At 40.1% G+C, this 123,878-nt stretch overlaps 33 non-coding genes across 33 annotated transcripts; all 33 read right to left on the bottom strand.

Annotated features, from left to right (window-relative positions):
• Nucleotides 1–18,928: 18,928 nt before the first annotated feature.
• Nucleotides 18,929–19,001, bottom strand: trnar-ccu (transfer RNA arginine (anticodon CCU)). The gene has a single exon. It is a non-coding gene; the product is annotated as a tRNA-Arg (tRNA).
• A 4,291-nt stretch (nucleotides 19,002–23,292) lies between these two features.
• On the bottom strand, nucleotides 23,293–23,364 carry trnal-caa (transfer RNA leucine (anticodon CAA)). Its single transcript has one exon. It is a non-coding gene; the product is annotated as a tRNA-Leu (tRNA).
• Nucleotides 23,365–24,002: 638 nt separating this feature from the next.
• On the bottom strand, nucleotides 24,003–24,075 carry trnar-ccu (transfer RNA arginine (anticodon CCU)). Its single transcript has one exon. It is a non-coding gene; the product is annotated as a tRNA-Arg (tRNA).
• An 824-nt stretch (nucleotides 24,076–24,899) lies between these two features.
• Nucleotides 24,900–24,972, bottom strand: trnar-ccu (transfer RNA arginine (anticodon CCU)). The gene has a single exon. It is a non-coding gene; the product is annotated as a tRNA-Arg (tRNA).
• A 529-nt stretch (nucleotides 24,973–25,501) lies between these two features.
• trnar-ccu (transfer RNA arginine (anticodon CCU)) lies at nucleotides 25,502–25,574 on the bottom strand. Its single transcript has one exon. It is a non-coding gene; the product is annotated as a tRNA-Arg (tRNA).
• A 2,235-nt stretch (nucleotides 25,575–27,809) lies between these two features.
• Nucleotides 27,810–27,882, bottom strand: trnar-ccu (transfer RNA arginine (anticodon CCU)). Its single transcript has one exon. It is a non-coding gene; the product is annotated as a tRNA-Arg (tRNA).
• A 2,182-nt stretch (nucleotides 27,883–30,064) lies between these two features.
• On the bottom strand, nucleotides 30,065–30,137 carry trnar-ccu (transfer RNA arginine (anticodon CCU)). The gene has a single exon. It is a non-coding gene; the product is annotated as a tRNA-Arg (tRNA).
• Nucleotides 30,138–31,379: 1,242 nt separating this feature from the next.
• Nucleotides 31,380–31,452, bottom strand: trnar-ccu (transfer RNA arginine (anticodon CCU)). The gene has a single exon. It is a non-coding gene; the product is annotated as a tRNA-Arg (tRNA).
• Nucleotides 31,453–32,637: 1,185 nt separating this feature from the next.
• trnal-caa (transfer RNA leucine (anticodon CAA)) lies at nucleotides 32,638–32,709 on the bottom strand. The gene has a single exon. It is a non-coding gene; the product is annotated as a tRNA-Leu (tRNA).
• Nucleotides 32,710–33,347: 638 nt separating this feature from the next.
• trnar-ccu (transfer RNA arginine (anticodon CCU)) lies at nucleotides 33,348–33,420 on the bottom strand. The gene has a single exon. It is a non-coding gene; the product is annotated as a tRNA-Arg (tRNA).
• Nucleotides 33,421–34,244: 824 nt separating this feature from the next.
• Nucleotides 34,245–34,317, bottom strand: trnar-ccu (transfer RNA arginine (anticodon CCU)). Its single transcript has one exon. It is a non-coding gene; the product is annotated as a tRNA-Arg (tRNA).
• Nucleotides 34,318–35,448: 1,131 nt separating this feature from the next.
• On the bottom strand, nucleotides 35,449–35,521 carry trnar-ccu (transfer RNA arginine (anticodon CCU)). Its single transcript has one exon. It is a non-coding gene; the product is annotated as a tRNA-Arg (tRNA).
• Nucleotides 35,522–37,756: 2,235 nt separating this feature from the next.
• trnar-ccu (transfer RNA arginine (anticodon CCU)) lies at nucleotides 37,757–37,829 on the bottom strand. The gene has a single exon. It is a non-coding gene; the product is annotated as a tRNA-Arg (tRNA).
• A 9,891-nt stretch (nucleotides 37,830–47,720) lies between these two features.
• Nucleotides 47,721–47,793, bottom strand: trnar-ccu (transfer RNA arginine (anticodon CCU)). The gene has a single exon. It is a non-coding gene; the product is annotated as a tRNA-Arg (tRNA).
• Nucleotides 47,794–60,396: 12,603 nt separating this feature from the next.
• trnal-caa (transfer RNA leucine (anticodon CAA)) lies at nucleotides 60,397–60,468 on the bottom strand. Its single transcript has one exon. It is a non-coding gene; the product is annotated as a tRNA-Leu (tRNA).
• Nucleotides 60,469–61,106: 638 nt separating this feature from the next.
• On the bottom strand, nucleotides 61,107–61,179 carry trnar-ccu (transfer RNA arginine (anticodon CCU)). The gene has a single exon. It is a non-coding gene; the product is annotated as a tRNA-Arg (tRNA).
• An 824-nt stretch (nucleotides 61,180–62,003) lies between these two features.
• Nucleotides 62,004–62,076, bottom strand: trnar-ccu (transfer RNA arginine (anticodon CCU)). Its single transcript has one exon. It is a non-coding gene; the product is annotated as a tRNA-Arg (tRNA).
• Nucleotides 62,077–63,207: 1,131 nt separating this feature from the next.
• On the bottom strand, nucleotides 63,208–63,280 carry trnar-ccu (transfer RNA arginine (anticodon CCU)). The gene has a single exon. It is a non-coding gene; the product is annotated as a tRNA-Arg (tRNA).
• A 1,919-nt stretch (nucleotides 63,281–65,199) lies between these two features.
• On the bottom strand, nucleotides 65,200–65,272 carry trnar-ccu (transfer RNA arginine (anticodon CCU)). The gene has a single exon. It is a non-coding gene; the product is annotated as a tRNA-Arg (tRNA).
• A 5,025-nt stretch (nucleotides 65,273–70,297) lies between these two features.
• Nucleotides 70,298–70,369, bottom strand: trnal-caa (transfer RNA leucine (anticodon CAA)). Its single transcript has one exon. It is a non-coding gene; the product is annotated as a tRNA-Leu (tRNA).
• Nucleotides 70,370–70,691: 322 nt separating this feature from the next.
• Nucleotides 70,692–70,764, bottom strand: trnar-ccu (transfer RNA arginine (anticodon CCU)). Its single transcript has one exon. It is a non-coding gene; the product is annotated as a tRNA-Arg (tRNA).
• Nucleotides 70,765–71,588: 824 nt separating this feature from the next.
• trnar-ccu (transfer RNA arginine (anticodon CCU)) lies at nucleotides 71,589–71,661 on the bottom strand. Its single transcript has one exon. It is a non-coding gene; the product is annotated as a tRNA-Arg (tRNA).
• Nucleotides 71,662–72,792: 1,131 nt separating this feature from the next.
• trnar-ccu (transfer RNA arginine (anticodon CCU)) lies at nucleotides 72,793–72,865 on the bottom strand. Its single transcript has one exon. It is a non-coding gene; the product is annotated as a tRNA-Arg (tRNA).
• A 2,235-nt stretch (nucleotides 72,866–75,100) lies between these two features.
• trnar-ccu (transfer RNA arginine (anticodon CCU)) lies at nucleotides 75,101–75,173 on the bottom strand. The gene has a single exon. It is a non-coding gene; the product is annotated as a tRNA-Arg (tRNA).
• Nucleotides 75,174–81,382: 6,209 nt separating this feature from the next.
• trnar-ccu (transfer RNA arginine (anticodon CCU)) lies at nucleotides 81,383–81,455 on the bottom strand. The gene has a single exon. It is a non-coding gene; the product is annotated as a tRNA-Arg (tRNA).
• Nucleotides 81,456–83,690: 2,235 nt separating this feature from the next.
• Nucleotides 83,691–83,763, bottom strand: trnar-ccu (transfer RNA arginine (anticodon CCU)). The gene has a single exon. It is a non-coding gene; the product is annotated as a tRNA-Arg (tRNA).
• Nucleotides 83,764–96,862: 13,099 nt separating this feature from the next.
• Nucleotides 96,863–96,935, bottom strand: trnar-ccu (transfer RNA arginine (anticodon CCU)). The gene has a single exon. It is a non-coding gene; the product is annotated as a tRNA-Arg (tRNA).
• A 5,735-nt stretch (nucleotides 96,936–102,670) lies between these two features.
• trnar-ccu (transfer RNA arginine (anticodon CCU)) lies at nucleotides 102,671–102,743 on the bottom strand. The gene has a single exon. It is a non-coding gene; the product is annotated as a tRNA-Arg (tRNA).
• Nucleotides 102,744–103,567: 824 nt separating this feature from the next.
• Nucleotides 103,568–103,640, bottom strand: trnar-ccu (transfer RNA arginine (anticodon CCU)). Its single transcript has one exon. It is a non-coding gene; the product is annotated as a tRNA-Arg (tRNA).
• A 1,131-nt stretch (nucleotides 103,641–104,771) lies between these two features.
• Nucleotides 104,772–104,844, bottom strand: trnar-ccu (transfer RNA arginine (anticodon CCU)). The gene has a single exon. It is a non-coding gene; the product is annotated as a tRNA-Arg (tRNA).
• Nucleotides 104,845–107,079: 2,235 nt separating this feature from the next.
• Nucleotides 107,080–107,152, bottom strand: trnar-ccu (transfer RNA arginine (anticodon CCU)). Its single transcript has one exon. It is a non-coding gene; the product is annotated as a tRNA-Arg (tRNA).
• A 6,337-nt stretch (nucleotides 107,153–113,489) lies between these two features.
• On the bottom strand, nucleotides 113,490–113,562 carry trnar-ccu (transfer RNA arginine (anticodon CCU)). The gene has a single exon. It is a non-coding gene; the product is annotated as a tRNA-Arg (tRNA).
• A 2,235-nt stretch (nucleotides 113,563–115,797) lies between these two features.
• On the bottom strand, nucleotides 115,798–115,870 carry trnar-ccu (transfer RNA arginine (anticodon CCU)). Its single transcript has one exon. It is a non-coding gene; the product is annotated as a tRNA-Arg (tRNA).
• Nucleotides 115,871–123,878: the final 8,008 nt, after the last annotated feature.

The following is a 123,878-nucleotide window of genomic DNA, read 5'->3' as shown; positions in this document are numbered from 1 at the left end:
TGGTCTACTGGGATGATATGGTGCTATGAGGTCTTCTAAATATGATGGAGCCTGACCATTCAGAGCTTTATATGTAAGAAGCAGGGTTTTAAATTCTATTCTACATTTAATTGGAAGCCAATGGAGAGAAGCTAGTGAAGGTGAAATATGATCTCTCTTGCTAGTTCCAGTCAGCACTCTTGCTGCAGCATTTTGGATTAATTGCAGGCTCTTTAGGGAGATACTGGGGCATCCTGAAAGTAGGGAATTACAGTAGTCCAACCTAGAGGTAACAAATGCATGGACCAGTTTTTCGGCATCACTTTGAGACAGGATGCTCCTAATTTTGGCAATGTTCCGTAGGTGGAAGAAGGCTGTTCTAGAGATTTGTTTTATATATGAGTTAAAGGATAGATCCTGATCAAACATAACTCCAAGGTTCCTTGCAGTAGTACTGGAGGCCAGGCTTATGCCATCTAGTGTAACAATATGGTTGGACATCATATCGCTGAGATTTTTGGGCCCAAATACTATGACTTCAGTTTTGTCTGAGTTTAAAAGTAAAAAATTGTGGAACATCCAGGCCTTTATGTCTTGTAGGCATGCTTGAAGCTTTATTAACTGATTATTTTCATCTGGTTCCATAGATAAATATAGCTGGGTATCATCAGCAGAACAGTGGAAGGGATATTTTTAAAAGTGCAAAGAAAAAGATGTGAAACACGTAGAAACTAGATTGCCATGCTGATATGAAACTGGCATTGTACCCCAGATTGGACTCGAACCCTTTGTTTAACACAATAATGACAATAAAAGCAGTTAGTATAGTAAGATGGAGGAAAGCATTTAAAAGAGCAGAGAAAAGAATGTGAAATATACAAAAATTGCATTCCCAAGATGATATGCATCTGGAATTGTACAGTAGATGAATATGTACTGTCTGTATCTGGTTCATTTTACTAAGACGTTGTAAAGGCCCTAAATCACCTTACAAAACACAGTTAGCAGAGGATGGTTTCGATCCATCGAACTTTGGGTTATGGGCCCAGAACACTTCCGTTGCGCCATTCTGTTTTCAACCACTCTGCTGTCAACCACCCCAGATGGGACTTGAATTCACAATCACTGGCTTAGGAGGCCAGTGCCTTATTCATTAGGCCACTGGGGCATCTCAAACACCTTTACTCATCAGTTCTTCCACCAAACAGTTGCTTCCTATACAGAGCATAATGTGAGACATGCCATGTTGGCTTTGGGTAACACAATAATGGCCCCAAATGCAGTAGATATAGTGAGTAGAAGGGAAATTTTTAAAAGTGCAAAGAAAAAGATGTGAAACACATAGAAACTAGTTTCCAATGCTGATATGAAACTGGCATTGTACCCCAGATTGGACTCGAACCCTTTGGGTAACACAATAATGACAATAAAAGCAGTTAGTATAGTAAGATGGAGGAAAGCATTTGAAAGAGCAGAGAAAAGAATGTGAAATATACAAAAATTGCATTCCCAAGCTGATATGTATCTGAAATTGTACAGTAGGTGAATATGTATATTCTGTATCTGGTTCACTTTACTAAAAGGTTGTAAAGGCCCTAAGTCAGCTTATAAAACACAGTTAGCAGAGGATGGATTCGATCCATTGACCTCTGGGTTATGGGCCCAGCACGCTTCTGCTGCGCCACTCTGCTTTCAACCACGCCAGATTGGACTCGAACCCTTTGGGTAACACAATAATGACAATAAAAGCAGTTAGTATAGTAAGATTGAGGAAAGCATTTGAAAGAGCAGAGAAAAGAATGTGAAATATACAAAAATTGCATTCCCAAGCTGATATGCATCTGGAATTGTACAGTAGGTGAATATGTACATTCTGTATCTGGTTCACTTTACTAAGAAGTTGTAAAGGCCCTAAGTCAGCTTACAAAACGCAGTTAGCAGAGGATGGTTTCGATCCATCGACCTCTGGGTTATGGGCCCAGCGCGCTTCCGCTGCGCCACTCTGCTGTCAACCACCCCAGATGGGACTCTAACCCTTTGGGTAACACAATAATGACAATAAAAGCAGTTAGTATAGTAAGATGGAGGAAAGCATTTGAAAGAGCAGAGAAAAGAATGTGAAATATACAAAAATTGCATTCCCAAGCTCATATGCATCTGGAATTGTACAGTAGGTGAATATGTACTTTCTGTATCTGGTTCACTTTACTAAAAGGTTGTAAAGGCCCTAAGTCAGCTTACAAAACACAGTTAGCAGAGGATGGTTTCGATCCATCGACCTCTGGGTTATGGGCCCAGCACGCTTCCGCTGCGCCACTCTGCTTTGAACCACACCAGATTGGACTCGAACCCTTTGGGTAATACAACTGCTCATACTGAACCAAAACCCAAAACTTTCAAATGTGGATTATTAAATATCAGATCTCTCTCTTCTAAATCTTTGTTAGTAAATGACTTGATAAATGATCATCAAATTGGTTTATTTTGTCTCACTGAAACGTGGTTGCAGCAGGAAGAATATGTCAGTTTAAATGAGTCAACCCCCCAAAGTCATATTAATTATCATGTTCCTAGATGCACAGGCCGAGGTGGAGGAGTAGCAGCAATATTTCACTCTAGCTTATCAATAATTCCTAGACCTAAACATAGTTATACCTCATTTGAGAGTCTTACTCTTAGCCTTTCACACCCAAACTGGAAAAACTCAAAAACCACTATTATTTGTTATCGTGTACCGTCCTCCAGTCCCTTATTCAGAGTTTTTGATTGAATTTTCTGATTTTCTATCTGATTTAGTGCTTAGTACAGATAAAGTCATTATAGTGGGTGACTTTAACATTCATGTAGATGCTGACAGTAACTGTCTGAGCACTGCGTTTAATTCATTATTAGATTCAATTGGTTTTTCCCAAAATGTAAATAAACCCACTCATTGTTTTAGTCACACGTTAGACCTTGTCCTTACATATGGCATTGAAACTGATAATTTAATAGTATTTCCTCATAATTCTCTTCTATCTGACCATTTTCTAATAACATTTGAATTTACAATAACGGACTATACAGCAGTTAGGAAAAAATTCCACTACAGCAGATGTTTATCTGAAAATGCTGTGAATACATTTAAAGAAATTATTTCTTCATCTTTTTCACCACCATGTGTCAATACTATGGTGAGTAGCCATCTTACTCCTGTGCAAATTGATTATTTAGTTGACGATTCTGCCGCCTCACTGCATACTAGATACAGTTGCCCCTTTGAAATAGAAGGCAGTGAATCAGAGGAGCCGACCTCCATGGTACAATTCACAAATGCACAGCTTAAAGCAGACAACACGAAAGTTAGAGAGGAAGTGGCGTTCCACTAATTTAGAAGAATCCCAGTTAGCCTGGAAAAACAGTTTAAAAACATACAAAAAAGCTCTCCGTGATTCCAGAACAGCATATTATTCCGCATTAATAGAGGAAAACAAGAACAACCCCCGGTTTCTGTTCAGCACTGTAGCCAGGCTGACTAAGAGCCATAGTTCTGTTGAGCCTAGTATTCCCTTAACTTTGAGCAGCAATGACTTTATGACTTTCTTTACTAGTAAAATTGTAGCCATTAGGGAAAAGATTCACCAGATCCTCCCTACAAATATTACGGCTAGATCTTCATGTACAACAGCTATAGAATCCTCAATAAGGCCCCAATCCATCTTAGACTGCTTTTCACCCATAGATCTCACTGAGCTAAGTTCAACTACCGCCTCCTCAAAACTAACAACATGTCTTTTAGACCCTGTTCCAACCAAATTGCTTAAAGATGTTCTACCTTTAATAGACACTTTCATATTAGATTTGATTAACCTATCTTTAGAAACTGGCTATGTACCAAAGGCCTATAAAGTTGCTGTAATCAAACCATTACTTAAAAAACCTTGTCTTGATCCAGGTGATTTAGCCAACTATAGACCAATATCAAATCTCCCGTTTATTTCTAAAATCCTTGAAAAAGTAGTTGCAAAACAATTATGTGATCACCTTTACAGGAATAATTTGTATGAAGACTTTCAGTCAGGATTTAGAGCTCATCACAGTACAGAAACAGCACTGGTAAAAGTCTCCAATGATCTTCTCCTGGCTTCAGATAATGGACTTGTGTCTGTACTCGTCTTACTAGACCTTAGTGCCGCATTTGACACCATTGACCACAACATTTTATTACAGAGACTAGAACATGGATTTGGGATTAAAGGAACCACATTACATTGGTTTAAATCTTATCTGTCAGACAGATTCCAACTTGTTCATGTTAATGATGACTCTTCTTTATGCACCAAAGTCAGCTATGGAGTTCCACAGGGCTCTGTGTTAGGACCAATACTTTTTAATCTCTACATGTCACCTTTAGGCAAAATCATTAGGAAACATTCCATAAACTTCCACTGATATGCAGATGATACCCAGCTCTATTTATCTGTGAAACCAGAAGATACTAACCAATTAGTCAAATTTGAAGCATGTCTAAAAGACATAAAGAACTGGATGTCCTACAATTTCCTACTTCTAAATTCAGACAAAACTGAAATCATCCTCTTTGGGCCTAAAAACATGAGAAATATGCTGTCTAACAATATAGTTACTCTAGATGACATAACTTTGGCCTCTAGTACTACGGTGAGGAACCTTGGAGTTATCTTTGACCAAGATTTGGCATTTACGTCACATAAAAGACAAATGTCTAGAACAGCCTTCTTCCACCTACGGAACATTGCTAAAATTAGAAGCATCCTGTCTCAAAGTGATGCCGAAAAACTGGTCCATGCATTTGTTACTTCTAGGTTGGACTACTGTAATTCCCTACTTCTGGGGTGTCCTAATAACTCTCTAAAAAGCCTTCAATTAATCCAAAATGCTGCAGCAAGAGTGCTGACTGGATTAGGAAAGAGAGATCATATTTCACCTTCACTAGCTTCTCTTCATTGGCTTCCCATAAAATCTAGAATAGAGTTCAAAACCCTCCTCCTTACATACAAAGCTCTTAATGGTCAAGCTCCATCATATTTAAAAGATCTCATAGTCCTGTATCGCCCAATTAGACCACTTCGATCCCAAAATACTGGCCTACTTGTGGTTCCCAGAGTTTGCAAAAGTAGAATGGGAGGCAGAGCCTTTAGCTATCAAGCTCCTCTCCTGTGGAACCAGCTTCCAATCCAAATTCGTGGAGCAGACACCCTCTCTACTTTTAAGACTAGGCTTAAAACTTTCCTTTTTGATAAAGCTTATAGTTAAAAATCCTCACTCAACGCCAGTGCCTTATCCATTAAGCCACTGGGGCATCTCAAACACCTTTACTCATCAGTTCTTCCACCAAACAGTTGCTTCCTAGACAGAGCATAATGTGAGACATGCCATGTTGGCTTTGGGTAACACAATAATGGCCCCAAATGCAGTAGATATAGTAAGTAGAAGGGAAATTTTTAAAAGTGCAAAGAAAAAGATGTGAAACACGTAGAAACTAGATTGCCATGCTGATATGAAACTGGCATTGTACCCCAGATTGGACTCGAACCCTTTGGGTAGCACAATAATGACAATAAAAGCAGTTAGTATAGTAAGATGGAGGAAAGCATTTGAAAGAGCAGAGAAAAGAATGTGAAATATACAATAATTGCATTCCCAAGCTGATATGCATCTGGAATTGTATAGTAGGTGAATATGTACTTTCTGTATCTGGTTCACTTTACTAAGAGGTTGTAAAGGCCCTAAGTCAGCTTACAAAACACAGTTAGCAGAGGATGGTTTCGATCCATCGACCTCTGGGTTATGGGCCCAGCACGCTTCCGCTGCGCCACTCTGCTGTCAACCACCCTAGATGGTACTCGAACCCTTTGGGTAACACAATAATGACAATAAAAGCAGTTAGTATAGTAAGATGGAGGAAAGCATTTGAAAGAGCAGAGAAAAGAATGTGAAATATACAAAAATTGCATTCCCAAGCTGATATGTATCTGGAATTGTACAGTAGGTGAATATGTACTTTCTGTATCTGGTTCACTTTACTAAAAGGTTGTAAAGGCCCTAAGTCAGCTTACAAAGCACAGTTAGCAGAGGATGGTTTCGATCCATCGACCTCTGGGTTATGGGCCCAGCACGCTTCCGCTGCGCCACTCTGCTGTCAACCACCCCAGATGGGACTCTAACCCTTTGGGTAACACAATAATGACAATAAAAGCAGTTAGTATAGTAAGATGGAGGAAAGCATTTGAAAGAGCAGAGAAAAGAATGTGAAATATACAAAAATTGCATTCCCAAGCTGATATGCATCTGGAATTGTACAGTAGATGAATATGTACTTTCTGTATCTGGTTCACTTTACTAAAAGGTTGTAAAGGCCCTAAGTCAGCTTACAAAACACAGTTAGCAGAGGATGGTTTCGATCCATCGACCTCTGGGTTATGGGCCCAGCACGCTTCCGCTGCACCACTCTGCTTTGAACCACACCAGATTGGACTCGAACCCTTTGGGTAATACAACTGCTCATACTGAACCAAAACCCAAAACTTTCAAATGTGGATTATTAAATATCAGATCTCTCTCTTCTAAATCTTTGTTAGTAAATGACTTGATAAATGATCATCAAATTGGTTTATTTTGTCTCACTGAAACGTGGTTGCAGCAGGAAGAATATGTCAGTTTAAATGAGTCAACCCCCCAAAGTCATATTAATTATCATGTTCCTAGATGCACAGGCCGAGGTGGAGGAGTAGCAGCAATATTTCACTCTAGCTTATCAATAATTCCTAGACCTAAACATAGTTATACCTCATTTGAGAGTCTTACTCTTAGCCTTTCACACCCAAACTGGAAAACTCAAAAACCACTATTATTTGTTATCGTGTACCGTCCTCCAGTCCCTTATTCAGAGTTTTTGATTGAATTTTCTGATTTTCTATCTGATTTAGTGCTTAGTACAGATAAAGTCATTATAGTGGGTGACTTTAACATTCATGTAGATGCTGACAGTAACTGTCTGAGCACTGCGTTTAATTCATTATTAGATTCAATTGGTTTTTCCCAAAATGTAAATAAACCCACTCATTGTTTTAGTCACACGTTAGACCTTGTCCTTACATATGGCATTGAAACTGATAATTTAATAGTATTTCCTCATAATTCTCTTCTGTCTGACCATTTTCTAATAACATTTGAATTTACAATAACGGACTATACAGCAGTTAGGAAAAAATTCCACTACAGCAGTTGTTTATCTGAAAATGCTGTGAATACATTTAAAGAAATTATTTCTTCATCTTTTTCACCACCATGTGTCAATACTATGGTGAGTAGCCATCTTACTCCTGTGCAAATTGATTATTTAGTTGACGATTCTGCCGCCTCACTGCGTAGGATACTAGATACAGTTGCCCCTTTGAAATAGAAGGCAGTGAATCAGAGGAGCCGACCTCCATGGTACAATTCACAAATGCACAGCTTAAAGCAGGCAACACGAAAGTTAGAGAGGAAGTGGCGTTCCACTAATTTAGAAGAATCCCGGTTAGCCTGGAAAAACAGTTTAAAAACATACAAAAAAGCTCTCCGTGATGCCAGAACAGCATATTATTCCGCATTAATAGAGGAAAACAAGAACAACCCCCGGTTTCTGTTCAGCACTGTAGCCAGGCTGACTAAGAGCCATAGTTCTGTTGAGCCTAGTATTCCCTTAACTTTGAGCAGCAATGACTTTATGACTTTCTTTACTAGTAAAATTGTAGCCATTAGGGAAAAGATTCACCAGATCCTCCCTACAAATATTACGGCTAGATCTTCATGTACAACAGCTATAGAATCCTCAATAAGGCCCCAATCCATCTTAGACTGCTTTTCACCCATAGATCTCACTGAGCTAAGTTCAACTACCGCCTCCTCAAAACTAACAACATGTCTTTTAGACCCTGTTCCAACCAAATTGCTTAAAGATGTTCTACCTTTAATAGACACTTTCATATTAGATTTGATTAACCTATCTTTAGAAACTGGCTATGTACCAAAGGCCTATAAAGTTGCTGTAATCAAACCATTACTTAAAAAACCTTGTCTTGATCCAGGGGATTTAGCCAACTATAGACCAATATCAAATCTCCCGTTTATTTCTAAAATCCTTGAAAAAGTAGTTGCAAAACAATTATGTGATCACCTTTACAGGAATAATTTGTATGAAGACTTTCAGTCAGGATTTAGAGCTCATCACAGTACAGAAACAGCACTGGTAAAAGTCTCCAATGATCTTCTCCTGGCTTCAGATAATGGACTTGTGTCTGTACTCGTCTTACTAGACCTTAGTGCCGCATTTGACACCATTGACCACAACATTTTATTACAGAGACTAGAACATGGATTTGGGATTAAAGGAACCACATTACATTGGTTTAAATCTTATCTGTCAGACAGATTCCAACTTGTTCATGTTAATGATGACTCTTCTTTATGCACCAAAGTCAGCTATGGAGTTCCACAGGGCTCTGTGTTAGGACCAATACTTTTTAATCTCTACATGTCACCTTTAGGCAAAATCATTAGGAAACATTCCATAAACTTCCACTGATATGCAGATGATACCCAGCTCTATTTATCTGTGAAACCAGAAGATACTAACCAATTAGTCAAATTTGAAGCATGTCTAAAAGACATAAAGAACTGGATGTCCTACAATTTCCTACTTCTAAATTCAGACAAAACTGAAATCATCCTCTTTGGGCCTAAAAACATGAGAAATATGCTGTCTAACAATATAGTTACTCTAGATGACATAACTTTGGCCTCTAGTACTACGGTGAGGAACCTTGGAGTTATCTTTGACCAAGATTTGGCGTTTACGTCACATAAAAGACAAATGTCTAGAACAGCCTTCTTCCACCTACGGAACATTGCTAAAATTAGAAGCATCCTGTCTCAAAGTGATGCCGAAAAACTGGTCCATGCATTTGTTACTTCTAGGTTGGACTACTGTAATTCCCTACTTCTGGGGTGTCCTAATAACTCTCTAAAAAGCCTTCAATTAATCCAAAATGCTGCAGCAAGAGTGCTGACTGGATTAGGAAAGAGAGATCATATTTCACCTTCACTAGCTTCTCTTCATTGGCTTCCCATAAAATCTAGAATAGAGTTCAAAACCCTCCTCCTTACATACAAAGCTCTTAATGGTCAAGCTCCATCATATTTAAAAGATCTCATAGTCCTGTATCGCCCAATTAGACCACTTCGATCCCAAAATACTGGCCTACTTGTGGTTCCCAGAGTTTGCAAAAGTAGAATGGGAGGCAGAGCCTTTAGCTATCAAGCTCCTCTCCTGTGGAACCAGCTTCCAATCCAAATTCGGGGAGCAGACACCCTCTCTACTTTTAAGACTAGGCTTAAAACTTTCCTTTTTGATAAAGCTTTTAGTTAAAAATCCTCACTCAACGCCAGTGCCTTATCCATTAGGCCACTGGGGCATCTCAAACACCTTTACTCATCAGTTCTTCCACCAAACAGTTGCTTCCTAGACAGAGCATAAAGTGAGACATGCCATGTTGGCTTTGGGTAACACAATAATGGCCCCAAATGCAGTAGATATAGTGAGTAGAAGGGAAATTTTTAAAAGTGCAAAGAAAAAGATGTGAAACACGTAGAAACTAGATTGCCATGCTGATATGAAACTGGCATTGTACCCCAGATTGGACTCGAACCCTTTGGGTAGCACAATAATGACAATAAAAGCAGTTAGTATAGTAAGATGGAGGAAAGCATTTGAAAGAGCAGAGAAAAGAATGTGAAATATACAATAATTGCATTCCCAAGCTGATATGCATCTGGAATTGTATAGTAGGTGAATATGTACTTTCTGTATCTGGTTCACTTTACTAAGAGGTTGTAAAGGCCCTAGGTCAGCTTACAAAACACAGTTAGCAGAGGATGGTTTCGATCCATCGACCTCTGGGTTATAGGCCCAGCACGCTTCCGCTGCGCCACTCGGCTGTCAACCACCCCAGATGGTACTCGAACCCTTTGGGTAACACAATAATGACAATAAAAGCAGTTAGTATAGTAAGATGGAGGAAAGCATTTGAAAGAGCAGAGAAAAGAATGTGAAATATACAAAAATTGCATTCCCAAGCTGATATGTATCTGGAATTGTACAGTAGGTGAATATGTACTTTCTGTATCTGGTTCACTTTACTAAAAGGTTGTAAAGGCCCTAAGTCAGCTTACAAAGCACAGTTAGCAGAGGATGGTTTCGATCCATCGACCTCTGGGTTATGGGCCCAGCACGCTTCCGCTGCGCCACTCTGCTGTCAACCACCCCAGATGGGACTCTAACCCTTTGGGTAACACAATAATGACAATAAAAGCAGTTAGTATAGTAAGATGGAGGAAAGCATTTGAAAGAGCAGAGAAAAGAATGTGAAATATACAAAAATTGCATTCCCAAGCTGATATGCATCTGGAATTGTACAGTAGATGAATATGTACTTTCTGTATCTGGTTCACTTTACTAAAAGGTTGTAAAGGCCCTAAGTCAGCTTACAAAACACAGTTAGCAGAGGATGGTTTCGATCCATCGACCTCTGGGTTATGGGCCCAGCACGCTTCCGCTGCACCACTCTGCTTTGAACCACACCGGATTGGACTCGAACCCTTTGGGTAATACAACTGCTCATACTGAACCAAAACCCAAAACTTTCAAATGTGGATTATTAAATATCAGATCTCTCTCTTCTAAATCTTTGTTAGTAAATGACTTGATAAATGATCATCAAATTGGTTTATTTTGTCTCACTGAAACGTGGTTGCAGCAGGAAGAATATGTCAGTTTAAATGAGTCAACCCCCCAAAGTCATATTAATTATCATGTTCCTAGATGCACAGGCCGAGGTGGAGGAGTAGCAGCAATATTTCACTCTAGCTTATCAATAATTCCTAGACCTAAACATAGTTATACCTCATTTGAGAGTCTTACTCTTAGCCTTTCACACCCAAACTGGAAAACTCAAAAACCACTATTATTTGTTATCGTGTACCGTCCTCCAGTCCCTTATTCAGAGTTTTTGATTGAATTTTCTGATTTTCTATCTGATTTAGTGCTTAGTACAGATAAAGTCATTATAGTGGGTGACTTTAACATTCATGTAGATGCTGACAGTAACTGTCTGAGCACTGCGTTTAATTCATTATTAGATTCAATTGGTTTTTCCCAAAATGTAAATAAACCCACTCATTGTTTTAGTCACACGTTAGACCTTGTCCTTACATATGGCATTGAAACTGATAATTTAATAGTATTTCCTCATAATTCTCTTCTGTCTGACCATTTTCTAATAACATTTGAATTTACAATAACGGACTATACAGCAGTTAGGAAAAAATTCCACTACAGCAGTTGTTTATCTGAAAATGCTGTGAATACATTTAAAGAAATTATTTCTTCATCTTTTTCACCACCATGTGTCAATACTATGGTGAGTAGCCATCTTACTCCTGTGCAAATTGATTATTTAGTTGACGATTCTGCCGCCTCACTGCGTAGGATACTAGATACAGTTGCCCCTTTGAAATAGAAGGCAGTGAATCAGAGGAGCCGACCTCCATGGTACAATTCACAAATGCACAGCTTAAAGCAGGCAACACGAAAGTTAGAGAGGAAGTGGCGTTCCACTAATTTAGAAGAATCCCGGTTAGCCTGGAAAAACAGTTTAAAAACATACAAAAAAGCTCTCCGTGATGCCAGAACAGCATATTATTCCGCATTAATAGAGGAAAACAAGAACAACCCCCGGTTTCTGTTCAGCACTGTAGCCAGGCTGACTAAGAGCCATAGTTCTGTTGAGCCTAGTATTCCCTTAACTTTGAGCAGCAATGACTTTATGACTTTCTTTACTAGTAAAATTGTAGCCATTAGGGAAAAGATTCACCAGATCCTCCCTACAAATATTACGGCTAGATCTTCATGTACAACAGCTATAGAATCCTCAATAAGGCCCCAATCCATCTTAGACTGCTTTTCACCCATAGATCTCACTGAGCTAAGTTCAACTACCGCCTCCTCAAAACTAACAACATGTCTTTTAGACCCTGTTCCAACCAAATTGCTTAAAGATGTTCTACCTTTAATAGACACTTTCATATTAGATTTGATTAACCTATCTTTAGAAACTGGCTATGTACCAAAGGCCTATAAAGTTGCTGTAATCAAACCATTACTTAAAAAACCTTGTCTTGATCCAGGGGATTTAGCCAACTATAGACCAATATCAAATCTCCCGTTTATTTCTAAAATCCTTGAAAAAGTAGTTGCAAAACAATTATGTGATCACCTTTACAGGAATAATTTGTATGAAGACTTTCAGTCAGGATTTAGAGCTCATCACAGTACAGAAACAGCACTGGTAAAAGTCTCCAATGATCTTCTCCTGGCTTCAGATAATGGACTTGTGTCTGTACTCGTCTTACTAGACCTTAGTGCCGCATTTGACACCATTGACCACAACATTTTATTACAGAGACTAGAACATGGATTTGGGATTAAAGGAACCACATTACATTGGTTTAAATCTTATCTGTCAGACAGATTCCAACTTGTTCATGTTAATGATGACTCTTCTTTATGCACCAAAGTCAGCTATGGAGTTCCACAGGGCTCTGTGTTAGGACCAATACTTTTTAATCTCTACATGTCACCTTTAGGCAAAATCATTAGGAAACATTCCATAAACTTCCACTGATATGCAGATGATACCCAGCTCTATTTATCTGTGAAACCAGAAGATACTAACCAATTAGTCAAATTTGAAGCATGTCTAAAAGACATAAAGAACTGGATGTCCTACAATTTCCTACTTCTAAATTCAGACAAAACTGAAATCATCCTCTTTGGGCCTAAAAACATGAGAAATATGCTGTCTAACAATATAGTTACTCTAGATGACATAACTTTGGCCTCTAGTACTACGGTGAGGAACCTTGGAGTTATCTTTGACCAAGATTTGGCGTTTACGTCACATAAAAGACAAATGTCTAGAACAGCCTTCTTCCACCTACGGAACATTGCTAAAATTAGAAGCATCCTGTCTCAAAGTGATGCCGAAAAACTGGTCCATGCATTTGTTACTTGTAGGTTGGACTACTGTAATTCCCTACTTCTGGGGTGTCCTAATAACTCTCTAAAAAGCCTTCAATTAATCCAAAATGCTGCAGCAAGAGTGCTGACTGGATTAGGAAAGAGAGATCATATTTCACCTTCACTAGCTTCTCTTCATTGGCTTCCCATAAAATCTAGAATAGAGTTCAAAACCCTCCTCCTTACATACAAAGCTCTTAATGGTCAAGCTCCATCATATTTAAAAGATCTCATAGTCCTGTATCGCCCAATTAGACCACTTCGATCCCAAAATACTGGCCTACTTGTGGTTCCCAGAGTTTGCAAAAGTAGAATGGGAGGCAGAGCCTTTAGCTATCAAGCTCCTCTCCTGCGGAACCAGCTTCCAATCCAAATTCGGGGAGCAGACACCCTCTCTACTTTTAAGACTAGGCTTAAAACTTTCCTTTTTGATAAAGCTTATAGTTAAAAATCCTCACTCAACGCCAGTGCCTTATCCATTAGGCCACTGGGGCATCTCAAACACCTTTACTCATCAGTTCTTCCACCAAACAGTTGCTTCCTAGACAGAGCATAATGTGAGACATGCCATGTTGGCTTTGGGTAACACAATAATGGCCCCAAATGCAGTAGATATAGTGAGTAGAAGGGAAATTTTTAAAAGTGCAAAGAAAAAGATGTGAAACACGTAGAAACTAGATTGCCATGCTGATATGAAACTGGCATTGTACCCCAGATTGGACTCGAACCCTTTGGGTAGCACAATAATGACAATAAAAGCAGTTAGTATAGTAAGATGGAGGAAAGCATTTGAAAGAGCAGAGAAAAGAATGTGAAATATACAATAATTGCATTCCCAAGCGGATATGCATCTGGAATTGTACAGTAGGTGAATATGTACTTTCTGTATCTGGTTCACTTTACTAAGAGGTTGTAAAGGCCCTAAGTCAGCTTACAAAACACAGTTAGCAGAGGATGGTTTCGACCCATCAACCTCTGGGTTTTGGGCCCAGCACGCTTCCGCTGCGCCACTCTGCTTTCAACCACACCAGATTGGAGTCGAACCCTTTGGGTAACACAATAATGACAATAAAAGCAGTTAGTATAGTAAGATGGAGGAAAGCATTTGAAAGAGCAGAGAAAAGAATGTGAAATATACAAAAATTGCATTCCCAAGCTGATATGCATCTGGAATTGTACAGTAGGCGAATATGTATTTTCTGTATCTGGTTCACTTTACTAAAAGGTTGTAAAGGCCCTAAGTCAGCTTACAAAACACAGTTAGCAGAGGATGGTTTCGATCCATCGACCTCTGGGTTATGGGCCCAGCACGCTTCCGCTGCGCCACTCTGCTTTCAACCACGCCAGATTGGACTCGAACCCTTTGGGTAACACAATAATGACAATAAAAGCAGTTAGTATAGTAAGATGGAGGAAAGCATTTGAAAGAGCAGAGAAAAGAATGTGAAATATACAAAAATTGCATTCCCAAGCTGATATGCATCTGGAATATTACAGTAGGTGAATATGTACTTTCTGTATCTGGATCACTTTACTTAAAGGTTGTAAAGGCCCTAAGTCAGCTTAGAAAACACAGTTAGCAAAGGATGGTTTCAATCTATTGACCTCTGGGTTATGGGCCCAGCACGCTTCAGCTGCGCCACTCTGCTGTCAACCACCCCAGATGGGACTCGAACCCTTTGGGTAATACAACTGCTCATACTGAACCAAAACCCAAAACTTTTAAATGTGGATTATTAAACATCAGATCTCTCTCTTCTAAATCTTTGTTAGTAAATGACTTGATAAATGATCATCAAATTGGTTTATTTTGTCTCACTGAAACATGGTTGCAGCAGGAAGAATATGTCAGTTTAAATGAGTCAACCCCCCAAAGTCATATTAATTATCATGTTCCTAGATGCACAGGCCGAGGTGGAGGAGTAGCAGCAATATTTCACTCTAGCTTATCAATAATTCCTAGACCTAAACATAGTTATACCTCATTTGAGAGTCTTACTCTTAGCCTTTCACACCCAAACTGGAAAACTCAAAAACCACTATTATTGGTTATCGTGTACCGTCCTCCAGTCCCTTATTCAGAGTTTTTGATTGAATTTTCTGATTTTCTATCTGATTTAGTGCTTAGTACAGATAAAGTCATTATAGTGGGTGACTTTAACATTCATGTAGATGCTGACAGTAACTGTCTGAGCACTGCGTTTAATTCATTATTAGATTCAATTGGTTTTTCCCAAAATGTAAATAAACCCACTCATTGTTTTAGTCACACGTTAGACCTTGTCCTTACATATGGCATTGAAACTGATAATTTAATAGTATTTCCTCATAATTCTCTTCTGTCTGACCATTTTCTAATAACATTTGAATTTACAATAACGGACTATACAGCAGTTAGGAAAAAATTCCACTACAGCAGATGTTTATCTGAAAATGCTGTGAATACATTTAAAGAAATTATTTCTTCATCTTTTTCACCACCATGTGTCAATACTATGGTGAGTAGCCATCTTACTCCTGTGCAAATTGATTATTTAGTTGACGATTCTGCCGCCTCACTGCGTAGGATACTAGATACAGTTGTCCCTTTGAAATAGAAGGCAGTGAATCAGAGGAGCCGACCTCCATGGTACAATTCACAAATGCACAGCTTAAAGCAGGCAACACGAAAGTTAGAGAGGAAGTGGCGTTCCACTAATTTAGAAGAATCCCGGTTAGCCTGGAAAAACAGTTTAAAAACATACAAAAAAGCTCTCCGTGATGCCAGAACAGCATATTATTCCGCATTAATAGAGGAAAACAAGAACAACCCCCGGTTTCTGTTCAGCACTGTAGCCAGGCTGACTAAGAGCCATAGTTCTGTTGAGCCTAGTATTCCCTTAACTTTGAGCAGCAATGACTTTATGACTTTCTTTACTAGTAAAATTGTAGCCATTAGGGAAAAGATTCACCAGATCCTCCCTACAAATATTACGGCTAGATCTTCATGTACAACAGCTATAGAATCCTCAATAAGGCCCCAATCCATCTTAGACTGCTTTTCACCCATAGATCTCACTGAGCTAAGTTCAACTACCGCCTCCTCAAAACTAACAACATGTCTTTTAGACCCTGTTCCAACCAAATTGCTTAAAGATGTTCTACCTTTAATAGACACTTTCATATTAGATTTGATTAACCTATCTTTAGAAACTGGCTATGTACCAAAGGCCTATAAAGTTGCTGTAATCAAACCATTACTTAAAAAACCTTGTCTTGATCCAGGGGATTTAGCCAACTATAGACCAATATCAAATCTCCCGTTTATTTCTAAAATCCTTGAAAAAGTAGTTGCAAAACAATTATGTGATCACCTTTACAGGAATAATTTGTATGAAGACTTTCAGTCAGGATTTAGAGCTCATCACAGTACAGAAACAGCACTGGTAAAAGTCTCCAATGATCTTCTCCTGGCTTCAGATAATGGACTTGTGTCTGTACTCGTCTTACTAGACCTTAGTGCCGCATTTGACATCATTGACCACAACATTTTATTACAGAGACTAGAACATGGATTTGGGATTAAAGGAACCACATTACATTGGTTTAAATCTTATCTGTCAGACAGATTCCAACTTGTTCATGTTAATGATGACTCTTCTTTATGCACCAAAGTCAGCTATGGAGTTCCACAGGGCTCTGTGTTAGGACCAATACTTTTTAATCTCTACATGTCACCTTTAGGCAAAATCATTAGGAAACATTCCATAAACTTCCACTGATATGCAGATGATACCCAGCTCTATTTATCTGTGAAACCAGAAGATACTAACCAATTAGTCAAATTTGAAGCATGTCTAAAAGACATAAAGAACTGGATGTCCTACAATTTCCTACTTCTAAATTCAGACAAAACTGAAATCATCCTCTTTGGGCCTAAAAACATGAGAAATATGCTGTCTAACAATATAGTTACTCTAGATGACATAACTTTGGCCTCTAGTACTACGGTGAGGAACCTTGGAGTTATCTTTGACCAAGATTTGGCGTTTACGTCACATAAAAGACAAATGTCTAGAACAGCCTTCTTCCACCTACGGAACATTGCTAAAATTAGAAGCATCCTGTCTCAAAGTGATGCCGAAAAACTGGTCCATGCATTTGTTACTTCTAGGTTGGACTACTGTAATTCCCTACTTCTGGGGTGTCCTAATAACTCTCTAAAAAGCCTTCAATTAATCCAAAATGCTGCAGCAAGAGTGCTGACTGGATTAGGAAAGAGAGATCATATTTCACCTTCACTAGCTTCTCTTCATTGGCTTCCCATAAAATCTAGAATAGAGTTCAAAACCCTCCTCCTTACATACAAAGCTCTTAATGGTCAAGCTCCATCATATTTAAAAGATCTCATAGTCCTGTATCGCCCAATTAGACCACTTCGATCCCAAAATACTGGCCTACTTGTGGTTCCCAGAGTTTGCAAAAGTAGAATGGGAGGCAGAGCCTTTAGCTATCAAGCTCCTCTCCTGTGGAACCAGCTTCCAATCCAAATTCGTGGAGCAGACACCCTCTCTACTTTTAAGACTAGGCTTAAAACTTTCCTTTTTGATAAAGCTTATAGTTAAAAATCCTCACTCAACGCCAGTGCGTTATCCATTAGGCCACTGGGGCATCTCAAACACCTTTACTCATCAGTTCTTCCACCAAACAGTTGCTTCCTAGACAGAGCATAATGTGAGACATGCCATGTTGGCTTTGGGTAACACAATAATGGCCCCAAATGCAGTAGATATAGTGAGTAGAAGGGAAATTTTTAAAAGTGCAAAGAAAAAGATGTGAAACACGTAGAAACTAGATTGCCATGCTGATATGAAACTGGCATTGTACCCCAGATTGGACTCGAACCCTTTGGGTAGCACAATAATGACAATAAAAGCAGTTAGTATAGTAAGATGGAGGAAAGCATTTGAAAGAGCAGAGAAAAGAATGTGAAATATACAATAATTGCATTCCCAAGCTGATATGCATCTGGAATTGTATAGTAGGTGAATATGTACTTTCTGTATCTGGTTCACTTTACTAAGAGGTTGTAAAGGCCCTAAGTCAGCTTACAAAACACAGTTAGCAGAGGATGGTTTCGATCCATCGACCTCTGGGTTATGGGCCCAGCACGCTTCCGCTGCGCCACTCTGCTGTCAACCACCCCAGATGGTACTCGAACCCTTTGGGTAACACAATAATGACAATAAAAGCAGTTAGTATAGTAAGATGGAGGAAAGCATTTGAAAGAGCAGAGAAAAGAATGTGAAATATACAAAAATTGCATTCCCAAGCTGATATGCATCTGGAATTGTACAGTAGATGAATATGTACTGTCTGTATCTGGTTCATTTTACTAAGACATTGTAAAGGCCTTAAATACCCTTACAAAACACAGTTAGCAGAGGATGGTTTCGATTCATCGCCCTCTGGGTTATGGGCCCAGCACGCTTACGCTGCGCCACTCTGCTTTGAACCACACCAGATTTCACTCGAACCCTTTGGGTAATACAATAATGACAATAAAAGCAGTTAGTATAGTAAGATGGAGGAAAGCATTTGAAAGAGCAGAGAAAAGAATGTGAAATATACAAAAATTGCATTCCCAAGCTGATATGCATCTGGAATTGTACAGTAGGTGAATATGTACTTTCTGTATCTGGTTCACTTTACTAAAAAGTTGTAAAGGCCCTAAGTCAGCTTACAAAACACAGGTAGCAGAGGATGGTTTCGATCCATCGACCTCTGGGTTATGGGCCCAGCACGCTTCCGCTGCGCCACTCTGCTGTCAACCACCCCAGATGGGATTTGAACCCACAATCACTGGCTTAGGAGGCCAGTGCCTTATCCATTAGGCCACTGGGGCATCTCAAACACCTTTACTCATCAGTTCTTCCACCAAACAGTTGCTTCCTATACAGAGCATAATGTGAGACATGCCATGTTGGCTTTGGGTAACACAATAATGGCCCCAAATGCAGTAGATATTGTGAGTAGAAGGGAAATTTTTAAAAGTGCAAAGAAAAAGATGTGAAACACATAGAAACTAGTTTCCAATGCTGATATGAAACTGGCATTGTACCCCAGATTGGACTCGAACCCTTTGGGTAACACAATAATGACAATAAAAGCAGTTAGTATAGTAAGATGGAGGAAAGCATTTGAAAGAGCAGAGAAAAGAATGTGAAATATACAATAATTGCATTCCCAAGCTGATATGCATCTGGAATTGTACAGTAGGTGAATATGTACTTTCTGTATCTGGTTCACTTTACTAAAATGTTGTAAAAGCCCTAAGTCAGCTTACAAAACACAGTTAGCAGAGGATAGTTTCGAACCGTCGACCTTTGGGTTATGGGCCCAGCACGCTTCCGCTGCGCCACTCTGCTGTCAACCACTCCAGATGGGACTCGAACCCTTTGGGTAACACAATAATGACAATAAAAGCAGTTAGTATAGTAAGATGGAGGAAAGCATTTGAAAGAGCAGAGAAAAGAATGTGAAATATACAAAAATTGCATTCCCAAGCTCATATGCATCTGGAATTGTACAGTAGGTGAATATGTACTTTCTGTATCTGGTTCACTTTACTAAAAGGTTGTAAAGGCCCTAAGTCAGCTTACAAAACACAGTTAGCAGAGGATGGTTTCGATCCATCGACCTCTGGGTTATGGGCCCAGCACGCTTCCGCTGCGCCACTCTGCTTTGAACCAAACCAGATTGGACTCGAACCCTTTGGGTAATACAACTGCTCATACTGAACCAAAACCCAAAACTTTCAAATGTGGATTATTAAATATCAGATCTCTCTCTTCTAAATCTTTGTTAGTAAATGACTTGATAAATGATCATCAAATTGGTTTATTTTGTCTCACTGAAACGTGGTTGCAGCAGGAAGAATATGTCAGTTTAAATGAGTCAACCCCCCAAAGTCATATTAATTATCATGTTCCTAGATGCACAGGCCGAGGTGGAGGAGTAGCAGCAATATTTCACTCTAGCTTATCAATAATTCCTAGACCTAAACATAGTTATACCTCATTTGAGAGTCTTACTCTTAGCCTTTCACACCCAAACTGGAAAACTCAAAAACCACTATTATTTGTTATCGTGTACCGTCCTCCAGTCCCTTATTCAGAGTTTTTGATTGAATTTTCTGATTTTCTATCTGATTTAGTGCTTAGTACAGATAAAGTCATTATAGTGGGTGACTTTAACATTCATGTAGATGCTGACAGTAACTGTCTGAGCACTGCGTTTAATTCATTATTAGATTCAATTGGTTTTTCCCAAAATGTAAATAAACCCACTCATTGTTTTAGTCACACGTTAGACCTTGTCCTTACATATGGCATTGAAACTGATAATTTAATAGTATTTCCTCATAATTCTCTTCTGTCTGACCATTTTCTAATAACATTTGAATTTACAATAACGGACTATACAGCAGTTAGGAAAAAATTCCACTACAGCAGTTGTTTATCTGAAAATGCTGTGAATACATTTAAAGAAATTATTTCTTCATCTTTTTCACCACCATGTGTCAATACTATGGTGAGTAGCCATCTTACTCCTGTGCAAATTGATTATTTAGTTGACGATTCTGCCGCCTCACTGCGTAGGATACTAGATACAGTTGCCCCTTTGAAATAGAAGGCAGTGAATCAGAGGAGCCGACCTCCATGGTACAATTCACAAATGCACAGCTTAAAGCAGGCAACACGAAAGTTAGAGAGGAAGTGGCGTTCCACTAATTTAGAAGAATCCCGGTTAGCCTGGAAAAACAGTTTAAAAACATACAAAAAAGCTCTCCGTGATGCCAGAACAGCATATTATTCCGCATTAATAGAGGAAAACAAGAACAACCCCCGGTTTCTGTTCAGCACTGTAGCCAGGCTGACTAAGAGCCATAGTTCTGTTGAGCCTAGTATTCCCTTAACTTTGAGCAGCAATGACTTTATGACTTTCTTTACTAGTAAAATTGTAGCCATTAGGGAAAAGATTCACCAGATCCTCCCTACAAATATTACGGCTAGATCTTCATGTACAACAGCTATAGAATCCTCAATAAGGCCCCAATCCATCTTAGACTGCTTTTCACCCATAGATCTCACTGAGCTAAGTTCAACTACCGCCTCCTCAAAACTAACAACATGTCTTTTAGACCCTGTTCCAACCAAATTGCTTAAAGATGTTCTACCTTTAATAGACACTTTCATATTAGATTTGATTAACCTATCTTTAGAAACTGGCTATGTACCAAAGGCCTATAAAGTTGCTGTAATCAAACCATTACTTAAAAAACCTTGTCTTGATCCAGGGGATTTAGCCAACTATAGACCAATATCAAATCTCCCGTTTATTTCTAAAATCCTTGAAAAAGTAGTTGCAAAACAATTATGTGATCACCTTTACAGGAATAATTTGTATGAAGACTTTCAGTCAGGATTTAGAGCTCATCACAGTACAGAAACAGCACTGGTAAAAGTCTCCAATGATCTTCTCCTGGCTTCAGATAATGGACTTGTGTCTGTACTCGTCTTACTAGACCTTAGTGCCGCATTTGACACCATTGACCACAACATTTTATTACAGAGACTAGAACATGGATTTGGGATTAAAGGAACCACATTACATTGGTTTAAATCTTATCTGTCAGACAGATTCCAACTTGTTCATGTTAATGATGACTCTTCTTTATGCACCAAAGTCAGCTATGGAGTTCCACAGGGCTCTGTGTTAGGACCAATACTTTTTAATCTCTACATGTCACCTTTAGGCAAAATCATTAGGAAACATTCCATAAACTTCCACTGATATGCAGATGATACCCAGCTCTATTTATCTGTGAAACCAGAAGATACTAACCAATTAGTCAAATTTGAAGCATGTCTAAAAGACATAAAGAACTGGATGTCCTACAATTTCCTACTTCTAAATTCAGACAAAACTGAAATCATCCTCTTTGGGCCTAAAAACATGAGAAATATGCTGTCTAACAATATAGTTACTCTAGATGACATAACTTTGGCCTCTAGTACTACGGTGAGGAACCTAGGAGTTATCTTTGACCAAGATTTGGCGTTTACGTCACATAAAAGACAAATGTCTAGAACAGCCTTCTTCCACCTACGGAACATTGCTAAAATTAGAAGCATCCTGTCTCAAAGTGATGCCGAAAAACTTGTCCATGCATTTGTTACTTCTAGGTTGGACTACTGTAATTCCCTACTTCTGGGGTGTCCTAATAACTCTCTAAAAAGCCTTCAATTAATCCAAAATGCTGCAGCAAGAGTGCTGACTGGATTAGGAAAGAGAGATCATATTTCACCTTCACTAGCTTCTCTTCATTGGCTTCCCATAAAATCTAGAATAGAGTTCAAAACCCTCCTCCTTACATACAAAGCTCTTAATGGTCAAGCTCCATCATATTTAATAGATCTCATAGTCCTGTATCGCCCAATTAGACCACTTCGATCCCAAAATACTGGCCTACTTGTGGTTCCCAGAGTTTGCAAAAGTAGAATGGGAGGCAGAGCCTTTAGCTATCAAGCTCCTCTCCTGTGGAACCAGCTTCCAATCCAAATTCGGGGAGCAGACACCCTCTCTACTTTTAAGACTAGGCTTAAAACTTTCCTTTTTGATAAAGCTTATAGTTAAAAATCCTCACTCAACGCCAGTGCCTTATCCATTAGGCCACTGGGGAATCTCAAACACCTTTACTCATCAGTTCTTCCACCAAACAGTTGCTTCCTAGACAGAGCATAATGTGAGACATGCCATGTTGGCTTTGGGTAACACAATAATGGCCCCAAATGCAGTAGATATAGTGAGTAGAAGGGAAATTTTTAAAAGTGCAAAGAAAAAGATGTGAAACACGTAGAAACTAGATTGCCATGCTGATATGAAACTGGCATTGTACCCCAGATTGGACTCGAACCCTTTGGGTAGCACAATAATGACAATAAAAGCAGTTAGTATAGTAAGATGGAGGAAAGCATTTGAAAGAGCAGAGAAAAGAATGTGAAATATACAATAATTGCATTCCCAAGCGGATATGCATCTGGAATTGTACAGTAGGTGAATATGTACTTTCTGTATCTGGTTCACTTTACTAAGAGGTTGTAAAGGCCCTAAGTCAGCTTACAAAACACAGTTAGCAGAGGATGGTTTCGATCCATCGACCTCTGGGTTTTGGGCCCAGCACGCTTCCGCTGCGCCACTCTGCTTTCAACCACACCAGATTGGAGTCGAACCCTTTGGGTAACACAATAATGACAATAAAAGCAGTTAGTATAGTAAGATGGAGGAAAGCATTTGAAAGAGCAGAGAAAAGAATGTGAAATATACAAAAATTGCATTCCCAAGCTGATATGCATCTGGAATTGTACAGTAGGCGAGTATGTATTTTCTGTATCTGGTTCACTTTACTAAAAGGTTGTAAAGGCCCTAAGTCAGCTTACAAAACACAGTTAGCAGAGGATGGTTTCGATCCATCGACCTCTGGGTTATGGGCCCAGCACGCTTCCGCTGCGCCACTCTGCTTTCAACCACGCCAGATTGGACTCGAACCCTTTGGGTAACACAATAATGACAATAAAAGCAGTTAGTATAGTAAGATGGAGGAAAGCATTTGAAAGAGCAGAGAAAAGAATGTGAAATATACAAAAATTGCATTCCCAAGCTGATATGCATCTGGAATATTACAGTAGGTGAATATGTACTTTCTGTATCTGTATCACTTTACTTAAAGGTTGTAAAGGCCCTAAGTCAGCTTACAAAACACAGTTAGCAAAGGATGGTTTCAATCTATTGACCTCTGGGTTATGGGCCCAGCACGCTTCTGCTGCGCCACTCTGCTGTCAACCACCCCAGATGGGACTCGAACCCACAATCCCTGGCTTAGGAGGCCAGTGCATTATCCATTAGGCCACTGGGGCATCACAAACACCTTTACTCCTCAGTTCTTCCAACTAACAGTTGCTTCCTATATAGAGCATAATGTGAGACATGCCATGTTGGCTTTGGGTAACACAGTAATGGCCCCAAATGCAGTAGATATAGTGAGTAGAAGGGAAAAGATGTGAAATACGTAGAAACTAGATTGCCATGCTGAGATGAAACTGGCATTGTACACCAGATTGGACTCGAACCCTTTGGGTAACACAATAATGACAATAAAAGCAGTTAGTATAGTAAGATGGACAAAAGCATTTGAAAGAGCAGAGAAAGGAATTTGAAATATACAAAAATTGCATTCCCAAGCTGATATGCATCTGGAATTGTACAGTAGATGAATATGTACTGTCTGTATCTGGTTCATTTTACTAAGACATTGTAAAGGCTCTAAATCACTTTACAAAACACAGTTAGCAGAGGATGGATTCGATCCATCGACCTCTGGGTTATGGGCCCAGCACACTTCTGCTGCGCCACTCTGCTTTCAACCAAACCAGATTGGACTCGAACCCTTTGGGTAACACAATAATGACAATAAAAGCAGTTAGTATAGTAAGATTGAGGAAAGCATTTGAAAGAGCAGAGAAAAGAATGTGAAATATACAAAAATTGCATTCCCAAGCTGATATGCATCTGGAATTGTACAGTAGGTGAATATGTACATTCTGTATCTGGTTCACTTTACTAAAAAGTTGCAAAGGCCCTAAGTCAGCTTACAAAACACAGTTAGCAGAGGATGGTTTCGACCCATCGACCTCTGGGTTATGGGCCCAGCACGCTTCCGCTGCGCCACTCTGCTGTCAACCACCCCAGATGGGACTTGAACCCACAATCCCTGGCTTAGGAGGCCAGTGCCTTATCCATTAGGCCACTGGGGCCTCTCAAACACCTTCACTCATCAGTTCTTCCACCAAACAGTTGCTTCCTAGACAGAGCATAATGTGAGACATGCCATGTTGGCTTTGGGTAACACAATAATGGCCCCAAATGTAGTAGATATAGTGAGTAGAAGGGAAATTTTTAAAAGTGCAAAGAAAAAGATGTGAAACACATAGAAACTAGTTTCCAATGCTGATATGAAACTGGCATTGTACCCCAGATTGGACTCGAACCCTTTGGGTAACACAATAATGACAATAAAAGCAGTTAGTATAGTAAGATGGAGGAAACCATTTAAAAGAGCAGAGAAAGGAATTTGAAATATACAAAAATTGCATTCCCAAGCTGATATGCATCTGGAATTGTACAGGAGGTGAATATTTACTTTCTGTATCTGGTTCAGTTTACTAAAAGGTTGTAAAGGCCCTAAGTCAGCTTACAAAACACAGTTAGCAGAGGATGGTTTCGATCCATCGACCTCTGGGTTATGGGTCCAGCACGCTTCCGCTGTACCACTCTGCTGTCAACCACCCCAGATAGGACTTGAACCCACAATCCCTGGCTTAGGAGGCCAGTGCCTTATCCATTAGGCCACTGGGGCATCTCAATCACCTTTACTCATCAGTTCTTCCACCAAACAGTTGCTTCCTATACAGAGCATAATGTGAGACATGCCATGTTGGCTTTGGGTAACACAATAATGGCCCCATATGCAGTAGATATAGTGAGTTCAATTCAATTCAACTTTATTTATATAGTGCCAATTCACAACAAAGTCATCTCAGGGCACTTTACAGAATAAAGTCAAGATTATAAAGATATATAAAGAGAACCCAACAATTCCCCCTGGAGCAAGCCATAGGCAACAGTGGAGAGGAAAAACTCCCTTTAACGGAAGAAACCTCCAGCAGAACCAGGCTCAGGGTGGACGGCCATTTGCCTCGACCGGTTGGGGTGAGTGGAAAGGGGAGAGGGAAAAGAACAGAGCAACAAAAAGCAACAACAAAACATTGGGCAGATTGGTAGGACCAGTAGCTTCACGCTGGAAGACACACAGCTTCAAAGCCGGGGGACACCTGCAGAAAGGGACAGAGAGAAGGGGACAGAGGATGACAAAGACAACTACGGGAGAGAACACACAGAGTTAATGACATACAGTGGTGACAATTGCGGGATGAGAGGAGAGGAGAGATGGTCAAGAGGAGGAAAGGAGCTCAGTGCATTGGGGGGTGGGTCCCCCAGCAGTCTAAGCCTATGGCAGCATAACTATAAATAACTATATGCTTTATTAAAAAGGAAGGTTTTAAGCCTAGACTTAAAAGTAGAGAGGCTGTCTGCTTCCCGAATCTGAACTGGGAGCTGGTTTCACAAGAGAGGAGCTTGATAGCTAAAGGCTCTACCTCCCATTCTACTTTTGGAAATTCTGGGAACCACAAGTAGGCCTGCATTCTGAGAGCAAAGTGGTCTACTGGGATGATATGGTGCTATGAGGTCTTCTAAATATGATGGAGCCTGACCATTCAGAGCTTTATATGTAAGAAGCAGGGTTTCAAATTCTATTCTACATTTAATTGGAAGCCAATGGAGAGAAGCTAGTGAAGGTGAAATATGATCTCTCTTGCTAGTTCCAGTCAGCACTCTTGCTGCAGCATTTTGGATTAATTGCAGGCTCTTTAGGGAGTTACTGGGGCATCCTGAAAGTAGGGAATTACAGTAGTCAAACCTAGAGGTAACAAATGCATGGACCAGTTTTTCGGCATCACTTTGAGACAGGATGCTCCTAATTTTGGCAATGTTCCGTAGGTGGAAGAAGGCTGTTCTAGAGATTTGTTTTATATGTGAGTTAAAGGACAGATCCTGATCAAACATAACTCCAAGGTTCCTTGCAGTAGTACTGGAGGCCAGGCTTATGCCATCTAGTGTAACAATATGGTTGGACATCATATCTCTGAGATTTTTGGGCCCAAATACTATGAATTCAGTTTTGTCTGAGTTTAAAAGTAAAAAATTGTGGGACATCCAGGCCTTTATGTCTTGTAGACATGCTTGAAGCTTTATTAACTGATTATTTTCATCTGGTTCCATATATAAATATAGCTGGGTATCATCAGCATAACAGTGGAAGGGATATTTTTAAAAGCGCAAAGAAAAAGATGTGAAACACGTAGAAACTAGATTGCCATGCTGATATGAAACTGGCATTGTACCCCAGATTGGACTCGAACCCTTTGGGTAACACAATAATGACAATAAAAGCAGTTAGTATAGTAAGATGGAGGAAAGCATTTGAAAGAGCAGAGAAAAGAATGTGAAATATACAAAAATTGCATTCCCAAGCTGATATGCATCTGGAATATTACAGTAGGTGAATATGTACTTTCTGTATCTGGATCACTTTACTTAAAGGTTGTAAAGGCCCTAAGTCAGCTTACAAAACACAGTTAGCAGAGGATGGTTTCAATCTATTGACCTCTGGGTTATGGGCCCAGCACGCTTCCGCTGCGCCACTCTGCTTTCAACCACGCCAGATTGGACTCGAACCCTTTGGGTAACACAATAATGACAATAAAAGCAGTTAGTATAGTAAGATGGAGGAAAGCATTTGAAAGAGCAGAGAAAAGAATGTGAAATATACAAAAATTGCATTCCCAAGCTGATATGCATCTGGAATATTACAGTAGGTGAATATGTACTTTCTGTATCTGGATCACTTTACTTAAAGGTTGTAAAGGCCCTAAGTCAGCTTACAAAACACAGTTAGCAAAGGATGGTTTCAATCTATTGACCTCTGGGTTATGGGCCCAGCACGCTTTTGCTGCGCCACTCTGCTGTCAACCACCCCAGATGGGACTCGAACCCACAATCCCTGGCTTAGGAGGCCAGTGCCCTATCCATTAGGCCACTGGGGCATCACAAACACCTTTACTCATCAGTTCTTCCAACAAACAGATGCTTCCTATACAGAGCATAATGTGAGACATGCCATGTTGGCTTTGGGTAACACAATAATGGCCCCAAATGCAGTAGATATAGTGAGTAGAAGGGACATTTTTAAAAGTGCAAAGAAAAAGATGTGAAACACGTAGAAACTAGTTTCCAATGCTGATATGAAACTGGCATTGTACCCCAGATTGGACTCGAACCCTTTGGGTAACACAATAATGACAATAAAAGCAGTTAGTATAGTAAGATGGAAGAAACCATTTAAAAGAGCAGAGAAAGGGGAGAGGGAAAAGAACAGAGCAACAAAAAGCAACAACAAATCATTGGGCAGATTGGTAGGACCAGTAGCTTCACGCTGGAAGACACACAGCTTCAAAGCCGGGGGACACCTGCAGAAAGGGACGAGAGAAGGGGACAGAGGAGGACAAAGACAACTACGGGAGAAAACACACAGAGTTAATGACATACAGTGGTGACAATTGCGGGATGAGAGGAGAGGAGAGATGGTCAAGAGGAGGAAAGGAGCTCAGTGCATTGGGGGGTGGGTCCCCCAGCAGTCTAAGCCTATGGCAGCATAACTATAACTAACAATATGCTTTATTAAAAAGGAAGGTTTTAAGCCTAGACTTAAAAGTAGAGAGGGTGTCTGCTTCCCGAATCTGAACTGGGAGCTGGTTCCACAAGAGAGGAGCTTGATAGCTAAAGGCTCTACCTCCTATTCTACTTTTGGAAATTCTGGGAACCACAAGTAGGCCTGCATTCTGAGAGCGAAGTGGTCTACTGGGATGATATGGTGCTATGACGTCTTCTAAATATGATGGAGCCTGACCATTCAGAGCTTTATATGTAAGAAGCAGGGTTTTAAATTCTATTCTACATTTAATTGGAAGCCAATGGAGAGAAGCTAGTGAAGGTGAAATATGATCTCTCTTGCTAGTTCCAGTCAGCACTCTTGCTGCAGCATTTTGGATTAATTGCAGGCTCTTTAGGGAGTTACTGGGGCATCCTGAAAGTAGGGAATTACAGTAGTCCAACCTAGAGGTAACAAATGCATGGACCAGTTTTTCGGCATCACTTTGAGACAGGATGCTCCTAATTTTGGCAATGTTCCGTAGGTGGAAGAAGGCTGTTCTAGAGATTTGTTTTATATGTGAGTTAAAGGACAGATCCTGATCAAACATAACTCCAAGGTTCCTTGCAGTAGTACTGGAGGCCAGGCTTATGCCATCTAGTGTAACAATATGGTTGGACATCATATCTCTGAGATTTTTGGGCCCAAATACTATGAATTCAGTTTTGTCTGAGTTTAAAAGTAAAAAATTGTGGGACATCCAGGCCTTTATGTCTTGTAGACATGCTTGAAGCTTTATTAACTGATTATTTTCATCTGGTTCCATAGATAAATATAGCTGGGTATCATCAGCATAACAGTGGAAGGGATATTTTTAAAAGCGCAAAGAAAAAGATGTGAAACACGTAGAAACTAGATTGCCATGCTGATATGAAACTGGCATTGTACCCCAGATTGGAGTCGAACCCTTTGGGTAACACAATAATGACAATAAAAGCAGTTAGTATAGTAAGATGGAGGAAAGCATTTGAAAGAGCAGAGAAAAGAATGTGAAATATACAAAAATTGCATTCCCAAGCTGATATGCATCTGGAATATTACAGTAGGTGAATATGTACTTTCTGTATCTGGATCACTTTACTTAAAGGTTGTAAAGGCCCTAAGTCAGCTTACAAAACACAGTTAGCAGAGGATGGTTTCAATCTATTGACCTCTGGGTTATGGGCCCAGCACGCTTCCGCTGCGCCACTCTGCTTTCAACCACGCCAGATTGGACTCGAACCCTTTGGGTAACACAATAATGACAATAAAAGCAGTTAGTATAGTAAGATGGAGGAAAGCATTTGAAAGAGCAGAGAAAAGAATGTGAAATATACAAAAATTGCATTCCCAAGCTGATATGCATCTGGAATATTACAGTAGGTGAATATGTACTTTCTGTATCTGGATCACTTTACTTAAAGGTTGTAAAGGCCCTAAGTCAGCTTACAAAACACAGTTAGCAAAGGATGGTTTCAATCTATTGACCTCTGGGTTATGGGCCCAGCACGCTTTTGCTGCGCCACTCTGCTGTCAACCACCCCAGATGGGACTCGAACCCACAATCCCTGGCTTAGGAGGCCAGTGCATTATCCATTAGGCCACTGGGGCATCACAAACACCTTTACTCCTCAGTTCTTCCAACTAACAGTTGCTTCCTATACAGAGCATAATGTGAGACATGCCATGTTGGCTTTGGGTAACACAGTAATGGCCCCAAATGCAGTAGATATAGTGAGTAGAAGGGAAAAGATGTGAAATACGTAGAAACTAGATTGCCATGCTGAGATGAAACTGGCATTGTACACCAGATTGGACTCGAACCCTTTGGGTAACACAATAATGGCCCCAAATGTAGTAGATATAGTGAGTAGAAGGGAAATTTTTAAAAGTGCAAAGAAAAAGATGTGAAACACATAGAAACTAGTTTCCAATGCTGATATGAAACTGGCATTGTACCCCAGATTGGACTCGAACCCTTTGGGTAACACAATAATGACAATAAAAGCAGTTAGTATAGTAAGATGGAGGAAACCATTTAAAAGAGCAGAGAAAGGAATTTGAAATATACAAAAATTGCATTCCCAAGCTGATATGCATCTGGAATTGTACAGGAGGTGAATATTTACTTTCTGTATCTGGTTCAGTTTACTAAAAGGTTGTAAAGGCCCTAAGTCAGCTTACAAAACACAGTTAGCAGAGGATGGTTTCGATCCATCGACCTCTGGGTTATGGGTCCAGCACGCTTCCGCTGTACCACTCTGCTGTCAACCACCCCAGATAGGACTTGAACCCACAATCCCTGGCTTAGGAGGCCAGTGCCTTATCCAATAGGCCACTGGGGCATCACAAACACCTTTACTCCTCAGTTCTTCCAACTAACAGTTGCTTCCTATATAGAGCATAATGTGAGACATGCCATGTTGGCTTTGGGTAACACAGTAATGGCCCCAAATGCAGTAGATATAGTGAGTAGAAGGGAAAAGATGTGAAATACGTAGAAACTAGATTGCCATGCTGAGATGAAACTGGCATTGTACCCCAGATTGGACTCGAACCCTTTGGGTAGCACAATAATGACAATAAAAGCAGTTAGTATAGTAAGATGGAGGAAAGCATTTGAAAGAGCAGAGAAAAGAATGTGAAATATACAATAATTGCATTCCCAAGCGGATATGCATCTGGAATTGTACAGTAGGTGAATATGTACTTTCTGTATCTGGTTCACTTTACTAAGAGGTTGTAAAGGCCCTAAGTCAGCTTACAAAACACAGTTAGCAGAGGATGGTTTCGATCTATTGACCTCTGGGTTATGGGCCCAGCACGCTTTTGCTGCGCCACTCTGCTGTCAACCACCCCAGATGGGACTCGAACCCACAATCCCTGGCTTAGGAGGCCAGTGCATTATCCATTAGGCCACTGGGGCATCACAAACACCTTTACTCCTCAGTTCTTCCAACTAACAGTTGCTTCCTATACAGAGCATAATGTGAGACATGCCATGTTGGCTTTGGGTAACACAGTAATGGCCCCAAATGCAGTAGATATAGTGAGTAGAAGGGAAAAGATGTGAAATACGTAGAAACTAGATTGCCATGCTGAGATGAAACTGGCATTGTACACCAGATTGGACTCGAACCCTTTGGGTAACACAATAATGGCCCCAAATGTAGTAGATATAGTGAGTAGAAGGGAAATTTTTAAAAGTGCAAAGAAAAAGATGTGAAACACATAGAAACTAGTTTCCAATGCTGATATGAAACTGGCATTGTACCCCAGATTGGACTCGAACCCTTTGGGTAACACAATAATGACAATAAAAGCAGTTAGTATAGTAAGATGGAGGAAACCATTTAAAAGAGCAGAGAAAGGAATTTGAAATATACAAAAATTGCATTCCCAAGCTGATATGCATCTGGAATTGTACAGGAGGTGAATATTTACTTTCTGTATCTGGTTCAGTTTACTAAAAGGTTGTAAAGGCCCTAAGTCAGCTTACAAAACACAGTTAGCAGAGGATGGTTTCGATCCATCGACCTCTGGGTTATGGGTCCAGCACGCTTCCGCTGTACCACTCTGCTGTCAACCACCCCAGATAGGACTTGAACCCACAATCCCTGGCTTAGGAGGCCAGTGCCTTATCCAATAGGCCACTGGGGCATCTCAAACACCTTTACTCATCAGTTCTTCCACCAAACAGTTGCTTCCTATACAGAGCATAATGTGAGCCATGCCATGTTGGCTTTGGGTAACACAATAATGGCCCCAAATGCAGTAGATATAGTGAGTAGAAGGGAAATTTTTAAAAGTGCAAAGAAAAAGATGTGAAACACGTAGAAACTAGATTGCCATGCTGATATGAAACTGGCATTGTACCCCAGATTGGACTCGAACCCTTTGGGTAGCACAATAATGACAATAAAAGCAGTTAGTATAGTAAGATGGAGGAAAGCATTTGAAAGAGCAGAGAAAAGAATGTGAAATATACAATAATTGCATTCCCAAGCGGATATGCATCTGGAATTGTACAGTAGGTGAATATGTACTTTCTGTATCTGGTTCACTTTACTAAGAGGTTGTAAAGGCCCTAAGTCAGCTTACAAAACACAGTTAGCAGAGGATGGTTTCGATCCATCGACCTCTGGGTTTTGGGCCCAGCACGCTTCCGCTGCGCCACTCTGCTTTCAACCACACCAGATTGGAGTCGAACCCTTTGGGTAACACAATAATGACAATAAAAGCAGTTAGTATAGTAAGATGGAGGAAAGCATTTGAAAGAGCAGAGAAAAGAATGTGAAATATACAAAAATTGCATTCCCAAGCTGATATGCATCTGGAATTGTACAGTAGGCGAATATGTATTTTCTGTATCTGGTTCACTTTACTAAAAGGTTGTAAAGGCCCTAAGTCAGCTTACAAAACACAGTTAGCAGAGGATGGTTTCGATCCATCGACCTCTGGGTTATGGGCCCAGCACGCTTCCGCTGCGCCACTCTGCTTTCAACCACGCCAGATTGGACTCGAACCCTTTGGGTAACACAATAATGACAATAAAAGCAGTTAGTATAGTAAGATGGAGGAAAGCATTTGAAAGAGCAGAGAAAAGAATGTGAAATATACAAAAATTGCATTCCCAAGCTGATATGCATCTGGAATATTACAGTAGGTGAATATGTACTTTCTGTATCTGGATCACTTTACTTAAAGGTTGTAAAGGCCCTAAGTCAGCTTACAAAACACAGTTAGCAAAGGATGGTTTCAATCTATTGACCTCTGGGTTATGGGCCCAGCACGCTTCTGCTGCGCCACTCTGCTGTCAACCACCCCAGATGGGACTCGAACCCACAATCCCTGGCTTAGGAGGCCAGTGCATTATCCATTAGGCCACTGGGGCATCACAAACACCTTTACTCCTCAGTTCTTCCAACTAACAGTTGCTTCCTATATAGAGCATAATGTGAGACATGCCATGTTGGCTTTGGGTAACACAGTAATGGCCCCAAATGCAGTAGATATAGTGAGTAGAAGGGAAAAGATGTGAAATACGTAGAAACTAGATTGCCATGCTGAGATGAAACTGGCATTGTACACCAGATTGGACTCGAACCCTTTGGGTAACACAATAATGACAATAAAAGCAGTTAGTATAGTAAGATGGACGAAAGCATTTGAAAGAGCAGAGAAAGGAATTTGAAATATACAAAAATTGCATTCCCAAGCTGATATGCATCTGGAATTGTACAGTGGATGAATATGTACTGTCTGTATCTGGTTCATTTTACTAAGACATTGTAAAGGCTCTAAATCACTTTACAAAACACAGTTAGCAGAGGATGGATTCGATCCATCGACCTCTGGGTTATGGGCCCAGCACACTTCTGCTGCGCCACTCTGCTTTCAACCAAACCAGATTGGACTCGAACCCTTTGGGTAACACAATAATGACAATAAAAGCAGTTAGTATAGTAAGATTGAGGAAAGCATTTGAAAGAGCAGAGAAAAGAATGTGAAATATACAAAAATTGCATTCCCAAGCTGATATGCATCTGGAATTGTACAGTAGGTGAATATGTACATTCTGTATCTGGTTCACTTTACTAAAAAGTTGCAAAGGCCCTAAGTCAGCTTACAAAACACAGTTAGCAGAGGATGGTTTCGATCCATCGACCTCTGGGTTATGGGCCCAGCACGCTTCCGCTGCGCCACTCTGCTGTCAACCACCCCAGATGGGACTTGAACCCACAATCCCTGGCTTAGGAGGCCAGTGCCTTATCCATTAGGCCACTGGGGCCTCTCAAACACCTTTACTCATCAGTTCTTCCACCAAACAGTTGCTTCCTAGACAGAGCATAATGTGAGACATGCCATGTTGGCTTTGGGTAACACAATAATGGCCCCAAATGCAGTAGATATAGTGAGTAGAAGGGAAATTTTTAAAAGTGCAAAGAAAAAGATGTGAAACACGTAGAAACTAGATTGCCATGCTGATATGAAACTGGCATTGTACCCCAGATTGGACTCGAACCCTTTGGGTAGACCAATAATGACAATAAAAGCAGTTAGTATAGTAAGATGGAGGAAAGCATTTGAAAGAGCAGAGAAAAGAATGTGAAATATACAATAATTGCATTCCCAAGCTGATATGCATCTGGAATTGTATAGTAGGTGAATATGTACTTTCTGTATCTGGTTCACTTTACTAAGAGGTTGTAAAGGCCCTAAGTCAGCTTACAAAACACAGTTAGCAGAGGATGGTTTCGATCCATCGACCTCTGGGTTATGGGCCCAGCACGCTTCCGCTGCGCCACTCTGCTGTCAACCACCCCAGATGGGACTTGAACCAACAATCCCTGGCTTAAGAGGCCAGTGCCTTAGCCATTAGGCCACTGGGGCCTCTCAAACACCTTTACTCATCAGTTCTTCCACCAAACAGTTGCTTCCTAGACAGAGCATAATGTGAGACATGCCATGTTGGCTTTGGGTAACACAATAATGGCCCCAAATGCAGTAGATATAGTGAGTAGAAGGGAAATTTTTAAAAGTGCAAAGAAAAAGATGTGAAACACGTAGAAACTAGATTGCCATGCTGATATGAAACTGGCATTGTACCCCAGATTGGACTCGAACCCTTTGGGTAGCACAATAATGACAATAAAAGCAGTTAGTATAGTAAGATGGAGGAAAGCATTTGAAAGAGCAGAGAAAAGAATGTGAAATATACAATAATTGCATTCCCAAGCTGATATGCATCTGGAATATTATAGTAGGTGAATATGTACTTTCTGTATCTGGTTCACTTTACTAAGAGGTTGTAAAGGCCCTAAGTCAGCTTACAAAACACAGTTAGCAGAGGATGGTTTCGATCCATCGACCTCTGGGTTATGGGCCCAGCACGCTTCCGCTGCGCCACTCTGCTGTCAACCACCCCAGATGGGACTTGAACCCACAATCCCTGGCTTAGGAGGCCAGTGCCTTATCCATTAGGCCACTGGGGCATCTCAATCACCTTTACTCATCAGTTCTTCCACCAAACAGTTGCTTCCTATACAGAGCATAATGTGAGACATGCCATGTTGGCTTTGGGTAACACAATAATGGCCCCATATGCAGTAGATATAGTGAGTTCAATTCAATTCAACTTTATTTATATAGTGCCAATTCACAACAAAGTCATCTCAGGGCACTTTACAGAATAAAGTCAAGATTATAAAGATATATAAAGAGAACCCAACAATTCCCCCTGGAGCAAGCCATAGGCAACAGTGGAGAGGAAAAACTCCCTTTAACGGAAGAAACCTCCAGCAGAACCAGGCTCAGGGTGGACGGCCATTTGCCTCGACCGGTTGGGGTGAGTGGAAAGGGGAGAGGGAAAAGAACAGAGCAACAAAAAGCAAAAACAAAACATTGGGCAGATTGGTAGGACCAGTAGCTTCACGCTGGAAGACACACAGCTTCAAAGCCGGGGGACACCTGCAGAAAGGGACAGAGAGAAGGGGACAGAGGATGACAAAGACAACTACGGGAGAGAACACACAGAGTTAATGACATACAGTGGTGACAATTGCGGGATGAGAGGAGAGGAGAGATGGTCAAAAGGAGGAAAGGAGCTCAGTGCATTGGGGGGTGGGTCCCCCAGCAGTCTAAGCCTATGGCAGCATAACTATAAATAACTATATGCTTTATTAAAAAGGAAGGTTTTAAGCCTAGACTTAAAAGTAGAGAGGCTGTCTGCTTCCCGAATCTGAACTGGGAGCTGGTTTCACAAGAGAGGAGCTTGATAGCTAAAGGCTCTACCTCCCATTCTACTTTTGGAAATTCTGGGAACCACAAGTAGGCCTGCATTCTGAGAGCAAAGTGGTCTACTGGGATGATATGGTGCTATGAGGTCTTCTAAATATGATGGAGCCTGACCATTCAGAGCTTTATATGTAAGAAGCAGGGTTTCAAATTCTATTCTACATTTAATTGGAAGCCAATGGAGAGAAGCTAGTGAAGGTGAAATATGATCTCTCTTGCTAGTTCCAGTCAGCACTCTTGCTGCAGCATTTTGGATTAATTGCAGGCTCTTTAGGGAGTTACTGGGGCATCCTGAAAGTAGGGAATTACAGTAGTCAAACCTAGAGGTAACAAATGCATGGACCAGTTTTTCGGCATCACTTTGAGACAGGATGCTCCTAATTTTGGCAATGTTCCGTAGGTGGAAGAAGGCTGTTCTAGAGATTTGTTTTATATGTGAGTTAAAGGACAGATCCTGATCAAACATAACTCCAAGGTTCCTTGCAGTAGTACTGGAGGCCAGGCTTATGCCATCTAGTGTAACAATATGGTTGGACATCATATCTCTGAGATTTTTGGGCCCAAATACTATGAATTCAGTTTTGTCTGAGTTTAAAAGTAAAAAATTGTGGGACATCCAGGCCTTTATGTCTTGTAGGCATGCTTGAAGCTTTATTAACTGATTATTTTCATCTGGTTCCATATATAAATATAGCTGGGTATCATCAGCATAACAGTGGAAGGGATATTTTTAAAAGTGCAAAGAAAAAGATGTGAAACACGTAGAAACTAGATTGCCATGCTGATATGAAACTGGCATTGTACCCCAGATTGGACTCGAACCCTTTGGGTAACACAATAATGACAATAAAAGCAGTTAGTATAGTAAGATGGAGGAAAGCATTTGAAAGAGCAGAGAAAAGAATGTGAAATATACAAAAATTGCATTCCCAAGCTGATATGCATCTGGAATATTACAGTAGGTGAATATGTACTTTCTGTATCTGGATCACTTTACTTAAAGGTTGTAAAGGCCCTAAGTCAGCTTACAAAACACAGTTAGCAAAGGATGGTTTCAATCTATTGACCTCTGGGTTATGGGCCCAGCACGCTTCCGCTGCGCCACTCTGCTTTCAACCACGCCAGATTGGACTCGAACCCTTTGGGTAACACAATAATGACAATAAAAGCAGTTAGTATAGTAAGATGGAGGAAAGCATTTGAAAGAGCAGAGAAAAGAATGTGAAATATACAAAAATTGCATTCCCAAGCTGATATGCATCTGGAATATTACAGTAGGTGAATATGTACTTTCTGTATCTGGATCACTTTACTTAAAGGTTGTAAAGGCCCTAAGTCAGCTTACAAAACACAGTTAGCAAAGGATGGTTTCAATCTATTGACCTCTGGGTTATGGGCCCAGCACGCTTTTGCTGCGCCACTCTGCTGTCAACCACCCCAGATGGGACTCGAACCCACAATCCCTGGCTTAGGAGGCCAGTGCATTATCCATTAGGCCACTGGGGCATCACAAACACCTTTACTCCTCAGTTCTTCCAACTAACAGTTGCTTCCTATACAGAGCATAATGTGAGACATGCCATGTTGGCTTTGGGTAACACAGTAATGGCCCCAAATGCAGTAGATATAGTGAGTAGAAGGGAAAAGATGTGAAATACGTAGAAACTAGATTGCCATGCTGAGATGAAACTGGCATTGTACACCAGATTGGACTCGAACCCTTTGGGTAACACAATAATGGCCCCAAATGTAGTAGATATAGTGAGTAGAAGGGAAATTTTTAAAAGTGCAAAGAAAAAGATGTGAAACACATAGAAACTAGTTTCCAATGCTGATATGAAACTGGCATTGTACCCCAGATTGTACTCGAACCCTTTGGGTAACACAATAATGACAATAAAAGCAGTTAGTATAGTAAGATGGAGGAAACCATTTAAAAGAGCAGAGAAAGGAATTTGAAATATACAAAAATTGCATTCCCAAGCTGATATGCATCTGGAATTGTACAGGAGGTGAATATTTACTTTCTGTATCTGGTTCAGTTTACTAAAAGGTTGTAAAGGCCCTAAGTCAGCTTACAAAACACAGTTAGCAAAGGATGGTTTCGATCCATCGACCTCTGGGTTATGGGTCCAGCACGCTTCCGCTGTACCACTCTGCTGTCAACCACCCCAGATAGGACTTGAACCCACAATCCCTGGCTTAGGAGGCCAGTGCCTTATCCAATTGGCCACTGGGGCATCTCAAACACCTTTACTCATCAGTTCTTCCACCAAACAGTTGCTTCCTATACAGAGCATAATGTGAGCCATGCCATGTTGGCTTTGGGTAACACAATAATGGCCCCAAATGCAGTAGATATAGTGAGTAGAAGGGAAATTTTTAAAAGTGCAAAGAAAAAGATGTGAAACACGTAGAAACTAGAATGCCATGCTGATATGAAACTGGCATTGTACCCCAGATTGGACTCGAACCCTTTGGGTAACACAATAATGACAATAAAAGCAGTTAGTATAGTAAGATGGAGGAAAGCATTTGAAAGAGCAGAGAAAAGAATGTGAAATATACAAAAATTGCATTCCCAAGCTGATATGCATCTGGAATATTACAGTAGGTGAATATGTACTTTCTGTATCTGGTTCACTTTACTAAAAGGTTGTAAAGGCCCTAAGTCAGCTTACAAAACACAGTTAGCAGAGGATAGTTTCGAACCATCGACCTTTGGGTTATGGGCCCAGCACGCTTCCGCTGAGCCACTCTGCTGTCAACCACCCCACATGGGACTCGAACCCTTTGGGTAACACAATAATGACAATAAAAGCAGTTAGTATAGTAAGATGGAGGAAAGCATTTGAAAGAGCAGAGAAAAGAATGTGAAATATACATAAATTGTATTCCCAAGCTCATATGCATCTGGAATTGTACAGTAGGTGAATATGTACTTTCTGTATCTGGTTCACTTTACTAAAAGGTTGTAAAGGCCCTAAGTCAGCTTACAAAACACAGTTAGCAGAGGATGGTTTCGATCCATCGACCTCTGGGTTATGGGCCCAGCACGCTTCCGCTGCGCCACTCTGCTTTGAACCACACCAGATTGGACTCGAACCCTTTGGGTAATACAACTGCTCATACTGAACCAAAACCCAAAACTTTTAAATGTGGATTATTAAACATCAGATCTCTCTCTTCTAAATCTTTGTTAGTAAATGACTTGATAAATGATCATCAAATTGGTTTATTTTGTCTCACTGAAACGTGGTTGCAGCAGGAAGAATATGTCAGTTTAAATGAGTCAACCCCCCAAAGTCATATTAATTATCATGTTCCTAGATGCACAGGCCGAGGTGGAGGAGTAGCAGCAATATTTCACTCTAGCTTATCAATAATTCCTAGACCTAAACATAGTTATACCTCATTTGAGAGTCTTACTCTTAGCCTTTCACACCCAAACTGGAAAACTCAAAAACCACTATTATTTGTTATCGTGTACCGTCCTCCAGTCCCTTATTCAGAGTTTTTGATTGAATTTTCTGATTTTCTATCTGATTTAGTGCTTAGTACAGATAAAGTCATTATAGTGGGTGACTTTAACATTCATGTAGATGCTGACAGTAACTGTCTGAGCACTGCGTTTAATTCATTATTAGATTCAATTGGTTTTTCCCAAAATGTAAATAAACCCACTCATTGTTTTAGTCACACGTTAGACCTTGTCCTTACATATGGCATTGAAACTGATAATTTAATAGTATTTCCTCATAATTCTCTTCTGTCTGACCATTTTCTAATAACATTTGAATTTACAATAACGGACTATACAGCAGTTAGGAAAAAATTCCACTACAGCAGATGTTTATCTGAAAATGCTGTGAATACATTTAAAGAAATTATTTCTTCATCTTTTTCACCACCATGTGTCAATACTATGGTGAGTAGCCATCTTACTCCTGTGCAAATTGATTATTTAGTTGACGATTCTGCCGCCTCACTGCGTAGGATACTAGATACAGTTGCCCCTTTGAAATAGAAGGCAGTGAATCAGAGGAGCCGACCTCCATGGTACAATTCACAAATGCACAGCTTAAAGCAGGCAACACGAAAGCTAGAGAGGAAGTGGTGTTCCACTAATTTAGAAGAATCCCGGTTAGCCTGGAAAAACAGTTTAAAAACATACAAAAAAGCTCTCCGTGATGCCAGAACAGCATATTATTCCGCATTAATAGAGGAAAACAAGAACAACCCCCGGTTTCTGTTCAGCACTGTAGCCAGGCTGACTAAGAGCCATAGTTCTGTTGAGCCTAGTATTCCCTTAACTTTGAGCAGCAATGACTTTATGACTTTCTTTACTAGTAAAATTGTAGCCATTAGGGAAAAGATTCACCAGATCCTCCCTACAAATATTACGGCTAGATCTTCATGTACAACAGCTATAGAATCCTCAATAAGGCCCCAATCCATCTTAGACTGCTTTTCACCCATAGATCTCACTGAGCTAAGTTCAACTACCGCCTCCTCAAAACTAACAACATGTCTTTTAGACCCTGTTCCAACCAAATTGCTTAAAGATGTTCTACCTTTAATAGACACTTTCATATTAGATTTGATTAACCTATCTTTAGAAACTGGCTATGTACCAAAGGCCTATAAAGTTGCTGTAATCAAACCATTACTTAAAAAACCTTGTCTTGATCCAGGGGATTTAGCCAACTATAGACCAATATCAAATCTCCCGTTTATTTCTAAAATCCTTGAAAAAGTAGTTGCAAAACAATTATGTGATCACCTTTACAGGAATAATTTGTATGAAGACTTTCAGTCAGGATTTAGAGCTCATCACAGTACAGAAACAGCACTGGTAAAAGTCTCCAATGATCTTCTCCTGGCTTCAGATAATGGACTTGTGTCTGTACTCGTCTTACTAGACCTTAGTGCCGCATTTGACACCATTGACCACAACATTTTATTACAGAGACTAGAACATGGATTTGGGATTAAAGGAACCACATTACATTGGTTTAAATCTTATCTGTCAGACAGATTCCAACTTGTTCATGTTAATGATGACTCTTCTTTATGCACCAAAGTCAGCTATGGAGTTCCACAGGGCTCTGTGTTAGGACCAATACTTTTTAATCTCTACATGTCACCTTTAGGCAAAATCATTAGGAAACATTCCATAAACTTCCACTGATATGCAGATGATACCCAGCTCTATTTATCTGTGAAACCAGAAGATACTAACCAATTAGTCAAATTTGAAGCATGTCTAAAAGACATAAAGAACTGGATGTCCTACAATTTCCTACTTCTAAATTCAGACAAAACTGAAATCATCCTCTTTGGGCCTAAAAACATGAGAAATATGCTGTCTAACAATATAGTTACTCTAGATGACATAACTTTGGCCTCTAGTACTACGGTGAGGAACCTTGGAGTTATCTTTGACCAAGATTTGGCGTTTACGTCACATAAAAGACAAATGTCTAGAACAGCCTTCTTCCACCTACGGAACATTGCTAAAATTAGAAGCATCCTGTCTCAAAGTGATGCCGAAAAACTTGTCCATGCATTTGTTACTTCTAGGTTGGACTACTGTAATTCCCTACTTCTGGGGTGTCCTAATAACTCTCTAAAAAGCCTTCAATTAATCCAAAATGCTGCAGCAAGAGTGCTGACTGGATTAGGAAAGAGAGATCATATTTCACCTTCACTAGCTTCTCTTCATTGGCTTCCCATAAAATCTAGAATAGAGTTCAAAACCCTCCTCCTTACATACAAAGCTCTTAATGGTCAAGCTCCATCATATTTAATAGATCTCATAGTCCTGTATCGCCCAATTAGACCACTTCGATCCCAAAATACTGGCCTACTTGTGGTTCCCAGAGTTTGCAAAAGTAGAATGAGAGGCAGAGCCTTTAGCTATCAAGCTCCTCTCCTGTTGAACCAGCTTCCAATCCAAATTCGGGGAGCAGACACCCTCTCTACTTTTAAGACTAGGCTTAAAACTTTCCTTTTTGATAAAGCTTATAGTTAAAAATCCTCACTCAACGCCAGTGCCTTATCCATTAGGCCACTGGGGCATCTCAAACACCTTTACTCATCAGTTCTTCCACCAAACAGTTGCTTCCTAGACAGAGCATAATGTGAGACATGCCATGTTGGCTTTGGGTAACACAATAATGGCCCCAAATGCAGTAGATATAGTGAGTAGAAGGGAAATTTTTAAAAGTGCAAAGAAAAAGATGTGAAACACGTAGAAACTAGATTGCCATGCTGATATGAAACTGGCATTGTACCCCAGATTGGACTCGAACCCTTTGGGTAGCACAATAATGACAATAAAAGCAGTTAGTATAGTAAGATGGAGGAAAGCATTTGAAAGAGCAGAGAAAAGAATGTGAAATATACAATAATTGCATTCCCAAGCGGATATGCATCTGGAATTGTACAGTAGGTGAATATGTACTTTCTGTATCTGGTTCACTTTACTAAGAGGTTGTAAAGGCCCTAAGTCAGCTTACAAAACACAGTTAGCAGAGGATGGTTTCGACCCATCGACCTCTGGGTTTTGGGCCCAGCACGCTTCCGCTGCGCCACTCTGCTTTCAACCACACCAGATTGGAGTCGAACCCTTTGGGTAACACAATAATGACAATAAAAGCAGTTAGTATAGTAAGATGGAGGAAAGCATTTGAAAGAGCAGAGAAAAGAATGTGAAATATACAAAAATTGCATTCCCAAGCTGATATGCATCTGGAATTGTACAGTAGGCGAATATGTATTTTCTGTATCTGGTTCACTTTACTAAAAGGTTGTAAAGGCCCTAAGTCAGCTTACAAAACACAGTTAGCAGAGGATGGTTTCGATCCATCGACCTCTGGGTTATGGGCCCAGCACGCTTCCGCTGCGCCACTCTGCTTTCAACCACGCCAGATTGGACTCGAACCCTTTGGGTAACACAATAATGACAATAAAAGCAGTTAGTATAGTAAGATGGAGGAAAGCATTTGAAAGAGCAGAGAAAAGAATGTGAAATATACAAAAATTGCATTCCCAAGCTGATATGCATCTGGAATATTACAGTAGGTGAATATGTACTTTCTGTATCTGGATCACTTTACTTAAAGGTTGTAAAGGCCCTAAGTCAGCTTACAAAACACAGTTAGCAAAGGATGGTTTCAATCTATTGACCTCTGGGTTATGGGCCCAGCACGCTTCAGCTGCGCCACTCTGCTGTCAACCACCCCAGATGGGACTCGAACCCTTTGGGTAATACAACTGCTCATACTGAACCAAAACCCAAAACTTTTAAATGTGGATTATTAAACATCAGATCTCTCTCTTCTAAATCTTTGTTAGTAAATGACTTGATAAATGATCATCAAATTGGTTTATTTTGTCTCACTGAAACATGGTTGCAGCAGGAAGAATATGTCAGTTTAAATGAGTCAACCCCCCAAAGTCATATTAATTATCATGTTCCTAGATGCACAGGCCGAGGTGGAGGAGTAGCAGCAATATTTCACTCTAGCTTATCAATAATTCCTAGACCTAAACATAGTTATACCTCATTTGAGAGTCTTACTCTTAGCCTTTCACACCCAAACTGGAAAACTCAAAAACCACTATTATTGGTTATCGTGTACCGTCCTCCAGTCCCTTATTCAGAGTTTTTGATTGAATTTTCTGATTTTCTATCTGATTTAGTGCTTAGTACAGATAAAGTCATTATAGTGGGTGACTTTAACATTCATGTAGATGCTGACAGTAACTGTCTGAGCACTGCGTTTAATTCATTATTAGATTCAATTGGTTTTTCCCAAAATGTAAATAAACCCACTCATTGTTTTAGTCACACGTTAGACCTTGTCCTTACATATGGCATTGAAACTGATAATTTAATAGTATTTCCTCATAATTCTCTTCTGTCTGACCATTTTCTAATAACATTTGAATTTACAATAACGGACTATACAGCAGTTAGGAAAAAATTCCACTACAGCAGATGTTTATCTGAAAATGCTGTGAATACATTTAAAGAAATTATTTCTTCATCTTTTTCACCACCATGTGTCAATACTATGGTGAGTAGCCATCTTACTCCTGTGCAAATTGATTATTTAGTTGACGATTCTGCCGCCTCACTGCGTAGGATACTAGATACAGTTGCCCCTTTGAAATAGAAGGCAGTGAATCAGAGGAGCCGACCTCCATGGTACAATTCACAAATGCACAGCTTAAAGCAGGCAACACGAAAGTTAGAGAGGAAGTGGCGTTCCACTAATTTAGAAGAATCCCGGTTAGCCTGGAAAAACAGTTTAAAAACATACAAAAAAGCTCTCCGTGATGCCAGAACAGCATATTATTCCGCATTAATAGAGGAAAACAAGAACAACCCCCGGTTTCTGTTCAGCACTGTAGCCAGGCTGACTAAGAGCCATAGTTCTGTTGAGCCTAGTATTCCCTTAACTTTGAGCAGCAATGACTTTATGACTTTCTTTACTAGTAAAATTGTAGCCATTAGGGAAAAGATTCACCAGATCCTCCCTACAAATATTACGGCTAGATCTTCATGTACAACAGCTATAGAATCCTCAATAAGGCCCCAATCCATCTTAGACTGCTTTTCACCCATAGATCTCACTGAGCTAAGTTCAACTACCGCCTCCTCAAAACTAACAACATGTCTTTTAGACCCTGTTCCAACCAAATTGCTTAAAGATGTTCTACCTTTAATAGACACTTTCATATTAGATTTGATTAACCTATCTTTAGAAACTGGCTATGTACCAAAGGCCTATAAAGTTGCTGTAATCAAACCATTACTTAAAAAACCTTGTCTTGATCCAGGGGATTTAGCCAACTATAGACCAATATCAAATCTCCCGTTTATTTCTAAAATCCTTGAAAAAGTAGTTGCAAAACAATTATGTGATCACCTTTACAGGAATAATTTGTATGAAGACTTTCAGTCAGGATTTAGAGCTCATCACAGTACAGAAACAGCACTGGTAAAAGTCTCCAATGATCTTCTCCTGGCTTCAGATAATGGACTTGTGTCTGTACTCGTCTTACTAGACCTTAGTGCCGCATTTGACACCATTGACCACAACATTTTATTACAGAGACTAGAACATGGATTTGGGATTAAAGGAACCACATTACATTGGTTTAAATCTTATCTGTCAGACAGATTCCAACTTGTTCATGTTAATGATGACTCTTCTTTATGCACCAAAGTCAGCTATGGAGTTCCACAGGGCTCTGTGTTAGGACCAATACTTTTTAATCTCTACATGTCACCTTTAGGCAAAATCATTAGGAAACATTCCATAAACTTCCACTGATATGCAGATGATACCCAGCTCTATTTATCTGTGAAACCAGAAGATACTAACCAATTAGTCAAATTTGAAGCATGTCTAAAAGACATAAAGAACTGGATGTCCTACAATTTCCTACTTCTAAATTCAGACAAAACTGAAATCATCCTCTTTGGGCCTAAAAACATGAGAAATATGCTGTCTAACAATATAGTTACTCTAGATGACATAACTTTGGCCTCTAGTACTACGGTGAGGAACCTTGGAGTTATCTTTGACCAAGATTTGGTGTTTACGTCACATAAAAGACAAATGTCTAGAACAGCCTTCTTCCACCTACGGAACATTGCTAAAATTAGAAGCATCCTGTCTCAAAGTGATGCCGAAAAACTGGTCCATGCATTTGTTACTTCTAGGTTGGACTACTGTAATTCCCTACTTCTGGGGTGTCCTAATAACTCTCTAAAAAGCCTTCAATTAATCCAAAATGCTGCAGCAAGAGTGCTGACTGGATTAGGAAAGAGAGATCATATTTCACCTTCACTAGCTTCTCTTCATTGGCTTCCCATAAAATCTAGAATAGAGTTCAAAACCCTCCTCCTTACATACAAAGCTCTTAATGGTCAAGCTCCATCATATTTAAAAGATCTCATAGTCCTGTATCGCCCAATTAGACCACTTCGATCCCAAAATACTGGCCTACTTGTGGTTCCCAGAGTTTGCAAAAGTAGAATGGGAGGCAGAGCCTTTAGCTATCAAGCTCCTCTCCTGTGGAACCAGCTTCCAATCCAAATTCGTGGAGCAGACACCCTCTCTACTTTTAAGACTAGGCTTAAAACTTTCCTTTTTGATAAAGCTTATAGTTAAAAATCCTCACTCAACGCCAGTGCGTTATCCATTAGGCCACTGGGGCATCTCAAACACCTTTACTCATCAGTTCTTCCACCAAACAGTTGCTTCCTAGACAGAGCATAATGTGAGACATGCCATGTTGGCTTTGGGTAACACAATAATGGCCCCAAATGCAGTAGATATAGTGAGTAGAAGGGAAATTTTTAAAAGTGCAAAGAAAAAGATGTGAAACACGTAGAAACTAGATTGCCATGCTGATATGAAACTGGCATTGTACCCCAGATTGGACTCGAACCCTTTGGGTAGCACAATAATGACAATAAAAGCAGTTAGTATAGTAAGATGGAGGAAAACATTTGAAAGAGCAGAGAAAAGAATGTGAAATATACAATAATTGCATTCCCAAGCTGATATGCATCTGGAATTGTATAGTAGGTGAATATGTACTTTCTGTATCTGGTTCACTTTACTAAGAGGTTGTAAAGGCCCTAAGTCAGCTTACAAAACACAGTTAGCAGAGGATGGTTTCGATCCATCGACCTCTGGGTTATGGGCCCAGCACGCTTCCGCTGCGCCACTCTGCTGTCAACCACCCCAGATGGTACACGAACCCTTTGGGTAACACAATAATGACAATAAAAGCAGTTAGTATAGTAAGATGGAGGAAAGCATTTGAAAGAGCAGAGAAAAGAATGTGAAATATACAAAAATTGCATTCCCAAGCTGATATGCATCTGGAATTGTACAGTAGATGAATATGTACTGTCTGTATCTGGTTCATTTTACTAAGACATTGTAAAGGCCTTAAATACCCTTACAAAACACAGTTAGCAGAGGATGGTTTCGATTCATCGCCCTCTGGGTTATGGGCCCAGCACGCTTACGCTGCGCCACTCTGCTTTGAACCACACCAGATTTCACTCGAACCCTTTGGGTAATACAATAATGACAATAAAAGCAGTTAGTATAGTAAGATGGAGGAAAGCATTTGAAAGAGCAAAGAAAAGAATGTGAAATATACAAAAATTGCATTCCCAAGCTGATATGCATCTGGAATTGTACAGTAGGTGAATATGTACTTTCTGTATCTGGTTCACTTTACTAAAAAGTTGTAAAGGCCCTAAGTCAGCTTACAAAACACAGGTAGCAGAGGATGGTTTCGATCCATCGACCTCTGGGTTATGGGCCCAGCACGCTTCCGCTGCGCCACTCTGCTGTCAACCACCCCAGATGGGATTTGAACCCACAATCACTGGCTTAGGAGGCCAGTGCCTTATCCATTAGGCCACTGGGGCATCTCAAACACCTTTACTCATCAGTTCTTCCACCAAACAGTTGCTTCCTATACAGAGCATAATGTGAGACATGCCATGTTGGCTTTGGGTAACACAATAATGGCCCCAAATGCAGTAGATATTGTGAGTAGAAGGGAAATTTTTAAAAGTGCAAAGAAAAAGATGTGAAACACATAGAAACTAGTTTCCAATGCTGATATGAAACTGGCATTGTACCCCAGATTGGACTCGAACCCTTTGGGTAACACAATAATGACAATAAAAGCAGTTAGTATAGTAAGATGGAGGAAAGCATTTGAAAGAGCAGAGAAAAGAATGTGAAATATACAATAATTGCATTCCCAAGCTGATATGCATCTGGAATTGTACAGTAGGTGAATATGTACTTTCTGTATCTGGTTCACTTTACTAAAATGTTGTAAAAGCCCTAAGTCAGCTTACAAAACACAGTTAGCAGAGGATAGTTTCGAACCGTCGACCTTTGGGTTATGGGCCCAGCACGCTTCCGCTGCGCCACTCTGCTGTCAACCACTCCAGATGGGACTCGAACCCTTTGGGTAACACAATAATGACAATAAAAGCAGTTAGTATAGTAAGATGGAGGAAAGCATTTGAAAGAGCAGAGAAAAGAATGTGAAATATACAAAAATTGCATTCCCAAGCTCATATGCATCTGGAATTGTACAGTAGGTGAATATGTACTTTCTGTATCTGGTTCACTTTACTAAAAGGTTGTAAAGGCCCTAAGTCAGCTTACAAAACACAGTTAGCAGAGGATGGTTTCGATCCATCGACCTCTGGGTTATGGGCCCAGCACGCTTCCGCTGCGCCACTCTGCTTTGAACCAAACCAGATTGGACTCGAACCCTTTGGGTAATACAACTGCTCATACTGAACCAAAACCCAAAACTTTCAAATGTGGATTATTAAATATCAGATCTCTCTCTTCTAAATCTTTGTTAGTAAATGACTTGATAAATGATCATCAAATTGGTTTATTTTGTCTCACTGAAACGTGGTTGCAGCAGGAAGAATATGTCAGTTTAAATGAGTCAACCCCCCAAAGTCATATTAATTATCATGTTCCTAGATGCACAGGCCGAGGTGGAGGAGTAGCAGCAATATTTCACTCTAGCTTATCAATAATTCCTAGACCTAAACATAGTTATACCTCATTTGAGAGTCTTACTCTTAGCCTTTCACACCCAAACTGGAAAACTCAAAAACCACTATTATTGGATATCGTGTACCGTCCTCCAGTCCCTTATTCAGAGTTTTTGATTGAATTTTCTGATTTTCTATCTGATTTAGTGCTTAGTACAGATAAAGTCATTATAGTGGGTGACTTTAACATTCATGTAGATGCTGACAGTAACTGTCTGAGCACTGCGTTTAATTCATTATTAGATTCAATTGGTTTTTCCCAAAATGTAAATAAACCCACTCATTGTTTTAGTCACACGTTAGACCTTGTCCTTACATATGGCATTGAAACTGATAATTTAATAGTATTTCCTCATAATTCTCTTCTGTCTGACCATTTTCTAATAACATTTGAATTTACAATAACGGACTATACAGCAGTTAGGAAAAAATTCCACTACAGCAGTTGTTTATCTGAAAATGCTGTGAATACATTTAAAGAAATTATTTCTTCATCTTTTTCACCACCATGTGTCAATACTATGGTGAGTAGCCATCTTACTCCTGTGCAAATTGATTATTTAGTTGACGATTCTGCCGCCTCACTGCGTAGGATACTAGATACAGTTGCCCCTTTGAAATAGAAGGCAGTGAATCAGAGGAGCCGACCTCCATGGTACAATTCACAAATGCACAGCTTAAAGCAGGCAACACGAAAGCTAGAGAGGAAGTGGCGTTCCACTAATTTAGAAGAATCCCGGTTAGCCTGGAAAAACAGTTTAAAAACATACAAAAAAGCTCTCCGTGATGCCAGAACAGCATATTATTCCGCATTAATAGAGGAAAACAAGAACAACCCCCGGTTTCTGTTCAGCACTGTAGCCAGGCTGACTAAGAGCCATAGTTCTGTTGAGCCTAGTATTCCCTTAACTTTGAGCAGCAATGACTTTATGACTTTCTTTACTAGTAAAATTGTAGCCATTAGGGAAAAGATTCACCAGATCCTCCCTACAAATATTACGGCTAGATCTTCATGTACAACAGCTATAGAATCCTCAATAAGGCCCCAATCCATCTTAGACTGCTTTTCACCCATAGATCTCACTGAGCTAAGTTCAACTACCGCCTCCTCAAAACTAACAACATGTCTTTTAGACCCTGTTCCAACCAAATTGCTTAAAGATGTTCTACCTTTAATAGACACTTTCATATTAGATTTGATTAACCTATCTTTAGAAACTGGCTATGTACCAAAGGCCTATAAAGTTGCTGTAATCAAACCATTACTTAAAAAACCTTGTCTTGATCCAGGGGATTTAGCCAACTATAGACCAATATCAAATCTCCCGTTTATTTCTAAAATCCTTGAAAAAGTAGTTGCAAAACAATTATGTGATCACCTTTACAGGAATAATTTGTATGAAGACTTTCAGTCAGGATTTAGAGCTCATCACAGTACAGAAACAGCACTGGTAAAAGTCTCCAATGATCTTCTCCTGGCTTCAGATAATGGACTTGTGTCTGTACTCGTCTTACTAGACCTTAGTGCCGCATTTGACACCATTGACCACAACATTTTATTACAGAGACTAGAACATGGATTTGGGATTAAAGGAACCACATTACATTGGTTTAAATCTTATCTGTCAGACAGATTCCAACTTGTTCATGTTAATGATGACTCTTCTTTATGCACCAAAGTCAGCTATGGAGTTCCACAGGGCTCTGTGTTAGGACCAATACTTTTTAATCTCTACATGTCACCTTTAGGCAAAATCATTAGGAAACATTCCATAAACTTCCACTGATATGCAGATGATACCCAGCTCTATTTATCTGTGAAACCAGAAGATACTAACCAATTAGTCAAATTTGAAGCATGTCTAAAAGACATAAAGAACTGGATGTCCTACAATTTCCTACTTCTAAATTCAGACAAAACTGAAATCCTCCTCTTTGGGCCTAAAAACATGAGAAATATGCTGTCTAACAATATAGTTACTCTAGATGACATAACTTTGGCCTCTAGTACTACGGTGAGGAACCTTGGAGTTATCTTTGACCAAGATTTGGCGTTTACGTCACATAAAAGACAAATGTCTAGAACAGCCTTCTTCCACCTACGGAACATTGCTAAAATTAGAAGCATCCTGTCTCAAAGTGATGCCGAAAAACTTGTCCATGCATTTGTTACTTCTAGGTTGGACTACTGTAATTCCCTACTTCTGGGGTGTCCTAATAACTCTCTAAAAAGCCTTCAATTAATCCAAAATGCTGCAGCAAGAGTGCTGACTGGATTAGGAAAGAGAGATCATATTTCACCTTCACTAGCTTCTCTTCATTGGCTTCCCATAAAATCTAGAATAGAGTTCAAAACCCTCCTCCTTACATACAAAGCTCTTAATGGTCAAGCTCCATCATATTTAATAGATCTCATAGTCCTGTATCGCCCAATTAGACCACTTCGATCCCAAAATACTGGCCTACTTGTGGTTCCCAGAGTTTGCAAAAGTAGAATGGGAGGCAGAGCCTTTAGCTATCAAGCTCCTCTCCTGTTGAACCAGCTTCCAATCCAAATTCGGGGAGCAGACACCCTCTCTACTTTTAAGACTAGGCTTAAAACTTTCCTTTTTGATAAAGCTTATAGTTAAAAATCCTCACTCAACGCCAGTGCCTTATCCATTAGGCCACTGGGGCATCTCAAACACCTTTACTCATCAGTTCTTCCACCAAACAGTTGCTTCCTAGACAGAGCATAATGTGAGACATGCCATGTTGGCTTTGGGTAACACAATAATGGCCCCAAATGCAGTAGATATAGTGAGTAGAAGGGAAATTTTTAAAAGTGCAAAGAAAAAGATGTGAAACACGTAGAAACTAGATTGCCATGCTGATATGAAACTGGCATTGTACCCCAGATTGGACTCGAACCCTTTGGGTAGCACAATAATGACAATAAAAGCAGTTAGTATAGTAAGATGGAGGAAAGCATTTGAAAGAGCAGAGAAAAGAATGTGAAATATACAATAATTGCATTCCCAAGCGGATATGCATCTGGAATTGTACAGTAGGTGAATATGTACTTTCTGTATCTGGTTCACTTTACTAAGAGGTTGTAAAGGCCCTAAGTCAGCTTACAAAACACAGTTAGCAGAGGATGGTTTCGACCCATCGACCTCTGGGTTTTGGGCCCAGCACGCTTCCGCTGCGCCACTCTGCTTTCAACCACACCAGATTGGAGTCGAACCCTTTGGGTAACACAATAATGACAATAAAAGCAGTTAGTATAGTAAGATGGAGGAAAGCATTTGAAAGAGCAGAGAAAAGAATGTGAAATATACAAAAATTGCATTCCCAAGCTGATATGCATCTGGAATTGTACAGTAGGCGAATATGTATTTTCTGTATCTGGTTCACTTTACTAAAAGGTTGTAAAGGCCCTAAGTCAGCTTACAAAACACAGTTAGCAGAGGATGGTTTCGATCCATCGACCTCTGGGTTATGGGCCCAGCACGCTTCCGCTGCGCCACTCTGCTTTCAACCACGCCAGATTGGACTCGAACCCTTTGGGTAACACAATAATGACAATAAAAGCAGTTAGTATAGTAAGATGGAGGAAAGCATTTGAAAGAGCAGAGAAAAGAATGTGAAATATACAAAAATTGCATTCCCAAGCTGATATGCATCTGGAATATTACAGTAGGTGAATATGTACTTTCTGTATCTGGATCACTTTACTTAAAGGTTGTAAAGGCCCTAAGTCAGCTTACAAAACACAGTTAGCAAAGGATGGTTTCAATCTATTGACCTCTGGGTTATGGGCCCAGCACGCTTCAGCTGCGCCACTCTGCTGTCAACCACCCCAGATGGGACTCGAACCCTTTGGGTAATACAACTGCTCATACTGAACCAAAACCCAAAACTTTTAAATGTGGATTATTAAACATCAGATCTCTCTCTTCTAAATCTTTGTTAGTAAATGACTTGATAAATGATCATCAAATTGGTTTATTTTGTCTCACTGAAACGTGGTTGCAGCAGGAAGAATATGTCAGTTTAAATGAGTCAACCCCCCAAAGTCATATTAATTATCATGTTCCTAGATGCACAGGCCGAGGTGGAGGAGTAGCAGCAATATTTCACTCTAGCTTATCAATAATTCCTAGACCTAAACATAGTTATACCTCATTTGAGAGTCTTACTCTTAGCCTTTCACACCCAAACTGGAAAACTCAAAAACCACTATTATTGGTTATCGTGTACCGTCCTCCAGTCCCTTATTCAGAGTTTTTGATTGAATTTTCTGATTTTCTATCTGATTTAGTGCTTAGTACAGATAAAGTCATTATAGTGGGTGACTTTAACATTCATGTAGATGCTGACAGTAACTGTCTGAGCACTGCGTTTAATTCATTATTAGATTCAATTGGTTTTTCCCAAAATGTAAATAAACCCACTCATTGTTTTAGTCACACGTTAGACCTTGTCCTTACATATGGCATTGAAACTGATAATTTAATAGTATTTCCTCATAATTCTCTTCTGTCTGACCATTTTCTAATAACATTTGAATTTACAATAACGGACTATACAGCAGTTAGGAAAAAATTCCACTACAGCAGATGTTTATCTGAAAATGCTGTGAATACATTTAAAGAAATTATTTCTTCATCTTTTTCACCACCATGTGTCAATACTATGGTGAGTAGCCATCTTACTCCTGTGCAAATTGATTATTTAGTTGACGATTCTGCCGCCTCACTGCGTAGGATACTAGATACAGTTGCCCCTTTGAAATAGAAGGCAGTGAATCAGAGGAGCCGACCTCCATGGTACAATTCACAAATGCACAGCTTAAAGCAGGCAACACGAAAGCTAGAGAGGAAGTGGCGTTCCACTAATTTAGAAGAATCCCGGTTAGCCTGGAAAAACAGTTTAAAAACATACAAAAAAGCTCTCCGTGATGCCAGAACAGCATATTATTCCGCATTAATAGAGGAAAACAAGAACAACCCCCGGTTTCTGTTCAGCACTGTAGCCAGGCTGACTAAGAGCCATAGTTCTGTTGAGCCTAGTATTCCCTTAACTTTGAGCAGCAATGACTTTATGACTTTCTTTACTAGTAAAATTGTAGCCATTAGGGAAAAGATTCACCAGATCCTCCCTACAAATATTACGGCTAGATCTTCATGTACAACAGCTATAGAATCCTCAATAAGGCCCCAATCCATCTTAGACTGCTTTTCACCCATAGATCTCACTGAGCTAAGTTCAACTACCGCCTCCTCAAAACTAACAACATGTCTTTTAGACCCTGTTCCAACCAAATTGCTTAAAGATGTTCTACCTTTAATAGACACTTTCATATTAGATTTGATTAACCTATCTTTAGAAACTGGCTATGTACCAAAGGCCTATAAAGTTGCTGTAATCAAACCATTACTTAAAAAACCTTGTCTTGATCCAGGGGATTTAGCCAACTATAGACCAATATCAAATCTCCCGTTTATTTCTAAAATCCTTGAAAAAGTAGTTGCAAAACAATTATGTGATCACCTTTACAGGAATAATTTGTATGAAGACTTTCAGTCAGGATTTAGAGCTCATCACAGTACAGAAACAGCACTGGTAAAAGTCTCCAATGATCTTCTCCTGGCTTCAGATAATGGACTTGTGTCTGTACTCGTCTTACTAGACCTTAGTGCCGCATTTGACACCATTGACCACAACATTTTATTACAGAGACTAGAACATGGATTTGGGATTAAAGGAACCACATTACATTGGTTTAAATCTTATCTGTCAGACAGATTCCAACTTGTTCATGTTAATGATGACTCTTCTTTATGCACCAAAGTCAGCTATGGAGTTCCACAGGGCTCTGTGTTAGGACCAATACTTTTTAATCTCTACATGTCACCTTTAGGCAAAATCATTAGGAAACATTCCATAAACTTCCACTGATATGCAGATGATACCCAGCTCTATTTATCTGTGAAACCAGAAGATACTAACCAATTAGTCAAATTTGAAGCATGTCTAAAAGACATAAAGAACTGGATGTCCTACAATTTCCTACTTCTAAATTCAGACAAAACTGAAATCCTCCTCTTTGGGCCTAAAAACATGAGAAATATGCTGTCTAACAATATAGTTACTCTAGATGACATAACTTTGGCCTCTAGTACTACGGTGAGGAACCTTGGAGTTATCTTTGACCAAGATTTGGCGTTTACGTCACATAAAAGACAAATGTCTAGAACAGCCTTCTTCCACCTACGGAACATTGCTAAAATTAGAAGCATCCTGTCTCAAAGTGATGCCGAAAAACTTGTCCATGCATTTGTTACTTCTAGGTTGGACTACTGTAATTCCCTACTTCTGGGGTGTCCTAATAACTCTCTAAAAAGCCTTCAATTAATCCAAAATGCTGCAGCAAGAGTGCTGACTGGATTAGGAAAGAGAGATCATATTTCACCTTCACTAGCTTCTCTTCATTGGCTTCCCATAAAATCTAGAATAGAGTTCAAAACCCTCCTCCTTACATACAAAGCTCTTAATGGTCAAGCTCCATCATATTTAATAGATCTCATAGTCCTGTATCGCCCAATTAGACCACTTCGATCCCAAAATACTGGCCTACTTGTGGTTCCCAGAGTTTGCAAAAGTAGAATGGGAGGCAGAGCCTTTAGCTATCAAGCTCCTCTCCTGTTGAACCAGCTTCCAATCCAAATTCGGGGAGCAGACACCCTCTCTACTTTTAAGACTAGGCTTAAAACTTTCCTTTTTGATAAAGCTTATAGTTAAAAATCCTCACTCAACGCCAGTGCCTTATCCATTAGGCCACTGGGGCATCTCAAACACCTTTACTCATCAGTTCTTCCACCAAACAGTTGCTTCCTAGACAGAGCATAATGTGAGACATGCCATGTTGGCTTTGGGTAACACAATAATGGCCCCAAATGCAGTAGATATAGTGAGTAGAAGGGAAATTTTTAAAAGTGCAAAGAAAAAGATGTGAAACACGTAGAAACTAGATTGCCATGCTGATATGAAACTGGCATTGTACCCCAGATTGGACTCGAACCCTTTGGGTAGCACAATAATGACAATAAAAGCAGTTAGTATAGTAAGATGGAGGAAAGCATTTGAAAGAGCAGAGAAAAGAATGTGAAATATACAATAATTGCATTCCCAAGCGGATATGCATCTGGAATTGTACAGTAGGTGAATATGTACTTTCTGTATCTGGTTCACTTTACTAAGAGGTTGTAAAGGCCCTAAGTCAGCTTACAAAACACAGTTAGCAGAGGATGGTTTCGACCCATCGACCTCTGGGTTTTGGGCCCAGCACGCTTCCGCTGCGCCACTCTGCTTTCAACCACACCAGATTGGAGTCGAACCCTTTGGGTAACACAATAATGACAATAAAAGCAGTTAGTATAGTAAGATGGAGGAAAGCATTTGAAAGAGCAGAGAAAAGAATGTGAAATATACAAAAATTGCATTCCCAAGCTGATATGCATCTGGAATTGTACAGTAGGCGAATATGTATTTTCTGTATCTGGTTCACTTTACTAAAAGGTTGTAAAGGCCCTAAGTCAGCTTACAAAACACAGTTAGCAGAGGATGGTTTCGATCCATCGACCTCTGGGTTATGGGCCCAGCACGCTTCCGCTGCGCCACTCTGCTTTCAACCACGCCAGATTGGACTCGAACCCTTTGGGTAACACAATAATGACAATAAAAGCAGTTAGTATAGTAAGATGGAGGAAAGCATTTGAAAGAGCAGAGAAAAGAATGTGAAATATACAAAAATTGCATTCCCAAGCTGATATGCATCTGGAATATTACAGTAGGTGAATATGTACTTTCTGTATCTGGATCACTTTACTTAAAGGTTGTAAAGGCCCTAAGTCAGCTTACAAAACACAGTTAGCAAAGGATGGTTTCAATCTATTGACCTCTGGGTTATGGGCCCAGCACGCTTCAGCTGCGCCACTCTGCTGTCAACCACCCCAGATGGGACTCGAACCCTTTGGGTAATACAACTGCTCATACTGAACCAAAACCCAAAACTTTTAAATGTGGATTATTAAACATCAGATCTCTCTCTTCTAAATCTTTGTTAGTAAATGACTTGATAAATGATCATCAAATTGGTTTATTTTGTCTCACTGAAACGTGGTTGCAGCAGGAAGAATATGTCAGTTTAAATGAGTCAACCCCCCAAAGTCATATTAATTATCATGTTCCTAGATGCACAGGCCGAGGTGGAGGAGTAGCAGCAATATTTCACTCTAGCTTATCAATAATTCCTAGACCTAAACATAGTTATACCTCATTTGAGAGTCTTACTCTTAGCCTTTCACACCCAAACTGGAAAACTCAAAAACCACTATTATTGGTTATCGTGTACCGTCCTCCAGTCCCTTATTCAGAGTTTTTGATTGAATTTTCTGATTTTCTATCTGATTTAGTGCTTAGTACAGATAAAGTCATTATAGTGGGTGACTTTAACATTCATGTAGATGCTGACAGTAACTGTCTGAGCACTGCGTTTAATTCATTATTAGATTCAATTGGTTTTTCCCAAAATGTAAATAAACCCACTCATTGTTTTAGTCACACGTTAGACCTTGTCCTTACATATGGCATTGAAACTGATAATTTAATAGTATTTCCTCATAATTCTCTTCTGTCTGACCATTTTCTAATAACATTTGAATTTACAATAACGGACTATACAGCAGTTAGGAAAAAATTCCACTACAGCAGATGTTTATCTGAAAATGCTGTGAATACATTTAAAGAAATTATTTCTTCATCTTTTTCACCACCATGTGTCAATACTATGGTGAGTAGCCATCTTACTCCTGTGCAAATTGATTATTTAGTTGACGATTCTGCCGCCTCACTGCGTAGGATACTAGATACAGTTGCCCCTTTGAAATAGAAGGCAGTGAATCAGAGGAGCCGACCTCCATGGTACAATTCACAAATGCACAGCTTAAAGCAGGCAACACGAAAGTTAGAGAGGAAGTGGCGTTCCACTAATTTAGAAGAATCCCGGTTAGCCTGGAAAAACAGTTTAAAAACATACAAAAAAGCTCTCCGTGATGCCAGAACAGCATATTATTCCGCATTAATAGAGGAAAACAAGAACAACCCCCGGTTTCTGTTCAGCACTGTAGCCAGGCTGACTAAGAGCCATAGTTCTGTTGAGCCTAGTATTCCCTTAACTTTGAGCAGCAATGACTTTATGACTTTCTTTACTAGTAAAATTGTAGCCATTAGGGAAAAGATTCACCAGATCCTCCCTACAAATATTACGGCTAGATCTTCATGTACAACAGCTATAGAATCCTCAATAAGGCCCCAATCCATCTTAGACTGCTTTTCACCCATAGATCTCACTGAGCTAAGTTCAACTACCGCCTCCTCAAAACTAACAACATGTCTTTTAGACCCTGTTCCAACCAAATTGCTTAAAGATGTTCTACCTTTAATAGACACTTTCATATTAGATTTGATTAACCTATCTTTAGAAACTGGCTATGTACCAAAGGCCTATAAAGTTGCTGTAATCAAACCATTACTTAAAAAACCTTGTCTTGATCCAGGGGATTTAGCCAACTATAGACCAATATCAAATCTCCCGTTTATTTCTAAAATCCTTGAAAAAGTAGTTGCAAAACAATTATGTGATCACCTTTACAGGAATAATTTGTATGAAGACTTTCAGTCAGGATTTAGAGCTCATCACAGTACAGAAACAGCACTGGTAAAAGTCTCCAATGATCTTCTCCTGGCTTCAGATAATGGACTTGTGTCTGTACTCGTCTTACTAGACCTTAGTGCCGCATTTGACACCATTGACCACAACATTTTATTACAGAGACTAGAACATGGATTTGGGATTAAAGGAACCACATTACATTGGTTTAAATCTTATCTGTCAGACAGATTCCAACTTGTTCATGTTAATGATGACTCTTCTTTATGCACCAAAGTCAGCTATGGAGTTCCACAGGGCTCTGTGTTAGGACCAATACTTTTTAATCTCTACATGTCACCTTTAGGCAAAATCATTAGGAAACATTCCATAAACTTCCACTGATATGCAGATGATACCCAGCTCTATTTATCTGTGAAACCAGAAGATACTAACCAATTAGTCAAATTTGAAGCATGTCTAAAAGACATAAAGAACTGGATGTCCTACAATTTCCTACTTCTAAATTCAGACAAAACTGAAATCATCCTCTTTGGGCCTAAAAACATGAGAAATATGCTGTCTAACAATATAGTTACTCTAGATGACATAACTTTGGCCTCTAGTACTACGGTGAGGAACCTAGGAGTTATCTTTGACCAAGATTTGGCGTTTACGTCACATAAAAGACAAATGTCTAGAACAGCCTTCTTCCACCTACGGAACATTGCTAAAATTAGAAGCATCCTGTCTCAAAGTGATGCCGAAAAACTTGTCCATGCATTTGTTACTTCTAGGTTGGACTACTGTAATTCCCTACTTCTGGGGTGTCCTAATAACTCTCTAAAAAGCCTTCAATTAATCCAAAATGCTGCAGCAAGAGTGCTGACTGGATTAGGAAAGAGAGATCATATTTCACCTTCACTAGCTTCTCTTCATTGGCTTCCCATAAAATCTAGAATAGAGTTCAAAACCCTCCTCCTTACATACAAAGCTCTTAATGGTCAAGCTCCATCATATTTAATAGATCTCATAGTCCTGTATCGCCCAATTAGACCACTTCGATCCCAAAATACTGGCCTACTTGTGGTTCCCAGAGTTTGCAAAAGTAGAATGGGAGGCAGAGCCCTTAGCTATCAAGCTCCTCTCCTGTGGAACCAGCTTCCAATCCAAATTCGGGGAGCAGACACCCTCTCTACTTTTAAGACTAGGCTTAAAACTTTCCTTTTTGATAAAGCTTATAGTTAAAAATCCTCACTCAACGCCAGTGCCTTATCCATTAGGCCACTGGGGCATCTCAAACACCTTTACTCATCAGTTCTTCCACCAAACAGTTGCTTCCTAGACAGAGCATAATGTGAGACATGCCATGTTGGCTTTGGGTAACACAATAATGGCCCCAAATGCAGTAGATATAGTGAGTAGAAGGGAAATTTTTAAAAGTGCAAAGAAAAAGATGTGAAACACGTAGAAACTAGATTGCCATGCTGATATGAAACTGGCATTGTACCCCAGATTGGACTCGAACCCTTTGGGTAGCACAATAATGACAATAAAAGCAGTTAGTATAGTAAGATGGAGGAAAGCATTTGAAAGAGCAGAGAAAAGAATGTGAAATATACAATAATTGCATTCCCAAGCGGATATGCATCTGGAATTGTACAGTAGGTGAATATGTACTTTCTGTATCTGGTTCACTTTACTAAGAGGTTGTAAAGGCCCTAAGTCAGCTTACAAAACACAGTTAGCAGAGGATGGTTTCGATCCATCGACCTCTGGGTTTTGGGCCCAGCACGCTTCCGCTGCGCCACTCTGCTTTCAACCACACCAGATTGGAGTCGAACCCTTTGGGTAACACAATAATGACAATAAAAGCAGTTAGTATAGTAAGATGGAGGAAAGCATTTGAAAGAGCAGAGAAAAGAATGTGAAATATACAAAAATTGCATTCCCAAGCTGATATGCATCTGGAATTGTACAGTAGGCGAATATGTATTTTCTGTATCTGGTTCACTTTACTAAAAGGTTGTAAAGGCCCTAAGTCAGCTTACAAAACACAGTTAGCAGAGGATGGTTTCGATCCATCGACCTCTGGGTTATGGGCCCAGCACGCTTCCGCTGCGCCACTCTGCTTTCAACCACGCCAGATTGGACTCGAACCCTTTGGGTAACACAATAATGACAATAAAAGCAGTTAGTATAGTAAGATGGAGGAAAGCATTTGAAAGAGCAGAGAAAAGAATGTGAAATATACAAAAATTGCATTCCCAAGCTGATATGCATCTGGAATATTACAGTAGGTGAATATGTACTTTCTGTATCTGGATCACTTTACTTAAAGGTTGTAAAGGCCCTAAGTCAGCTTACAAAACACAGTTAGCAAAGGATGGTTTCAATCTATTGACCTCTGGGTTATGGGCCCAGCACGCTTCTGCTGCGCCACTCTGCTGTCAACCACCCCAGATGGGACTCGAACCCACAATCCCTGGCTTAGGAGGCCAGTGCATTATCCATTAGGCCACTGGGGCATCACAAACACCTTTACTCCTCAGTTCTTCCAACTAACAGTTGCTTCCTATATAGAGCATAATGTGAGACATGCCATGTTGGCTTTGGGTAACACAGTAATGGCCCCAAATGCAGTAGATATAGTGAGTAGAAGGGAAAAGATGTGAAATACGTAGAAACTAGATTGCCATGCTGAGATGAAACTGGCATTGTACACCAGATTGGACTCGAACCCTTTGGGTAACACAATAATGACAATAAAAGCAGTTAGTATAGTAAGATGGACGAAAGCATTTGAAAGAGCAGAGAAAGGAATTTGAAATATACAAAAATTGCATTCCCAAGCTGATATGCATCTGGAATTGTACAGTGGATGAATATGTACTGTCTGTATCTGGTTCATTTTACTAAGACATTGTAAAGGCTCTAAATCACTTTACAAAACACAGTTAGCAGAGGATGGATTCGATCCATCGACCTCTGGGTTATGGGCCCAGCACACTTCTGCTGCGCCACTCTGCTTTCAACCAAACCAGATTGGACTCGAACCCTTTGGGTAACACAATAATGACAATAAAAGCAGTTAGTATAGTAAGATTGAGGAAAGCATTTGAAAGAGCAGAGAAAAGAATGTGAAATATACAAAAATTGCATTCCCAAGCTGATATGCATCTGGAATTGTACAGTAGGTGAATATGTACATTCTGTATCTGGTTCACTTTACTAAAAAGTTGCAAAGGCCCTAAGTCAGCTTACAAAACACAGTTAGCAGAGGATGGTTTCGATCCATCGACCTCTGGGTTATGGGCCCAGCACGCTTCCGCTGCGCCACTCTGCTGTCAACCACCCCAGATGGGACTTGAACCCACAATCCCTGGCTTAGGAGGCCAGTGCCTTATCCATTAGGCCACTGGGGCCTCTCAAACACCTTTACTCATCAGTTCTTCCACCAAACAGTTGCTTCCTAGACAGAGCATAATGTGAGACATGCCATGTTGGCTTTGGGTAACACAATAATGGCCCCAAATGCAGTAGATATAGTGAGTAGAAGGGAAATTTTTAAAAGTGCAAAGAAAAAGATGTGAAACACGTAGAAACTAGATTGCCATGCTGATATGAAACTGGCATTGTACCCCAGATTGGACTCGAACCCTTTGGGTAGACCAATAATGACAATAAAAGCAGTTAGTATAGTAAGATGGAGGAAAGCATTTGAAAGAGCAGAGAAAAGAATGTGAAATATACAATAATTGCATTCCCAAGCTGATATGCATCTGGAATTGTATAGTAGGTGAATATGTACTTTCTGTATCTGGTTCACTTTACTAAGAGGTTGTAAAGGCCCTAAGTCAGCTTACAAAACACAGTTAGCAGAGGATGGTTTCGATCCATCGACCTCTGGGTTATGGGCCCAGCACGCTTCCGCTGCGCCACTCTGCTGTCAACCACCCCAGATGGGACTTGAACCAACAATCCCTGGCTTAAGAGGCCAGTGCCTTAGCCATTAGGCCACTGGGGCCTCTCAAACACCTTTACTCATCAGTTCTTCCACCAAACAGTTGCTTCCTAGACAGAGCATAATGTGAGACATGCCATGTTGGCTTTGGGTAACACAATAATGGCCCCAAATGCAGTAGATATAGTGAGTAGAAGGGAAATTTTTAAAAGTGCAAAGAAAAAGATGTGAAACACGTAGAAACTAGATTGCCATGCTGATATGAAACTGGCATTGTACCCCAGATTGGACTCGAACCCTTTGGGTAGCACAATAATGACAATAAAAGCAGTTAGTATAGTAAGATGGAGGAAAGCATTTGAAAGAGCAGAGAAAAGAATGTGAAATATACAATAATTGCATTCCCAAGCTGATATGCATCTGGAATTGTATAGTAGGTGAATATGTACTTTCTGTATCTGGTTCACTTTACTAAGAGGTTGTAAAGGCCCTAAGTCAGCTTACAAAACACAGTTAGCAGAGGATGGTTTCGATCCATCGACCTCTGGGTTATGGGCCCAGCACGCTTCCGCTGCGCCACTCTGCTGTCAACCACCCCAGATGGGACTTGAACCCACAATCCCTGGCTTAGGAGGCCAGTGCCTTATCCATTAGGCCACTGGGGCATCTCAATCACCTTTACTCATCAGTTCTTCCACCAAACAGTTGCTTCCTATACAGAGCATAATGTGAGACATGCCATGTTGGCTTTGGGTAACACAATAATGGCCCCATATGCAGTAGATATAGTGAGTTCAATTCAATTCAACTTTATTTATATAGTGCCAATTCACAACAAAGTCATCTCAGGGCACTTTACAGAATAAAGTCAAGATTATAAAGATATATAAAGAGAACCCAACAATTCCCCCTGGAGCAAGCCATAGGCAACAGTGGAGAGGAAAAACTCCCTTTAACGGAAGAAACCTCCAGCAGAACCAGGCTCAGGGTGGACGGCCATTTGCCTCGACCGGTTGGGGTGAGTGGAAAGGGGAGAGGGAAAAGAACAGAGCAACAAAAAGCAAAAACAAAACATTGGGCAGATTGGTAGGACCAGTAGCTTCACGCTGGAAGACACACAGCTTCAAAGCCGGGGGACACCTGCAGAAAGGGACAGAGAGAAGGGGACAGAGGATGACAAAGACAACTACGGGAGAGAACACACAGAGTTAATGACATACAGTGGTGACAATTGCGGGATGAGAGGAGAGGAGAGATGGTCAAAAGGAGGAAAGGAGCTCAGTGCATTGGGGGGTGGGTCCCCCAGCAGTCTAAGCCTATGGCAGCATAACTATAAATAACTATATGCTTTATTAAAAAGGAAGGTTTTAAGCCTAGACTTAAAAGTAGAGAGGCTGTCTGCTTCCCGAATCTGAACTGGGAGCTGGTTTCACAAGAGAGGAGCTTGATAGCTAAAGGCTCTACCTCCCATTCTACTTTTGGAAATTCTGGGAACCACAAGTAGGCCTGCATTCTGAGAGCAAAGTGGTCTACTGGGATGATATGGTGCTATGAGGTCTTCTAAATATGATGGAGCCTGACCATTCAGAGCTTTATATGTAAGAAGCAGGGTTTCAAATTCTATTCTACATTTAATTGGAAGCCAATGGAGAGAAGCTAGTGAAGGTGAAATATGATCTCTCTTGCTAGTTCCAGTCAGCACTCTTGCTGCAGCATTTTGGATTAATTGCAGGCTCTTTAGGGAGTTACTGGGGCATCCTGAAAGTAGGGAATTACAGTAGTCAAACCTAGAGGTAACAAATGCATGGACCAGTTTTTCGGCATCACTTTGAGACAGGATGCTCCTAATTTTGGCAATGTTCCGTAGGTGGAAGAAGGCTGTTCTAGAGATTTGTTTTATATGTGAGTTAAAGGACAGATCCTGATCAAACATAACTCCAAGGTTCCTTGCAGTAGTACTGGAGGCCAGGCTTATGCCATCTAGTGTAACAATATGGTTGGACATCATATCTCTGAGATTTTTGGGCCCAAATACTATGAATTCAGTTTTGTCTGAGTTTAAAAGTAAAAAATTGTGGGACATCCAGGCCTTTATGTCTTGTAGGCATGCTTGAAGCTTTATTAACTGATTATTTTCATCTGGTTCCATATATAAATATAGCTGGGTATCATCAGCATAACAGTGGAAGGGATATTTTTAAAAGTGCAAAGAAAAAGATGTGAAACACGTAGAAACTAGATTGCCATGCTGATATGAAACTGGCATTGTACCCCAGATTGGACTCGAACCCTTTGGGTAACACAATAATGACAATAAAAGCAGTTAGTATAGTAAGATGGAGGAAAGCATTTGAAAGAGCAGAGAAAAGAATGTGAAATATACAAAAATTGCATTCCCAAGCTGATATGCATCTGGAATATTACAGTAGGTGAATATGTACTTTCTGTATCTGGATCACTTTACTTAAAGGTTGTAAAGGCCCTAAGTCAGCTTACAAAACACAGTTAGCAAAGGATGGTTTCAATCTATTGACCTCTGGGTTATGGGCCCAGCACGCTTTTGCTGCGCCACTCTGCTGTCAACCACCCCAGATGGGACTCGAACCCACAATCCCTGGCTTAGGAGGCCAGTGCATTATCCATTAGGCCACTGGGGCATCACAAACACCTTTACTCCTCAGTTCTTCCAACTAACAGTTGCTTCCTATACAGAGCATAATGTGAGACATGCCATGTTGGCTTTGGGTAACACAGTAATGGCCCCAAATGCAGTAGATATAGTGAGTAGAAGGGAAAAGATGTGAAATACGTAGAAACTAGATTGCCATGCTGAGATGAAACTGGCATTGTACACCAGATTGGACTCGAACCCTTTGGGTAACACAATAATGGCCCCAAATGTAGTAGATATAGTGAGTAGAAGGGAAATTTTTAAAAGTGCAAAGAAAAAGATGTGAAACACATAGAAACTAGTTTCCAATGCTGATATGAAACTGGCATTGTACCCCAGATTGTACTCGAACCCTTTGGGTAACACAATAATGACAATAAAAGCAGTTAGTATAGTAAGATGGAGGAAACCATTTAAAAGAGCAGAGAAAGGAATTTGAAATATACAAAAATTGCATTCCCAAGCTGATATGCATCTGGAATTGTACAGGAGGTGAATATTTACTTTCTGTATCTGGTTCAGTTTACTAAAAGGTTGTAAAGGCCCTAAGTCAGCTTACAAAACACAGTTAGCAGAGGATGGTTTCGATCCATCGACCTCTGGGTTATGGGTCCAGCACGCTTCCGCTGTACCACTCTGCTGTCAACCACCCCAGATAGGACTTGAACCCACAATCCCTGGCTTAGGAGGCCAGTGCCTTATCCAATTGGCCACTGGGGCATCTCAAACACCTTTACTCATCAGTTCTTCCACCAAACAGTTGCTTCCTATACAGAGCATAATGTGAGCCATGCCATGTTGGCTTTGGGTAACACAATAATGGCCCCAAATGCAGTAGATATAGTGAGTAGAAGGGAAATTTTTAAAAGTGCAAAGAAAAAGATGTGAAACACGTAGAAACTAGAATGCCATGCTGATATGAAACTGGCATTGTACCCCAGATTGGACTCGAACCCTTTGGGTAACACAATAATGACAATAAAAGCAGTTAGTATAGTAAGATGGAGGAAAGCATTTGAAAGAGCAGAGAAAAGAATGTGAAATATACAAAAATTGCATTCCCAAGCTGATATGCATCTGGAATATTACAGTAGGTGAATATGTACTTTCTGTATCTGGTTCACTTTACTAAAAGGTTGTAAAGGCCCTAAGTCAGCTTACAAAACACAGTTAGCAGAGGATAGTTTCGAACCATCGACCTTTGGGTTATGGGCCCAGCACGCTTCCGCTGAGCCACTCTGCTGTCAACCACCCCACATGGGACTCGAACCCTTTGGGTAACACAATAATGACAATAAAAGCAGTTAGTATAGTAAGATGGAGGAAAGCATTTGAAAGAGCAGAGAAAAGAATGTGAAATATACATAAATTGTATTCCCAAGCTCATATGCATCTGGAATTGTACAGTAGGTGAATATGTACTTTCTGTATCTGGTTCACTTTACTAAAAGGTTGTAAAGGCCCTAAGTCAGCTTACAAAACACAGTTAGCAGAGGATGGTTTCGATCCATCGACCTCTGGGTTATGGGCCCAGCACGCTTCCGCTGCGCCACTCTGCTTTGAACCACACCAGATTGGACTCGAACCCTTTGGGTAATACAACTGCTCATACTGAACCAAAACCCAAAACTTTTAAATGTGGATTATTAAACATCAGATCTCTCTCTTCTAAATCTTTGTTAGTAAATGACTTGATAAATGATCATCAAATTGGTTTATTTTGTCTCACTGAAACGTGGTTGCAGCAGGAAGAATATGTCAGTTTAAATGAGTCAACCCCCCAAAGTCATATTAATTATCATGTTCCTAGATGCACAGGCCGAGGTGGAGGAGTAGCAGCAATATTTCACTCTAGCTTATCAATAATTCCTAGACCTAAACATAGTTATACCTCATTTGAGAGTCTTACTCTTAGCCTTTCACACCCAAACTGGAAAACTCAAAAACCACTATTATTTGTTATCGTGTACCGTCCTCCAGTCCCTTATTCAGAGTTTTTGATTGAATTTTCTGATTTTCTATCTGATTTAGTGCTTAGTACAGATAAAGTCATTATAGTGGGTGACTTTAACATTCATGTAGATGCTGACAGTAACTGTCTGAGCACTGCGTTTAATTCATTATTAGATTCAATTGGTTTTTCCCAAAATGTAAATAAACCCACTCATTGTTTTAGTCACACGTTAGACCTTGTCCTTACATATGGCATTGAAACTGATAATTTAATAGTATTTCCTCATAATTCTCTTCTGTCTGACCATTTTCTAATAACATTTGAATTTACAATAACGGACTATACAGCAGTTAGGAAAAAATTCCACTACAGCAGATGTTTATCTGAAAATGCTGTGAATACATTTAAAGAAATTATTTCTTCATCTTTTTCACCACCATGTGTCAATACTATGGTGAGTAGCCATCTTACTCCTGTGCAAATTGATTATTTAGTTGACGATTCTGCCGCCTCACTGCGTAGGATACTAGATACAGTTGCCCCTTTGAAATAGAAGGCAGTGAATCAGAGGAGCCGACCTCCATGGTACAATTCACAAATGCACAGCTTAAAGCAGGCAACACGAAAGCTAGAGAGGAAGTGGTGTTCCACTAATTTAGAAGAATCCCGGTTAGCCTGGAAAAACAGTTTAAAAACATACAAAAAAGCTCTCCGTGATGCCAGAACAGCATATTATTCCGCATTAATAGAGGAAAACAAGAACAACCCCCGGTTTCTGTTCAGCACTGTAGCCAGGCTGACTAAGAGCCATAGTTCTGTTGAGCCTAGTATTCCCTTAACTTTGAGCAGCAATGACTTTATGACTTTCTTTACTAGTAAAATTGTAGCCATTAGGGAAAAGATTCACCAGATCCTCCCTACAAATATTACGGCTAGATCTTCATGTACAACAGCTATAGAATCCTCAATAAGGCCCCAATCCATCTTAGACTGCTTTTCACCCATAGATCTCACTGAGCTAAGTTCAACTACCGCCTCCTCAAAACTAACAACATGTCTTTTAGACCCTGTTCCAACCAAATTGCTTAAAGATGTTCTACCTTTAATAGACACTTTCATATTAGATTTGATTAACCTATCTTTAGAAACTGGCTATGTACCAAAGGCCTATAAAGTTGCTGTAATCAAACCATTACTTAAAAAACCTTGTCTTGATCCAGGGGATTTAGCCAACTATAGACCAATATCAAATCTCCCGTTTATTTCTAAAATCCTTGAAAAAGTAGTTGCAAAACAATTATGTGATCACCTTTACAGGAATAATTTGTATGAAGACTTTCAGTCAGGATTTAGAGCTCATCACAGTACAGAAACAGCACTGGTAAAAGTCTCCAATGATCTTCTCCTGGCTTCAGATAATGGACTTGTGTCTGTACTCGTCTTACTAGACCTTAGTGCCGCATTTGACACCATTGACCACAACATTTTATTACAGAGACTAGAACATGGATTTGGGATTAAAGGAACCACATTACATTGGTTTAAATCTTATCTGTCAGACAGATTCCAACTTGTTCATGTTAATGATGACTCTTCTTTATGCACCAAAGTCAGCTATGGAGTTCCACAGGGCTCTGTGTTAGGACCAATACTTTTTAATCTCTACATGTCACCTTTAGGCAAAATCATTAGGAAACATTCCATAAACTTCCACTGATATGCAGATGATACCCAGCTCTATTTATCTGTGAAACCAGAAGATACTAACCAATTAGTCAAATTTGAAGCATGTCTAAAAGACATAAAGAACTGGATGTCCTACAATTTCCTACTTCTAAATTCAGACAAAACTGAAATCATCCTCTTTGGGCCTAAAAACATGAGAAATATGCTGTCTAACAATATAGTTACTCTAGATGACATAACTTTGGCCTCTAGTACTACGGTGAGGAACCTAGGAGTTATCTTTGACCAAGATTTGGCGTTTACGTCACATAAAAGACAAATGTCTAGAACAGACTTCTTCCACCTACGGAACATTGCTAAAATTAGAAGCATCCTGTCTCAAAGTGATGCCGAAAAACTTGTCCATGCATTTGTTACTTCTAGGTTGGACTACTGTAATTCCCTACTTCTGGGGTGTCCTAATAACTCTCTAAAAAGCCTTCAATTAATCCAAAATGCTGCAGCAAGAGTGCTGACTGGATTAGGAAAGAGAGATCATATTTCACCTTCACTAGCTTCTCTTCATTGGCTTCCCATAAAATCTAGAATAGAGTTCAAAACCCTCCTCCTTACATACAAAGCTCTTAATGGTCAAGCTCCATCATATTTAATAGATCTCATAGTCCTGTATCGCCCAATTAGACCACTTCGATCCCAAAATACTGGCCTACTTGTGGTTCCCAGAGTTTGCAAAAGTAGAATGGGAGGCAGAGCCTTTAGCTATCAAGCTCCTCTCCTGTGGAACCAGCTTCCAATCCAAATTCGGGGAGCAGACACCCTCTCTACTTTTAAGACTAGGCTTAAAACTTTCCTTTTTGATAAAGCTTATAGTTAAAAATCCTCACTCAACGCCAGTGCCTTATCCATTAGGCCACTGGGGCATCTCAAACACCTTTACTCATCAGTTCTTCCACCAAACAGTTGCTTCCTAGACAGAGCATAATGTGAGACATGCCATGTTGGCTTTGGGTAACACAATAATGGCCCCAAATGCAGTAGATATAGTGAGTAGAAGGGAAATTTTTAAAAGTGCAAAGAAAAAGATGTGAAACACGTAGAAACTAGATTGCCATGCTGATATGAAACTGGCATTGTACCCCAGATTGGACTCGAACCCTTTGGGTAGCACAATAATGACAATAAAAGCAGTTAGTATAGTAAGATGGAGGAAAGCATTTGAAAGAGCAGAGAAAAGAATGTGAAATATACAATAATTGCATTCCCAAGCGGATATGCATCTGGAATTGTACAGTAGGTGAATATGTACTTTCTGTATCTGGTTCACTTTACTAAGAGGTTGTAAAGGCCCTAAGTCAGCTTACAAAACACAGTTAGCAGAGGATGGTTTCGATCCATCGACCTCTGGGTTTTGGGCCCAGCACGCTTCCGCTGCGCCACTCTGCTTTCAACCACACCAGATTGGAGTCGAACCCTTTGGGTAACACAATAATGACAATAAAAGCAGTTAGTATAGTAAGATGGAGGAAAGCATTTGAAAGAGCAGAGAAAAGAATGTGAAATATACAAAAATTGCATTCCCAAGCTGATATGCATCTGGAATTGTACAGTAGGCGAATATGTATTTTCTGTATCTGGTTCACTTTACTAAAAGGTTGTAAAGGCCCTAAGTCAGCTTACAAAACACAGTTAGCAGAGGATGGTTTCGATCCATCGACCTCTGGGTTATGGGCCCAGCACGCTTCCGCTGCGCCACTCTGCTTTCAACCACCCCAGATGGGACTCGAACCCACAATCCCTGGCTTAGGAGGCCAGTGCATTATCCATTAGGCCACTGGGGCATCACAAACACCTTTACTCCTCAGTTCTTCCAACTAACAGTTGCTTCCTATATAGAGCATAATGTGAGACATGCCATGTTGGCTTTGGGTAACACAGTAATGGCCCCAAATGCAGTAGATATAGTGAGTAGAAGGGAAAAGATGTGAAATACGTAGAAACTAGATTGCCATGCTGAGATGAAACTGGCATTGTACACCAGATTGGACTCGAACCCTTTGGGTAACACAATAATGACAATAAAAGCAGTTAGTATAGTAAGATGGACGAAAGCATTTGAAAGAGCAGAGAAAGGAATTTGAAATATACAAAAATTGCATTCCCAAGCTGATATGCATCTGGAATTGTACAGTAGATGAATATGTACTGTCTGTATCTGGTTCATTTTACTAAGACATTGTAAAGGCTCTAAATCACTTTACAAAACACAGTTAGCAGAGGATGGATTCGATCCATCGACCTCTGGGTTATGGGCCCAGCACACTTCTGCTGCGCCACTCTGCTTTCAACCAAACCAGATTGGACTCGAACCCTTTGGGTAACACAATAATGACAATAAAAGCAGTTAGTATAGTAAGATTGAGGAAAGCATTTGAAAGAGCAGAGAAAAGAATGTGAAATATACAAAAATTGCATTCCCAAGCTGATATGCATCTGGAATTGTACAGTAGGTGAATATGTACATTCTGTATCTGGTTCACTTTACTAAAAAGTTGCAAAGGCCCTAAGTCAGCTTACAAAACACAGTTAGCAGAGGATGGTTTCGATCCATCGACCTCTGGGTTATGGGCCCAGCACGCTTCCGCTGCGCCACTCTGCTGTCAACCACCCCAGATGGGACTTGAACCCACAATCCCTGGCTTAGGAGGCCAGTGCCTTATCCATTAGGCCACTGGGGCCTCTCAAACACCTTTACTCATCAGTTCTTCCACCAAACAGTTGCTTCCTAGACAGAGCATAATGTGAGACATGCCATGTTGGCTTTGGGTAACACAATAATGGCCCCAAATGCAGTAGATATAGTGAGTAGAAGGGAAATTTTTAAAAGTGCAAAGAAAAAGATGTGAAACACGTAGAAACTAGATTGCCATGCTGATATGAAACTGGCATTGTACCCCAGATTGGACTCGAACCCTTTGGGTAGACCAATAATGACAATAAAAGCAGTTAGTATAGTAAGATGGAGGAAAGCATTTGAAAGAGCAGAGAAAAGAATGTGAAATATACAATAATTGCATTCCCAAGCTGATATGCATCTGGAATTGTATAGTAGGTGAATATGTACTTTCTGTATCTGGTTCACTTTACTAAGAGGTTGTAAAGGCCCTAAGTCAGCTTACAAAACACAGTTAGCAGAGGATGGTTTCGATCCATCGACCTCTGGGTTATGGGCCCAGCACGCTTCCGCTGCGCCACTCTGCTGTCAACCACCCCAGATGGGACTTGAACCGACAATCCCTGGCTTAAGAGGCCAGTGCCTTAGCCATTAGGCCACTGGGGCCTCTCAAACACCTTTACTCATCAGTTCTTCCACCAAACAGTTGCTTCCTAGACAGAGCATAATGTGAGACATGCCATGTTGGCTTTGGGTAACACAATAATGGCCCCAAATGCAGTAGATATAGTGAGTAGAAGGGAAATTTTTAAAAGTGCAAAGAAAAAGATGTGAAACACGTAGAAACTAGATTGCCATGCTGATATGAAACTGGCATTGTACCCCAGATTGGACTCGAACCCTTTGGGTAGCACAATAATGACAATAAAAGCAGTTAGTATAGTAAGATGGAGGAAAGCATTTGAAAGAGCAGAGAAAAGAATGTGAAATATACAATAATTGCATTCCCAAGCTGATATGCATCTGGAATTGTATAGTAGGTGAATATGTACTTTCTGTATCTGGTTCACTTTACTAAGAGGTTGTAAAGGCCCTAAGTCAGCTTACAAAACACAGTTAGCAGAGGATGGTTTCGATCCATCGACCTCTGGGTTATGGGCCCAGCACGCTTCCGCTGCGCCACTCTGCTGTCAACCACCCCAGATGGGACTTGAACCCACAATCCCTGGCTTAGGAGGCCAGTGCCTTATCCATTAGGCCACTGGGGCATCTCAATCACCTTTACTCATCAGTTCTTCCACCAAACAGTTGCTTCCTATACAGAGCATAATGTGAGACATGCCATGTTGGCTTTGGGTAACACAATAATGGCCCCATATGCAGTAGATATAGTGAGTTCAATTCAATTCAACTTTATTTATATAGTGCCAATTCACAACAAAGTCATCTCAGGGCACTTTACAGAATAAAGTCAAGATTATAAAGATATATAAAGAGAACCCAACAATTCCCCCTGGAGCAAGCCATAGGCAACAGTGGAGAGGAAAAACTCCCTTTAACGGAAGAAACCTCCAGCAGAACCAGGCTCAGGGTGGACGGCCATTTGCCTCGACCGGTTGGGGTGAGTGGAAAGGGGAGAGGGAAAAGAACAGAGCAACAAAAAGCAACAACAAAACATTGGGCAGATTGGTAGGACCAGTAGCTTCACGCTGGAAGACACACAGCTTCAAAGCCGGGGGACACCTGCAGAAAGGGACAGAGAGAAGGGGACAGAGGATGACAAAGACAACTACGGGAGAGAACACACAGAGTTAATGACATACAGTGGTGACAATTGCGGGATGAGAGGAGAGGAGAGATGGTCAAGAGGAGGAAAGGAGCTCAGTGCATTGGGGGGTGGGTCCCCCAGCAGTCTAAGCCTATGGCAGCATAACTATAAATAACTATATGCTTTATTAAAAAGGAAGGTTTTAAGCCTAGACTTAAAAGTAGAGAGGCTGTCTGCTTCCCGAATCTGAACTGGGAGCTGGTTTCACAAGAGAGGAGCTTGATAGCTAAAGGCTCTACCTCCCATTCTACTTTTGGAAATTCTGGGAACCACAAGTAGGCCTGCATTCTGAGAGCAAAGTGGTCTACTGGGATGATATGGTGCTATGAGGTCTTCTAAATATGATGGAGCCTGACCATTCAGAGCTTTATATGTAAGAAGCAGGGTTTCAAATTCTATTCTACATTTAATTGGAAGCCAATGGAGAGAAGCTAGTGAAGGTGAAATATGATCTCTCTTGCTAGTTCCAGTCAGCACTCTTGCTGCAGCATTTTGGATTAATTGCAGGCTCTTTAGGGAGTTACTGGGGCATCCTGAAAGTAGGGAATTACAGTGGTCAAACCTAGAGGTAACAAATGCATGGACCAGTTTTTCGGCATCACTTTGAGACAGGATGCTCCTAATTTTGGCAATGTTCCGTAGGTGGAAGAAGGCTGTTCTAGAGATTTGTTTTATATGTGAGTTAAAGGACAGATCCTGATCAAACATAACTCCAAGGTTCCTTGCAGTAGTACTGGAGGCCAGGCTTATGCCATCTAGTGTAACAATATGGTTGGACATCATATCTCTGAGATTTTTGGGCCCAAATACTATGAATTCAGTTTTGTCTGAGTTTAAAAGTAAAAAATTGTGGGACATCCAGGCCTTTATGTCTTGTAGGCATGCTTGAAGCTTTATTAACTGATTATTTTCATCTGGTTCCATATATAAATATAGCTGGGTATCATCAGCATAACAGTGGAAGGGATATTTTTAAAAGTGCAAAGAAAAAGATGTGAAACACGTAGAAACTAGATTGCCATGCTGATATGAAACTGGCATTGTACCCCAGATTGGACTCGAACCCTTTGGGTAACACAATAATGACAATAAAAGCAGTTAGTATAGTAAGATGGAGGAAAGCATTTGAAAGAGCAGAGAAAAGAATGTGAAATATACAAAAATTGCATTCCCAAGCTGATATGCATCTGGAATATTACAGTAGGTGAATATGTACTTTCTGTATCTGGATCACTTTACTTAAAGGTTGTAAAGGCCCTAAGTCAGCTTACAAAACACAGTTAGCAAAGGATGGTTTCAATCTATTGACCTCTGGGTTATGGGCCCAGCACGCTTCCGCTGCGCCACTCTGCTTTCAACCACGCCAGATTGGACTCGAACCCTTTGGGTAACACAATAATGACAATAAAAGCAGTTAGTATAGTAAGATGGAGGAAAGCATTTGAAAGAGCAGAGAAAAGAATGTGAAATATACAAAAATTGCATTCCCAAGCTGATATGCATCTGGAATATTACAGTAGGTGAATATGTACTTTCTGTATCTGGATCACTTTACTTAAAGGTTGTAAAGGCCCTAAGTCAGCTTACAAAACACAGTTAGCAAAGGATGGTTTCAATCTATTGACCTCTGGGTTATGGGCCCAGCACGCTTTTGCTGCGCTACTCTGCTGTCAACCACCCCAGATGGGACTCGAACCCACAATCCCTGGCTTAGGAGGCCAGTGCATTATCCATTAGGCCACTGGGGCATCACAAACACCTTTACTCCTCAGTTCTTCCAACTAACAGTTGCTTCCTATACAGAGCATAATGTGAGACATGCCATGTTGGCTTTGGGTAACACAGTAATGGCCCCAAATGCAGTAGATATAGTGAGTAGAAGGGAAAAGATGTGAAATACGTAGAAACTAGATTGCCATGCTGAGATGAAACTGGCATTGTACACCAGATTGGACTCGAACCCTTTGGGTAACACAATAATGGCCCCAAATGTAGTAGATATAGTGAGTAGAAGGGAAATTTTTAAAAGTGCAAAGAAAAAGATGTGAAACACATAGAAACTAGTTTCCAATGCTGATATGAAACTGGCATTGTACCCCAGATTGGACTCGAACCCTTTGGGTAACAAAATAATGACAATAAAAGCAGTTAGTATAGTAAGATGGAGGAAACCATTTAAAAGAGCAGAGAAAGGAATTTGAAATATACAAAAATTGCATTCCCAAGCTGATATGCATCTGGAATTGTACAGGAGGTGAATATTTACTTTCTGTATCTGGTTCAGTTTACTAAAAGGTTGTAAAGGCCCTAAGTCAGCTTACAAAACACAGTTAGCAGAGGATGGTTTCGATCCATCGACCTCTGGGTTATGGGTCCAGCACGCTTCCGCTGTACCACTCTGCTGTCAACCACCCCAGATAGGACTTGAACCCACAATCCCTGGCTTAGGAGGCCAGTGCCTTATCCAATAGGCCACTGGGGCATCTCAAACACCTTTACTCATCAGTTCTTCCACCAAACAGTTGCTTCCTATAAAGAGCATAATGTGAGCCATGCCATGTTGGCTTTGGGTAACACAATAATGGCCCCAAATGCAGTAGATATAGTGAGTAGAAGGGAAATTTTTAAAAGTGCAAAGAAAAAGATGTGAAACACGTAGAAACTAGAATGCCATGCTGATATGAAACTGGCATTCCCAAGCTGATATGCATCTGGAATTGTACAGGAGGTGAATATTTACTTTCTGTATCTGGTTCAGTTTACTAAAAGGTTGTAAAGGCCCTAAGTCAGCTTACAAAACACAGTTAGCAGAGGATAGTTTCGAACCATCGACCTTTGGGTTATGGGCCCAGCAAGCTTCCGCTGAGCCACTCTGCTGTCAACCACCCCAGATGGGACTCGAACCCTTTGGGTAACACAATAATGACAATAAAAGCAGTTAGTATAGTAAGATGGAGGAAAGCATTTGAAAGAGCAGAGAAAAGAATGTGAAATATACATAAATTGCATTCCCAAGCTCATATGCATCTGGAATTGTACAGTAGGTGAATATGTACTTTCTGTATCTGGTTCACTTTACTAAAAGGTTGTAAAGGCCCTAAGTCAGCTTACAAAACACAGTTAGCAGAGGATGGTTTCGATCCATCGACCTCTGGGTTATGGGCCCAGCACGCTTCCGCTGCGCCACTCTGCTTTGAACCACACCAGATTGGACTCGAACCCTTTGGGTAATACAACTGCTCATACTGAACCAAAACCCAAAACTTTTAAATGTGGATTATTAAACATCAGATCTCTCTCTTCTAAATCTTTGTTAGTAAATGACTTGATAAATGATCATCAAATTGGTTTATTTTGTCTCACTGAAACGTGGTTGCAGCAGGAAGAATATGTCAGTTTAAATGAGTCAACCCCCCAAAGTCATATTAATTATCATGTTCCTAGATGCACAGGCCGAGGTGGAGGAGTAGCAGCAATATTTCACTCTAGCTTATCAATAATTCCTAGACCTAAACATAGTTATACCTCATTTGAGAGTCTTACTCTTAGCCTTTCACACCCAAACTGGAAAACTCAAAAACCACTATTATTTGTTATCGTGTACCGTCCTCCAGTCCCTTATTCAGAGTTTTTGATTGAATTTTCTGATTTTCTATCTGATTTAGTGCTTAGTACAGATAAAGTCATTATAGTGGGTGACTTTAACATTCATGTAGATGCTGACAGTAACTGTCTGAGCACTGCGTTTAATTCATTATTAGATTCAATTGGTTTTTCCCAAAATGTAAATAAACCCACTCATTGTTTTAGTCACACGTTAGACCTTGTCCTTACATATGGCATTGAAACTGATAATTTAATAGTATTTCCTCATAATTCTCTTCTGTCTGACCATTTTCTAATAACATTTGAATTTACAATAACGGACTATACAGCAGTTAGGAAAAAATTCCACTACAGCAGATGTTTATCTGAAAATGCTGTGAATACATTTAAAGAAATTATTTCTTCATCTTTTTCACCACCATGTGTCAATACTATGGTGAGTAGCCATCTTACTCCTGTGCAAATTGATTATTTAGTTGACGATTCTGCCGCCTCACTGCGTAGGATACTAGATACAGTTGCCCCTTTGAAATAGAAGGCAGTGAATCAGAGGAGCCGACCTCCATGGTACAATTCACAAATGCACAGCTTAAAGCAGGCAACACGAAAGCTAGAGAGGAAGTGGCGTTCCACTAATTTAGAAGAATCCCGGTTAGCCTGGAAAAACAGTTTAAAAACATACAAAAAAGCTCTCCGTGATGCCAGAACAGCATATTATTCCGCATTAATAGAGGAAAACAAGAACAACCCCCGGTTTCTGTTCAGCACTGTAGCCAGGCTGACTAAGAGCCATAGTTCTGTTGAGCCTAGTATTCCCTTAACTTTGAGCAGCAATGACTTTATGACTTTCTTTACTAGTAAAATTGTAGCCATTAGGGAAAAGATTCACCAGATCCTCCCTACAAATATTACGGCTAGATCTTCATGTACAACAGCTATAGAATCCTCAATAAGGCCCCAATCCATCTTAGACTGCTTTTCACCCATAGATCTCACTGAGCTAAGTTCAACTACCGCCTCCTCAAAACTAACAACATGTCTTTTAGACCCTGTTCCAACCAAATTGCTTAAAGATGTTCTACCTTTAATAGACACTTTCATATTAGATTTGATTAACCTATCTTTAGAAACTGGCTATGTACCAAAGGCCTATAAAGTTGCTGTAATCAAACCATTACTTAAAAAACCTTGTCTTGATCCAGGGGATTTAGCCAACTATAGACCAATATCAAATCTCCCGTTTATTTCTAAAATCCTTGAAAAAGTAGTTGCAAAACAATTATGTGATCACCTTTACAGGAATAATTTGTATGAAGACTTTCAGTCAGGATTTAGAGCTCATCACAGTACAGAAACAGCACTGGTAAAAGTCTCCAATGATCTTCTCCTGGCTTCAGATAATGGACTTGTGTCTGTACTCGTCTTACTAGACCTTAGTGCCGCATTTGACACCATTGACCACAACATTTTATTACAGAGACTAGAACATGGATTTGGGATTAAAGGAACCACATTACATTGGTTTAAATCTTATCTGTCAGACAGATTCCAACTTGTTCATGTTAATGATGACTCTTCTTTATGCACCAAAGTCAGCTATGGAGTTCCACAGGGCTCTGTGTTAGGACCAATACTTTTTAATCTCTACATGTCACCTTTAGGCAAAATCATTAGGAAACATTCCATAAACTTCCACTGATATGCAGATGATACCCAGCTCTATTTATCTGTGAAACCAGAAGATACTAACCAATTAGTCAAATTTGAAGCATGTCTAAAAGACATAAAGAACTGGATGTCCTACAATTTCCTACTTCTAAATTCAGACAAAACTGAAATCATCCTCTTTGGGCCTAAAAACATGAGAAATATGCTGTCTAACAATATAGTTACTCTAGATGACATAACTTTGGCCTCTAGTACTACGGTGAGGAACCTTGGAGTTATCTTTGACCAAGATTTGGCGTTTACGTCACATAAAAGACAAATGTCTAGAACAGCCTTCTTCCACCTACGGAACATTGCTAAAATTAGAAGCATCCTGTCTCAAAGTGATGCCGAAAAACTTGTCCATGCATTTGTTACTTCTAGGTTGGACTACTGTAATTCCCTACTTCTGGGGTGTCCTAATAACTCTCTAAAAAGCCTTCAATTAATCCAAAATGCTGCAGCAAGAGTGCTGACTGGATTAGGAAAGAGAGATCATATTTCACCTTCACTAGCTTCTCTTCATTGGCTTCCCATAAAATCTAGAATAGAGTTCAAAACCCTCCTCCTTACATACAAAGCTCTTAATGGTCAAGCTCCATCATATTTAATAGATCTCATAGTCCTGTATCGCCCAATTAGACCACTTCGATCCCAAAATACTGGCCTACTTGTGGTTCCCAGAGTTTGCAAAAGTAGAATGGGAGGCAGAGCCTTTAGCTATCAAGCTCCTCTCCTGTGGAACCAGCTTCCAATCCAAATTCGGGGAGCAGACACCCTCTCTACTTTTAAGACTAGGCTTAAAACTTTCCTTTTTGATAAAGCTTATAGTTAAAAATCCTCACTCAACGCCAGTGCCTTATCCATTAGGCCACTGGGGCATCTCAAACACCTTTACTCATCAGTTCTTCCACCAAACAGTTGCTTCCTAGACAGAGCATAATGTGAGACATGCCATGTTGGCTTTGGGTAACACAATAATGGCCCCAAATGCAGTAGATATAGTGAGTAGAAGGGAAATTTTTAAAAGTGCAAAGAAAAAGATGTGAAACACGTAGAAACTAGATTGCCATGCTGATATGAAACTGGCATTGTACCCCAGATTGGACTCGAACCCTTTGGGTAGCACAATAATGACAATAAAAGCAGTTAGTATAGTAAGATGGAGGAAAGCATTTGAAAGAGCAGAGAAAAGAATGTGAAATATACAATAATTGCATTCCCAAGCGGATATGCATCTGGAATTGTACAGTAGGTGAATATGTACTTTCTGTATCTGGTTCACTTTACTAAGAGGTTGTAAAGGCCCTAAGTCAGCTTACAAAACACAGTTAGCAGAGGATGGTTTCGACCCATCGACCTCTGGGTTTTGGGCCCAGCACGCTTCCGCTGCGCCACTCTGCTTTCAACGACACCAGATTGGAGTCGAACCCTTTGGGTAACACAATAATGACAATAAAAGCAGTTAGTATAGTAAGATGGAGGAAAGCATTTGAAAGAGCAGAGAAAAGAATGTGAAATATACAATAATTGCATTCCCAAGCTGATATGCATCTGGAATTGTACAGTAGGTGAATATGTACTTTCTGTATCTGGTTCACTTTACTAAAATGTTGTAAAAGCCCTAAGTCAGCTTACAAAACACAGTTAGCAGAGGATAGTTTCGAACCGTCGACCTTTGGGTTATGGGCCCAGCACGCTTCCGCTGCGCCACTCTGCTGTCAACCACTCCAGATGGGACTCGAACCCTTTGGGTAACACAATAATGACAATAAAAGCAGTTAGTATAGTAAGATGGAGGAAAGCATTTGAAAGAGCAGAGAAAAGAATGTGAAATATACAAAAATTGCATTCCCAAGCTCATATGCATCTGGAATTGTACAGTAGGTGAATATGTACTTTCTGTATCTGGTTCACTTTACTAAAAGGTTGTAAAGGCCCTAAGTCAGCTTACAAAACACAGTTAGCAGAGGATGGTTTCGATCCATCGACCTCTGGGTTATGGGCCCAGCACGCTTCCGCTGCGCCACTCTGCTGTCAACCACCCCAGATGGGACTTGAACCGACAATCCCTGGCTTAAGAGGCCAGTGCCTTAGCCATTAGGCCACTGGGGCCTCTCAAACACCTTTACTCATCAGTTCTTCCACCAAACAGTTGCTTCCTAGACAGAGCATAATGTGAGACATGCCATGTTGGCTTTGGGTAACACAATAATGGCCCCAAATGCAGTAGATATAGTGAGTAGAAGGGAAATTTTTAAAAGTGCAAAGAAAAAGATGTGAAACACGTAGAAACTAGATTGCCATGCTGATATGAAACTGGCATTGTACCCCAGATTGGACTCGAACCCTTTGGGTAGCACAATAATGACAATAAAAGCAGTTAGTATAGTAAGATGGAGGAAAGCATTTGAAAGAGCAGAGAAAAGAATGTGAAATATACAATAATTGCATTCCCAAGCTGATATGCATCTGGAATTGTATAGTAGGTGAATATGTACTTTCTGTATCTGGTTCACTTTACTAAGAGGTTGTAAAGGCCCTAAGTCAGCTTACAAAACACAGTTAGCAGAGGATGGTTTCGATCCATCGACCTCTGGGTTATGGGCCCAGCACGCTTCCGCTGCGCCACTCTGCTGTCAACCACCCCAGATGGGACTTGAACCCACAATCCCTGGCTTAGGAGGCCAGTGCCTTATCCATTAGGCCACTGGGGCATCTCAATCACCTTTACTCATCAGTTCTTCCACCAAACAGTTGCTTCCTATACAGAGCATAATGTGAGACATGCCATGTTGGCTTTGGGTAACACAATAATGGCCCCATATGCAGTAGATATAGTGAGTTCAATTCAATTCAACTTTATTTATATAGTGCCAATTCACAACAAAGTCATCTCAGGGCACTTTACAGAATAAAGTCAAGATTATAAAGATATATAAAGAGAACCCAACAATTCCCCCTGGAGCAAGCCATAGGCAACAGTGGAGAGGAAAAACTCCCTTTAACGGAAGAAACCTCCAGCAGAACCAGGCTCAGGGTGGACGGCCATTTGCCTCGACCGGTTGGGGTGAGTGGAAAGGGGAGAGGGAAAAGAACAGAGCAACAAAAAGCAACAACAAAACATTGGGCAGATTGGTAGGACCAGTAGCTTCACGCTGGAAGACACACAGCTTCAAAGCCGGGGGACACCTGCAGAAAGGGACAGAGAGAAGGGGACAGAGGATGACAAAGACAACTACGGGAGAGAACACACAGAGTTAATGACATACAGTGGTGACAATTGCGGGATGAGAGGAGAGGAGAGATGGTCAAGAGGAGGAAAGGAGCTCAGTGCATTGGGGGGTGGGTCCCCCAGCAGTCTAAGCCTATGGCAGCATAACTATAAATAACTATATGCTTTATTAAAAAGGAAGGTTTTAAGCCTAGACTTAAAAGTAGAGAGGCTGTCTGCTTCCCGAATCTGAACTGGGAGCTGGTTTCACAAGAGAGGAGCTTGATAGCTAAAGGCTCTACCTCCCATTCTACTTTTGGAAATTCTGGGAACCACAAGTAGGCCTGCATTCTGAGAGCAAAGTGGTCTACTGGGATGATATGGTGCTATGAGGTCTTCTAAATATGATGGAGCCTGACCATTCAGAGCTTTATATGTAAGAAGCAGGGTTTCAAATTCTATTCTACATTTAATTGGAAGCCAATGGAGAGAAGCTAGTGAAGGTGAAATATGATCTCTCTTGCTAGTTCCAGTCAGCACTCTTGCTGCAGCATTTTGGATTAATTGCAGGCTCTTTAGGGAGTTACTGGGGCATCCTGAAAGTAGGGAATTACAGTGGTCAAACCTAGAGGTAACAAATGCATGGACCAGTTTTTCGGCATCACTTTGAGACAGGATGCTCCTAATTTTGGCAATGTTCCGTAGGTGGAAGAAGGCTGTTCTAGAGATTTGTTTTATATGTGAGTTAAAGGACAGATCCTGATCAAACATAACTCCAAGGTTCCTTGCAGTAGTACTGGAGGCCAGGCTTATGCCATCTAGTGTAACAATATGGTTGGACATCATATCTCTGAGATTTTTGGGCCCAAATACTATGAATTCAGTTTTGTCTGAGTTTAAAAGTAAAAAATTGTGGGACATCCAGGCCTTTATGTCTTGTAGGCATGCTTGAAGCTTTATTAACTGATTATTTTCATCTGGTTCCATATATAAATATAGCTGGGTATCATCAGCATAACAGTGGAAGGGATATTTTTAAAAGTGCAAAGAAAAAGATGTGAAACACGTAGAAACTAGATTGCCATGCTGATATGAAACTGGCATTGTACCCCAGATTGGACTCGAACCCTTTGGGTAACACAATAATGACAATAAAAGCAGTTAGTATAGTAAGATGGAGGAAAGCATTTGAAAGAGCAGAGAAAAGAATGTGAAATATACAAAAATTGCATTCCCAAGCTGATATGCATCTGGAATATTACAGTAGGTGAATATGTACTTTCTGTATCTGGATCACTTTACTTAAAGGTTGTAAAGGCCCTAAGTCAGCTTACAAAACACAGTTAGCAAAGGATGGTTTCAATCTATTGACCTCTGGGTTATGGGCCCAGCACGCTTCCGCTGCGCCACTCTGCTTTCAACCACGCCAGATTGGACTCGAACCCTTTGGGTAACACAATAATGACAATAAAAGCAGTTAGTATAGTAAGATGGAGGAAAGCATTTGAAAGAGCAGAGAAAAGAATGTGAAATATACAAAAATTGCATTCCCAAGCTGATATGCATCTGGAATATTACAGTAGGTGAATATGTACTTTCTGTATCTGGATCACTTTACTTAAAGGTTGTAAAGGCCCTAAGTCAGCTTACAAAACACAGTTAGCAAAGGATGGTTTCAATCTATTGACCTCTGGGTTATGGGCCCAGCACGCTTTTGCTGCGCTACTCTGCTGTCAACCACCCCAGATGGGACTCGAACCCACAATCCCTGGCTTAGGAGGCCAGTGCATTATCCATTAGGCCACTGGGGCATCACAAACACCTTTACTCCTCAGTTCTTCCAACTAACAGTTGCTTCCTATACAGAGCATAATGTGAGACATGCCATGTTGGCTTTGGGTAACACAGTAATGGCCCCAAATGCAGTAGATATAGTGAGTAGAAGGGAAAAGATGTGAAATACGTAGAAACTAGATTGCCATGCTGAGATGAAACTGGCATTGTACACCAGATTGGACTCGAACCCTTTGGGTAACACAATAATGGCCCCAAATGTAGTAGATATAGTGAGTAGAAGGGAAATTTTTAAAAGTGCAAAGAAAAAGATGTGAAACACATAGAAACTAGTTTCCAATGCTGATATGAAACTGGCATTGTACCCCAGATTGGACTCGAACCCTTTGGGTAACAAAATAATGACAATAAAAGCAGTTAGTATAGTAAGATGGAGGAAACCATTTAAAAGAGCAGAGAAAGGAATTTGAAATATACAAAAATTGCATTCCCAAGCTGATATGCATCTGGAATTGTACAGGAGGTGAATATTTACTTTCTGTATCTGGTTCAGTTTACTAAAAGGTTGTAAAGGCCCTAAGTCAGCTTACAAAACATAGTTAGCAGAGGATGGTTTCGATCCATCGACCTCTGGGTTATGGGTCCAGCACGCTTCCGCTGTACCACTCTGCTGTCAACCACCCCAGATAGGACTTGAACCCACAATCCCTGGCTTAGGAGGCCAGTGCCTTATCCAATAGGCCACTGGGGCATCTCAAACACCTTTACTCATCAGTTCTTCCACCAAACAGTTGCTTCCTATACAGAGCATAATGTGAGCCATGCCATGTTGGCTTTGGGTAACACAATAATGGCCCCAAATGCAGTAGATATAGTGAGTAGAAGGGAAATTTTTAAAAGTGCAAAGAAAAAGATGTGAAACACGTAGAAACTAGAATGCCATGCTGATATGAAACTGGCATTGTACCCCAGATTGGACTCGAACCCTTTGGGTAACACAATAATGACAATAAAAGCAGTTAGTATAGTAAGATGGAGGAAAGCATTTGAAAGAGCAGAGAAAAGAATGTGAAATATACAAAAATTGCATTCCCAAGCTGATATGCATCTGGAATATTACAGTAGGTGAATATGTACTTTCTGTATCTGGTTCACTTTACTAAAAGGTTGTAAAGGCCCTAAGTCAGCTTACAAAACACAGTTAGCAGAGGATAGTTTCGAACCATCGACCTTTGGGTTATGGGCCCAGCAAGCTTCCGCTGAGCCACTCTGCTGTCAACCACCCCAGATGGGACTCGAACCCTTTGGGTAACACAATAATGACAATAAAAGCAGTTAGTATAGTAAGATGGAGGAAAGCATTTGAAAGAGCAGAGAAAAGAATGTGAAATATACATAAATTGCATTCCCAAGCTCATATGCATCTGGAATTGTACAGTAGGTGAATATGTACTTTCTGTATCTGGTTCACTTTACTAAAAGGTTGTAAAGGCCCTAAGTCAGCTTACAAAACACAGTTAGCAGAGGATGGTTTCGATCCATCGACCTCTGGGTTATGGGCCCAGCACGCTTCCGCTGCGCCACTCTGCTTTGAACCACACCAGATTGGACTCGAACCCTTTGGGTAATACAACTGCTCATACTGAACCAAAACCCAAAACTTTTAAATGTGGATTATTAAACATCAGATCTCTCTCTTCTAAATCTTTGTTAGTAAATGACTTGATAAATGATCATCAAATTGGTTTATTTTGTCTCACTGAAACGTGGTTGCAGCAGGAAGAATATGTCAGTTTAAATGAGTCAACCCCCCAAAGTCTTATTAATTATCATGTTCCTAGATGCACAGGCCGAGGTGGAGGAGTAGCAGCAATATTTCACTCTAGCTTATCAATAATTCCTAGACCTAAACATAGTTATACCTCATTTGAGAGTCTTACTCTTAGCCTTTCACACCCAAACTGGAAAACTCAAAAACCACTATTATTGGTTATCGTGTACCGTCCTCCAGTCCCTTATTCAGAGTTTTTGATTGAATTTTCTGATTTTCTATCTGATTTAGTGCTTAGTACAGATAAAGTCATTATAGTGGGTGACTTTAACATTCATGTAGATGCTGACAGTAACTGTCTGAGCACTGCGTTTAATTCATTATTAGATTCAATTGGTTTTTCCCAAAATGTAAATAAACCCACTCATTGTTTTAGTCACACGTTAGACCTTGTCCTTACATATGGCATTGAAACTGATAATTTAATAGTATTTCCTCATAATTCTCTTCTGTCTGACCATTTTCTAATAACATTTGAATTTACAATAACGGACTATACAGCAGTTAGGAAAAAATTCCACTACAGCAGATGTTTATCTGAAAATGCTGTGAATACATTTAAAGAAATTATTTCTTCATCTTTTTCACCACCATGTGTCAATACTATGGTGAGTAGCCATCTTACTCCTGTGCAAATTGATTATTTAGTTGACGATTCTGCCGCCTCACTGCGTAGGATACTAGATACAGTTGCCCCTTTGAAATAGAAGGCAGTGAATCAGAGGAGCCGACCTCCATGGTACAATTCACAAATGCACAGCTTAAAGCAGGCAACACGAAAGCTAGAGAGGAAGTGGCGTTCCACTAATTTAGAAGAATCCCGGTTAGCCTGGAAAAACAGTTTAAAAACATACAAAAAAGCTCTCCGTGATGCCAGAACAGCATATTATTCCGCATTAATAGAGGAAAACAAGAACAACCCCCGGTTTCTGTTCAGCACTGTAGCCAGGCTGACTAAGAGCCATAGTTCTGTTGAGCCTAGTATTCCCTTAACTTTGAGCAGCAATGACTTTATGACTTTCTTTACTAGTAAAATTGTAGCCATTAGGGAAAAGATTCACCAGATCCTCCCTACAAATATTACGGCTAGATCTTCATGTACAACAGCTATAGAATCCTCAATAAGGCCCCAATCCATCTTAGACTGCTTTTCACCCATAGATCTCACTGAGCTAAGTTCAACTACCGCCTCCTCAAAACTAACAACATGTCTTTTAGACCCTGTTCCAACCAAATTGGTTAAAGATGTTCTACCTTTAATAGACACTTTCATATTAGATTTGATTAACCTATCTTTAGAAACTGGCTATGTACCAAAGGCCTATAAAGTTGCTGTAATCAAACCATTACTTAAAAAACCTTGTCTTGATCCAGGGGATTTAGCCAACTATAGACCAATATCAAATCTCCCGTTTATTTCTAAAATCCTTGAAAAAGTAGTTGCAAAACAATTATGTGATCACCTTTACAGGAATAATTTGTATGAAGACTTTCAGTCAGGATTTAGAGCTCATCACAGTACAGAAACAGCACTGGTAAAAGTCTCCAATGATCTTCTCCTGGCTTCAGATAATGGACTTGTGTCTGTACTCGTCTTACTAGACCTTAGTGCCGCATTTGACACCATTGACCACAACATTTTATTACAGAGACTAGAACATGGATTTGGGATTAAAGGAACCACATTACATTGGTTTAAATCTTATCTGTCAGACAGATTCCAACTTGTTCATGTTAATGATGACTCTTCTTTATGCACCAAAGTCAGCTATGGAGTTCCACAGGGCTCTGTGTTAGGACCAATACTTTTTAATCTCTACATGTCACCTTTAGGCAAAATCATTAGGAAACATTCCATAAACTTCCACTGATATGCAGATGATACCCAGCTCTATTTATCTGTGAAACCAGAAGATACTAACCAATTAGTCAAATTTGAAGCATGTCTAAAAGACATAAAGAACTGGATGTCCTACAATTTCCTACTTCTAAATTCAGACAAAACTGAAATCATCCTCTTTGGGCCTAAAAACATGAGAAATATGCTGTCTAACAATATAGTTACTCTAGATGACATAACTTTGGCCTCTAGTACTACGGTGAGGAACCTTGGAGTTATCTTTGACCAAGATTTGGCGTTTACGTCACATAAAAGACAAATGTCTAGAACAGCCTTCTTCCACCTACGGAACATTGCTAAAATTAGAAGCATCCTGTCTCAAAGTGATGCCGAAAAACTTGTCCATGCATTTGTTACTTCTAGGTTGGACTACTGTAATTCCCTACTTCTGGGGTGTCCTAATAACTCTCTAAAAAGCCTTCAATTAATCCAAAATGCTGCAGCAAGAGTGCTGACTGGATTAGGAAAGAGAGATCATATTTCACCTTCACTAGCTTCTCTTCATTGGCTTCCCATAAAATCTAGAATAGAGTTCAAAACCCTCCTCCTTACATACAAAGCTCTTAATGGTCAAGCTCCATCATATTTAATAGATCTCATAGTCCTGTATCGCCCAATTAGACCACTTCGATCCCAAAATACTGGCCTACTTGTGGTTCCCAGAGTTTGCAAAAGTAGAATGGGAGGCAGAGCCTTTAGCTATCAAGCTCCTCTCCTGTGGAACCAGCTTCCAATCCAAATTCGGGGAGCAGACACCCTCTCTACTTTTAAGACTAGGCTTAAAACTTTCCTTTTTGATAAAGCTTATAGTTAAAAATCCTCACTCAACGCCAGTGCCTTATCCATTAGGCCACTGGGGCATCTCAAACACCTTTACTCATCAGTTCTTCCACCAAACAGTTGCTTCCTAGACAGAGCATAATGTGAGACATGCCATGTTGGCTTTGGGTAACACAATAATGGCCCCAAATGCAGTAGATATAGTGAGTAGAAGGGAAATTTTTAAAAGTGCAAAGAAAAAGATGTGAAACACGTAGAAACTAGATTGCCATGCTGATATGAAACTGGCATTGTACCCCAGATTGGACTCGAACCCTTTGGGTAGCACAATAATGACAATAAAAGCAGTTAGTATAGTAAGATGGAGGAAAGCATTTGAAAGAGCAGAGAAAAGAATGTGAAATATACAATAATTGCATTCCCAAGCGGATATGCATCTGGAATTGTACAGTAGGTGAATATGTACTTTCTGTATCTGGTTCACTTTACTAAGAGGTTGTAAAGGCCCTAAGTCAGCTTACAAAACACAGTTAGCAGAGGATGGTTTCGACCCATCGACCTCTGGGTTTTGGGCCCAGCACGCTTCCGCTGCGCCACTCTGCTTTCAACGACACCAGATTGGAGTCGAACCCTTTGGGTAACACAATAATGACAATAAAAGCAGTTAGTATAGTAAGATGGAGGAAAGCATTTGAAAGAGCAGAGAAAAGAATGTGAAATATACAATAATTGCATTCCCAAGCTGATATGCATCTGGAATTGTACAGTAGGTGAATATGTACTTTCTGTATCTGGTTCACTTTACTAAAATGTTGTAAAAGCCCTAAGTCAGCTTACAAAACACAGTTAGCAGAGGATAGTTTCGAACCGTCGACCTTTGGGTTATGGGCCCAGCACGCTTCCGCTGCGCCACTCTGCTGTCAACCACTCCAGATGGGACTCGAACCCTTTGGGTAACACAATAATGACAATAAAAGCAGTTAGTATAGTAAGATGGAGGAAAGCATTTGAAAGAGCAGAGAAAAGAATGTGAAATATACAAAAATTGCATTCCCAAGCTCATATGCATCTGGAATTGTACAGTAGGTGAATATGTACTTTCTGTATCTGGTTCACTTTACTAAAAGGTTGTAAAGGCCCTAAGTCAGCTTACAAACCACAGTTAGCAGAGGATGGTTTCGATCCATCGACCTCTGGGTTATGGGCCCAGCACGCTTCCGCTGCGCCACTCTGCTTTGAACCAAACCAGATTGGACTCGAACCCTTTGGGTAATACAACTGCTCATACTGAACCAAAACCCAAAACTTTCAAATGTGGATTATTAAATATCAGATCTCTCTCTTCTAAATCTTTGTTAGTAAATGACTTGATAAATGATCATCAAATTGGTTTATTTTGTCTCACTGAAACGTGGTTGCAGCAGGAAGAATATGTCAGTTTAAATGAGTCAACCCCCCAAAGTCATATTAATTATCATGTTCCTAGATGCACAGGCCGAGGTGGAGGAGTAGCAGCAATATTTCACTCTAGCTTATCAATAATTCCTAGACCTAAACATAGTTATACCTCATTTGAGAGTCTTACTCTTAGCCTTTCACACCCAAACTGGAAAACTCAAAAACCACTATTATTGGATATCGTGTACCGTCCTCCAGTCCCTTATTCAGAGTTTTTGATTGAATTTTCTGATTTTCTATCTGATTTAGTGCTTAGTACAGATAAAGTCATTATAGTGGGTGACTTTAACATTCATGTAGATGCTGACAGTAACTGTCTGAGCACTGCGTTTAATTCATTATTAGATTCAATTGGTTTTTCCCAAAATGTAAATAAACCCACTCATTGTTTTAGTCACACGTTAGACCTTGTCCTTACATATGGCATTGAAACTGATAATTTAATAGTATTTCCTCATAATTCTCTTCTGTCTGACCATTTTCTAATAACATTTGAATTTACAATAACGGACTATACAGCAGTTAGGAAAAAATTCCACTACAGCAGTTGTTTATCTGAAAATGCTGTGAATACATTTAAAGAAATTATTTCTTCATCTTTTTCACCACCATGTGTCAATACTATGGTGAGTAGCCATCTTACTCCTGTGCAAATTGATTATTTAGTTGACGATTCTGCCGCCTCACTGCGTAGGATACTAGATACAGTTGCCCCTTTGAAATAGAAGGCAGTGAATCAGAGGAGCCGACCTCCATGGTACAATTCACAAATGCACAGCTTAAAGCAGGCAACACGAAAGTTAGAGAGGAAGTGGCGTTCCACTAATTTAGAAGAATCCCGGTTAGCCTGGAAAAACAGTTTAAAAACATACAAAAAAGCTCTCCGTGATGCCAGAACAGCATATTATTCCGCATTAATAGAGGAAAACAAGAACAACCCCCGGTTTCTGTTCAGCACTGTAGCCAGGCTGACTAAGAGCCATAGTTCTGTTGAGCCTAGTATTCCCTTAACTTTGAGCAGCAATGACTTTATGACTTTCTTTACTAGTAAAATTGTAGCCATTAGGGAAAAGATTCACCAGATCCTCCCTACAAATATTACGGCTAGATCTTCATGTACAACAGCTATAGAATCCTCAATAAGGCCCCAATCCATCTTAGACTGCTTTTCACCCATAGATCTCACTGAGCTAAGTTCAACTACCGCCTCCTCAAAACTAACAACATGTCTTTTAGACCCTGTTCCAACCAAATTGGTTAAAGATGTTCTACCTTTAATAGACACTTTCATATTAGATTTGATTAACCTATCTTTAGAAACTGGCTATGTACCAAAGGCCTATAAAGTTGCTGTAATCAAACCATTACTTAAAAAACCTTGTCTTGATCCAGGTGATTTAGCCAACTATAGACCAATATCAAATCTCCCGTTTATTTCTAAAATCCTTGAAAAAGTAGTTGCAAAACAATTATGTGATCACCTTTACAGGAATAATTTGTATGAAGACTTTCAGTCAGGATTTAGAGCTCATCACAGTACAGAAACAGCACTGGTAAAAGTCTCCAATGATCTTCTCCTGGCTTCAGATAATGGACTTGTGTCTGTACTCGTCTTACTAGACCTTAGTGCCGCATTTGACACCATTGACCACAACATTTTATTACAGAGACTAGAACATGGATTTGGGATTAAAGGAACCACATTACATTGGTTTAAATCTTATCTGTCAGACAGATTCCAACTTGTTCATGTTAATGATGACTCTTCTTTATGCACCAAAGTCAGCTATGGAGTTCCACAGGGCTCTGTGTTAGGACCAATACTTTTTAATCTCTACATGTCACCTTTAGGCAAAATCATTAGGAAACATTCCATAAACTTCCACTGATATGCAGATGATACCCAGCTCTATTTATCTGTGAAACCAGAAGATACTAACCAATTAGTCAAATTTGAAGCATGTCTAAAAGACATAAAGAACTGGATGTCCTACAATTTCCTACTTCTAAATTCAGACAAAACTGAAATCATCCTCTTTGGGCCTAAAAACATGAGAAATATGCTGTCTAACAATATAGTTACTCTAGATGACATAACTTTGGCCTCTAGTACTACGGTGAGGAACCTAGGAGTTATCTTTGACCAAGATTTGGCGTTTACGTCACATAAAAGACAAATGTCTAGAACAGCATTCTTCCACCTACGGAACATTGCTAAAATTAGAAGCATCCTGTCTCAAAGTGATGCCGAAAAACTTGTCCATGCATTTGTTACTTCTAGGTTGGACTACTGTAATTCCCTACTTCTGGGGTGTCCTAATAACTCTCTAAAAAGCCTTCAATTAATCCAAAATGCTGCAGCAAGAGTGCTGACTGGATTAGGAAAGAGAGATCATATTTCACCTTCACTAGCTTCTCTTCATTGGCTTCCCATAAAATCTAGAATAGAGTTCAAAACCCTCCTCCTTACATACAAAGCTCTTAATGGTCAAGCTCCATCATATTTAATAGATCTCATAGTCCTGTATCGCCCAATTAGACCACTTCGATCCCAAAATACTGGCCTACTTGTGGTTCCCAGAGTTTGCAAAAGTAGAATGGGAGGCAGAGCCTTTAGCTATCAAGCTCCTCTCCTGTGGAACCAGCTTCCAATCCAAATTCGGGGAGCAGACACCCTCTCTACTTTTAAGACTAGGCTTAAAACTTTCCTTTTTGATAAAGCTTATAGTTAAAAATCCTCACTCAACGCCAGTGCCTTATCCATTAGGCCACTGGGGCATCTCAAACACCTTTACTCATCAGTTCTTCCACCAAACAGTTGCTTCCTATACAGAGCATAATGTGAGACATGCCATGTTGGCTTTGGGTAACACAATAATGGCCCCAAATGCAGTAGATATAGTGAGTAGAAGGGAAATTTTTAAAAGTGCAAAGAAAAAGATGTGAAACACATAGAAACTAGTTTCCAATGCTGATATGAAACTGGCATTGTACCCCAGATTGGACTCGAACCCTTTGGGTAACACAATAATGACAATAAAAGCAGTTAGTATAGTAAGATGGAGGAAACCATTTAAAAGAGCAGAGAAAGGAATTTGAAATATACAAAAATTGCATTCCCAAGCTGATATGCATCTGGAATTGTACAGTAGGTGAATATGTACTTTCTGTATCTGGTTCACTTTACTAAAAGGTTGTAAAGGCCCTAAGTCAGCTTACAAAACACAGTTAGCAGAGGATAGTTTCGAACCATCGACCTTTGGGTTATGGGCCCAGCACGCTTCCGCTGAGCCACTCTGCTGTCAACCACCCCAGATGGGACTCGAACCCTTTGGGTAACACAATAATGACAATAAAAGCAGTTAGTATAGTAAGATGGAGGAAAGCATTTGAAAGAGCAGAGAAAAGAATGTGAAATATACAAAAATTGCATTCCCAAGCTCATATGCATCTGGAATTGTACAGTAGGTGAATATGTACTTTCTGTATCTGGTTCACTTTACTAAAAGGTTGTAAAGGCCCTAAGTCAGCTTACAAAACACAGTTAGCAGAGGATGGTTTCGATCCATCGACCTCTGGGTTATGGGCCCAGCACGCTTCCGCTGCGCCACTCTGCTTTGAACCACACCAGATTGGACTCGAACCCTTTGGGTAATACAACTGCTCATACTGAACCAAAACCCAAAACTTTTAAATGTGGATTATTAAACATCAGATCTCTCTCTTCTAAATCTTTGTTAGTAAATGACTTGATAAATGATCATCAAATTGGTTTATTTTGTCTCACTGAAACGTGGTTGCAGCAGGAAGAATATGTCAGTTTAAATGAGTCAACCCCCCAAAGTCATATTAATTATCATGTTCCTAGATGCACAGGCCGAGGTGGAGGAGTAGCAGCAATATTTCACTCTAGCTTATCAATAATTCCTAGACCTAAACATAGTTATACCTCATTTGAGAGTCTTACTCTTAGCCTTTCACACCCAAACTGGAAAACTCAAAAACCACTATTATTGGATATCGTGTACCGTCCTCCAGTCCCTTATTCAGAGTTTTTGATTGAATTTTCTGATTTTCTATCTGATTTAGTGCTTAGTACAGATAAAGTCATTATAGTGGGTGACTTTAACATTCATGTAGATGCTGACAGTAACTGTCTGAGCACTGCGTTTAATTCATTATTAGATTCAATTGGTTTTTCCCAAAATGTAAATAAACCCACTCATTGTTTTAGTCACACGTTAGACCTTGTCCTTACATATGGCATTGAAACTGATAATTTAATAGTATTTCCTCATAATTCTCTTCTGTCTGACCATTTTCTAATAACATTTGAATTTACAATAACGGACTATACAGCAGTTAGGAAAAAATTCCACTACAGCAGTTGTTTATCTGAAAATGCTGTGAATACATTTAAAGAAATTATTTCTTCATCTTTTTCACCACCATGTGTCAATACTATGGTGAGTAGCCATCTTACTCCTGTGCAAATTGATTATTTAGTTGACGATTCTGCCGCCTCACTGCGTAGGATACTAGATACAGTTGCCCCTTTGAAATAGAAGGCAGTGAATCAGAGGAGCCGACCTCCATGGTACAATTCACAAATGCACAGCTTAAAGCAGGCAACACGAAAGTTAGAGAGGAAGTGGCGTTCCACTAATTTAGAAGAATCCCGGTTAGCCTGGAAAAACAGTTTAAAAACATACAAAAAAGCTCTCCGTGATGCCAGAACAGCATATTATTCCGCATTAATAGAGGAAAACAAGAACAACCCCCGGTTTCTGTTCAGCACTGTAGCCAGGCTGACTAAGAGCCATAGTTCTGTTGAGCCTAGTATTCCCTTAACTTTGAGCAGCAATGACTTTATGACTTTCTTTACTAGTAAAATTGTAGCCATTAGGGAAAAGATTCACCAGATCCTCCCTACAAATATTACGGCTAGATCTTCATGTACAACAGCTATAGAATCCTCAATAAGGCCCCAATCCATCTTAGACTGCTTTTCACCCATAGATCTCACTGAGCTAAGTTCAACTACCGCCTCCTCAAAACTAACAACATGTCTTTTAGACCCTGTTCCAACCAAATTGCTTAAAGATGTTCTACCTTTAATAGACACTTTCATATTAGATTTGATTAACCTATCTTTAGAAACTGGCTATGTACCAAAGGCCTATAAAGTTGCTGTAATCAAACCATTACTTAAAAAACCTTGTCTTGATCCAGGGGATTTAGCCAACTATAGACCAATATCAAATCTCCCGTTTATTTCTAAAATCCTTGAAAAAGTAGTTGCAAAACAATTATGTGATCACCTTTACAGGAATAATTTGTATGAAGACTTTCAGTCAGGATTTAGAGCTCATCACAGTACAGAAACAGCACTGGTAAAAGTCTCCAATGATCTTCTCCTGGCTTCAGATAATGGACTTGTGTCTGTACTCGTCTTACTAGACCTTAGTGCCGCATTTGACACCATTGACCACAACATTTTATTACAGAGACTAGAACATGGATTTGGGATTAAAGGAACCACATTACATTGGTTTAAATCTTATCTGTCAGACAGATTCCAACTTGTTCATGTTAATGATGACTCTTCTTTATGCACCAAAGTCAGCTATGGAGTTCCACAGGGCTCTGTGTTAGGACCAATACTTTTTAATCTCTACATGTCACCTTTAGGCAAAATCATTAGGAAACATTCCATAAACTTCCACTGATATGCAGATGATACCCAGCTCTATTTATCTGTGAAACCAGAAGATACTAACCAATTAGTCAAATTTGAAGCATGTCTAAAAGACATAAAGAACTGGATGTCCTACAATTTCCTACTTCTAAATTCAGACAAAACTGAAATCATCCTCTTTGGGCCTAAAAACATGAGAAATATGCTGTCTAACAATATAGTTACTCTAGATGACATAACTTTGGCCTCTAGTACTACGGTGAGGAACCTTGGAGTTATCTTTGACCAAGATTTGGCGTTTACGTCACATAAAAGACAAATGTCTAGAACAGCCTTCTTCCACCTACGGAACATTGCTAAAATTAGAAGCATCCTGTCTCAAAGTGATGCCGAAAAACTGGTCCATGCATTTGTTACTTCTAGGTTGGACTACTGTAATTCCCTACTTCTGGGGTGTCCTAATAACTCTCTAAAAAGCCTTCAATTAATCCAAAATGCTGCAGCAAGAGTGCTGACTGGATTAGGAAAGAGAGATCATATTTCACCTTCACTAGCTTCTCTTCATTGGCTTCCCATAAAATCTAGAATAGAGTTCAAAACCCTCCTCCTTACATACAAAGCTCTTAATGGTCAAGCTCCATCATATTTAAAAGATCTCATAGTCCTGTATCGCCCAATTAGACCACTTCGATCCCAAAATACTGGCCTACTTGTGGTTCCCAGAGTTTGCAAAAGTAGAATGGGAGGCAGAGCCTTTAGCTATCAAGCTCCTCTCCTGTGGAACCAGCTTCCAATCCAAATTCGTGGAGCAGACACCCTCTCTACTTTTAAGACTAGGCTTAAAACTTTCCTTTTTGATAAAGCTTATAGTTAAAAATCCTCACTCAACGCCAGTGCCTTATCCATTAGGCCACTGGGGCATCTCAAACACCTTTACTCATCAGTTCTTCCACCAAACAGTTGCTTCCTAGACAGAGCATAATGTGAGACATGCCATGTTGGCTTTGGGTAACACAATAATGGCCCCAAATGCAGTAGATATAGTGAGTAGAAGGGAAATTTTTAAAAGTGCAAAGAAAAAGATGTGAAACACGTAGAAACTAGATTGCCATGCTGATATGAAACTGGCATTGTACCCCAGATTGGACTCGAACCCTTTGGGTAGCACAATAATGACAATAAAAGCAGTTAGTATAGTAAGATGGAGGAAAGCATTTGAAAGAGCAGAGAAAAGAATGTGAAATATACAATAATTGCATTCCCAAGCGGATATGCATCTGGAATTGTACAGTAGGTGAATATGTACTTTCTGTATCTGGTTCACTTTACTAAGAGGTTGTAAAGGCCCTAAGTCAGCTTACAAAACACAGTTAGCAGAGGATGGTTTCGATCTATTGACCTCTGGGTTATGGGCCCAGCACGCTTTTGCTGCGCCACTCTGCTGTCAACCACCCCAGATGGGACTCGAACCCACAATCCCTGGCTTAGGAGGCCAGTGCATTATCCATTAGGCCACTGGGGCATCACAAACACCTTTACTCCTCAGTTCTTCCAACTAACAGTTGCTTCCTATACAGAGCATAATGTGAGACATGCCATGTTGGCTTTGGGTAACACAGTAATGGCCCCAAATGCAGTAGATATAGTGAGTAGAAGGGAAAAGATGTGAAATACGTAGAAACTAGATTGCCATGCTGAGATGAAACTGGCATTGTACACCAGATTGGACTCGAACCCTTTGGGTAACACAATAATGGCCCCAAATGTAGTAGATATAGTGAGTAGAAGGGAAATTTTTAAAAGTGCAAAGAAAAAGATGTGAAACACATAGAAACTAGTTTCCAATGCTGATATGAAACTGGCATTGTACCCCAGATTGGACTCGAACCCTTTGGGTAACACAATAATGACAATAAAAGCAGTTAGTATAGTAAGATGGAGGAAACCATTTAAAAGAGCAGAGAAAGGAATTTGAAATATACAAAAATTGCATTCCCAAGCTGATATGCATCTGGAATTGTACAGGAGGTGAATATTTACTTTCTGTATCTGGTTCAGTTTACTAAAAGGTTGTAAAGGCCCTAAGTCAGCTTACAAAACACAGTTAGCAGAGGATGGTTTCGATCCATCGACCTCTGGGTTATGGGTCCAGCACGCTTCCGCTGTACCACTCTGCTGTCAACCACCCCAGATAGGACTTGAACCCACAATCCCTGGCTTAGGAGGCCAGTGCCTTATCCAATAGGCCACTGGGGCATCTCAAACACCTTTACTCATCAGTTCTTCCACCAAACAGTTGCTTCCTATACAGAGCATAATGTGAGCCATGCCATGTTGGCTTTGGGTAACACAATAATGGCCCCAAATGCAGTAGATATAGTGAGTAGAAGGGAAATTTTTAAAAGTGCAAAGAAAAAGATGTGAAACACGTAGAAACTAGAATGCCATGCTGATATGAAACTGGCATTGTACCCCAGATTGGACTCGAACCCTTTGGGTAACACAATAATGACAATAAAAGCAGTTAGTATAGTAAGATGGAGGAAAGCATTTGAAAGAGCAGAGAAAAGAATGTGAAATATACAAAAATTGCATTCCCAAGCTGATATGCATCTGGAATATTACAGTAGGTGAATATGTACTTTCTGTATCTGGTTCACTTTACTAAAAGGTTGTAAAGGCCCTAAGTCAGCTTACAAAACACAGTTAGCAGAGGATAGTTTCGAACCATCGACCTTTGGGTTATGGGCCCAGCACGCTTCCGCTGAGCCACTCTGCTGTCAACCACCCCAGATGGGACTCGAACCCTTTGGGTAACACAATAATGACAATAAAAGCAGTTAGTATAGTAAGATGGAGGAAAGCATTTGAAAGAGCAGAGAAAAGAATGTGAAATATACATAAATTGTATTCCCAAGCTCATATGCATCTGGAATTGTACAGTAGGTGAATATGTACTTTCTGTATCTGGTTCACTTTACTAAAAGGTTGTAAAGGCCCTAAGTCAGCTTACAAAACACAGTTAGCAGAGGATGGTTTCGATCCATCGACCTCTGGGTTATGGGCCCAGCACGCTTCCGCTGCGCCACTCTGCTTTGAACCACACCAGATTGGACTCGAACCCTTTGGGTAATACAACTGCTCATACTGAACCAAAACCCAAAACTTTTAAATGTGGATTATTAAACATCAGATCTCTCTCTTCTAAATCTTTGTTAGTAAATGACTTGATAAATGATCATCAAATTGGTTTATTTTGTCTCACTGAAACGTGGTTGCAGCAGGAAGAATATGTCAGTTTAAATGAGTCAACCCCCCAAAGTCATATTAATTATCATGTTCCTAGATGCACAGGCCGAGGTGGAGGAGTAGCAGCAATATTTCACTCTAGCTTATCAATAATTCCTAGACCTAAACATAGTTATACCTCATTTGAGAGTCTTACTCTTAGCCTTTCACACCCAAACTGGAAAACTCAAAAACCACTATTATTTGTTATCGTGTACCGTCCTCCAGTCCCTTATTCAGAGTTTTTGATTGAATTTTCTGATTTTCTATCTGATTTAGTGCTTAGTACAGATAAAGTCATTATAGTGGGTGACTTTAACATTCATGTAGATGCTGACAGTAACTGTCTGAGCACTGCGTTTAATTCATTATTAGATTCAATTGGTTTTTCCCAAAATGTAAATAAACCCACTCATTGTTTTAGTCACACGTTAGACCTTGTCCTTACATATGGCATTGAAACTGATAATTTAATAGTATTTCCTCATAATTCTCTTCTGTCTGACCATTTTCTAATAACATTTGAATTTACAATAACGGACTATACAGCAGTTAGGAAAAAATTCCACTACAGCAGATGTTTATCTGAAAATGCTGTGAATACATTTAAAGAAATTATTTCTTCATCTTTTTCACCACCATGTGTCAATACTATGGTGAGTAGCCATCTTACTCCTGTGCAAATTGATTATTTAGTTGACGATTCTGCCGCCTCACTGCGTAGGATACTAGATACAGTTGCCCCTTTGAAATAGAAGGCAGTGAATCAGAGGAGCCGACCTCCATGGTACAATTCACAAATGCACAGCTTAAAGCAGGCAACACGAAAGCTAGAGAGGAAGTGGTGTTCCACTAATTTAGAAGAATCCCGGTTAGCCTGGAAAAACAGTTTAAAAACATACAAAAAAGCTCTCCGTGATGCCAGAACAGCATATTATTCCGCATTAATAGAGGAAAACAAGAACAACCCCCGGTTTCTGTTCAGCACTGTAGCCAGGCTGACTAAGAGCCATAGTTCTGTTGAGCCTAGTATTCCCTTAACTTTGAGCAGCAATGACTTTATGACTTTCTTTACTAGTAAAATTGTAGCCATTAGGGAAAAGATTCACCAGATCCTCCCTACAAATATTACGGCTAGATCTTCATGTACAACAGCTATAGAATCCTCAATAAGGCCCCAATCCATCTTAGACTGCTTTTCACCCATAGATCTCACTGAGCTAAGTTCAACTACCGCCTCCTCAAAACTAACAACATGTCTTTTAGACCCTGTTCCAACCAAATTGCTTAAAGATGTTCTACCTTTAATAGACACTTTCATATTAGATTTGATTAACCTATCTTTAGAAACTGGCTATGTACCAAAGGCCTATAAAGTTGCTGTAATCAAACCATTACTTAAAAAACCTTGTCTTGATCCAGGGGATTTAGCCAACTATAGACCAATATCAAATCTCCCGTTTATTTCTAAAATCCTTGAAAAAGTAGTTGCAAAACAATTATGTGATCACCTTTACAGGAATAATTTGTATGAAGACTTTCAGTCAGGATTTAGAGCTCATCACAGTACAGAAACAGCACTGGTAAAAGTCTCCAATGATCTTCTCCTGGCTTCAGATAATGGACTTGTGTCTGTACTCGTCTTACTAGACCTTAGTGCCGCATTTGACACCATTGACCACAACATTTTATTACAGAGACTAGAACATGGATTTGGGATTAAAGGAACCACATTACATTGGTTTAAATCTTATCTGTCAGACAGATTCCAACTTGTTCATGTTAATGATGACTCTTCTTTATGCACCAAAGTCAGCTATGGAGTTCCACAGGGCTCTGTGTTAGGACCAATACTTTTTAATCTCTACATGTCACCTTTAGGCAAAATCATTAGGAAACATTCCATAAACTTCCACTGATATGCAGATGATACCCAGCTCTATTTATCTGTGAAACCAGAAGATACTAACCAATTAGTCAAATTTGAAGCATGTCTAAAAGACATAAAGAACTGGATGTCCTACAATTTCCTACTTCTAAATTCAGACAAAACTGAAATCATCCTCTTTGGGCCTAAAAACATGAGAAATATGCTGTCTAACAATATAGTTACTCTAGATGACATAACTTTGGCCTCTAGTACTACGGTGAGGAACCTAGGAGTTATCTTTGACCAAGATTTGGCGTTTACGTCACATAAAAGACAAATGTCTAGAACAGCCTTCTTCCACCTACGGAACATTGCTAAAATTAGAAGCATCCTGTCTCAAAGTGATGCCGAAAAACTTGTCCATGCATTTGTTACTTCTAGGTTGGACTACTGTAATTCCCTACTTCTGGGGTGTCCTAATAACTCTCTAAAAAGCCTTCAATTAATCCAAAATGCTGCAGCAAGAGTGCTGACTGGATTAGGAAAGAGAGATCATATTTCACCTTCACTAGCTTCTCTTCATTGGCTTCCCATAAAATCTAGAATAGAGTTCAAAACCCTCCTCCTTACATACAAAGCTCTTAATGGTCAAGCTCCATCATATTTAATAGATCTCATAGTCCTGTATCGCCCAATTAGACCACTTCGATCCCAAAATACTGGCCTACTTGTGGTTCCCAGAGTTTGCAAAAGTAGAATGGGAGGCAGAGCCCTTAGCTATCAAGCTCCTCTCCTGTGGAACCAGCTTCCAATCCAAATTCGGGGAGCAGACACCCTCTCTACTTTTAAGACTAGGCTTAAAACTTTCCTTTTTGATAAAGCTTATAGTTAAAAATCCTCACTCAACGCCAGTGCCTTATCCATTAGGCCACTGGGGCATCTCAAACACCTTTACTCATCAGTTCTTCCACCAAACAGTTGCTTCCTAGACAGAGCATAATGTGAGACATGCCATGTTGGCTTTGGGTAACACAATAATGGCCCCAAATGCAGTAGATATAGTGAGTAGAAGGGAAATTTTTAAAAGTGCAAAGAAAAAGATGTGAAACACGTAGAAACTAGATTGCCATGCTGATATGAAACTGGCATTGTACCCCAGATTGGACTCGAACCCTTTGGGTAGCACAATAATGACAATAAAAGCAGTTAGTATAGTAAGATGGAGGAAAGCATTTGAAAGAGCAGAGAAAAGAATGTGAAATATACAATAATTGCATTCCCAAGCGGATATGCATCTGGAATTGTACAGTAGGTGAATATGTACTTTCTGTATCTGGTTCACTTTACTAAGAGGTTGTAAAGGCCCTAAGTCAGCTTACAAAACACAGTTAGCAGAGGATGGTTTCGACCCATCGACCTCTGGGTTTTGGGCCCAGCACGCTTCCGCTGCGCCACTCTGCTTTCAACCACACCAGATTGGAGTCGAACCCTTTGGGTAACACAATAATGACAATAAAAGCAGTTAGTATAGTAAGATGGAGGAAAGCATTTGAAAGAGCAGAGAAAAGAATGTGAAATATACAAAAATTGCATTCCCAAGCTGATATGCATCTGGAATTGTACAGTAGGCGAATATGTATTTTCTGTATCTGGTTCACTTTACTAAAAGGTTGTAAAGGCCCTAAGTCAGCTTACAAAACACAGTTAGCAGAGGATGGTTTCGATCCATCGACCTCTGGGTTATGGGCCCAGCACGCTTCCGCTGCGCCACTCTGCTTTCAACCACGCCAGATTGGACTCGAACCCTTTGGGTAACACAATAATGACAATAAAAGCAGTTAGTATAGTAAGATGGAGGAAAGCATTTGAAAGAGCAGAGAAAAGAATGTGAAATATACAAAAATTGCATTCCCAAGCTGATATGCATCTGGAATATTACAGTAGGTGAATATGTACTTTCTGTATCTGGATCACTTTACTTAAAGGTTGTAAAGGCCCTAAGTCAGCTTACAAAACACAGTTAGCAAAGGATGGTTTCAATCTATTGACCTCTGGGTTATGGGCCCAGCACGCTTCTGCTGCGCCACTCTGCTGTCAACCACCCCAGATGGGACTCGAACCCACAATCCCTGGCTTAGGAGGCCAGTGCATTATCCATTAGGCCACTGGGGCATCACAAACACCTTTACTCCTCAGTTCTTCCAACTAACAGTTGCTTCCTATATAGAGCATAATGTGAGACATGCCATGTTGGCTTTGGGTAACACAGTAATGGCCCCAAATGCAGTAGATATAGTGAGTAGAAGGGAAAAGATGTGAAATACGTAGAAACTAGATTGCCATGCTGAGATGAAACTGGCATTGTACACCAGATTGGACTCGAACCCTTTGGGTAACACAATAATGACAATAAAAGCAGTTAGTATAGTAAGATGGACGAAAGCATTTGAAAGAGCAGAGAAAGGAATTTGAAATATACAAAAATTGCATTCCCAAGCTGATATGCATCTGGAATTGTACAGTGGATGAATATGTACTGTCTGTATCTGGTTCATTTTACTAAGACATTGTAAAGGCTCTAAATCACTTTACAAAACACAGTTAGCAGAGGATGGATTCGATCCATCGACCTCTGGGTTATGGGCCCAGCACACTTCTGCTGCGCCACTCTGCTTTCAACCAAACCAGATTGGACTCGAACCCTTTGGGTAACACAATAATGACAATAAAAGCAGTTAGTATAGTAAGATTGAGGAAAGCATTTGAAAGAGCAGAGAAAAGAATGTGAAATATACAAAAATTGCATTCCCAAGCTGATATGCATCTGGAATTGTACAGTAGGTGAATATGTACATTCTGTATCTGGTTCACTTTACTAAAAAGTTGCAAAGGCCCTAAGTCAGCTTACAAAACACAGTTAGCAGAGGATGGTTTCGATCCATCGACCTCTGGGTTATGGGCCCAGCACGCTTCCGCTGCGCCACTCTGCTGTCAACCACCCCAGATGGGACTTGAACCCACAATCCCTGGCTTAGGAGGCCAGTGCCTTATCCATTAGGCCACTGGGGCCTCTCAAACACCTTTACTCATCAGTTCTTCCACCAAACAGTTGCTTCCTAGACAGAGCATAATGTGAGACATGCCATGTTGGCTTTGGGTAACACAATAATGGCCCCAAATGCAGTAGATATAGTGAGTAGAAGGGAAATTTTTAAAAGTGCAAAGAAAAAGATGTGAAACACGTAGAAACTAGATTGCCATGCTGATATGAAACTGGCATTGTACCCCAGATTGGACTCGAACCCTTTGGGTAGACCAATAATGACAATAAAAGCAGTTAGTATAGTAAGATGGAGGAAAGCATTTGAAAGAGCAGAGAAAAGAATGTGAAATATACAATAATTGCATTCCCAAGCTGATATGCATCTGGAATTGTATAGTAGGTGAATATGTACTTTCTGTATCTGGTTCACTTTACTAAGAGGTTGTAAAGGCCCTAAGTCAGCTTACAAAACACAGTTAGCAGAGGATGGTTTCGATCCATCGACCTCTGGGTTATGGGCCCAGCACGCTTCCGCTGCGCCACTCTGCTGTCAACCACCCCAGATGGGACTTGAACCAACAATCCCTGGCTTAAGAGGCCAGTGCCTTAGCCATTAGGCCACTGGGGCCTCTCAAACACCTTTACTCATCAGTTCTTCCACCAAACAGTTGCTTCCTAGACAGAGCATAATGTGAGACATGCCATGTTGGCTTTGGGTAACACAATAATGGCCCCAAATGCAGTAGATATAGTGAGTAGAAGGGAAATTTTTAAAAGTGCAAAGAAAAAGATGTGAAACACGTAGAAACTAGATTGCCATGCTGATATGAAACTGGCATTGTACCCCAGATTGGACTCGAACCCTTTGGGTAGCACAATAATGACAATAAAAGCAGTTAGTATAGTAAGATGGAGGAAAGCATTTGAAAGAGCAGAGAAAAGAATGTGAAATATACAATAATTGCATTCCCAAGCTGATATGCATCTGGAATTGTATAGTAGGTGAATATGTACTTTCTGTATCTGGTTCACTTTACTAAGAGGTTGTAAAGGCCCTAAGTCAGCTTACAAAACACAGTTAGCAGAGGATGGTTTCGATCCATCGACCTCTGGGTTATGGGCCCAGCACGCTTCCGCTGCGCCACTCTGCTGTCAACCACCCCAGATGGGACTTGAACCCACAATCCCTGGCTTAGGAGGCCAGTGCCTTATCCATTAGGCCACTGGGGCATCTCAATCACCTTTACTCATCAGTTCTTCCACCAAACAGTTGCTTCCTATACAGAGCATAATGTGAGACATGCCATGTTGGCTTTGGGTAACACAATAATGGCCCCATATGCAGTAGATATAGTGAGTTCAATTCAATTCAACTTTATTTATATAGTGCCAATTCACAACAAAGTCATCTCAGGGCACTTTACAGAATAAAGTCAAGATTATAAAGATATATAAAGAGAACCCAACAATTCCCCCTGGAGCAAGCCATAGGCAACAGTGGAGAGGAAAAACTCCCTTTAACGGAAGAAACCTCCAGCAGAACCAGGCTCAGGGTGGACGGCCATTTGCCTCGACCGGTTGGGGTGAGTGGAAAGGGGAGAGGGAAAAGAACAGAGCAACAAAAAGCAAAAACAAAACATTGGGCAGATTGGTAGGACCAGTAGCTTCACGCTGGAAGACACACAGCTTCAAAGCCGGGGGACACCTGCAGAAAGGGACAGAGAGAAGGGGACAGAGGATGACAAAGACAACTACGGGAGAGAACACACAGAGTTAATGACATACAGTGGTGACAATTGCGGGATGAGAGGAGAGGAGAGATGGTCAAAAGGAGGAAAGGAGCTCAGTGCATTGGGGGGTGGGTCCCCCAGCAGTCTAAGCCTATGGCAGCATAACTATAAATAACTATATGCTTTATTAAAAAGGAAGGTTTTAAGCCTAGACTTAAAAGTAGAGAGGCTGTCTGCTTCCCGAATCTGAACTGGGAGCTGGTTTCACAAGAGAGGAGCTTGATAGCTAAAGGCTCTACCTCCCATTCTACTTTTGGAAATTCTGGGAACCACAAGTAGGCCTGCATTCTGAGAGCAAAGTGGTCTACTGGGATGATATGGTGCTATGAGGTCTTCTAAATATGATGGAGCCTGACCATTCAGAGCTTTATATGTAAGAAGCAGGGTTTCAAATTCTATTCTACATTTAATTGGAAGCCAATGGAGAGAAGCTAGTGAAGGTGAAATATGATCTCTCTTGCTAGTTCCAGTCAGCACTCTTGCTGCAGCATTTTGGATTAATTGCAGGCTCTTTAGGGAGTTACTGGGGCATCCTGAAAGTAGGGAATTACAGTAGTCAAACCTAGAGGTAACAAATGCATGGACCAGTTTTTCGGCATCACTTTGAGACAGGATGCTCCTAATTTTGGCAATGTTCCGTAGGTGGAAGAAGGCTGTTCTAGAGATTTGTTTTATATGTGAGTTAAAGGACAGATCCTGATCAAACATAACTCCAAGGTTCCTTGCAGTAGTACTGGAGGCCAGGCTTATGCCATCTAGTGTAACAATATGGTTGGACATCATATCTCTGAGATTTTTGGGCCCAAATACTATGAATTCAGTTTTGTCTGAGTTTAAAAGTAAAAAATTGTGGGAAATCCAGGCCTTTATGTCTTGTAGGCATGCTTGAAGCTTTATTAACTGATTATTTTCATCTGGTTCCATATATAAATATAGCTGGGTATCATCAGCATAACAGTGGAAGGGATATTTTTAAAAGTGCAAAGAAAAAGATGTGAAACACGTAGAAACTAGATTGCCATGCTGATATGAAACTGGCATTGTACCCCAGATTGGACTCGAACCCTTTGGGTAACACAATAATGACAATAAAAGCAGTTAGTATAGTAAGATGGAGGAAAGCATTTGAAAGAGCAGAGAAAAGAATGTGAAATATACAAAAATTGCATTCCCAAGCTGATATGCATCTGGAATATTACAGTAGGTGAATATGTACTTTCTGTATCTGGATCACTTTACTTAAAGGTTGTAAAGGCCCTAAGTCAGCTTACAAAACACAGTTAGCAAAGGATGGTTTCAATCTATTGACCTCTGGGTTATGGGCCCAGCACGCTTCCGCTGCGCCACTCTGCTTTCAACCACGCCAGATTGGACTCGAACCCTTTGGGTAACACAATAATGACAATAAAAGCAGTTAGTATAGTAAGATGGAGGAAAGCATTTGAAAGAGCAGAGAAAAGAATGTGAAATATACAAAAATTGCATTCCCAAGCTGATATGCATCTGGAATATTACAGTAGGTGAATATGTACTTTCTGTATCTGGATCACTTTACTTAAAGGTTGTAAAGGCCCTAAGTCAGCTTACAAAACACAGTTAGCAAAGGATGGTTTCAATCTATTGACCTCTGGGTTATGGGCCCAGCACGCTTTTGCTGCGCCACTCTGCTGTCAACCACCCCAGATGGGACTCGAACCCACAATCCCTGGCTTAGGAGGCCAGTGCATTATCCATTAGGCCACTGGGGCATCACAAACACCTTTACTCCTCAGTTCTTCCAACTAACAGTTGCTTCCTATACAGAGCATAATGTGAGACATGCCATGTTGGCTTTGGGTAACACAGTAATGGCCCCAAATGCAGTAGATATAGTGAGTAGAAGGGAAAAGATGTGAAATACGTAGAAACTAGATTGCCATGCTGAGATGAAACTGGCATTGTACACCAGATTGGACTCGAACCCTTTGGGTAACACAATAATGGCCCCAAATGTAGTAGATATAGTGAGTAGAAGGGAAATTTTTAAAAGTGCAAAGAAAAAGATGTGAAACACATAGAAACTAGTTTCCAATGCTGATATGAAACTGGCATTGTACCCCAGATTGTACTCGAACCCTTTGGGTAACACAATAATGACAATAAAAGCAGTTAGTATAGTAAGATGGAGGAAACCATTTAAAAGAGCAGAGAAAGGAATTTGAAATATACAAAAATTGCATTCCCAAGCTGATATGCATCTGGAATTGTACAGGAGGTGAATATTTACTTTCTGTATCTGGTTCAGTTTACTAAAAGGTTGTAAAGGCCCTAAGTCAGCTTACAAAACACAGTTAGCAGAGGATGGTTTCGATCCATCGACCTCTGGGTTATGGGTCCAGCACGCTTCCGCTGTACCACTCTGCTGTCAACCACCCCAGATAGGACTTGAACCCACAATCCCTGGCTTAGGAGGCCAGTGCCTTATCCAATTGGCCACTGGGGCATCTCAAACACCTTTACTCATCAGTTCTTCCACCAAACAGTTGCTTCCTATACAGAGCATAATGTGAGCCATGCCATGTTGGCTTTGGGTAACACAATAATGGCCCCAAATGCAGTAGATATAGTGAGTAGAAGGGAAATTTTTAAAAGTGCAAAGAAAAAGATGTGAAACACGTAGAAACTAGAATGCCATGCTGATATGAAACTGGCATTGTACCCCAGATTGGACTCGAACCCTTTGGGTAACACAATAATGACAATAAAAGCAGTTAGTATAGTAAGATGGAGGAAAGCATTTGAAAGAGCAGAGAAAAGAATGTGAAATATACAAAAATTGCATTCCCAAGCTGATCTGCATCTGGAATATTACAGTAGGTGAATATGTACTTTCTGTATCTGGTTCACTTTACTAAAAGGTTGTAAAGGCCCTAAGTCAGCTTACAAAACACAGTTAGCAGAGGATAGTTTCGAACCATCGACCTTTGGGTTATGGGCCCAGCACGCTTCCGCTGAGCCACTCTGCTGTCAACCACCCCAGATGGGACTCGAACCCTTTGGGTAACACAATAATGACAATAAAAGCAGTTAGTATAGTAAGATGGAGGAAAGCATTTGAAAGAGCAGAGAAAAGAATGTGAAATATACATAAATTGCATTCCCAAGCTCATATGCATCTGGAATTGTACAGTAGGTGAATATGTACTTTCTGTATCTGGTTCACTTTACTAAAAGGTTGTAAAGGCCCTAAGTCAGCTTACAAAACACAGTTAGCAGAGGATGGTTTCGATCCATCGACCTCTGGGTTATGGGCCCAGCACGCTTCCGCTGCGCCACTCTGCTTTGAACCACACCAGATTGGACTCGAACCCTTTGGGTAATACAACTGCTCATACTGAACCAAAACCCAAAACTTTTAAATGTGGATTATTAAACATCAGATCTCTCTCTTCTAAATCTTTGTTAGTAAATGACTTGATAAATGATCATCAAATTGGTTTATTTTGTCTCAGTGAAACGTGGTTGCAGCAGGAAGAATATGTCAGTTTAAATGAGTCAACCCCCCAAAGTCATATTAATTATCATGTTCCTAGATGCACAGGCCGAGGTGGAGGAGTAGCAGCAATATTTCACTCTAGCTTATCAATAATTCCTAGACCTAAACATAGTTATACCTCATTTGAGAGTCTTACTCTTAGCCTTTCACACCCAAACTGGAAAACTCAAAAACCACTATTATTTGTTATCGTGTACCGTCCTCCAGTCCCTTATTCAGAGTTTTTGATTGAATTTTCTGATTTTCTATCTGATTTAGTGCTTAGTACAGATAAAGTCATTATAGTGGGTGACTTTAACATTCATGTAGATGCTGACAGTAACTGTCTGAGCACTGCGTTTAATTCATTATTAGATTCAATTGGTTTTTCCCAAAATGTAAATAAACCCACTCATTGTTTTAGTCACACGTTAGACCTTGTCCTTACATATGGCATTGAAACTGATAATTTAATAGTATTTCCTCATAATTCTCTTCTGTCTGACCATTTTCTAATAACATTTGAATTTACAATAACGGACTATACAGCAGTTAGGAAAAAATTCCACTACAGCAGATGTTTATCTGAAAATGCTGTGAATACATTTAAAGAAATTATTTCTTCATCTTTTTCACCACCATGTGTCAATACTATGGTGAGTAGCCATCTTACTCCTGTGCAAATTGATTATTTAGTTGACGATTCTGCCGCCTCACTGCGTAGGATACTAGATACAGTTGCCCCTTTGAAATAGAAGGCAGTGAATCAGAGGAGCCGACCTCCATGGTACAATTCACAAATGCACAGCTTAAAGCAGGCAACACGAAAGCTAGAGAGGAAGTGGCGTTCCACTAATTTAGAAGAATCCCGGTTAGCCTGGAAAAACAGTTTAAAAACATACAAAAAAGCTCTCCGTGATGCCAGAACAGCATATTATTCCGCATTAATAGAGGAAAACAAGAACAACCCCCGGTTTCTGTTCAGCACTGTAGCCAGGCTGACTAAGAGCCATAGTTCTGTTGAGCCTAGTATTCCCTTAACTTTGAGCAGCAATGACTTTATGACTTTCTTTACTAGTAAAATTGTAGCCATTAGGGAAAAGATTCACCAGATCCTCCCTACAAATATTACGGCTAGATCTTCATGTACAACAGCTATAGAATCCTCAATAAGGCCCCAATCCATCTTAGACTGCTTTTCACCCATAGATCTCACTGAGCTAAGTTCAACTACCGCCTCCTCAAAACTAACAACATGTCTTTTAGACCCTGTTCCAACCAAATTGCTTAAAGATGTTCTACCTTTAATAGACACTTTCATATTAGATTTGATTAACCTATCTTTAGAAACTGGCTATGTACCAAAGGCCTATAAAGTTGCTGTAATCAAACCATTACTTAAAAAACCTTGTCTTGATCCAGGGGATTTAGCCAACTATAGACCAATATCAAATCTCCCGTTTATTTCTAAAATCCTTGAAAAAGTAGTTGCAAAACAATTATGTGATCACCTTTACAGGAATAATTTGTATGAAGACTTTCAGTCAGGATTTAGAGCTCATCACAGTACAGAAACAGCACTGGTAAAAGTCTCCAATGATCTTCTCCTGGCTTCAGATAATGGACTTGTGTCTGTACTCGTCTTACTAGACCTTAGTGCCGCATTTGACACCATTGACCACAACATTTTATTACAGAGACTAGAACATGGATTTGGGATTAAAGGAACCACATTACATTGGTTTAAATCTTATCTGTCAGACAGATTCCAACTTGTTCATGTTAATGATGACTCTTCTTTATGCACCAAAGTCAGCTATGGAGTTCCACAGGGCTCTGTGTTAGGACCAATACTTTTTAATCTCTACATGTCACCTTTAGGCAAAATCATTAGGAAACATTCCATAAACTTCCACTGATATGCAGATGATACCCAGCTCTATTTATCTGTGAAACCAGAAGATACTAACCAATTAGTCAAATTTGAAGCATGTCTAAAAGACATAAAGAACTGGATGTCCTACAATTTCCTACTTCTAAATTCAGACAAAACTGAAATCATCCTCTTTGGGCCTAAAAACATGAGAAATATGCTGTCTAACAATATAGTTACTCTAGATGACATAACTTTGGCCTCTAGTACTACGGTGAGGAACCTTGGAGTTATCTTTGACCAAGATTTGGCGTTTACGTCACATAAAAGACAAATGTCTAGAACAGCCTTCTTCCACCTACGGAACATTGCTAAAATTAGAAGCATCCTGTCTCAAAGTGATGCCGAAAAACTTGTCCATGCATTTGTTACTTCTAGGTTGGACTACTGTAATTCCCTACTTCTGGGGTGTCCTAATAACTCTCTAAAAAGCCTTCAATTAATCCAAAATGCTGCAGCAAGAGTGCTGACTGGATTAGGAAAGAGAGATCATATTTCACCTTCACTAGCTTCTCTTCATTGGCTTCCCATAAAATCTAGAATAGAGTTCAAAACCCTCCTCCTTACATACAAAGCTCTTAATGGTCAAGCTCCATCATATTTAATAGATCTCATAGTCCTGTATCGCCCAATTAGACCACTTCGATCCCAAAATACTGGCCTACTTGTGGTTCCCAGAGTTTGCAAAAGTAGAATGGGAGGCAGAGCCTTTAGCTATCAAGCTCCTCTCCTGTGGAACCAGCTTCCAATCCAAATTCGGGGAGCAGACACCCTCTCTACTTTTAAGACTAGGCTTAAAACTTTCCTTTTTGATAAAGCTTATAGTTAAAAATCCTCACTCAACGCCAGTGCCTTATCCATTAGGCCACTGGGGCATCTCAAACACCTTTACTCATCAGTTCTTCCACCAAACAGTTGCTTCCTAGACAGAGCATAATGTGAGACATGCCATGTTGGCTTTGGGTAACACAATAATGGCCCCAAATGCAGTAGATATAGTGAGTAGAAGGGAAATTTTTAAAAGTGCAAAGAAAAAGATGTGAAACACGTAGAAACTAGATTGCCATGCTGATATGAAACTGGCATTGTACCCCAGATTGGACTCGAACCCTTTGGGTAGCACAATAATGACAATAAAAGCAGTTAGTATAGTAAGATGGAGGAAAGCATTTGAAAGAGCAGAGAAAAGAATGTGAAATATACAATAATTGCATTCCCAAGCGGATATGCATCTGGAATTGTACAGTAGGTGAATATGTACTTTCTGTATCTGGTTCACTTTACTAAGAGGTTGTAAAGGCCCTAAGTCAGCTTACAAAACACAGTTAGCAGAGGATGGTTTCGACCCATCGACCTCTGGGTTTTGGGCCCAGCACGCTTCCGCTGCGCCACTCTGCTTTCAACGACACCAGATTGGAGTCGAACCCTTTGGGTAACACAATAATGACAATAAAAGCAGTTAGTATAGTAAGATGGAGGAAAGCATTTGAAAGAGCAGAGAAAAGAATGTGAAATATACAATAATTGCATTCCCAAGCTGATATGCATCTGGAATTGTACAGTAGGTGAATATGTACTTTCTGTATCTGGTTCACTTTACTAAAATGTTGTAAAAGCCCTAAGTCAGCTTACAAAACACAGTTAGCAGAGGATAGTTTCGAACCGTCGACCTTTGGGTTATGGGCCCAGCACGCTTCCGCTGCGCCACTCTGCTGTCAACCACTCCAGATGGGACTCGAACCCTTTGGGTAACACAATAATGACAATAAAAGCAGTTAGTATAGTAAGATGGAGGAAAGCATTTGAAAGAGCAGAGAAAAGAATGTGAAATATACAAAAATTGCATTCCCAAGCTCATATGCATCTGGAATTGTACAGTAGGTGAATATGTACTTTCTGTATCTGGTTCACTTTACTAAAAGGTTGTAAAGGCCCTAAGTCAGCTTACAAAACACAGTTAGCAGAGGATGGTTTCGATCCATCGACCTCTGGGTTATGGGCCCAGCACGCTTCCGCTGCGCCACTCTGCTGTCAACCACCCCAGATGGGACTTGAACCGACAATCCCTGGCTTAAGAGGCCAGTGCCTTAGCCATTAGGCCACTGGGGCCTCTCAAACACCTTTACTCATCAGTTCTTCCACCAAACAGTTGCTTCCTAGACAGAGCATAATGTGAGACATGCCATGTTGGCTTTGGGTAACACAATAATGGCCCCAAATGCAGTAGATATAGTGAGTAGAAGGGAAATTTTTAAAAGTGCAAAGAAAAAGATGTGAAACACGTAGAAACTAGATTGCCATGCTGATATGAAACTGGCATTGTACCCCAGATTGGACTCGAACCCTTTGGGTAGCACAATAATGACAATAAAAGCAGTTAGTATAGTAAGATGGAGGAAAGCATTTGAAAGAGCAGAGAAAAGAATGTGAAATATACAATAATTGCATTCCCAAGCTGATATGCATCTGGAATTGTATAGTAGGTGAATATGTACTTTCTGTATCTGGTTCACTTTACTAAGAGGTTGTAAAGGCCCTAAGTCAGCTTACAAAACACAGTTAGCAGAGGATGGTTTCGATCCATCGACCTCTGGGTTATGGGCCCAGCACGCTTCCGCTGCGCCACTCTGCTGTCAACCACCCCAGATGGGACTTGAACCCACAATCCCTGGCTTAGGAGGCCAGTGCCTTATCCATTAGGCCACTGGGGCATCTCAATCACCTTTACTCATCAGTTCTTCCACCAAACAGTTGCTTCCTATACAGAGCATAATGTGAGACATGCCATGTTGGCTTTGGGTAACACAATAATGGCCCCATATGCAGTAGATATAGTGAGTTCAATTCAATTCAACTTTATTTATATAGTGCCAATTCACAACAAAGTCATCTCAGGGCACTTTACAGAATAAAGTCAAGATTATAAAGATATATAAAGAGAACCCAACAATTCCCCCTGGAGCAAGCCATAGGCAACAGTGGAGAGGAAAAACTCCCTTTAACGGAAGAAACCTCCAGCAGAACCAGGCTCAGGGTGGACGGCCATTTGCCTCGACCGGTTGGGGTGAGTGGAAAGGGGAGAGGGAAAAGAACAGAGCAACAAAAAGCAACAACAAAACATTGGGCAGATTGGTAGGACCAGTAGCTTCACGCTGGAAGACACACAGCTTCAAAGCCGGGGGACACCTGCAGAAAGGGACAGAGAGAAGGGGACAGAGGATGACAAAGACAACTACGGGAGAGAACACACAGAGTTAATGACATACAGTGGTGACAATTGCGGGATGAGAGGAGAGGAGAGATGGTCAAGAGGAGGAAAGGAGCTCAGTGCATTGGGGGGTGGGTCCCCCAGCAGTCTAAGCCTATGGCAGCATAACTATAAATAACTATATGCTTTATTAAAAAGGAAGGTTTTAAGCCTAGACTTAAAAGTAGAGAGGCTGTCTGCTTCCCGAATCTGAACTGGGAGCTGGTTTCACAAGAGAGGAGCTTGATAGCTAAAGGCTCTACCTCCCATTCTACTTTTGGAAATTCTGGGAACCACAAGTAGGCCTGCATTCTGAGAGCAAAGTGGTCTACTGGGATGATATGGTGCTATGAGGTCTTCTAAATATGATGGAGCCTGACCATTCAGAGCTTTATATGTAAGAAGCAGGGTTTCAAATTCTATTCTACATTTAATTGGAAGCCAATGGAGAGAAGCTAGTGAAGGTGAAATATGATCTCTCTTGCTAGTTCCAGTCAGCACTCTTGCTGCAGCATTTTGGATTAATTGCAGGCTCTTTAGGGAGTTACTGGGGCATCCTGAAAGTAGGGAATTACAGTGGTCAAACCTAGAGGTAACAAATGCATGGACCAGTTTTTCGGCATCACTTTGAGACAGGATGCTCCTAATTTTGGCAATGTTCCGTAGGTGGAAGAAGGCTGTTCTAGAGATTTGTTTTATATGTGAGTTAAAGGACAGATCCTGATCAAACATAACTCCAAGGTTCCTTGCAGTAGTACTGGAGGCCAGGCTTATGCCATCTAGTGTAACAATATGGTTGGACATCATATCTCTGAGATTTTTGGGCCCAAATACTATGAATTCAGTTTTGTCTGAGTTTAAAAGTAAAAAATTGTGGGACATCCAGGCCTTTATGTCTTGTAGGCATGCTTGAAGCTTTATTAACTGATTATTTTCATCTGGTTCCATATATAAATATAGCTGGGTATCATCAGCATAACAGTGGAAGGGATATTTTTAAAAGTGCAAAGAAAAAGATGTGAAACACGTAGAAACTAGATTGCCATGCTGATATGAAACTGGCATTGTACCCCAGATTGGACTCGAACCCTTTGGGTAACACAATAATGACAATAAAAGCAGTTAGTATAGTAAGATGGAGGAAAGCATTTGAAAGAGCAGAGAAAAGAATGTGAAATATACAAAAATTGCATTCCCAAGCTGATATGCATCTGGAATATTACAGTAGGTGAATATGTACTTTCTGTATCTGGATCACTTTACTTAAAGGTTGTAAAGGCCCTAAGTCAGCTTACAAAACACAGTTAGCAAAGGATGGTTTCAATCTATTGACCTCTGGGTTATGGGCCCAGCACGCTTCCGCTGCGCCACTCTGCTTTCAACCACGCCAGATTGGACTCGAACCCTTTGGGTAACACAATAATGACAATAAAAGCAGTTAGTATAGTAAGATGGAGGAAAGCATTTGAAAGAGCAGAGAAAAGAATGTGAAATATACAAAAATTGCATTCCCAAGCTGATATGCATCTGGAATATTACAGTAGGTGAATATGTACTTTCTGTATCTGGATCACTTTACTTAAAGGTTGTAAAGGCCCTAAGTCAGCTTACAAAACACAGTTAGCAAAGGATGGTTTCAATCTATTGACCTCTGGGTTATGGGCCCAGCACGCTTTTGCTGCGCTACTCTGCTGTCAACCACCCCAGATGGGACTCGAACCCACAATCCCTGGCTTAGGAGGCCAGTGCATTATCCATTAGGCCACTGGGGCATCACAAACACCTTTACTCCTCAGTTCTTCCAACTAACAGTTGCTTCCTATACAGAGCATAATGTGAGACATGCCATGTTGGCTTTGGGTAACACAGTAATGGCCCCAAATGCAGTAGATATAGTGAGTAGAAGGGAAAAGATGTGAAATACGTAGAAACTAGATTGCCATGCTGAGATGAAACTGGCATTGTACACCAGATTGGACTCGAACCCTTTGGGTAACACAATAATGGCCCCAAATGTAGTAGATATAGTGAGTAGAAGGGAAATTTTTAAAAGTGCAAAGAAAAAGATGTGAAACACATAGAAACTAGTTTCCAATGCTGATATGAAACTGGCATTGTACCCCAGATTGGACTCGAACCCTTTGGGTAACAAAATAATGACAATAAAAGCAGTTAGTATAGTAAGATGGAGGAAACCATTTAAAAGAGCAGAGAAAGGAATTTGAAATATACAAAAATTGCATTCCCAAGCTGATATGCATCTGGAATTGTACAGGAGGTGAATATTTACTTTCTGTATCTGGTTCAGTTTACTAAAAGGTTGTAAAGGCCCTAAGTCAGCTTACAAAACATAGTTAGCAGAGGATGGTTTCGATCCATCGACCTCTGGGTTATGGGTCCAGCACGCTTCCGCTGTACCACTCTGCTGTCAACCACCCCAGATAGGACTTGAACCCACAATCCCTGGCTTAGGAGGCCAGTGCCTTATCCAATAGGCCACTGGGGCATCTCAAACACCTTTACTCATCAGTTCTTCCACCAAACAGTTGCTTCCTATACAGAGCATAATGTGAGCCATGCCATGTTGGCTTTGGGTAACACAATAATGGCCCCAAATGCAGTAGATATAGTGAGTAGAAGGGAAATTTTTAAAAGTGCAAAGAAAAAGATGTGAAACACGTAGAAACTAGAATGCCATGCTGATATGAAACTGGCATTGTACCCCAGATTGGACTCGAACCCTTTGGGTAACACAATAATGACAATAAAAGCAGTTAGTATAGTAAGATGGAGGAAAGCATTTGAAAGAGCAGAGAAAAGAATGTGAAATATACAAAAATTGCATTCCCAAGCTGATATGCATCTGGAATATTACAGTAGGTGAATATGTACTTTCTGTATCTGGTTCACTTTACTAAAAGGTTGTAAAGGCCCTAAGTCAGCTTACAAAACACAGTTAGCAGAGGATAGTTTCGAACCATCGACCTTTGGGTTATGGGCCCAGCAAGCTTCCGCTGAGCCACTCTGCTGTCAACCACCCCAGATGGGACTCGAACCCTTTGGGTAACACAATAATGACAATAAAAGCAGTTAGTATAGTAAGATGGAGGAAAGCATTTGAAAGAGCAGAGAAAAGAATGTGAAATATACATAAATTGCATTCCCAAGCTCATATGCATCTGGAATTGTACAGTAGGTGAATATGTACTTTCTGTATCTGGTTCACTTTACTAAAAGGTTGTAAAGGCCCTAAGTCAGCTTACAAAACACAGTTAGCAGAGGATGGTTTCGATCCATCGACCTCTGGGTTATGGGCCCAGCACGCTTCCGCTGCGCCACTCTGCTTTGAACCACACCAGATTGGACTCGAACCCTTTGGGTAATACAACTGCTCATACTGAACCAAAACCCAAAACTTTTAAATGTGGATTATTAAACATCAGATCTCTCTCTTCTAAATCTTTGTTAGTAAATGACTTGATAAATGATCATCAAATTGGTTTATTTTGTCTCACTGAAACGTGGTTGCAGCAGGAAGAATATGTCAGTTTAAATGAGTCAACCCCCCAAAGTCATATTAATTATCATGTTCCTAGATGCACAGGCCGAGGTGGAGGAGTAGCAGCAATATTTCACTCTAGCTTATCAATAATTCCTAGACCTAAACATAGTTATACCTCATTTGAGAGTCTTACTCTTAGCCTTTCACACCCAAACTGGAAAACTCAAAAACCACTATTATTTGTTATCGTGTACCGTCCTCCAGTCCCTTATTCAGAGTTTTTGATTGAATTTTCTGATTTTCTATCTGATTTAGTGCTTAGTACAGATAAAGTCATTATAGTGGGTGACTTTAACATTCATGTAGATGCTGACAGTAACTGTCTGAGCACTGCGTTTAATTCATTATTAGATTCAATTGGTTTTTCCCAAAATGTAAATAAACCCACTCATTGTTTTAGTCACACGTTAGACCTTGTCCTTACATATGGCATTGAAACTGATAATTTAATAGTATTTCCTCATAATTCTCTTCTGTCTGACCATTTTCTAATAACATTTGAATTTACAATAACGGACTATACAGCAGTTAGGAAAAAATTCCACTACAGCAGATGTTTATCTGAAAATGCTGTGAATACATTTAAAGAAATTATTTCTTCATCTTTTTCACCACCATGTGTCAATACTATGGTGAGTAGCCATCTTACTCCTGTGCAAATTGATTATTTAGTTGACGATTCTGCCGCCTCACTGCGTAGGATACTAGATACAGTTGCCCCTTTGAAATAGAAGGCAGTGAATCAGAGGAGCCGACCTCCATGGTACAATTCACAAATGCACAGCTTAAAGCAGGCAACACGAAAGCTAGAGAGGAAGTGGCGTTCCACTAATTTAGAAGAATCCCGGTTAGCCTGGAAAAACAGTTTAAAAACATACAAAAAAGCTCTCCGTGATGCCAGAACAGCATATTATTCCGCATTAATAGAGGAAAACAAGAACAACCCCCGGTTTCTGTTCAGCACTGTAGCCAGGCTGACTAAGAGCCATAGTTCTGTTGAGCCTAGTATTCCCTTAACTTTGAGCAGCAATGACTTTATGACTTTCTTTACTAGTAAAATTGTAGCCATTAGGGAAAAGATTCACCAGATCCTCCCTACAAATATTACGGCTAGATCTTCATGTACAACAGCTATAGAATCCTCAATAAGGCCCCAATCCATCTTAGACTGCTTTTCACCCATAGATCTCACTGAGCTAAGTTCAACTACCGCCTCCTCAAAACTAACAACATGTCTTTTAGACCCTGTTCCAACCAAATTGGTTAAAGATGTTCTACCTTTAATAGACACTTTCATATTAGATTTGATTAACCTATCTTTAGAAACTGGCTATGTACCAAAGGCCTATAAAGTTGCTGTAATCAAACCATTACTTAAAAAACCTTGTCTTGATCCAGGGGATTTAGCCAACTATAGACCAATATCAAATCTCCCGTTTATTTCTAAAATCCTTGAAAAAGTAGTTGCAAAACAATTATGTGATCACCTTTACAGGAATAATTTGTATGAAGACTTTCAGTCAGGATTTAGAGCTCATCACAGTACAGAAACAGCACTGGTAAAAGTCTCCAATGATCTTCTCCTGGCTTCAGATAATGGACTTGTGTCTGTACTCGTCTTACTAGACCTTAGTGCCGCATTTGACACCATTGACCACAACATTTTATTACAGAGACTAGAACATGGATTTGGGATTAAAGGAACCACATTACATTGGTTTAAATCTTATCTGTCAGACAGATTCCAACTTGTTCATGTTAATGATGACTCTTCTTTATGCACCAAAGTCAGCTATGGAGTTCCACAGGGCTCTGTGTTAGGACCAATACTTTTTAATCTCTACATGTCACCTTTAGGCAAAATCATTAGGAAACATTCCATAAACTTCCACTGATATGCAGATGATACCCAGCTCTATTTATCTGTGAAACCAGAAGATACTAACCAATTAGTCAAATTTGAAGCATGTCTAAAAGACATAAAGAACTGGATGTCCTACAATTTCCTACTTCTAAATTCAGACAAAACTGAAATCATCCTCTTTGGGCCTAAAAACATGAGAAATATGCTGTCTAACAATATAGTTACTCTAGATGACATAACTTTGGCCTCTAGTACTACGGTGAGGAACCTTGGAGTTATCTTTGACCAAGATTTGGCGTTTACGTCACATAAAAGACAAATGTCTAGAACAGCCTTCTTCCACCTACGGAACATTGCTAAAATTAGAAGCATCCTGTCTCAAAGTGATGCCGAAAAACTTGTCCATGCATTTGTTACTTCTAGGTTGGACTACTGTAATTCCCTACTTCTGGGGTGTCCTAATAACTCTCTAAAAAGCCTTCAATTAATCCAAAATGCTGCAGCAAGAGTGCTGACTGGATTAGGAAAGAGAGATCATATTTCACCTTCACTAGCTTCTCTTCATTGGCTTCCCATAAAATCTAGAATAGAGTTCAAAACCCTCCTCCTTACATACAAAGCTCTTAATGGTCAAGCTCCATCATATTTAATAGATCTCATAGTCCTGTATCGCCCAATTAGACCACTTCGATCCCAAAATACTGGCCTACTTGTGGTTCCCAGAGTTTGCAAAAGTAGAATGGGAGGCAGAGCCTTTAGCTATCAAGCTCCTCTCCTGTGGAACCAGCTTCCAATCCAAATTCGGGGAGCAGACACCCTCTCTACTTTTAAGACTAGGCTTAAAACTTTCCTTTTTGATAAAGCTTATAGTTAAAAATCCTCACTCAACGCCAGTGCCTTATCCATTAGGCCACTGGGGCATCTCAAACACCTTTACTCATCAGTTCTTCCACCAAACAGTTGCTTCCTAGACAGAGCATAATGTGAGACATGCCATGTTGGCTTTGGGTAACACAATAATGGCCCCAAATGCAGTAGATATAGTGAGTAGAAGGGAAATTTTTAAAAGTGCAAAGAAAAAGATGTGAAACACGTAGAAACTAGATTGCCATGCTGATATGAAACTGGCATTGTACCCCAGATTGGACTCGAACCCTTTGGGTAGCACAATAATGACAATAAAAGCAGTTAGTATAGTAAGATGGAGGAAAGCATTTGAAAGAGCAGAGAAAAGAATGTGAAATATACAATAATTGCATTCCCAAGCGGATATGCATCTGGAATTGTACAGTAGGTGAATATGTACTTTCTGTATCTGGTTCACTTTACTAAGAGGTTGTAAAGGCCCTAAGTCAGCTTACAAAACACAGTTAGCAGAGGATGGTTTCGACCCATCGACCTCTGGGTTTTGGGCCCAGCACGCTTCCGCTGCGCCACTCTGCTTTCAACGACACCAGATTGGAGTCGAACCCTTTGGGTAACACAATAATGACAATAAAAGCAGTTAGTATAGTAAGATGGAGGAAAGCATTTGAAAGAGCAGAGAAAAGAATGTGAAATATACAATAATTGCATTCCCAAGCTGATATGCATCTGGAATTGTACAGTAGGTGAATATGTACTTTCTGTATCTGGTTCACTTTACTAAAATGTTGTAAAAGCCCTAAGTCAGCTTACAAAACACAGTTAGCAGAGGATAGTTTCGAACCGTCGACCTTTGGGTTATGGGCCCAGCACGCTTCCGCTGCGCCACTCTGCTGTCAACCACTCCAGATGGGACTCGAACCCTTTGGGTAACACAATAATGACAATAAAAGCAGTTAGTATAGTAAGATGGAGGAAAGCATTTGAAAGAGCAGAGAAAAGAATGTGAAATATACAAAAATTGCATTCCCAAGCTCATATGCATCTGGAATTGTACAGTAGGTGAATATGTACTTTCTGTATCTGGTTCACTTTACTAAAAGGTTGTAAAGGCCCTAAGTCAGCTTACAAAACACAGTTAGCAGAGGATGGTTTCGATCCATCGACCTCTGGGTTATGGGCCCAGCACGCTTCCGCTGCGCCACTCTGCTTTGAACCAAACCAGATTGGACTCGAACCCTTTGGGTAATACAACTGCTCATACTGAACCAAAACCCAAAACTTTCAAATGTGGATTATTAAATATCAGATCTCTCTCTTCTAAATCTTTGTTAGTAAATGACTTGATAAATGATCATCAAATTGGTTTATTTTGTCTCACTGAAACGTGGTTGCAGCAGGAAGAATATGTCAGTTTAAATGAGTCAACCCCCCAAAGTCATATTAATTATCATGTTCCTAGATGCACAGGCCGAGGTGGAGGAGTAGCAGCAATATTTCACTCTAGCTTATCAATAATTCCTAGACCTAAACATAGTTATACCTCATTTGAGAGTCTTACTCTTAGCCTTTCACACCCAAACTGGAAAACTCAAAAACCACTATTATTGGATATCGTGTACCGTCCTCCAGTCCCTTATTCAGAGTTTTTGATTGAATTTTCTGATTTTCTATCTGATTTAGTGCTTAGTACAGATAAAGTCATTATAGTGGGTGACTTTAACATTCATGTAGATGCTGACAGTAACTGTCTGAGCACTGCGTTTAATTCATTATTAGATTCAATTGGTTTTTCCCAAAATGTAAATAAACCCACTCATTGTTTTAGTCACACGTTAGACCTTGTCCTTACATATGGCATTGAAACTGATAATTTAATAGTATTTCCTCATAATTCTCTTCTGTCTGACCATTTTCTAATAACATTTGAATTTACAATAACGGACTATACAGCAGTTAGGAAAAAATTCCACTACAGCAGTTGTTTATCTGAAAATGCTGTGAATACATTTAAAGAAATTATTTCTTCATCTTTTTCACCACCATGTGTCAATACTATGGTGAGTAGCCATCTTACTCCTGTGCAAATTGATTATTTAGTTGACGATTCTGCCGCCTCACTGCGTAGGATACTAGATACAGTTGCCCCTTTGAAATAGAAGGCAGTGAATCAGAGGAGCCGACCTCCATGGTACAATTCACAAATGCACAGCTTAAAGCAGGCAACACGAAAGTTAGAGAGGAAGTGGCGTTCCACTAATTTAGAAGAATCCCGGTTAGCCTGGAAAAACAGTTTAAAAACATACAAAAAAGCTCTCCGTGATGCCAGAACAGCATATTATTCCGCATTAATAGAGGAAAACAAGAACAACCCCCGGTTTCTGTTCAGCACTGTAGCCAGGCTGACTAAGAGCCATAGTTCTGTTGAGCCTAGTATTCCCTTAACTTTGAGCAGCAATGACTTTATGACTTTCTTTACTAGTAAAATTGTAGCCATTAGGGAAAAGATTCACCAGATCCTCCCTACAAATATTACGGCTAGATCTTCATGTACAACAGCTATAGAATCCTCAATAAGGCCCCAATCCATCTTAGACTGCTTTTCACCCATAGATCTCACTGAGCTAAGTTCAACTACCGCCTCCTCAAAACTAACAACATGTCTTTTAGACCCTGTTCCAACCAAATTGGTTAAAGATGTTCTACCTTTAATAGACACTTTCATATTAGATTTGATTAACCTATCTTTAGAAACTGGCTATGTACCAAAGGCCTATAAAGTTGCTGTAATCAAACCATTACTTAAAAAACCTTGTCTTGATCCAGGTGATTTAGCCAACTATAGACCAATATCAAATCTCCCGTTTATTTCTAAAATCCTTGAAAAAGTAGTTGCAAAACAATTATGTGATCACCTTTACAGGAATAATTTGTATGAAGACTTTCAGTCAGGATTTAGAGCTCATCACAGTACAGAAACAGCACTGGTAAAAGTCTCCAATGATCTTCTCCTGGCTTCAGATAATGGACTTGTGTCTGTACTCGTCTTACTAGACCTTAGTGCCGCATTTGACACCATTGACCACAACATTTTATTACAGAGACTAGAACATGGATTTGGGATTAAAGGAACCACATTACATTGGTTTAAATCTTATCTGTCAGACAGATTCCAACTTGTTCATGTTAATGATGACTCTTCTTTATGCACCAAAGTCAGCTATGGAGTTCCACAGGGCTCTGTGTTAGGACCAATACTTTTTAATCTCTACATGTCACCTTTAGGCAAAATCATTAGGAAACATTCCATAAACTTCCACTGATATGCAGATGATACCCAGCTCTATTTATCTGTGAAACCAGAAGATACTAACCAATTAGTCAAATTTGAAGCATGTCTAAAAGACATAAAGAACTGGATGTCCTACAATTTCCTACTTCTAAATTCAGACAAAACTGAAATCATCCTCTTTGGGCCTAAAAACATGAG

Source organism: Channa argus, unplaced genomic scaffold (genome assembly GCF_033026475.1).
Source record: "Channa argus isolate prfri unplaced genomic scaffold, Channa argus male v1.0 Contig013, whole genome shotgun sequence".
NCBI lineage: Eukaryota > Metazoa > Chordata > Actinopteri > Anabantiformes > Channidae > Channa > Channa argus.
The sequence above is the reverse complement of the archived record's forward strand: the minus strand, read 5'-3'. Positions and strand labels throughout refer to the sequence as shown.